The sequence below is a fragment of the Saccostrea cucullata genome, unplaced genomic scaffold (assembly GCF_032062105.1).
Source record: "Saccostrea cucullata isolate Sc308-1 unplaced genomic scaffold, CSIRO_AGI_Scuc_v1 ctg54, whole genome shotgun sequence".
Classification (NCBI taxonomy): Eukaryota; Metazoa; Mollusca; class Bivalvia; order Ostreida; family Ostreidae; genus Saccostrea; species Saccostrea cuccullata.
In genome coordinates, this window is record NW_026930475.1 from 234306 (window position 1) to 378484 (window position 144179).

Sequence of the window (144179 nt, forward strand, 5' to 3'; positions counted from 1 at the left end):
TTTATTCGCTTAGGCACGTAGCAACGGTCTTTCTCTCTGTCTCTCCACAATGTATATTCATTATAAAATACTTGGTTAGTATACGAATTAGGAAAGGTCAACAAGTTGCGGGAGGTCTCCTGTCTCAGTGTCCACACGAACTTTCATTATTAGGACACAATGTGTAGATGTGCATATTACCAGGAAGGGAAATTGAGTTTTTGGGGGAGCGAGGGGTATGTGAGCTTGCTCACTTTTTCTTTCATTTTTCTAATTTTTGTTTTCTTTTGAAGTTATTTTTTTTCAGTGCCCCTCCTCCACATCAAAAAGGTTGCTTTGTCCCACACATTACACTATATTAATGAAAAGAGAAAAAAAAAAAAAACCCCTGCACTTTAATTTATCCATCTCGTCAGCATTAGTGTTTATCGTGATTATCCCATTGTCAAAAAGTATATTATTAGTTATGTAGACATTTAAAGGGGCAATATATGGGATCCTTGAAAAAAAAAAATGCATATTAGGCGGGGCTTATATTTATGTTGGCGTTTTGTCCCCCCCCCAATGTTTCCACACACACAAAAAAAAAGATACTTCGGGTTTTATTACTTATAGGTTCGAATCCAACGAAGATCACAAAAAGAACACTTTAACCTATATTTTTCTCAGAAAAGTTGTATTTTTCATAATTTCATTTCAGAAATATCAATAATGAGATATTTACTCTAAATACTTAATTCAGCCTAGTTCCACACAAGACCGTGGAGTTAGGTGGGGCAAGAGAATAAAATTTTATATGGTATCTCTATGCCAACATATTTGATGAATCAATAAATCGTAGGGCTGGGCAAAAATAATTGAATATCGATTGTTTGGTATATTGCAATACGCTTTTGTAATGCCTAATTATACCGGCAAAAGCCGTGGGTTTCCGACGATGACCGGCAAAATGCTTATATTTAATAAATATAAAGAAAATTTGTCAAAAACGTTTGTGATTAAGTCTGACAGTAAAAAAGAAGCTGTTGCATGGGTATACTTCAGTGCATAATTGTATTTTTCCTTTTGGTTACTTATCATATAGTTATAATTCTGCGTGTAAATTGCACAATAATTAGAAAATGCTGGTTTTATTTTCATTGAAAATATTGCAATCTGACATATTGCAATACAGTTAAAATATCGCAATACGAAATATCTGGTTGATTCCCAGCCCAAGACTACTTTTTTTTTAAAAAATAGTTTCAATTTAATAAATTGAAATTATATTGCAAGTTTGTTCAAGTTAGGCCCTATCTGGAACAGAATGAGGTTACTATCATTGAGCTAAGCCTGGTAAATGGACCGAGAGAGGGGTATTTTTTTTATATGATTTTTATTAAATTGGTTTAAATTTCATTCCAGGGAAACTGAAAATATTCAACGTTTAGAAATTCTTTTATTTATATGGTCGGGTTCGGGATGCCATTCAATTGACACAGGTAGCTGTACAGGTGAGATAACAAAAACCAGTGGTCACGTGACGTGTGCCGTCTAAAAGTATAGTGTATAGACAGGTTTTAATTCAAGGGTGTGTCCATTTTGGAAGCTTGACAGAACGTACAAAATGTGGAATATATGTTAACAATGGAATATCCTAACTATTTCCAAGATAATACGTTTTTTGAAATTAATTAAGGTAAACCTATATCGCTGATATATTATTAATAGGGTGAACTTTATGGTGGATTTGGCATCCGGGTAGATAAGGCCTCTTTTATGCCATTGATGCCATTGTATATTAAATACGAATGTTTTGATAATATAGTTCGTAATCTACATTCCTTTGAACACGTTGGGTATATACTGTACTGTTTGACTTATTACGTACTTGTTATTATTACAGATGTCTGAGAATATTTCAATCTAACATAGTCGATGAAAAAAATCATAATAAACAGTTTTACTTTGTACACCTGGAATTGTTCAATGGAATATTTTCTCAGATTGGCCTATTTGTACCTTTATATGGCATGTTTCAAATCACTATCGTAAAAATCAATGAATATAGGAGAGAAGCCATTCCCCCTTGGTCCTTTCTCAGTCTTGAAATTAGGCTATAATTATAATTCATTTAGACTTAAAGATATAAATTGAAGATTTAGCTTCCAGGAAGGGTGGTTACAGTGGAAGGAGACAGCTTGGGTATGTTATACATGTATGTGTCACTTCAAAGGGGAAATCAAATAGGTATATGCCCTTCATAACAAGTAATTCAGGTCGGTATTGAGAATTTCATTTTGGATGCAGTTAAAAATATTAGGGTATATCATAATCAGCAGAAATCGTACATTAACATTACTAAACCACTGCGCTGGACTGATTATGTTTTAATTCATTTTAGTTACTTCATGTACATATAAAATGTATAGGTGTTCTTGTGGGGTGATATTGCTGAGATGTGCTAATTCATACTGTCAGAGTTAAATCCTTGAATTGACAAGTGTTACATAATGCCATAGTGCAAGGTGCTTGCTCACTAAGCCCAATAAACTGGCTCTGTGGGTATTCTGGTTTCCACTAAGGAGTACTACCCTTATGCCAATTAAATGTACTGGGGAAATCCTTAAAATTAGAGATATTGTATAAATTATTCATCAGTCATTGTTACATATAGCTAGTTTAATAAAAAGGTTGATAATAAAGTTCTTTTTGTTCATAATTTGATTTTTTTAAAGATGTGAATTTATTCACATATTTCTTCAGTTCTATATGATACAAAATCAATGCATGTGTTATGTACCTGTAAGGTTGTTATATCTTAGTATGTTATATAAGTGTAACATTATACAAAGGATTGTGAAGAATCTTGCCAGGGATTTCCAAAAAAAAGCTTTGCTTTATTCATAGAGTCACACTTGACCTTGACAATGTTCTTTCTAATTTAGTGACACCTAGACATCAAAAAGTTACCATGGTGATCCTAACAAAGGTATTGTAAGCTTTAATCAATAAGTGAACTAGAGTTACTGTAAACCAACTTTTATTCGCGTGCGAGAAATTTTCGCGAAGTTCGCGAGGGCATTGTTATCGCGAATATTTCTCGCCGTAGTCCATAATGTCTATATGAACAGATCAAAAAATTTAAATGTAGTTTAATCCCGGTTGAAATAAAGTCGTCGCGAATAAAAGTTGGTTTACAGTATAAATAAATTTATGTTTTGTACACTTTAAATAATGGAGACTTATAAATAAATGAATAAAAAAGCTGCAATGAATAAATTGATAAACTTGTTATTTTGTGTGATTTCCTTGAATCAGACTTGGCATACAATTATGTTCATTTCATTAAAGTGTCATTTCTGTGTTTAAGGGAGATCATATTTGGCTTGAGCCAGCGACCAAAGGAGAATTTTCCGTGTCCATTGGCGCCCGTGTGAAGCTTCACGACAAAAGCCGCATCAACGTGGTGGATGATGACGGGAAGGAACACTGGATCGATCTCAATCGTCCGATGCGACACATGCACACGACATCAGTGGAGGGCGTGGAAGACATGATCCTGCTTGGGGACCTCAACGAGTCCGGAATCCTTAGAAATCTCTTCATCCGATACATGGACAACCTCATCTATGTAACAATTTATTATTTTTAATTTTCAACATCTATTAGGAAAAAAAGCTCTTTTCTTTATAGAATATTAAAAAGAATTTAAGTTTGAGTTTTTTTTAAAGAATAGGACCTCTATTTGTTGATTCGGTATTTTCCAATGCTGATATGTCCTAGCTGTTTATGTTTAGCATCTGAAAAACTGATTTTGAAAATAGATTTTATTGGGATAAAAATTCCAATGTTATCTATACATATAAATGTGAAATTTCCTCTACAAAAATAAAATAATAATTGAGAGAAATTTTCAAGAATCTTTTCGATTTTATAATTGGAGAGAGAGAAAAAAATACTTAGAATATTTTGATTATTACATTTACAACATATATCTTAAACTTATTGTTCTGAATATAAATTGATAGTGGGTTTTTATCTTTTAAAGATTTTTGTCAAACTTCAGTTTCTAATCCCAAACCTCCTTGTTCTGCTGTAGACATACACTGGCTCAATTCTTGTGGCCGTCAATCCGTACCAAATCCTCCCCATCTACACTGCCGAGCAAATTCAACTGTACAGAGACAAAAAGATTGGTGAATTACCTCCACATATATTTGCCATTGCGGACAATGCCTACTACAACATGCAGCGCTATAACAATGATCAGTGTGTTATAATAAGGTAATCCACATGACTGACATTAATTTAGGGACTGGTATATATACATGTATATTATTATAAAAGTAACTTGATCCGAAGGGTCGTATCACGTCAAGTTGAGAGGCGCAGATCATCAGATTTTACGAGATGCAAAGCGCCTGTCAACGAGACGTAAATCGGCTCTTCGGATCAAGTTACTGTTATAATGATAAATTTATTATATACCCCCTTATAACTAGCTAAATATAGCAAAATAAAACTTTAGAGATCAATTGTATAATATATATCCATAAAACAAAGCAAGGCTAATTGTAGTAAGAATGTCAACAATGGTGCTTTTACATGTATAAGCTAGCTTACATTATTTTTTATTAAAAAGTGTCTGGATTTAAACACACATTACTGATATTGTGTTGGGATAAACTGAACATTTACACTAATGAGAAGAGTTATGTCCCTTTTCATAGCACTCTTTTCTTTATTTAGCAGAAAAGAAGTATTTCCCTTCATACAGTGTTAATAATTTTTTTTTTACCACATTAAATTTTGAGCATTGTAGAGTTTATTTATGAAAAAAAAATTATTGCAATTAGTTTGCTGTTTAATGATAAATTGCCTGGCTAATAGGACTAATAGGCTTTCATAGAACACAAAAGTTGTCTTCATTGACCTCAACAATGCTTCATAATATATTATAGATAATTTCATGTATTTATTATTTATAAGATTATCTTGTCCTGACTGTAAGTGACACTGACTACTTCTGTTTTAGTGGTGAGTCGGGGGCCGGTAAAACAGAGAGCACTAAGCTGATCCTACAGTTCCTGGCAGCTGTCTCAGGACAACACTCCTGGATAGAACAGCAGATCCTAGAGGCAAACCCTATCATGGAAGGTACGTCCATACTTATAGCACCATTAGCAGAGGGAAATAGAAGTCTAATGTAAGGGGGGGGGGACCACAGGCATTGTGGCCATATTGTAAAAGAGTACATTCTTCTGGGTCTGCTATTTTGAAAAAATATAAATATTGAACTGTAATTTAAAATATACTGTAGGATTAACTTCATGAACATCTTTAATCTATGTTTTTGAGCACGGCAACTATTTGGATAATACTTACAAACCATGAATTTATTTTGTAGCTTTTGGAAATGCCAAAACCATCAGAAATGACAACTCCAGTAGATTTGGAAAATATATAGACATTCACTTTAATCAGAAAGGATCTATAGAAGGGGCCAAAATTGAACAATATCTTCTGGAAAAATCTCGAATAGTTACACAAGCTCATGACGAAAGGAATTACCATATATTTTACTGCATGTTGGCTGGGATGACAGCTGAAGAAAAGAAGAAACTAGATGTAACAGATGCCACAAGTTACTGGTACCTCACACAGGTAAAATATAACTAGACGTAACAGATGCCACAAGTTACTGGTACCTCACACAGGTAAAATATAACTAGACGTAACAAATGTCACAAGTTACTGGTACCTCACACAGATAAAATATAACTAGAGGTAATAGATGCCACAAGTTACTGGTACCTTACAAACTCCTTGCATAATTGTAAGTAAGTTAGCTTTTTACTAAAATCTGACAGCTGAATCACAGAGATAATGACTGAGACCTACATGTATCTTCTGTAGGGTGGATCCATAACTTGTGAGGGACGGGATGATGTGAAGGAGTTTGCCGACATTAGATCTGCCATGAAGGTCCTTTTGTTTAAGGATTCAGAAGTGTGGGATATTCTCAAAGTTCTAGCTGCACTTCTCCATGTTGGAAACATTAGATACAATGGTAGTATTTTTATTTGAACTAGAGTTACAGTAAACCAATTAAGTTCTATTACCACAAGAGAAATTAAAAAGAAAATTGCAGAGTACCTTAAGTCATTTTAAAAGATATTTTTTGATATCTAAAATTTGTTGTTGGTTTTAGTCAGTGGCATATTTCTCTTCAATTTGCCCAAGTTTTATTGTTATCTTACATAATGACCGATGATCACGTGTCTTTTTGCCATTTATAGCTATAGAGATGATAATGTGTCTTTTTGCCATTTATAGCTATAGAGATGATCATAGTCTTTTTGCCATTGTAGCTAATATAGAGATGATCATGTGTCTTTTTGCCTTTTATAGCTATAGAGATGATTATGTGTCTTTTTGCCATTGTAGCTATAGAGATGATCATGTGTCTTTTTGCCTTTTATAGCTATAGAGATGATCATGTGTCTTTTTGCCATTGTAGCTATAGAGATGATCATGTGTCTTTTTGCCATTTATAGCTATAGAGATGATCATGTGTCTTTTTTGCCTTTTATAGCTATAGAGATGGACAACATAGAGGCCAGTGAAGTCCAGGACATTCAGTACATCAACAAGACAGCTCGCCTATTTGAGGTCAGTTATCATACACCTGAAAACATTGGCAGATTATTTTATCAACATTGTTTCCACAGTACTTAGATTTTTGTTTCCTTCAAAGCAAAAATATAATATGCTCTTTTTAGAGTTTGTCAGTTGGTACACTATATCAGAAACCTGTTCAGAACACACTGGGATTGTATTTGTCTATTTATTCAATACAAAATGCATAAGGAGTTTTTACCTACTTTACATATATATCGATGACTGAACTTAAGCAGATAAAGAGAAAATGTGTCAGGTCTCATGACTACTCAAAAATTAATAAATTGAAAATTCACTCAAAGTTCAAATTTCATAAATTTTCAACCTCCTGCATCCTTCAGTGTTCTTTTGGGAGCTTAAAGCTAAAAGATTATAGGTATGTTGATGTGGCTTGTTTGATTTTTGCTCAAAGTAAGCTGACTCTTAAAGAGACAATTTTAATGCAGTTCAAGATTACACAAAAGAGGTTAAAGGTCAAATAAAAATTGGCAACTTGTTACAGGTCCAATCAGTGTCTTCTTAGGACTTTCTTTTTCAAATATACACCATTATTGAGAGATAAGTAATACCTACATCTATCCATATATACATGTAAAGTAAAAGGAAGCAAAATTTCTTCACAGTGTTCACAGTCTTTGATTTATGAACAGGTGAGAGCTCAGGACTTGATAGATGTCCTGACAACCCGTACCATTGTGACGCGGGGCGAGAGTGTCACCGTTACCATGGGGAAAGACAACGCAGGGGATGTACGAGACGCTTTTGTCAAAGGAATCTATGGTCGCATGTTTATTTGGATTGTAAATAAAATTAACGTTGCTATCTACAAACCAGCAAAGGCTAACCAGTTTAGGACTTCAATAGGAGTTTTGGACATCTTTGGTTTTGAGAGCTTTGATGTGAATAGGTATTTTTATTAAATTATCTTCCAATCTTCCACACCTGTCCTGTGAATTGGTGTGGTCTTTGTTCTAGACATAGAAAGGCTTTTTTTAATAGATTCTGAGACATAGATAATAAAATGTTCATTGAAAGTTACTTTCCTCTTTTATGTGGAGAAGCAATTATATTCAATTATGTGTATTTATATCTTGTGTATTTTTCATACAGTTTCAAAAGAATAAAATACTGAATGGGTTCATTAATGAAACTTTTTTTTATAGTTTTGAACAGCTCTGCATCAATTATGCAAATGAAAATCTTCAGCAGTTTTTTGTTCAACACATTTTCAAGTTAGAGCAGGTTTGTATTCTTCGTTTCATTATTTTTGGCAAATAAACCTTTTAATCTTTATTTATTCATCAAGTTCTTTATCTATTATAATGATTATTGTTGAAAAAATTACATTTGTTGACTTATGAGTACACTATACTTTGTCACGCAAAATGTATCATATTGAGTTAATTGGAGGTTCTGTATTATTGTTGTAATGGAGGTTACATATTGAGTTCATTCTGTTTTATGGAGGTTACATATTATTGAGTTCATTCTGTTTTATTTAGGAAGAGTATGACAATGAAGGAATCAACTGGAAGCACATTGAGTTTGTGGACAACCAAGACACACTAGATTTAATCGGAGCCCGGCCTATGAACCTGATTTCACTGGTAGATGAAGAAAGCAAGTTTCCAAAGGTACAAATCAGCTTTGATTGTTTGAATATATAGTGTAAAAAGACAAAAGTTCCAGAGGAAACCTGTGCAAGTATAGAAACATACATAGGAACTGGGGGAGAGGGGATAATTTTGCCGATATATAAAATACTAAAGACAACATAGTTATTTTATTCTTGTGACCCTTTAACCCCCAGCCTCCCCAGAACTGAGATTGCTTCCTATGGGCCTGAATAACTGAATATTTACCACTGGTGGATGTGGTTACAAATGAATTCCAATATACATGTATCTTAGCAGTTAGACAAATGAATTCCAATATATCTTAGCAGTTTCTTCTGACAGTTGATGAAAGTTTTAAAGCAAGATGAAAATACTCCAAATTGTTCTTTGTTGAAACCCCTGCAGTTGCTGTACAAGCAGAATTAGATACATGTATATTCTTTTTTCATTTGTTTATCTTTTATTTTTAAATTTTTCAAGCAAATTTTTATTATTATTATTTTTAAATTCTTTATTTTTTAAGTATCATTATTTTTTTATTATACATGTAAATGTTTACTTTTTACTACATCTACTTGTGTTTGTTTTGAATCGAAATCTAGAGGTAAATATTCATAAAACACTAAATTTTAATGAGCTAAGCAAAAATTTGTACAGCTTTCCTTAATTATCAAAACATTGAATGTACATGTATGTATGTGCATACATTTGAACAATAACATTCTCATTATTCAACATTTTCTTTTTACATGTAAGCAGCTTTATTTTTAGTATCAGTTGTTTATACAAATGGTACTTCATGCTCGTTTGCATGATGTTGTGGATATTTTCATTTCCATCAGGGACATAGGTTGAGGATATGCATGTTTTATCAATCAATTATAACAACTAATATTTCTACATCTTGAAATTTTAAAATATATTTACCATTTATGGTTTTGTTAAGTGTTAAATCCATTATTTTCATTCCTTGCCTATATTTATTGCCTCATAAATGCTATTTTTAATGTGATACCTTTTAATTTAACCAATGAATTTATGATATTAAATTACTAAGTAAGTAAGATTTTAAAGATATTTATGGAAATTATCTTAAACCTTACACATGTTTAATATTAGAGGAATAAGAATGAACTTTGTTGCAGGCATTTTGGAATTAATTTTCAAAATTTATTCACTTCTAACTAATGGCCTAATGATTGAGGCATTTAGTTGAAGTAATGTTAAAATATGATTTTTCTTTCAATAGGGAACAGATCGCAGTATGTTGGACAAATTCAACAACAACCATAGGAGTAACAAGAATTATCTACAGCCTAAGTCTGACATCAACCTACAGTTTGGTCTCAATCACTTTGCTGGTGTCGTGTTCTATGACTGTAAAGGTAATTACCTTTTGTTAATTGACCATAAAGGTAACCACACAATTTAGTTATTGATGGTTAAAGTAACAATACAGTTCTCTTATTAGTTAAGACAATTAAGTCAGGCATTTACATGTTTCAGTTTCCTTTGATTACCAATATGATTTTGTATTTTTGTGCTGGATATTGATAGATTATAGGCTAGTTTTGATGATATCTTTTTGTAATAATACAGGTTTTCTGGAGAAGAACCGAGACACCTTTAGTCCAGATTTACTGGGACTTATACAGGCCTCCTCCAACAAGTTCCTGGTCAACCTGTTTACACAGGACATAAACATGGTAAAGAATTACTATATATCACTCATGATACCTTCAATGTTAATATGTTGTGAACTAGATTCTCCATACAGCAAGGTTCATTTGTAAACGAAGTTGGATTCAATATAATGCAAATCACATTGATGTAACCAGTCAAATGCTGCTCAGGTCACAGTAACAATAAAGTACTGTAAACCAACTTTTTTTATCGTGATGACTTTATTTAACTGGAGATAAACTAGTTCGTGACAATTAATTTTTACAGTCAAGCCTATTTTGGATCTGCATGTTGTTATGAGGTATATAGACTTTATAGACTGTTCGTGACGAGAAATATTTGCGATGAGGGGGCTCTTGGGAACCTCGCGAAAATTTCTCGCACACAAATAAAAGTTGGTTAACAGAAATCACTAGGTTTTCTGAAAACATGTTAGAAGACAAAAAAAGATCATTGTATAGGATTGAAGAACGTAGCAACAATGGGAGAAAACTACACATATATCAGTCCTAGTTTGGAAAATTCATGACAAATATTTTTGCTATTCTTACATATTTTAAGCCTTTTCATTTCGATTAATATCTGGAATTTTATTTGAAAAAATATTTTGATACCAGTATTGTTATAATTTATAATACATGTATATTAAAAAAACAAGTTTTTAAAATTACAACAAAATTACAACAACCCTAAGACAAGAAGTGAGCTGTATTGTACCTAACTCCATTACAGGGATTGGACACGAAGAAGAGAGCCCCCACCCTGGGATCACAGTTTAAGAAATCTCTGGAGCTGCTAATGAAGACCCTGGGAGCCTGTCAGCCATTCTTTGTCAGATGTGTCAAACCTAACGAGTACAAAAGACCTCTGGTAAATCAAGTCTGGATTTATCTGTCTATTTATTGTGTAGTTATCACTTATCTGCTATAAGAGGTACTGTAAACTCACAAAAATGTAATAGCTATTGCCACTTCAAATATTGTGACTTATTATTTAATTGTATTTTAGGAATTTGACAGGTCACTATGCTGTAAACAGCTAAGATACTCGGGAATGATGGAGACGATCCGAATCCGACGTGCAGGTTATCCAATCCGACACAAGTTTACAGACTTTGTGGATCGCTATAGAATCTTGGCCCCAGGGATAGGACCGTCTCATAAGGAAGACTGTAGGGCCGCCTCAAATAAAATCTGCTCCACTGTGTTTGGTGCTGCTCCACCGTGTGGTGGCGATTACCAGATAGGAAAAACTAAAGTGTTTCTCAAGGTAATTAATACCTGTCTGTTTTATCAAATCTTTCCAAAGCGCTTCACTGGAAATCATTGCATGTTCCCTATAGAATGGTATTTTATGATAACTTAAATGCCTCATCCATTGTCTATGGGTAATAGAAAAATATTCTCATGTACATTGTCTTAATTCTTAAAAAAAAATGAAACATCTGAATGATATCAGTGCAGTTTATGTATTGTTTTAATTTCTTATACCGGTAATAATATTACACATTTTCAGGATGCACAAGACGTTTATTTGGAGCAATGTCGAGAGAAGGAGTTGACAAAGAAGATTCTAATCCTCCAAAAGACGATCCGCGCCTGGCATTGTCGACGACGCTTCTTAAAGATGAAGGACAGCTGTATAACAATGCAGACCGCATGGAGGGCATATATCGCCAGAAAGAGGTTCTTAGTGGTAAGGGACATCATTAATGACTCCTCATCAGTTAACATACTAGGATTTCATGTTTTATTCTCAATTTTTGAACACAATCTAAAACTGTTAAGTAAATTAACTAATAGTCAGTTGTTACTGTTTTACAGATTAAGAAGGGTTACCAGCGACTGCAGGCCATCATCAGGTCCAGGATTCTGACCGCCAGGTTCAACGCTGTCAGGAGTCTCATGACCAACCTCCAGGTACGGAAGTCATGTTCCTAGTCATGGTATAGAGCAAGGGTTTATTTGAGTTAAATACTGTTACTGTAAACAGAGATATTTATGTGTAGTTTGCTCGAATTTGTACCAGAGGTAATGTGCTAGCATATAAATTGTATGTCTTTCTTTTCTGTAGAGGTACTGCCGAGGCTTTTTAGTAAGACAGTGGGCATCCAAGAGAATGACGTCGATCGTCAAACTCCAGGCCTGCATCAGAACTCTGATAGCCAAAAAGAAGTACAGGAGACAGAAGATAGAGGTTAGATACAAAATAAAGTGGTAGTCAAGTCAGGTCTCCTTGACAACACACTTCTGAGTAGTCAGAGAAATGAATCCAGGATGATCTTTATTGCTAAGAACCTCTCCTAAAAAGACTTCCCATCTATATTCACTTCTAGAAGCTTTTGTTGATAGATATAGCCAAAAAGTCTCCAGCTTAATCAATAATTTTAAGTTATTGCCTAAAGAAGCAATTACTGAGTGGAATATCCACCAGTCACTTGGGCATGGGACTGTTTATAAATGCTGTTGCATTACTTTCAGACAAGTCTCAAAGTTCATTGCATGTATAAAAACCCCTATTTTTGATTGTTTATAAATGAAAGATCTCAAACTTGAAAGCATCAATATAGCGAACGTAGTTGTTGGGAGTATTATAAAGTAAGTTTATGTACATGGTATTTACTTTATTTACTGAGGTTATTGTACATGATATTTACAGTATCAGAAAATCCAGGAAGCAGAAAGACTTAGACTTGAAGAAGAACACAGACTGAAGAAGAAAATGAATGAAAAGAAAGCCAAACAAGAGGCCGAGAGACTTTACAAGGTATGAACAAAATCAGGCTTTTCATAGAAGATGATCAATGGTTTAATCTAAAAAATACTCCCAAGTATGCCTCAATATATGATAAAGAGGTTCAAAATAGACCTCATTTAGCACTATTTAAAGGAAAAAATCATTTAAAATTTGTTCAATTGATGTTTGGTTTTTATTCAGGAACGACTGGCGAAGATGGAACAGGAAGTTACAGAAGAGGAACTTAAACAGAAGTCAGAGATCCTGCACAAGAGGGAACAGATTGATCTGGCCGAGCGAAAGAAGAATGAGACAGTCAGCGACTCCAAACTGGTGAGAGGCCTCCAGTGTTTGATAAATACAGTTTGTTCTTTTGCAAACTTTGTCAATTAATGTCTCCCTCTTTGTAAATCTTTTAATGGTTAATTGCATGGGAAGGAGATCTAATTTACAGTATTCAGAAGAAAACATAGGAAAAAAAATGTCTACTTTCTTTTTATACCCCCCGCAAACGAAGTTTGGGGGGGTATATAGGAATCACCTTGTCCGTCTGTCCGTCTGTCCGTCTGTCCGTCCGTCTGTCCGTCTGTCCGTCTGTCTGTGCAATCGTGTCCGGTCCATATCTTTCTTACAGAGGGACATTAGAATCTACTACTCCACACTAAGATTGCTCATGACCTAAGGGTGTGTCATGACCTTGACCCAAGGTCATTTGGGGAAGTTCAAGGTCACGAAGAAAAATTTCATAATTCGTGTCCGGTCCATATCTTTCTTATTGATAAACTTGGTAGGTTCTCATTTCACTGAAAGATTGCCCATGACCCAAGGGTGTGTCATGACCTTGACCCAAGGTCATTTTAGAAAGTTCAAGGTCACTGGAAGAAAATTTTCAAAAATCATGTTTGATACATATCTTTTATAGATAAACTTGGTAGGTTCTCATTTCACACAAAGATTGCCCATGACCCAAGGATGTGTCATGACCTTGACCCAAGGTCAATTTGGAAAGTTCAAGGTCACTGGAAGAAAATTTTCATAATTCCTGTCCGGTCCATATCTTTCTTATGGATAAACTTGGTAGGTTCTCATTTCACACAAAGATTGCCCATGACCCAAGAATGTGTCATGACCTTGACCCAAGGTCATTTGGGAAGGTTCAAGGTCACTGGAAGAAAATTTCATAATTTGTGTCCAGTACATATCTTTCTTATGGATAAACTTGGTAGATTCTCATTTCACACAAAGATTGCCCATGACCCAAGGGTGTGTCATGACCTTGACCCAAGGTCATTTGAGGTAGTTCAAGGTCACTGGAAATTCGTGTTTGCCCATATCTTTCTTATGGATAAACTTGGTAGGTTCTCATTTCACTGAAAGATTGCCCATGACCCAAGGGTGTGTCATGACCTTGACCCAAGGGTGTGTCATGACCTTGACCCAAGGTCATTTGGGGTAGTTCAAGGTCACTTATCATAATTCGTGTCCGGTCCATATCTTTCTTATGGATAAACTTGGTAGGTTCTCATTTCACTGAAAGATTGCCCATGACCCAAGGGTGTGTCATGACCTTGACCCAAGATTATCTGGGGAAGTTCAAGGTCACTGGAATAAAAATTTCATATTTGGTGTTTGATACATATTTTTATTATGGAAAAACTTACTTCTGAAAAACCCAGCGGGGGGTATTTTGTCCCGTTTGGACAGTTCTAGTTTTTTTTTAATGTATTTTTACTTAAGATAGATTTAAACAACACTGAATGAAAGAGTCCTGGAAATGTTGCACAATGAAATTAGAATTTGTATTGGATTGGTTTCAGGTGGAAGAAATTTTTAATATATTTGATGATGAAGGGAATGAACAACAGGGAGATGCACCTTATCCCTTCATGGTAAGTTCATATGTAGTTTGTCTTTTTCCTGTGAAATATCTCATATTTGCTGTTAAATGTCATGTTTTGAAAATAATAAGACTGTCATATAACTCCAACATGTCCATGAGTTTGAAATAATGAAGTTGCAGTCCGTCCTGTTTATCTGTATTAACCTATGGTTGTAATTTTAGGACCTGGAGGAGAAACGAAGGAAGATGATATCGGAGAACGGTCTTGATTTAGATGAGATGGCCATTCCTCTCCCAGACGATGAGGAGGATTTATCAGAGTACAAGTTCTCCAAGTTCGCAGCCATGTATTTCAAGAATAACGCCTCACACACTTACATTCGCAGAGTCCTTCGAGAACCATTGCTTCCCCTGGCCAGTGATGGTGACAAACTGGTTAGATATAGGATTTATACTAATTATCAATATTATCTGTCATGTGTTGTCATTCATTTTTACAGGGAAATAAAATTTGTATGTATTAATGATAACTTTCTAATTTCAGTGTTGATCTAAAACACTTTTTATTGTCATAGTACAAATTAGAGATAGACACAGAGATCTGACTTCTCATATCTTCTTGTGTACCTTATTTCAGGCTGCCTTGGCTGTCTGGATCACAATTCTAAGATTTATGGGAGATTTACCAGAACCCAAATACCACACAGCTACAGCTGAAACAAGGGTAATTCTATTGTACTGGAATCAGCTGATCCTCAAAAAAATCTAACAAGTTGTTTTTATTTTTTAATTATGAAGGGTGTTTGTGAAAATTTTAGCAGAATTTATGTGAAATTCAGTATTTATGAAATATTGTGGCTTCTTAAAATTGAATACACAATATGGCAAGGAATAAGTATAAATAGTTATGATTATAAGGATCTGCTGTCCTTTGCTGGGTTCTTCTGATTACTGATGTCAATTACAAGCAAATTTTTATATTGATAGTTTCACTAGAATTAAAAAGCCTTCAGTTTGTGCTTGGCTTTTTCAGGATACAACACCAGTAATGACGAAGATCTATTCCACACTGGGACGAAAATTTAACAAAAAAGATCTGGAGGAAGCCATGAGAATGGGAATCGATATTGTAAGGTTCACGGGTTTTAAAATGGTCTTTAGATCATCATTTTGATAGATGCCTCACTGAGATTAAAGTTCAAACAGCTTTCTTTGTTTTGCTGTAGCTTTTGACATGTTTCAATTCCAGTGCAAAAAAGTAAATCCTCAGAAAATTACATTTCATGTTCCTCAATCATATTTGTATTGTGCAACATGTTCAATCTTGAGAACTATTATTAAAAGTATTTATTTTCTTGTAAGTAGACATTCACTGTAAATCTTTGATAATCTTTATTCCATTTTCTTTTTTATACACTGTATATTTCAGTGAAATTTTATTTATGTGAAAAAAGTCTTCAAAGAATTAACTGATTATTGTAGGAAAAAGAGCCGATTCCTGGGATTCGTGGCTCTGGTAAGAGAAGCGTGAGGAAGAAGCTGGTGTCCCTCACCCTGAAGAAGAAGTCCAAACTGACAGAGGAGGTGACCCGCAAACTACAGCAGGAGCTGGACAGCAGCTTCTCCTCCACAGGAAGTAACGCCCTCCTCGAGGACCGCCCCTCCTCAAACCTGGAGAAGCTTCACTTCATCATAGGACACGGCATCCTCAGACCCGACCTACGGTGAGGAAACTATCTGTCTATATTTACTTGTGTTTGTTTGTTTTGTGTTGTTATATGTGTTATTCAGATGTACTTGTATGACATGATAAACACCAATTATAAATAAGTGGCTACAGAGAAAAGTTGCATGTGAACAAGACAGCTTTAGATGAAGTTAGATTTTCTCTGTTACTCAGTGTGTGATACAGTTTATTAACTGACCTGTGTTAACTCCTTTTTAACAGAGATGAGATCTACTGCCAGATCTGTAAACAGCTGACCCAGAACCCCACTAAGAGCAGTCACGCTCGCGGCTGGATCCTTCTGTCTCTCTGTGTCGGATGTTTTGCTCCCACGGACAAGGTCGGGGTCATTCTGCTTTGAGTTTGAATTTACTTGTAGATAAAAAAAAAATCATAATCTTCAGTCTATAGAAATGATCTGTCAGTTTTTGCTTCAGATCATAGCACATAAATTTTTGTTCGAGATACAAAATTCTTTTAGGTGTTCATATATGATCTATATGTTAGTTTAACATTACCATATGCAACTCACATTCAGGTTCATTTTGTAAATGAAAGGAAGATGTCAGACAGACAAGGACAAATATTTATACAATATTTTAATCATGCAGTTCATAAAATACCTGAGGAACTTCATCCATGAAGGACCCCCAGGCTACGCTCCATACTGCGAGGAAAGATTACGGAGGACATTCGCTAATGGAACCCGAAATCAACCCCCTAGCTGGCTGGAATTACAGGCCACCAAATCTAAGAAACCTCTCATGCTTCCCATCACTTTCATGGATGGAAACACAAAGACACTGCTGGCTGATTCTGCCACAACAGCCAGGGAGCTCTGTCAACAGTTGTCAGAAAAAATCGGCCTACGTGATCAGTTTGGATTTTCTCTGTACATCGCATTATTTGACAAGGTTAGTTGAATTTGAAAATTAATATAAATTGTGACCTTGATTCTGATCTGTGTCTGAGTAACAGGGACAATGGCTGGTCTCTTTCAGGTGTCGTCCCTAGGCAGTGGAGGGGACCACGTAATGGATGCAATCTCACAGTGTGAGCAGTATGCCAAAGAACAGGGGGCCCAAGAGAGGAATGCCCCCTGGAGGCTTTTCTTTAGGAAAGAAATTTTTGCCCCTTGGCATGATCCTCAAGAGGACCCCACTGCTACCAATCTCATTTACCAGCAGGTTGTACGGGGCATCAAGTTTGGTGAATATAGATGTGATAAGGTACGCTAAAGAATAACAGGCAAATCCAATCTTGTTTTGTTTGTTTTTTTTTGCCCTTCTATGATTTTTTTTTTTTTGCAATATTTTTTAGCACCAACTTTTAAAATGACATGCACTCAACAGGTCAGATGTCTTTCCATTAAGAATCGTTTTCTTTGAATTTTTTGCATAGGAGGATGACTTGGGTATGATTGCTGCCCAGCAGTATTATATTGAGTATGGCACTAGCCCCTCCCCTGAGCGTTTGCAGTCATTGCTGCCTTCGTACATTCCAGACCATGCTTTAAATCGACCAAACGCCATGGACTTCTGGCTCTCAACAATATTAAACAAAATGAAGATACCGTACTTTACTAATGAAAAAGTCAGAGCCCAAAAAGTGAAAGAGGATATTGTTAGTTATGCCAAATACAAGTGGCCGCTACTGTTTTCTCGTTTTTATGAAGCATACAAATTTGCTGGACCTAGTTTGCCAAAGAATGATGTGATTATTGCTGTGAATTGGACTGGTGTGTATGTAGTGGACGACCAGGAACAGGTTCTCCTGGAGTTATCCTTCCCAGAAATCACAGCAGTATCCAGTAGTAGGTAAGTAAACCAGCAGGGTTTTATAGGACTTGTTCTTACAGAGTAGGATCAGGGGCTGTTGTGGAACTGTCTACTGGGCACAACCACCACAAGTTCCTCGCCCTGACTTAATAAGGTAAATGGAAAAATTCTGCATTTGACATATGAAGGACAGATTGTATGTGCACACCATTGAAATGATTGAATTTGCCAATGATGACTTGAGAATGGATGGTTGATTATCTTGTATCATCAGCATATTTTTTATTTGCCTGCCTTCCATTAGAAACTGTTCATAGTATTAATATTTTGTTACTTTACCAAGCGTATAAAATTGATTGAACTGCAATATCTCCTACACCAGGGATGTGTCAACAAAGTCATTTTGCTGGCCCAACCACCTTTTATTTATGTATTAATCATCAATACCTTGATGTCTCAAAGTTTAATCTTGGTTCCCATCAAGTGTGGGATAATGGAAACTGATCTTATTTGAAAATCATTAGAATGTTTATAAATTTGATCTTTTTTATCCATTTTATGAGATAATTTATTAATTTTTGTTGATTCACTAGATGTTTTACCTTTTAAGTCAGTTCAGAAATGTTTAGCAAAGTGAATGAAAAGTTGATTTGATGTTACCTAACTTATAATTTGTCAACTTTCAGAACTGGAAAAATGCATGGCCAAAGCTTTACTCTTGCCACAGTTAAGGGAGATGAGTACACGTTTACCTCCCCTAACGCTGAGGACATCAGGGACCTAGTGGTGACGTTCCTGGAGGGTCTGAAAAAACGCTCCAAATATGTGATAGCTTTACAAGATTACTCCTCCCCAGGTAAGATATAATCAGTGATTCTCATTGAAATCGTCTCTGAACTTGATTTCATTCTGAGCGGATTTGTTTTGTAGGAGAGTTTTCCTCTTTCCTATCCTTCAGTGAAATCATTCTGAGCTGATTTGTAGTCTTCGGTGAAGTCATTTTGAGCTACTTTTTTTTTTTGTAGGAGAAGGTTCCTCTTTCCTCTCCTTCAGTAAGGGAGATCTCATTGTTCTGGATCAACAGAATGGTGAGACTGTGATGAACTCAGGCTGGTGTATTGGCGAGTGCGTACGTACCAAGAAGAAGGGTGACTTTCCAGCAGAATGTGTCTATGTTCTTCCTACCATTACACGACCACCACAAGAAATACTGGTAAGTCACAGGAGCCATTGGGACATATACATGAATCTAAGGGATATAGACAAATACATGTAGTATAAAAATGTAGTCAACTGCAAATAATTTGATTTAATACAGTATTAAATTTCACAATTATTTGTAGTTCACTAAATTTAAATTTGGAAGAGGAAAGTAAACTGATTTTATTGTTATATGGTGCATGCTTTAAGGATTTATTTCAAGTAAAAATATAAATTTCACAAGAAATGAAGGGAGACATTTCAAACATTACTTAGAAACTGGACCTCAGTCAAAGACAACATTGATTTTTGTGTTGTTCTGTAGAACCTGTTTGTGCAGTTGATTTTTGTGTTGTTCTGTAGAACCTGCTTGTGCAGTTGATTTTTGTGTTGATCTGTAGAACCTGTTTGCTCAGTTGATTTTTGTGTTGTTCTGTAGAACCTGTTTGTCCAGTCGGGTGACCAGACCCTGGCCCCCACCCATCAGGAGGTCCCCGAGGACATGACGGCTGAGAAAACCTACACCCTGGAGGAGTACGCACTGGACCACTTCAGGTAACTCAAACACACAGTTAACTGTTCAGGTAGTTAACTCAAACACACAGTTAACTGTTCAGGTAGTTAATGAAAGTATACAATTAATTGTTCAGATAATTAAAGTACACAATTAATTCTTCAGGTAATTGATTAAAGCACAGTTGATTATCCAGGTAATTAATTAAAGCACACAGTTAATTATTCAGGTATCTAATTCAAATACAATTTAATTATTCAGTTACGTAATTCAAGCAGAGGATTTAGAGTTTGAAGAACCTTATGCCCTGTTCACACAGAGAGTTTAATTTGAATTAAATGTAAAGTTACTGCAAATTAGCTTTGCTTAGCATTCACACGGAGAATTTTATGCGAATTTGTTTAATTCGAATTAGTTTTCTGCACATTAAATTACTTCGCATAAGCTCCGTGTGAACGCTAAGCGAAGCTAATTCGAATTAAATTTTGAGGCATGCGTAATGGCAAAATTAAGTCAAATACCACATGTCGGCGGTCACCTTCAAGTACTTGTGCTATTTTTGAGTGAAAAACTAAGTAAAATTGTGTTAATCACTAAAATGTGTTTACAGACTCTGTGACATTATGTCAGATGCATCTGTTTCTGCATAAGGTGACGTGATTTGCAAATGACGTCATAATAGCCTTACTGACACCTGACTGTAGAAGTAAAATTTAATTTACATTAGTTTACTTCACATTAGCTGTTGTGTGAACGCAGTTTAATTTGCATTAGTTTGATTTGCATTAGTTTACTTCGCATTTATTTACTGCGAGTTAAAGTCATCATGTGCACAGGGCATTAGTATCAAGACACAGTTTATTCTCGCATAATTACCAGTGTTAGATTGACTTGTCCGGTGTGAGACAGCAGTGTGAGATTTTTCTGTCGTACACTGTGTATTACTACGCCGCGAACGATAAAGTAAACATTCCGTCATGATATAAAGAAATTGTAATAATGTTAAAAAATATCACATATTATTAAAATGTTGTCATTTAACTTATTAAAATAAACTTATTTTCATTCAAAATATTGTATTTTCACTTTTTAAATGGCACTATATTTAGATCGCGGAAGATTTCTTCTAGAATGAATGTTTACGCTATCGGATAGATAAGTTTTTTATTCCCAGTTTTAATCTATCTAAGGGGTGTTAAGAAAGTTCGTTCCATGATAAAATATTTTCAAAAATTTAAAAGTAGTGCTTAATTAAAGAGATAAATTTTTTTTGTATGACAAAATAATAACAATGTGCTATAAATTTATAGCAATTCATTTCTAGCATAGGCTTTTTCTTCCATATGAAAATATAAAATGTATATAACATCTTTAAAGCTCCCGAATGATAGAAATGCTGGTCATTTTGGGTGAAAATTAAGGATAAGTTAATTTTGTTCTCCATAACTTATCTTGCATCAGGCAAGCTGATGAGCGTAGTTATAAGAACGATTGATTACTTTTCAAAAGAATAGGTTTGTAATTTTGAAATTTTTCACCGACTATATAAGTTTTGCATAATATTTAAAAGGATGTGTTGACCTGTGTGTTTAATACATGTTACAAATATGCGTAATCCCTATTTGTTCTGCACAGACATCATCTGTTGTAATACCTACCCTCCACTTGTTGATTCAACAAAAGGCAGTTAAAACCTTATTAGTAGCAAGAATGGACTACGTAAACATGAAATATCATAAATTGTAACTATCTTATCATCGTATTTCTTTTCGAAAATAAAAGAAAAATGTGGAATGAACTTTCTTAACACTCTTTAATTAATTAACATGGACTGAAATTCATTTTATTAGTTTACACTACGTGTAAACCATATTAATTAAGATACACTCTCTCCGATGGTGTATTTAGATTTTTAATTAGATGGAAAATTAAAAGAATATATTTTTAGCCCTATGGCGATGTCATTGACAGGCCGTTATTTTGGATAAAATAATGCGAGAAAAATAATCATTCATCACATACTCGTGTGGGAATAGTGAAATTCCACCTCGGGGCCAAGATTTACGGTCTAGGACTCGGCAAAGCCTCGTCCTAGACTGTGAATCTTGTCCCCTCAGTGGAATTTCACTATCCCACACTCGTAGTAATAAATGATTCTATTAATCTCATAACGTGAATGTTTAGTGTGATGTCATTACCCTCTATGTCAGTTTCTTGCAACAGCAGAACAAGGATAAGAACTAGTAAGTTTGGACTTTCAGACCTCCTCCAAAACGTACGTTAAGTAAGACCTTGTCCACAGCAAGGCGAAAAAGACCTGATGAACTGTGGAGGTATTCCAAAGAACCACTGAAACAGCCATTGCTGAAAAAACTTCTTGGGCGTGAAGAAATGAGTTCAGAAGCATGCATGGCATTTTTGGATATCCTTTTAACAGAACCATTCAGACTAATTTATTAATCAGTATTTTTTTTTTGGCATCTATTAAAGTTTTCTCACCCTCAGGGTTGTCTACAATTTAGAATTTAAACAGAAAATCTTCATTTCTAAACATATAACGCCAAGAGACCTCTGTACATTTTGTTCCTTAACATTTGCTACCTATTCTGAAATATATGGGGGATCACCCATCTCGGAGAGGAAGAACAGCCAACGAACTCACAGATCAAATATTTGAACCACCACTCAGAAGTGTAAGATTTTTTGTTTCTCATTAACATCAAGGGGAGCGGGGTCTATTGTGCAATAAAAGAAAAAGTTTCCTTCCAGTTTCTCTCATGGATTTATATGTTGTTGATTGTCTTTTCCAGGAGATTCTTAGAGACGAGATTTACTGCCAGATTATCAAACAGCTAACTGACAACAGGAATGAGTGAGTGTCTGGCGCTTTTTTCTTAGTATTTCTCACTGCTCCACTTATATTTTGACTGTTCTTTCATTTTTATTTTGAAAATAATGTTATTTCACTTGAATTAAGAGTTAATATAAACCTTGTGTTGTGAATGTTTAATGATGGCTGTTGCAGCACAAGTGAGAGAAGAGGCTGGGAGTTGATGTGGCTAGCTACAGGGTGCTTCACTCCCAGCACCAACCTCCTTAAAGAAGTGATGCAGTTCTTACGATCCAAGAGGAACCAGATAGCCACGGACTGTGTCAACAGAATGCAAAAGACTCTCAGGTAGGTAAACATAGAGCTTCAGTCTGGGCAGAGACAGTGCCCTTCAGAATATTTGTCAGTTTGTACCAAAAAAAAAGTTATGTACAGCAAGTAAATAGATCCATGAAGTATATCATTCTTTCTGCACAGTAAGTGAGTAGGTCAACATTGGTACATAATTTTTCGTTCTGTACTGTAAGATTTGATATTGTTTTATTTTTTATTCAAGCTTGTGTCTCTGAAGAAACTCATTCTATTAAATTTCAGAAGTATCTTGATATAGTTAGATCAACTAGATATTTGTGTTTGGTTTCAGAAATGGGACGAGGAAGTACCCCCCACACCAGGTGGAGGTGGAGGCCATCCAACACAAGACGACCCAGATCCTCCACAAAGTCTACTTCCCCGACGACACTGACGAGGTATAAATAAAGCACAGGGACTAAACAGTGTAAACTGGTTCTAAGACTTAACTATATCACACATTTAGTATATAAGATATTTGTCAAGTTGTTAGAGGAATCTTAATTTGACAATCGGTATATAAGGTTAGTTAGCATCACAGATGCTTAAGTCTGATTGGCTTAATTCTGGTGGGCTGACCAATCAATTTGCTGCTGCACACTTTTCTACATTGTTAACTTGAAAAATATTGGAAAGATTAAAGCTATGTGTACATTTTCAAATGAATGGATATTTCCTTAAATATTTAAAGTTGGTTCTTTAATTGATTGGGGTTCTTAGACATGAAGGAGAAGACGTGACATAGTTTTGACTGACTGTGTTTTCATTTTGTAGGCATTTGAAGTGGAGTCCAGCACGAGGGCCAAGGATTTCTGTCTTAACATTGCCAGTAAACTGCTGTTAAAGTCCTCAGAGGGATTCAGTCTTTTTGTAAAGATTGCTGACAAAGGTGAGAACAAGGGCTTTTATTCTGTCAATTCCTTAAAATTTCAATGAAGGAATATTTAATTTTGAAATGTAGCATTGGGTCTTATAATATAGATATAAATATTTTATCATCTCTGGATTTAATTTTCTTTCTCAGTGATTAGTGTTCCAGAGGGGGATTTCTTCTTCGACTTTGTCAGACATCTCACAGACTGGATCAGAAAGGCCAGGCCTACACGAGATGGTGGGTACTATTCAAACATATAATATTATTCTATTTTCAATGACATTGCACATAAAATACACATTTTTTTGTATATGAAAAAAAATTCTTTTAAGTATTCTTTGTTACAAAAAGTTTTTATTGACTGCAAAATCTGTTTATAATGGAGGGGTATATGATAAAATTTATCATTATAATAGTAACTTGATCTGAAGAGCCAGATCACATTGAGTTGACAGGCCCACATCAGCAGCTCCTAAGAATGTACCGGTAACTGCTGATAATCTGATGACGCCGACCTCTCAGTCTCACCTGATCTGGATCTTCTTGCTGTTATAATAATTTATTTATTCTTATTTGTCTTTCATATTGGTTTTACATAACATTGTGTATATTTTTCTTTCTGTAGTTACTGAAAATCTCCACTACTATAAAATTGCACTATACAATGTTGTTAAGTTTCTAATTTGCCTATGTTATCTTTTTGTCATTTTGGAGTAATAATTTGGTTAAAATTGCAGGGAGTGTTCCATCCTTCACCTATCAGGTCTTTTTCATGAAGAAATTATGGACAAACACAGTGCCTGGAAAAGACCCCCATGCTGATCAGATATTCCATTATCATCAGGTAGGGCCAGCTCTTAGATTCAGTATCTCTAATCCACTGTTATAATGTTTCTTGTATTGGAGAGGTTCTAGGTCAGAAAATTTTACAAATTGACAACATCTCTAGAAGTGCATGGAATCATGTTCAGTTAAAGTGACCTTGATTATAATTCAAGGTTTAATTAATTCAGGAAGCTTTATGCTCTTTTTCACCTGTAGGAAAAGTATTTTACAAATATTTCAATATGTGATTTAGGAGTTACCCAAACTACTACGAGGTTACCACAAATGTAGTAAGGAGGAGGCTGCCCAGCTGGCTGCTCTTATCTATCGCGTCAAGTTTGGTGAAAACAAAGCCAACCTTGCAAACATCCCGTAAGTGGTAGCTCTGGATCTTTTATTTGTTCTATAGATTATCTAAATAGGTATTTATGCAAACTGTAGTTACTTCTGTCTATGGATTTATTAAAGACTGCTAAATTAAATATTATGTTCAATAACAAACTTTTCAAAATTATACAATACTGTAGATCACTTAATTTTTGCGACACCTTATTTTCGCGAGATAGTCATTGACCCTTTATTACCGAGACAAAATTTCCATGAATTGTGGTCATTTCTCTATGTAATACTAAGGAATTCTAATGAAATATCCGCGAGCATACCTTCTCGCGTATTAACGCGAAAAAGTTCTCGCTAATAAAAAGTGATTTACAGTATTTGACTGTTAATTTGCAAGATGTCTGACTTTTAATTTATTTTGAATGTAATAGATGAGGGAATTATACTATTGGATTTGCTTTCAGTCGAATGCTGCGTGAGCTTGTACCAAGTGACCTGATAAAGGCTTATTCCCCTGACGACTGGAAGAGAGTGAGTGTTACTGTATACAGAGTGTTGCTTCATCAGTAAATTGTAAAGTGGACTACTTTTATAAGGGATTTTTGTTGTCCATTCCAGCACATCATTGCATACATCAATAAAATTGGTGGCATGTCAGCAGAGGAGGCCAAGGTCGAATTCCTGAGGGTCATCTATAAATGGCCGACCTTTGGATCAGCTTTCTTTGAGGTCAAGCAGACAACGGAGCCTAATTACCCAGAAATCCTGCTGATAGCAATCAACAAACATGGTGTTAACTTGATACACCCAAGTACAAAGGTAATCTAATTATTAATTCACCTAACTCTAGTGAAATTACTAGCTTCTAGCAATTTGATCTTGGTTAATTTTACTATAAATCAGAGAGGAAAAGTTTTTAAGCCTCAGGTTTTTATGTGCACTTCTTTCTGTTTAGGACATACTTGCGACACACCCATTCACAAAGATCTCCAACTGGAGCAGTGGTAACACGTATTTCCACATGACGATTGGTAACCTTGTACGCGGAAGTAAACTACTGTGTGAAACTTCTCTGGTAAGCAATACTTTGACCTATGTTAGCTAAAACATGGTTATAATGAAAGTCCAGAGTACTTAAACATGGGTGTAGTAAAAACAGACTGCAACTAAACTTGGTTGTAGTTTAACTGCAAAGGAACCAAATATGGCTATAGTGAATCTTCAGAATAGTCAGTAGTGATTTATTTATGTAATGTTGCTCTTAGGCAGATCATTGTGTCTGCACTACAGGTCTTTGCTGTGGAGAAAACATATCTACACTTCTTGCATATGTTAGACAACATACTCCACTTTAGTTCTCCCCTTGAAACACAGTTTAAGGGGATATAGTCATGTATGCGTTTGTTTGTGGGTTGTGCCATGTGCAAAATGGAAGTGACATAATTTGCATCAGGGTCGATGTTGATGCTGCCTTGATTTACAAATATGCTGTATGTGCTTATCACTATTTTTCAGGGGTACAAGATGGATGATCTTCTGACATCATACATCAGTATGATGTTAACTAGCATGAACAAACAGAAAAGTGCCAAGAAGTGATGACAAATCCTAATGCTTTACAAAGACATATATGCAATAAGGACAGCAGAATGAATTCTCGTGTCCCAAATTTAACCTGTGATAAATTTTCTTTTATTCATGAAAATAGGCTTTTTTCAAAAAAGTTTTTAAAAATTCTTTACAAAAACCATGGTTTCCTTTAATGTCATGTGTTTAATTAGAAGTTATGGTACTGCTATATAATCCAATGTGGGGGTAATTATGACATAATTTCATGTGATTTGATAGAGAAACAATTTAGAGAAAGCATATACATACATATAATTTCTGTATTTTATTTGTTTTACGTAGCAGTATGCTTAAAAAAATGATGAACTGTTGTAAATATTCATTTCTAAAAGCAAGTATATGAATTTATTGTAAGAGTGCACATTAAAGGATCTTTATATATATAAACATGTATACTTACAATATCAGATATTTGTTCAGTCTCGCATACATTGTACAGTCCTTCATATCAATTCTTTATATAGTATATAAGACATATTGTGGGGGGATATGGCTAAATCTAATTATAACAATGCTTTTTCCAAGTTTTTCATTGTTCAGAACCCATTCCTGAATTTGCCTGTTTTAAGTGTATAGCTTGCCTAAACTTGTTATTTATTAAATTGTATTGTTAAATATAATGTATATATGTATGCTTTAACAAATTTGTACACAGGGTGTAACAAGATATATATATTATTATACGACTAATTGTGCTGAATTCCATGGCTATGAACATTTTACAGCTCTGTCTCAGTGATTCTTCTCCTCCAGTTGTAAACTTGCTTTGTTAGTTAGTATCCATGGTAACTGTTTGTGGTTACATAAGTGCTTGAATATGTTGACATAGATTCTGAAATGAAGTCCATCCTTATACTACAGGAACCATTAACAAATAATATGTGTAATAAGACTTCATATTTTTATGCAGTTCATAGAAAATCATTTCCATTTCCAGAATGACATAATGATACAAGGATCCAATGTTCAAAATCAAAATATATGGCATACAAAATAAAGTGATACAGTTTTATATAAATTTGTCTCAGTTTTCTTGTTTTGAAGGTACTGGTACACTGTACATGTATGACTGTTTTCTAGCTTTCATCACATTTCATACTCAGTAGAATAAGAGATTTTTATGGGAAAAAGGGAAAACTATAGTTGTGCAGTGAATAAAAATATGGTATGTTTGAAGTGTGAATGATGCACACTGCACTCTGTTCTACTCCAAGCAGTTATGCTCATGCATTTGAAAAAAAAATACATTAATAACATATGACATATGGATTGTTATGTATACCTTCTTAGTGAAGTGGGATAGAGGTAACATTCCTAAATGATGAAAAAAAAACTGTGGTAGAGGTTCAAATTATCAGAGTAAAACAGAGTTTGTGAAACATGACCCTGTATGACAGCTGTGAAGGTTAAAGTTTCTCAAATGCAACTCAATCTCTATGGTCAAGAGATAAAAAATGTTGTTACTCAAACAAAGGACTTGTCTCGGTGAATAAACCTGTGAAATACAAAGGCCAAAACATTAACCATTCAGAAGTTATGACCAAGGTTATAGTTTTAAAATGTGGGTCAAACAGCAGGGTCAACGGGTCAATATAAATGTACCCAAGGGATGGTCCTGTCAATATGAAGTATTAAAAAGCCTTAGCACCAACTGTTCAGTATTATGGTCAAGGTTAAATTTTTCCAAAAGTATAGGTCTAACTCCAGGATGAAAATGTCAAAACTTTGAATTTATAAAGGAAAGACTTGTCACAAGGAAAACAATGAAGGCCTTCGTACTAAATGTTCAAAAATAATGCCCAAGGTGAAAGTTTTTATTTGCACAAAATACCCCATCCTGAAACCAAGCACCTATGACTGAGTATTATCAACTTTTAAACCAATGCAGGCTAATGACAGCTAAATTGAAGTAATAGGGATCTCACATTTATAATAGGAATTTAATGATGATAAGAATTCAGTGATCACTATATAGAATGAAGTTGTTAACAAATATAGCCTAACCATGGATAGTGTGTTAGCTTACATACTTCATGCGATTTGTTACTTATCTGTTTTATGTTCTAAATTCACCAGTTCAAACGAACATAAATTATTTATAAATAAAACTCAAAAACACTTTATATAGGATGAAAATGCGCGAGTGCAACAGACTTTAGCGAAGTGTATAAAGTATACAAAGCAGTCTTTAGTTTGACTTCTTTAAAATCCATATAATTCTACAAAAGAAAAAGATTCAAATAAAGCGACGAGTCAACTTCAAAACGAATGCGCATGCGCAAAATGAATATTATATTTGAAAAAATGCTTGTAAACATTTATATTTGTTTAATTTTTTTTTTATTCTCGTTATATAAAAATATGTTAATCGTTTAGCCAACATGCCGTAATCATTTAGCATATGTATGAACGTGCGCGCGCTTGCAAAAGTTAGATATGAGATTTAGTTGACATCATTGTTACTTTTTTATTCTTAAATGATTTCCTTTGATACTGAGCAAATAAAAAAAGTCTTACAGGAATAAGGCACAAAAAGGGATTTGGGGAGCGTCTGGGTAACATCTGTAACGGTCCCCGTTACAATTAAAACTAGCTGGCCTTGTCATGATTTGTATATGGTCTTTTTGAGATTTTTTTTAATTCTAAATTTTAAAATTATTTGTTCAAACAAACCGGTATTTTAAGTGAGTGTTATTTATATCCATTAAAATCTAGATGCAAGCCTGATACGGTAGTGTGTCATCCATGCAAGTTTGGTCAACATAGGGCTTATAGTTATACTTGGAAATGAGACCTCTACCAACATCGGCACCAAAAATGTTAACCTGCTCCAAAAACAGGTCATTCCTTAGCTGAAATTACAGCATCTGAAACCTTGACTGACCAAGTACAATATATAGAACACAGCAGACAGAAGCATCTTGCATACGTAAATCTGGAAATTTTTGCTGTAGATAATTTTTAGCAAATTTGCAAAAACATTTTTCTTAAAAATAAATTACCAATAAGAAAATGTGACTGCGACTGGGAAAAAGGGGCCAGATGCGGCGCACGTCATAATGAGAAATCGGCGATAGTTCAACGATTGCGTCACAATCGGAAAAAAAAATAACGCGAGAAAAAAAAATGCAGTACACGTGTTTCTGAAAAGGTATATGTCTGTCTCGTATTTTTAAAATGTTAATTATGAAATTAAAATAGATTGTGGTAATGTTTTGCAATATATTTTATTACGGTATATTTTTTTTATTTTGAATTTACCGCGGGTTTTAAAGAGCAATAACTCTGTCCATAACAGCACACTCGGAGTTCCTCGGATGACTCGTACCTCGCACATAACACATTTGAATGGAGCTTAGCGGAGTCAGCCGAGGATTGCCGATTGATAACAGCAAACGTTTTTACATTTCCGGTTGAGAACAGATTGAAAGTGAAAGTCACATGTAAACTGGAAATGTTATGTAGGGAGTTGCACTAAACATGAGCCAAACTTCCACAGCAACATCGATAAGTTTACCATCAGAAATTGTTATTTATCAAGATGATGAATTTTTAGAAGATATAGAGCGTGTGGATGAATTATATTTTTCTAAACTTGTTGTTCCAAAATTTATCGTGCGCGACAGACAGTTTTGTGATCTGTCAAGTGACAGCCAGACAGATACGAGTGATTTTGGTGATTTAAACTATGATTCTGATTCTGAAAGCGACAATGACAACAATGATGGAAATGTAGGCCTACATATACAGAATGAAGTTAATGTCACCGACACGAAGTTCCAAATTTTAGAAAGACACAAGACAAGAGGGTGTAAGTTTTTTTTTTTGGAATGCCATGTATTGAGACGATGATGTAGCCATGTAGCACGAAAATTGACTTTGATGCAGCATGTGTATTTCATGATCATTTTTACAGTGTACTTAGGAGGAACTTGACACTATAATTAAAGTTGAAATGCTTGCACATAGGCGATCTGGTTCTGTCACACAGTCAAAGAAACACAGAAAAAGAACGAAAAAGACCATTTCAAGAGTACTATTTCAATGGATGCAGAGTGTGTTGTTCAATTTTGTTTTGTACATGCTGTTGAAAAGGGGAAAAAACTCCATAAAGTTGCCAAATCTCTGGATACAGATGGTTTTTTTTTTACCCAGAACACATGAAACAGTGGTAAGGCTTATCAGTGACAGACAGGGACAGAATTAAAACATTAAGTACTAAGTATGCTCGTGACCATGCCCTACCTCTACCAGGCCAACTACCAAATTACAAATCTGAGAAAGTGCTTCTACTTCCATCCGATACGACAACTGCTGACATTCATGCTAATTATGAGATTTTAGATGAAGAAATGAACTTCAGAAAAATACACCTAAGGATATTTCAAGGAACTTGGCATGAGTGGGTACCTGTAAAGTGCGAAACGAAATAGAAACGAAACGAACTGAAACGAAACGAAATGTGCCGAAACGAAACGAAATATACCGAAACGAAACGAAACCTACCGAAACGAAACGAAATCAAGACGATACGAAACGAAATCAAAACGAAACCTGTCGAAACGAAACAAAACATATGGTCTATTTTTACTTCATATGAAATTTATATAGTTCAAGCACCACTGGCAGTTGTTTCGCTTCAAGCTCATACATAGGCGTCGGAAGGAAATTGAAAAGTGGGGGGGGGGGCTTAACCAACAAAAAAGGTAAACCCCAATTTTCAATGCCTATATAATATATATCTTCGCAAAAAAGTGGAGGGCTAACCCCCACCCTAACCCCGCTTCCGACGCCTATGTCATATTTTGTTAATATCTTACTGAATAATTTACCTACTTAAAAAAGACATCGTTTGCTTCGAGAGAATTTTTTCTTGTCAGTTAAATCGTTTTAGATGTCTCTGGTCGAGCCTCTTTACTGCAAACCACTCATTTCTTCCACGAAAATTACCTCGATAGAATAGGACCGTATGTACGTAGAAAGGATACACAAGATTTCGGTTGGAGTTATGTATATGTATAATTGAATGATAAAACCAGACACCTCGGAATAGAATACTAAATACTCTAAGTGTCTGGTTTATCCTATGTTTTAAGACATTCGCAATGCAAAAGTACAGTGACTTTATTTCGACCCGTACATAAACGAGCCTTAACATGTAACACATCAATTTTGATAGATATGTTGTAATAAGGACTGAAAATAAGAGTAAGATATAAAAATTAGAAAATACTGCACATATTGAAATTATACATGCATAGTACGCTCATGCATATTTGCAGCTGGCAAACATGTAAATACATCATTAGACTGAGAAGGGAGCTAATTAATGTATCGGTTTTTAAATTTTATATTAACAAGTGCTTGAACTATATAAATTTTATTTGAAGCAAAAAAAAGTCCACATGCAGTTACATATATATAATTATATACATGTACCTTGATTTGAAAAAAAAAAAAAAACATTTTGTGATAGTTTTGTTTCGTTTCGTTGGGTTTCGTTTTGATTTCGTTTCGTTTCGTCTTGATTTCGTTTCGTTTCGGTAGGTTTCGTTTCGTTTCGGTACATTTCGTTTCGTTTCGGTACATTTCGTTTCGTTTCGTTTCGTTTCGCACTTTACAGGTACCCGGCATGAGTTGCGTCCATTTACAATCATGAAACATGTACTGACCTATTTCAGCTTTGTCAGCATTTCTCTCATCAACTGTCGACAGTTTCTAATATGAATGATGAGGAAAAGGAAGAAATCCTTTCTAGTTACACGCAGCATGTTTCCCTAGCTAAACAGCAACGGGACTACTACAGACACCAGTGTACCCCCAGCAAGGAAGCATTAATTTCCTTACCAGAGGAATGTAAACAAACTGGTTAGTTAAAATTTTATTGCAATTTTTTTTTCTTTCTTTAGTGTATAGATAGAAGTAACAGAGTAAGGTATACTTTCAGTTAATTAGCATTTATCGGTAATGAACTTTGTTCGTGAAATTGTAAATATACTGTGAATACATGTAACTATCAATACACACAAATGATCATGAATGATATTTCATTAAAGGAAGTGCTCCATGCTCAAATGATATGGATATGGAAATGCACTATTCCTGGGACTATGCACAACAAGAGCCTTTTCCTCATCATGCCCAACAAGTGGGACCAATATTTTTCAAGACGCCCCAGAAATGCAATGTGTCTGGTGTATGTTGCGAGGGTTCAGGTATTTAATTCATAAGTCATGATATATTTCTTAGTTCTTTAATTCATTCAGAAATAAGTGTACATGTATTTCTTAAAAGAAATTTATTAATTACCCTTTATTTGGAAATCTAATATTTGATGAAACATCTAAAATACATGTATGTAAAGATACGCTTTTAAATGTAGAATAATACATGTATGGGACTGATTCTGAATAAAATAATTTAAGTTAATATTACGAATTCTATTGAATATAGTTGCAGCAAAATTTTTACACATTCTATTTTTGCCATAATGCATGTATATAAGCTAAATAATGGTTGAATTATTTAGTTCTGATCAAAATTTTTGTTTTTACTTAAATGGCAGGAAAACAAGTGTTCTACTTGATTGATGAGGCTGAGAACACAGGGAAGGGTACTAATTCTGTCAATAGTATGGTTCATCACTTTTTTCAGTACCATGGATATGGAGAAAAACAGCATACATTCATTTTGACAACTGCAGTGGGCAAAACAAAAACAACTTTTTCTTATGGTCTGCTCTCTGGAGAGTTCTTGTAGGTAAGTGTACATCAAATTAGAAATATTTGATTTTAATTATTAAGATTTGTAAAAGCATTGTTTGTTATTCAGAAAGTTCAATGCCCAAAGTGTTACATGCATGTATGATGTAAGTTTTGATAGCTAAGAAATGCAAACTCTTCTTTAATGTAGCATTTGTATTTAAATTAAAAGAGTGTATTTCCTTCAATTAGGACTCCATGCTACTGTGGAATATTCCATGATGGTGGCAGGACACACTAAATTTGATCCAGACTGGAATTTTGGAGTCCGGAAAGTAAAATGGCGTTCATCTACAGCAGAAACCATGAATGATATAGCAGACACAGTCCGTCATTCATCCCGCAGAGGCCATAACATTCCTCAGCTAGTGTCAGATCCACATACACCTGTGCAGTTTAGGGACTTGAAGTCGTACCTTCAAACCCTTGAAAGACATTCAAGGCTATCATCATTTGTGAGTAAGTGCAGAGACACCTGGCATTAATATTGCTGAATGTAAGGATGTAATTGGGCCTTTGTGTGTTAATCTCCTGAAAGATCAGAATACCCTTCCCTACGTAAATGATCCTCTGCCTCAAGAAATCCCAGCATCTGGTCTTGAGCCCAAAAGGCAATGGTACCTCTATGAGGAAATCCGTGAACAATGTCTATCACTCTCTGCTAAAGACTCATCATGTCCAAAACCATTTGTACCAAAGAAAGAGGTGAAAGTTTACTCACCTGATCATTCTACGTCTCACTTGGGGAAAAGGAAAAGTCTTCTCCTTAGATGAAAGGGAGAGTTATTGTGTGTAAGAAAGATTAGAAGTAAAATGTATACATGTAGTTCCTATTGTATTACTTCCTGTAATGTGTTGCTTTGATGTACATTTCTGTTCATCGAATTTTAATTGCTCTACAACATTTGTTGGAATTGATACTTTTACCAAACTGTTCACATAAGCTGTGTCCTATGACTAGTGTTACAATCTCATCAGTTATTAAAAAATGTGTAACAGTATGAAAATTGTTAACTGATATTTGCATCTTCTCTGTGACATTTTTCTTCAAATGCACTTTGGATATATTTAGTTTAACAAAAAATATTACAAAACTTTGTCAAAAATGATTTTTAAATTTCAAAAGATACCATTTTCACACTCCCCCCCCCCCATTTGATTTCTTATCTTTATACTTAATACTGTTGATAATGTTAAGAAAGTACAGATGCATGCATCTATAAAATCATAACAGTACATTTTATCCATCTGCATGTTTGCAATATTCAGAGTGCCTGTTTTAAAAAAAAAGTGATCTGCTATTAATCTTTTTTTTTGAATATGTGTACAGCTGTCAAAGAACCTCTGTAATTCTATATTCTTTGTGATTCCTGGTGTATTTTGTCACAACTACATATTATAATTTTCTTGTTATTTTGGAATGTAATTTCAATTTGCATATTTATCTTTTAAATAATTATTGTGTATGTCTCACGTTTCTAGAGTTTATTTTATTGAAATTAAATGGTTGGATTATTTTTTTTTTCATTATGCATCTTTTCTTCCCTTTCTCTTTTTGGGCATTGGTGCTGGAAGAATAATGAGTCAGTGTTCTGAATCAAATTCAATTGTTTCAACAGTCATATGTAATAACTAATAAGTAAAAATAACAGTATATTTAATGATTCATTTTTTTTCATCATATCAAAGCAAAATTTTAAGAAGAATTTAAAGAAAAAGGAGAGATTGTTCTTAGTATACCAGTAGACTGAAAATGTTGAGATATGTTTGATTTTCTAATTACGACGTTACGGTAACGTCACTGACGTTACGATATGACTGAAAGATGCCTGCATACATGGGCCTGTATCTTCTTCATTTTTAATGATATTCGCCTGAAATTTTGAATTTGTGTTACTCAAAGTATGGTGATTTAGAAAAGACAATAAAATAAATTTCGATAATTTACTCATCTGGCCCCATTTTCCCAGTCGCAGTCACAAATGTAAACAAAGCAGTGGTAATTCGCAAAATTTTGAAACGTAAAAATTAATCAACACCATTTTGACCCGAATTCTCAAAATATAATCGACGTAAAAATACCTGATCAATGTAGGGCATAGAACATGTAGAAGTACTTAATTAAAAAGAAAAACTGCATGCTCCAAAAACCTTAACCTTATTAACATGGGACGCCGACGCCGAGGGTATCACATAAGCTCCCCCCAACTTCGTTGAGGTGAGCTAAAGATTATTTGTTCAAATTAACACAATTTCACAGGTACTTTTGGACACCAACGCCCCCCCCCCCCCGGATATTCAACCTCAGGGCTTGTTGCCGGGACATTTTTTCACAAATAGTATTTATTACACTTAAACACATGTTAAAGACATTCATCATTTATTACACTTATTTCACTATGGCAAAAAATCGTGTAAACCCCAAAATAATCGTTCCACAAAAAATATCTCACTATAATTTGCATCACCAACTGCTAATATAAGAGTTCTCTCACTAAATTCAGTATATTTTTAACTATTTGTTACGATGTTCTGCATGTTTCGTGCATTTCTCTTGGCCAAGTAAACCAAATCAAGTCATTTCGTGTCAAAATATATTATATCAAAAGAATTTGATGCATTGCCGATTAGATTTAAACACAAAAAAGGTTTAGAGTTGATTTTAATTTTTTTGCGTTTGTGAATTTTGACTGATTGTTTGTAATGTTATTTATTTATTTATTTGTTAAAATTCATAAGTTAACAATTGAGAATAACATCTCATTTCCCCATGAGCACTGTCTAACAAAAACGCAATATTTTATACGGTTATTTATCTGGCCACTCCTGCGGCCGTTAAAAATTTCCTACACGTGAGCTAATCGGTCTTGAACATTTCACCATAGGAATGCGCATGCCCGAAATAATTAAACATCAACATTGCCGGGGTTAGACGGACAAATATTGTAGCAGGAAAGTTTGTGTTTGTTGTTAACCGTGGTAAGTAAAATTACTACTCTATTTCTTCATGAATTTGTATATTTTTATGTAAATTCTTTTAAAATCGGGAAGAGTCGCGTCTTCGAAAGCATTTTTACAAAACATGATTTATCACGTGAAAAGGACATGCTTGCCAAGGTCAACACTAAAGACTAATATATTACAGATTGTGAAGTAAATTGATATGAATTTATATAAATTATTTAAAAATATAAAAATTAATCTGCGTATATCATAACAAGAAGGACGAGGTAAACAGAGTAATACAATGATTATATGAGACAATGCCAAAAAATACAGTATTGGCGGAATGCCAAATACATGCACAATAACTGGTTAGAAGAATGCTATACCTCCTTGGTACAAGACATTGTGTTTTTCATATCCATTGAAGGGTTTAGATATTTAATCATTGAATTCAGTGTTTGAGAATTATTTCTCATCTCATTTATGGCACATTGACAGAGATTGTAAACTGATGTTAAAAGATCACGTAAATGCTCAACACTGCTATTTAATGTATACATGTTATACGTTAGATCTTACAGTGTGTAACCAGAGAAATTTGATGCATCATAAATTTCTTTAAGCTCCATTTCCAAACAGGATCTGGGTCCTGTGTTATTTGAAAAGGAAAAGATTATGGTTCCACAAGGATATATTACCCCTGAAAGATTTATCTAAAATTATATATGAATTAATGCATGAAAATAAAGCAGAAATTTGCTGTAAAACAAAAACAGATTTTGAAGAATGTCTCAGAATGTTCTAGATGTGGAATTTTTATTAAAAAAACAACAAAAAAAGCCCATATTAGTATATACAGTGAAACTTGTCTAATCCAGATGCTGTATAATCCAAAATCTTGTTCTTAATACAATGAAAAATTATGTCCTTTTCAATATTCATTTGTTTAAACTGTTGCCCAATTCCTTTCTTTAAAATGTCCAACCTGGCCAATTGGAGTCAGTTGCGTACAGATTATGTGACTTTTATAGCAACTACAGTGTTATTAATTTTTACTGTATGAATTAAAATTTAATGAATAATGATTCCTTTAAGCATTGCCTGTCGCACACAGGAGATGTTAGTAGCAATTAATGTGTAGTTTTCATTCCTATCAATGTAAATAATCAGTACAGTAAAGGTGTTCACTTGCACACGTGTGTTGTATACCTGATTTATTCACTGCTAAGGCTTAGTCCAGGGTCAACCGGTAATTTCACCTGTACTTTTCCTGAACGCTCCCACTAAGTAGATTATCAGTTTTTGACCTTTAAAATAGCTTGCCCATATTCATTAGTTAGCCTATATAAAAAAAATCAAGTTACACATTTAGTTTCAAAGGAAGTTTTTAAAAAAAATGTTGCATATTATGTATTAATTTCCATCATCTTATCACAGTTTACGTCTTGGATTAAAAAAAAGAGATATACATATATTGCAAAGTTAAGTTTAAAAAAATAGTATATTTAAAGAATAACCCATTACAAAAAGGTTTCTTTCTGTACAAAAAAGGTAATAAAGATTATCTAAAAATATTTTTAAATTTTATTTAATGTGCTTAATTTGTCAGGAATGTTGTAATCACTGATCAGTTGTCTAGACTTGAGGAAGTGAGGTGTAGCACTCATCTGTAAATCTGGGTAGATTAATGGAGGGAAATGATCAGTTTGAAGAGAAATTAAATTTCATTTTATCTCTGCAGATTCTTGAAATATAATTTGGATACAAGAAAAAGAAGACTTCCCATTCAGTTTCTTAGCTTTTGAAGGAATGAACGATTGGCGTCCGTTTATTTATGGAGGAATTGCATCCGTTGCTGCCGAAAGTGGTAAGCTGTTTTACCTTACTTGGTTTCTATTCGCTGGCGCTTTCATGAGCACTTAACAGAAAACTTAAAAGGCCACTTACCAATCTTCTAAATAATGGCAGTTGAAATGGAAACTAAAAAATGAAGCTGAAGTTGCATACTGTATGGTTACTATATTTGTAACATTCTTTGAAGTACTGAGGAATAATTATGAAGTGTATTCTTAAGGAGCAGTTAGTTTATAGAAGTGTAAAGCCTAGAAGGAAAATGTTAAATGGAAGGTCTCCAATTACAATTTCCATTTCTAGAAAATTCATGTAGATCTTTTGATGTTTCTTTTGTAGGTACATTTCCAATTGATACAACAAAAACCCGCCTCCAAGTGCAAGGCCAGAAAATAGATGTCCGCCTTAAAGAGATCAAGTATCGGGGCATGACCCACGCCCTCAAACGCATTTATATTGAAGAGGGCATCAGGGCATTATATTCTGGGTAAAGTGTATTTCAACTTGAATTATTAGGGCAGTTTTCTGTGGATGCCTTTCAGTGTTTAGTTTTGTCATTTTGCATATACATGTATCAGTTTGTCAGACATTGCTAGTCAGTAGATTTTCTTTCTCTCATTATTTATACTTGAACTCAACACAGTCTTAAATCAAATATGGACCTTGAACTAAGTTTCTAACTCCTAAGTCAAATTATTCTCATCCTGGGTATAATTTATCTGTTCCCCCTTTCTCCTACTTTACAGGGTAAAGGATGTGTAGTGAGGGACATTGAATCAATATCCAGGCTCTCTAACATTAAGATTTGATTAATGTGTGTATAGGGTGATTTTTCCACTGTTTATTCTTCCCCATTATTTTTTCTTCCTTGTTTTAGGTACTTTGTATGTTTATATTCTGGGCATATGCCAATTAATTTAACTGTATTTTCATTTTTGCAGTGCAAAAATCTTTTGCATAAATAAATAGTTACCCAAATTTGAGTAAAGTTCCATTCAAAAGAGTTTAAGAGAGGTGTTCAATATATTTGGGTCAGAAAAGTTGGCACACATATATATATGTCTGTTGGCTCATTTTCAATATATATGTGTTACTGCGTACCAAATTTAGACATTTTTAATAAGGGAAAGAATGTTTCCTTGGCTGTTTTCCATTTAAGTGTAGAGTGCTATTTTAAATTGAATAAAAAGAAGTAGGAACTGGCGACATGCCAAGAATCTATGAATTAAATTAGCTCACCAGGAGTACAGTTTCCATTTCCATTAAGATATGTACATTTTGTGAAATGTAGGAAAATACAATAATACCATATAAATGATATAAAGATCTGAAGTGTCCTATATGTATTTTTTTAACAGGTTGGTTCCAGCATTGTTCAGGCAATCAGCCTATGGAACTATAAAGATTGGAGTATACTATTCGTTAAAAGGCTTCGTTGTTCCAAATCCTAAAGGTATCTAATGTATTTAGTAAACTTAAATTTTATATACATGGATGCTAGCATAAGTAAAAATTTTAATCATACATGTGTATGCATATTTATTTGCTAAGTTGAAATGTTTTTAGAGCTCTTAGTCTAAATGTGTACTTTCTTTATCTATTTTTGTCATTGATATGTTCACATTTTGACTTGATTTGTGAAGAAAATCATAAAGACTGGTTTATATACTGACACGCAAAAGAAACGCAACACCCTACTTTAGGGGGAAATAATTATGTAAAGTAAAAAATTTTGTATCTTAAAATTATGAATATCTTCAATTTGGTAAACATCGGTAATTTAACGCTTGAACGATTTCCATACCATAACCGGAAGTCAAGTTTGTGTCTGCTTAACCGAAATCAAAAATTGCATGTTGAACAAAACATTTGGCAATATTATGGAGTTTTAAGGGTTTTATACTGTTCATCATAAGTAATTTAGCAATATTTCAAAAAATAAACTCTCCTTCCTTTTCCCGTAACGATGCTAAGGCTACTTGAAAATGGCCTGTGTACACATTTCCATTGCTCTAGCTGGAAAATTTCAATGTAAAGGTGATGGAGAGTTGCTGATGCGAAATTTCACTACATTACGCCTCAACAGGGTCTAACGTATCATATGCATTAAAGACAGGCCTTGTACCGGAAGTCCAGGGGTGGCTACACTGCTCTAAGTTAGAGAAAATTCGACCTAATCATCTGAAAAACGGGAATTTAGAAATGTCAAAGAATTATTCCTTCGCTCAGATCTCGATATTAATGAACCTATTGTATCGTAGAAGTTAAGCTGCAATCGTTATTTAGGGCAGTCTTGCATGTTTTACTTGAATGGCTGGAATTGTTTTAACAGTCATATTTTACTTAGTAAAGTAAACAGATAAACATTTAACATTTTTATAAAATCTCTGATGTTCTGCAAAATGAGTTTAGCCATACTTTATTCGCTTTTGAAAATCATAAGATAAAAAAATCAAACATTTGTAGATTACTGTTTGTTGCGTTTCTTTTGCGTGTCAGTATACAAATGAAGCCCTTTGTTTGTCAGATGAGACCTTACCTATCAATGTTCTGTGTGGAGTGGTAGCAGGTGTTGTAGGAAGTGTCGTATCTAACCCCACAGATGTGCTCAAGGTTTGTATCCTACAACAAGTCAATTACATGCAGGAAAACAGCACTTTTACTGTGTTACTCCATATACCTTATAAGTGGAAATTTTAGTGAGAGGCAAATTTAACGATTTGTCCTCAAAAAGTGGTATTCTATTTTTAGCGAAATGTAATTTTAGCGATTTTAAAATGCTCACTAAAGAAACTATTACAAATAAAAAGCTAATTGATTTTTAGCGATATTCAATTTTAGCGATCTCAACACCCTCACTAATAATGCCAAAATTAAATCCTCGCTAAAATTTCTGCTTATACGGTACATGGTGTTTGTGTGTCAGAGACTGGAAGAGCTCATGTAATAATTGAATTATCCATCATTCTTCAATCTGTATGTAAAACAATTTTTTTTAATAAAATGTATTAATGAATGTACAAATGAAAACTTCCTCAATACACGAGAAAGGTAAAGACATAAATCTTCAGGAAAAGTATCGGGGAAAAATCAGTTAAAAGTGAGGAAAAAATAAAGACTTAAAGTGTTTGTGCTTTTAGTCACATATTAAGTATCAAATTATCTCATTACTTAACAGGTGCGTATGCAAGCACAGACAGAAAATGGCAGCAGAGAAACTTTTACACAAGCATTTACCAAAATCTTCAAACAGGAGGGAATTCCAGGCCTTTGGAGGGTATAAAGTTTTATTATTGTGTTAAAGATTACAGCCATTAAAATATATTCATTTTCACATGATCCATGGCAATGGAAAACAATTTTTAGATGTATATGAACCTGATATTTAGTAAATAATCAGAAATAATGAAAAATCTGATAAGAAAATGATAAAAGCGAGTATTTTGCTGATGTATTTGTACTGATTGACAGGGCGTCAGTCCCACTGCCCAGCGGGCGGCCATTGTAGCCGGAGTTATTCTACCTGCCTATGACATCAGCAAGTTACAGCTCCTTAACCTGAACATGGAGGACTGCATGGCAACTCATTTTCTGTAAGTAGTATCACCTTAAGATTCCCTTAAAATACTCTGCCCAAATGCGCATTGTGGTACAGTGGAGCCTCATTTATCCGGACGCTTTGGTTCCCAAGCAAATTGTCCGGATAAGTGAAGCGTCCGGATATCTGAATTCTATTGATTTCTCTTCCAGGTATACTGTATTTGTATTGTAACTCTTATATATACATGTATAAATAAAGATAAATACTATCGTATAGAAATAATAATTTATTATTTTTAAATGGTAATTTTCTCTTCGTCAATAACAAACTGCCTGAAATTTTGCAATGAAGAACGTGGAAGATCTACTTTGCGTTGTCAGATTTTTTTTCTTAAAGCTGGCGGAAATGCCGACTCGCGCTCTCTTTGCCGGCGGTGTAGACATGGTTGTAGCTGGAGATCAGAATGACAAACATTGGATATAACGCTGCTTATATGGGCAGATTTTTAATTACCCAGCTTATTTTTATTTTCTACTTCCTATAAATTGATGAACATAGCCAAGCGAATTCTCTCATTTGCAGCTTTGATTACAACCAAGCGAGCTGTCAGTATCGAGTTCGAGTCTAATTTTAATTTGAATGATTACTCATCCACGCTAAATATTCACGCAGTAATCTTACCAAGCGAAATCAATGATTGTCTAAAATTATTCAAATTTGATTGAATGTTTTAGGGTTATTTTTTTGATGATAACTGCCACCAATCTACAGATGAAAATTACACAATGTGCACATGTGTAGACAACGAGATTGTGAAACTATGTCGTCCCGTCTATAAATAGAAAAATATTTAAAACCAGCTCTGTACTAAAATTATAAATATCTCGCAGATAACAAATAACTGAATAGAAAATTGTTTTCTGTTACCGACACTGTTAAATGTTTATTTTCATTTGTGTATCGATCTCTCGTATATTATGATCATATCCACTTAGCATGCTTAATCTGTGGACTAATCATCGTAAGTCATTCATAACAGGTCACAGCTGATCGTCTTGTAAAAACAATCAATCCGGCCAGTGTTTTGATAACAATTATCACTCAGTTCAGGCGTGAATGTTGACAAGAGTGGAAGTACAAATTAAAATTTACCGTCCGGATAAATGAACCAAATTATAACGTAAAAATACATTTTGTAGTAAAAAAGAGCCGTCCGGATACGGAACGCGGAATTCCGGATAAATGAGTCAAAATTACGTTAAAAAAATCCGTTCCCGAGAAAAATCGTCCGGAAGGTGAAGCGTCCGGATATCTGGCGTCCGGATATCTGAAGGTCCACTGTATTTACAAAAATGAATTGTTAACAACTGTTTCTTGAATTTAAAAATTTAAAGATTTTTTTATCGCTTAAGTTTTTGTGTTGCAATATGCATCCATATAATTCTTCAGAAATTTTTATTTGAATGTAAATAAAAATTGAATTAGTATTTAGGTTTAATTTTAATATTTTTTTCAGGGCCAGTTTTATTGCTGGTGTGATAGGAGCTGTATTTTCGACACCAATTGATGTTGTTAAGGTAATCAGTTGCAGACCTCTCGCTGTATTTACTATATGTTTCACTCCTTTTTTTGGCCCACCACAGGTCCACTCTTTTGTCTAGATGATACACTAATATCAATGATGTTTTAGCCAAAAAATTTTTTGCTGCAGTTTATATAGTAACAAATTGCTTTTTAGAATAATTTATTTACAAAAATCAAAAAAAAAAAAAAAAAATCATAATTTTGAGGCTCTTGTTGTGAAAAAAAGTTACTTATTCTAAAATTGGATCAGTTGTTTCATTTTGAAAAAAAAAATTAATTCATTGGATTAAAATCTGGTTAGATATTTCATTTTATCTTTTTTAAAAAGAATGTTTTAGGCCAAAAAAAATTTATTAATTGTTTCTCAGGCCAAAAAATTCAAATTTCAATGCGGCAGGCAGGCCTTTTTTTTTTTTTTTTTGAGCAAGTTTTACACCTTTTTTAAGCCATTTGTTCAATAAAATGAATATATCTACTTTTTCTTAATTTTTGTTCTCTGAAATTAGTTTTAATATGTATTCAACTTTAATAATGTTATTCTAAAAATTTACTTAAAAGTTAATTCATAAAATACTGTAAATTAAGAAGAAATATATTGTTTTTCTAATAAAAACGCATATCTTAGCATTTATGAAAAGGGGAATAACTCGATTTTCTTTTACAAGTTGGAAAAATAGAAAATTGAGTTATTGCCCTTCTCAATATGTCAATAAAAATGATCAATGCGGCCGTTTTTGAACTGATGCGGCGGTGCCTGAGAAACTATTGATTAATTTTTTTTTGCCTTAAATACTACTCTTGATTGTGTATCATCAAGGCAGACTATTAATCCCTGCAGTGCTAATGAACATATCTAAATTTGTGTTAGGTCATTTTGACTTGTATATGGTGAAAAACTTGTCCACACACCAGCACACATTAGTTGCAGTTGAGTTGTTTTTCTCCTACCATGCTATCTGCTCATACACAATTGAAAAGCATCAGTGATTTGATTTTCTGATTGGAAATTTAAACATTGCAATTGGATGTTATTATTGGCTAGAGGACACTGGTGTTCATGAAAACTTATGGTGCTTTCTTGAAAAAGAAAAAATAATGAAAACACATTGTCATATATTGAAGAAGTGTTCTTTATATCTTGTCTAATTGTTCCAGTATTTTTAAAAGGGACAACAAAAAAGTTCCAAGTTTGGATTTAATGTGGCATTGTTAAGTGACAGGAGAAATTTGTCTTGCCGAGGGTCCAATGGACATAGGTTAATCTACTTGCTTTGGGATTGGCATAGGTTCTTCTACTACCTGTCCCTAAAGGTTGGATTGGCCTAATCTGTAGGATGCTAGGGTTCTTCCAAGATCATTTAATGCTGAGTTGAGGCTGTTGTTAGTGTGTTGGACACATTTTTCGCCATGTTTAAATTGTTCTTATAATTTATAATATTGATAAATGAATTTCTTGAAAAGTGTAATATACTGCAAACTAAGTCTGCATTGATATAAAGATTTACTATGTTTATTATAGAATGATATATACAGTGTAAATTTGGCAATCTTTTTGATCAATGTGTCTACGTGAACTAATTTTTAGAATAACCCTAAACTTAGATTTCCCCAAATTTCCTTAAATTTAAAAATTTACCTAATTTAAAGAAATTGTTACTTGTTAAATTAAAATCTCAAATTGTTGTTATCAGCAAGATTTGATATCAATTATTGCTGTTTATTTCCCCTAGACATATTGATCAAAATATCACAAAATTAAACCAATACTTTGTTATAATTTGTTACTTGATAACTAGTGTAGGGGAGTAGTAGAAGTTCTAATGCACTGTAGGGAGCCCCTCCCTAACTGATGTCTCCAATGTGTCCAAAAACAGTTTGTTTGTTTTAAATTTAAAATCGCTCTTAAAAAGCATAATTTTTTGCTGCCTTGAAAGAGAAAACTGTCTTTCAAGGTGCTTACTAATACAAGTACCTGTTTATTTCACTTTTGTGGCTAATAAGGTGACACATTGGTAGACATCAGTACATACAAATATGGTATATACTCCCAAAGAACTGAAATGTACCAAAAAAATGTATCCACACTGGTAAACTTGTATACTTGTGCATGTGGTCTAGTCTGCTAGACCACATATCTTAACTCATCTAGCTGGATGGTTCATTGTTTTCAAGGTGCTCTAAGCTACAACATATGACCGATGCAGAGTGTCGACTAAATGGACGACATCACAGCAGATTGCCCCACTGTACGCGGAAGAAGCAGGGTGAAGGAGGGGCACAATGAGCGTTGCCGCCCTTTCCCACCCTCACTTTCATTACATAGTGGGTTTACATAAGTCATGCGTATGTCATCTTGACCATTATTTCCCAAACACTGAACTTGTGTTCTTATAGAATCATTTGAAAGTTTTATGTAATTCTTTCTCCTTTCTCTGTGGTTATGGTATTTTGTACAATGGTGTTCAGATTGAGCATTTGTTTCACTATTTAGAAGATTGATGTGCATACTAGAATATCCTGTGATATGAAGAGAATTGATGTCTATAGATCATTATTAACTATCAAATGATTTTTATTTCCTATAGTCTTTAAACATTTAGTAAAAAGTAAAATGTCAAGGAATTTACAAGGAAAAATTTAGTAGAGGGATGTCAACATATCTTAAAGCAGTTATATCGTAAGGCCTCTAACTATTTCAGAGATATTGATTGACAGATACATGTACCACACCATGCAATGTTCATGTGATTCTCCATGTTTGTGGGCCCATAATGGGAATTAATTTTTATTCATGATAGAAAATTTATAAAAGGATATTATATTTAAGAATATTTCAAAATATAACTAGGGTTTAAGATTTTAAAAGGGAAGTCTTTTTTAATGCACTGATTCTGAGTAAGGAAAATTGTATACTTACGGAATTTGCCAAAAAAAATCTATCATACCATGTTTGAAAAAATTGAATTTATAATATGTAAAACATTTCTAAAGGGTGTATACAAAGTGTACTGTGGTTCTCAAAATCTCGCATCGAATCTACACGATCAACATCGTGATGAAATTTTTAAGGATTTATCATTTTCGAACATTTAAATTCTGAATAATGTTTACCAAGTAGTGGGAAAACTATTTTGTCATGTTAAAAAACAAATGAATTATATACACTAAATAAGCGGAATTCAGGGATTTATTATTTATGTCATTGCAAATCAAAATCAGTCAAAAAATATATATACTTCAGTACCCTTAAGTTCATTTTTTCACGTGAAGTAGTGTTGCTTTCTAGCTTATTGAAAGAGTATATATAGGTCACTTCTGATGGTCATAAATGTGAAAGGTTAGACTAAAACACCAAAACGCACGAAAATAGGTCACAATTTCTTTCTGGCTTTAATTTTATTCTGTAACCACAATAATTTTTTTTTCATATAGTATGTATTGTTTTAATCTGAAAAGCATTTCATGCTACTTCATTAAGACCCCCCCCCCCCCCCCAAAAAAAAAAAGAAATGAAAAAAGTTAATATATTTGTTCCAAGGGAATTTTGCTGGTATTTGATTAAAAGTAAAGTGTTATAATTATGTGTGCAATAAATGCATCCCCCTTTAAAACTTAAAGATAAATTAAAATAGTTTTTGAACTTGACAGCATTTCAAACATTTGCTCGAATTTATTAATAATAACAATATTGTGGTTTGCAATATATCGCAATATGGTTTTCACTCGCAATACCCAACTCTAGGAATTTGCCAAAAAAAAATGTATCATACCATGTTTGAAAATTTATATTGAATTTAAGTTTATCATTTTACGAAATATCGAGTATGGGAAAACTATGATGACACATGTACACTAAATAAGCGGAATTAGATAAATCTACTTCAGATTTTTTCATCTAGCTTATTGAAAGAGTTTTCATGGTAAAATTACTGAGGTGAGGGGGTTGTCAAACTACCGAGATTAATTGTTGGAATTTGCATGGTAAACTAAGCATCCCATGATTATTTATCATCATTAATAATAACTTGTGGTTTGTAAGTGAAAAATTGGAAGCATAAGCAGCAGTAAATATCAATATCCTCAAGTCTTAATGTTCTGTATTACAGTACTTCCCAAACAATACTACAAATGATTTTTTTTTTCGATTAAAGAAGATATTAATACAATGTGACAATTGTATAGACAATATAAGAAGAGGACATCTCAGAATTTTTTGGAAATTAGGGACATGCAAATGCTCAATTGGCACCTTGGTACAGAAATAAAGTTACTGTACAGTAGTTTCATAATAAGTGCTGATTTTGTAGTATACAATGAAGATGTAATAGATAAAAATATTTCTGTCTAATCTGTGTAGCCTTTTAAATGTTTGCATATTGTAATAAGCTTCTTTACATTTGAATTTGTATAACACTGATATAAATTATGTGTTGATGTTGTTAGAATCTTAGGTGACTAGTTTGTTTATATTGTCTTTTCTTTTTCAGACAAGAATGATGAACCAAAGAAGGTACAAGCCTTCAGTTTTAAAATCCGGTATTGAGGCTCTCCCAATTTACAAATCTTCCATGGACTGTCTTTTTCAGGTATTTCTAACTCACAGATTTGTGACATTCACCCTAAATGTACAGTATATTGTTATTATCTTTCAGTGTATGTAATTATTATGTATTTATGTTTTCAGACTATTAAGACAGAAGGACCGTGTGCGTTATACAAAGGCTTTTGTCCTACCTGGGTTCGACTTGGCCCATGGAATGTTATTGTATCCTTTTTCTAAAGGTCAATCATCCATGACCCACACAACCAAAGGTGTTAAGTCAATGCATACACAAAAAAGCATCAATTTCACTTGCAAATGGTCACAATAAGTACAGTACTTTGAAAATAAAACTGCATCATGTACTATATACAGGGTTATTTTTGCCCAGTCTTATATTTGCTTTTCACACATTGCAAACAATTTTGCCCTGTTTTAAATTCACCCAGTCACAGTTCTGTGTAAGAGATTATACAGTGTTCTCTGAATTGCCATGATTTGAATTCACCCATCTGTGAGAAAAATTGCTCTGCGTACATTACATCTACAGTATATTAACTCTGTTACAAAATTATGAGAATATCAAAATATTAACTTTGGAAATTCAATGTTTACTGTTACAAATTTTTATTGTATACATCAAAGAGTTGAGCACCTTTGATGGGACAAAATTTTCGCGAATTGTGGTTACTGCTTTATATAACCGTAAGGGCTACTATTTTACGAGAGATTTAAAGGCACACTCTCTGAAAATTATAAGCTAGAAAATAATAAAAGGACATGTGCAGACATTGAAAAGTATGACAAAAACATGAATTATTCAATAACATTAACAGGCTTCCATCATGCCCATGCTTGTTATTTTCAATGAAGCCTGGTTGATATGAACCTGATCAATTTGAACTCTAGAGTAAAAGCTTACACTGTAAAAAAAGCTTATTACAAATACTTGCCTAACTTGGATACATATAACTTTTGTTGTTAACCTTGACTTGTATTCAGTTCTTCCTGATGTATGAACAATTGAAGAAGGTGTATTGATGGCTGAGCAGGCAACCTGATGATAACATGTCCACATCCACTGGAGTCAGTCACTACATGCTCAACAGTTGGTTGACAATTGCTACGTTGTTCTGATCTATTGACTTTTACACCATCTAGAGTGTAATCTCAGCTCTACCAGATGTCAGTATTAGGGACCAGAAAGCAATTCTGACCAGAAGGAAGGCAACACACCAAAGCCGCTAGCCCCAACACGTAAAGAACAATGATATCGGATATCATGTGATAGTGCTTATCCTTAAGCTCAACTTCTGCATAATATTGAGAACTATTTTGTTTCGGTACATTATGATACTGGTTAATATGGACATTTGAAAATGAGTTAAAAGCTTTTATTTTAAGTTGAATATACAACCTTAAAGACACCTAATGTTAGATTTTATGTACATACAAAGTTTTATTTGGTAAATTGCTTATGTTTAAATGCTGAACAATTTTCATTTAACTTTGTTGTGCTTTCCTGGCAGTATGTACCGGTACAACGTCAATGTATTTTTCTACCACAGAAGTCTCGTTTCACAAGTTTACACATATAGCTGTCCATATATTTATTGTTCATTATCAGTGATTTACAGGGTACTTTTCATTCATACCCCTTTTATTTTAAGTTATTTTTTTGTTGTTGTAATTTTCAACAGAGACAAAAAGAATTCTTTTTAAACAGACTTGAATATAGTAATAAAAGGAGATAAAATGTGCTATTGCGTTGTTTTTATATCTCTTAATGACATAAATGTCTATTATTCCTTTATAGATTTGCCAAGTTGGACTGTGTTTTGTCCAATTTTGCCCTGCAAGCTATGTTATAGTTGTTTGTATTTTACTTATACATTTATTTTGGAAAATCAATAAGGTTCAAGCAACATTTTATATAAGAGAGCAGAGGGTTTATGAATCTTAAGGTAGTCTGATCCCCAGGGTCTGAAAATCTAGAGTTGAACGACTGAAAATGCTCACAAACATATCTTAATTCTCAAAGAAATGCATATACTAGTGTTAACTATATTTTTATGCCCCCCTTCGAAGACGGGAGGGCATATTGCTTTGCTGTTGTCTGCTGGTCCATTTAGTTTCGGTTCATTTTCTTCACAACCGTTGCACATACTGAAATGAATTTTGGTACATGTATACGGATATATCAGATGAATATCTAGGTCATCTTTTATTTTGGATACGATTGCGCCATTTTTGATAGAGTTATGCCCCTTAGACTTAGAAAAATTCCAATTATTTGCAGTTTCCATTCATTTTCTTGGCAACCATTGCACAAACTGAAATGAAATTTAGTGTACAGATTTATCAGATGAATATCTAGGTCAAGTTCTGTTTTGGGTACAATTGCGCCATTTTTGACAGAGTTATGCCCTTTTGAACTTGGAAAAATGTCAATTTTGGGGGATGGGCATAAGTGTTTTATTTAAAAAAGCAGTTTCTATTTATACAAAATTTCAGCTTTCATCGATAACAAGAAATTAGCAGCGTGAATACAACAGTGTTTCTTGATTTAGTCTCTTTTTGTGGCAAGATTTGCAATAAAATTACAACTGTAGGAATAGCCTTTTGAAAGAATCTTTTAGAAATTTTCAATTTTAGTTACCATGGCAACATCATTCATCATAAAAACAATTAATACCTTTAATATATATCTCAGAATATGTGTGCCAAGTTATATTGAAATCAAACCAAGACTGTAGGAGGCGTATCATTTCGAAAGCATTTTACAGAAATATCTATTTTAAGAAACCATGGTAACCCCATTTACCAAAATCAAAAACTGATATACAAAATTATGTATTGTAGTGTAGTCTACTTATGTGCCAAGTTATATCGAAATCAGACCAAAACTGTTAGGAGGAGTAACATTTTGAAAAATTGTTTACAGGAAGTCAGACAGAGGACGGACTCCTTACTATCCCATAAGCTCTTCTGATCTCAACAAAGCATTGTGCAAATTAATATTTATAAATTAACATAAAAAATAATAAATGATTATGAAGATCACCTTGATGAATGTTAAGAGTACATGTATCTATGAAGTAAATCTCCCAGCAAAATTTTCTAGACAGAAAGCTCACGAGATAAAAAAAATTTTCGATGCTAGTTTGATTCAGGTAGATCATTCCTTTGGAATGAAACTGCTCCAAAAATCCAGAAATAACAACCAAAGTCTCTGATAATGTAAATCTCTAGTTGCACCATCCAAGTTGAATCACAACAGGCCATACTGTTGCAGTGCTTTTACGTGTATAACTATGGGTACATTACCCTGGTCTCTCATATAGAAAATGTAGATCCCAGATCTGAAGCAAGTCTGTTAGACTGCATCCCTATGTACATCATCCATGTAGCCTGGTCAAGCCCAGGCTAAGAATCTTTTGGGAATAAACCTGCCCCAAAATGCTCAAAGCTCAAAATTCTCATCTGGAAAATGCATCCAGCATCTGAAGAAAGTCTGTTAGTGTCCATCCCTTAATCCATGCAAGTTTGGTCAGTAGGGCTTATATACCTGTAGTTACTTGGGAACGAACCTACGCTAAAAAAACTGAAACTGGAAGGAGACGCTAACGTGAATCATAAAATACTCTTTCTTTTTTTTTTACAGTAAGGGCTTTTTATTTGTTTAAAATACACATGTATTTACAATCACATTTAAAGGGGAACAAATACAAAACTACAAAGTTCAGTCTGAAGATCATTAACATATAACATGGACATGTATATAAAATGGTAAATAAATAACACATAATAATAATTATGTATGTACTCTATGTAAATACATTGATGTCAGCACCCAGATTCAGCTAATAAAAATAATGCCAAGAAAAATGGACTGAAAATGATACTCTTGTCTGATAAAGTCTCTAAGCTCATGTGGCTTCTTATACTACAAACCTAATGCCTAAAATACATTTATTATCATTGATTCCATTTATCATTGAATTTGTTCACATTTAATCATCCCAAATGATGTTTACGTATTCAAAACCTAATATTAGTTCATTTTTTATTCACATGTTTATATTCTCAGAGTTTATTCCATCTAAAAAATTTGAATAACAATGTCCCATTTTTAGAATAATGGATATGTGAATTAGCCTGCAAGTACATGTATTCTAAAAATTTGATCAACCTTTCAAATTAGTAGACACACAACCTCATAAATACATGTATAAAAGAAAGTATAAAACAGTCTCCTTAGGTGTACATGCACAATTTAAATATAATAGCTACAGAAAAAATCTCAATATTCAAAAAAATAAATAGATTATCAAATGTACAAATAAGATTTAACTATGTAATTTGTTGAATAAAAATACATTTATCCACAATTTTTAAGATATTCAATACGACATACTTGTATCAAAACTGGATAAAATTTTGGCCTTGTGTTTCACAACTGAAACACAAAAAATATCTTATATTGATCTTGTGACTGAAAACATGAAGTCTACATCAAGGTAAAAAAAGACAATACTGGAATTGCACTGATAAGTAAGTTAAATACATTGTCACAATAAGTTACTGATAAATATACACAGTTATACACTTGTTTCTTTCTTGCGTTTAAGCTTCCTTTGGTTTTGTAGCACCCACACATTGTGATCAAAGCAGGCCTCGTTTCCTGACGAGGACGTGCTATCCTCATCCAGACTAGGGGAACCCCAGTCATTCTTGGCCTCCATTGGGGTTTGGTTGTTCAGCTTCTTTCTGACCCTCTCTGCATATTTATGATTCACATATGCATAAGGAACTGACTTGGCTTTACTAATACCCTTGTCCCACTCAAACTTTGTCCTTGGATTTCCCCGTGCTTGACGTGAGTTACCCCGGTGGTCATGTGACCTTCGGTGATGACGAGAGCTGCTCGGCTCCGAGTTATGATCTGAGTCGGGAGTTTTCTTGTAATTTATACCACTATCACTGTCAGGTGTATAAAGTTTACTCTGTTTTCCAACATTCATATTTGGACTCAAGTAAGTACCATTTTGTGATTGGTTTAGTTGACAAACAGGTGACCGACAATTGCTATTTTGGATTTGGTTCGACTGATGCATAGAAGATCGTGAGTTACTGTTTTGTGATTGATTCAGCTGATTTGTTGGTGAACGACACTGAATGATCATAAGAGGCTCCATATTTGGAACCCTCTGCTGTACTTCTTGAATAAAACTCTCCTTTTTCCGGAGATTTTTTGCACCAGCATCAGAACTATATCCACCAGAATGTGAACGAGCTCTCTGAGAACGCTGTGGTTCACACGTAATATGATCATCCACTGATCCATACTGTGTATATGTACAGCCTTCCTGAGTACTGAGGGGCCCAGGAGGGGGGTATATTAGATGAGGTTCACTGTGTAAACCTTGAACCCTTGGACTCTGACAACGAGAGTCACCCACTTGGCTCTGTCCATCAAAGTCACGTATTCTTGACAGGGATCCATTTTTTATCAAATCATTGTAAGAGGGGGGTAACTGTGGGATGTTGCCATCTGAGGTCTTATGAGGTTTAGGTAAAGTGTTATTCCTGGGAGTCACAGGAGTGAAGGCACTTGGATGTGACCTTGACCCCAGAGAACATGAACTAGGTGACCTTGTATGTTGGGACACAGTGTGTGAATCACAATAGGACACAGTGCTACAGCACGGGCTCGTAGCATTAACAGATCCTGATCCTCCAGTTATATTGGTCTTATTTGGTGGAACCATAGAGAACACTGGTGTGAGGTGCCCAGGCACTCCGCTGTGAGGGACCACCATAGCATTACTGAATGGTGGAGGAAGAGGTGATTTCCCATTCTGTGGATGGTTCAGTACTCCTTTAGATTGAATCTGAATTTCAATACTAAGGTGAGATTTTCCATCACTAAGATTACCACTTGTCTGCTGACGATTATTGGCTTCCGATCCCGAAAAAGATGTGATACTTCCATTGAATTCTTTGGTTGCGTCCCTGCTGATGTAACGGGAATTATGTCTCTGTTTTTCCCAAAACTTTTTAGCCACGCCATTTTGTCTTGGGTTATAGAATACTTTAATATTACTGTCATGAGCACCATTATTAACTGAATCTTCAATAAAAGAACTAGAATTGGCAGGGACTAGATTGATATTGGATTGCTTTACACTGTCAGTGGGCATCTCATGTGTTATGTTGTATGATTTCACATCAGGATCTAAGTTTCCATTTTCCTGCATCACATGACCATTACTTAATGCACTGTGATTGGCGGCTGCCTGGTAGTTTAAATCATACAAAGGATGTTTCTCACAAAGAAAAAATCTTTTCCAACTAGAACATGAATCCTTCCTTGACAAACAAAAATAGCACAACATAAATATTCCAAATATGGCACAGGTAAATCCATAGAGATAACTGAAAATTAACTCCTGCATAGGAATAATGAATTTAAAAGGTTCTGCCACAGCCACTGCCCCACAGACCCAGAATAAAATAAACAGAATTAAGATAGATATGACTGCATATAGCTGTGACTGAGGTCTCTTCTCCTGGTCAGCCACACTGGACACCAGAGATTTAATCTCCGAGTCGTCCCCCAGAGAAGGCTCAATGTTACTCGGGTTGTTATTGGTCTGAGTGAGCGCCTCAATCTCGGTGTTGTTGTTGTCGCCATTCTGAGTAAGCTCGATATCATTGATATCCTCTGTCCGATTAGATTCATTCAGATTGTTTGTACTTCCTTGAATTACACATGAAATCCGCAGGAAGAACACAAGATTGAAGACCACCAGTAAAGCCACAGGGCCATAAAATGCTCCAAGACTGGGGTCCCAGGCAAGGAAGCAGCTGAAATTGTAACAAAAGTAAATTACAGTACATCAATTGGAAAAGCCCAAAGACAATATAATTCACCTACATGTAAGTATCATGAGAAGTAGAATGTGCTTGACAAATAACAATGATATTGAATTATAATACAGTCAAACTTCGTTACCTCGAACCTCATGGGACTGAGAAAATACTTCAAGATATCCGAGGATTCGAGACATTGAAGGTAAAATACTTAAAGAATATGTGGTTGGGACTTCCAAATCACTTCCACATATCCATGGTATTTGAGATATTGGAGTTTGAGATACCAAAGTTCAACTGTAATTCTAAGATAACGTATCGTTATTTTTCTAAGTACTCAAATATTGATTTAATTAATCAATGCCTGGACTTTTCAATAAGTACTCGAGTATTCAGTTGTATGAAGTACAATTCCTATGTCAGATACACTTACTATGAGGGCTCTGAGTAGTGATCCAGACTGACAGCAGCTGTGATGCCACAGATAATGGTAGGAACACCCCAGCCCAGCAGGTAAAACCGAATCATTGGTTTGGGGGGTAAAGGCATACCTGGCATATCTGGGGGTGGGGCGGGGGGTTTACTGGCCTTGGAAAATTTCTTCATCATATTGCTACAAAAGGAAACATCAATTTAGTAATTTGGTTCTGTGCAGAAATTTATCAGTAAATCAGCTTAAGTCTGTCATTAAGTGCTGTTCTTTTTCTTGTTATTTAAGTTTGCAGATTATTTTAAGGGGTTTTATAAGTGAGATAATTTTCATGCATATGGCACGAAGAAAAGAACAATTCACCTCAGGCCCTTTATACGGTCACTTTGTACAATGTTGAATACTTACAAGGAAGTGATTGTTATCCAGAAGATGGCACATAAAGTTAAATAATGCATGGAAATTCCAATGATCTGACATGCTAGTAGGTGATCTGTGCGTTTGACTCCCATGGTAAAGCCTATGATGAGCAGCAGGACACACACACTGATGTTGATCACAGAGTGCTTCATTTTGTTGGGCACATTAATAAATCTAAAAGTAAAAATGTTTCTCTCTATAAAAAAATTATCAAATTTTGTATTCCATAATTAAAGCATCAAAAGCATTAAATCCAAGCATAAATTGTATTTCAATACTAAAAGATTTTTTTCTTATATCAAAAATAATGAAAGTTCTGTTTTGAATAAAAAGAAAGAATTGCTTCAATTATTGGCCTATTCATATGATTTGTAAACAATAAAGTGACAGTGACAACATGTGATACACATCAGCTGATAATGTATACCTGAAGCAGGACACGTAAGTGATGATGACAGCCATTAGACACAGGAGGCACACACAGCTTCCTACGTACACCGCTACATGCATCAGCTGGAACATCTTCAGAGAGAGGACCTCGGTCCCAGGGGAGGTCTGTAAATACAGGCACAAATTTCATACTGACATCTAAATGGCTCACAATGTACTGCTAATTACCAAACCTAATTATTTTAAAACTTTTTTATTCTACTTATAAGAAATTTATACTAAATTTTCAAAGGACACTAAAAAGTGTAAGTTTTTTGAAATTCTGAATAAACTCTGCTTTCCTGTAAACAATGCATTTCATCTTTAAAATAAAACAATACTGTGTACCTCAATCACAGCGAATATAGAGAGATGCTGACATTGGACAGTGGTGTAGTTCTTGACAATTCCTTTGATAGAACAGCCATCAGTCCTCCAGTCTCCTAACCCACCTGTTAAAACAAAGACTCTTTAAAAACATGCACAAAAAATCCTTTTTTTCCCACATTTTATTTCTTCCTCTAAATTTATGCAATACCTTATATAAAAGAAGAAAGAAATTAAATATTTCTGAGAATTTTAACTCCTCTCCATTTTTAACCATCATCTCACCATTTTCCCAATATAAAGTTGCCTCTTCACTTCAATAAAAAAAGAGAAAGAAATCCCCTGAAATGCCTAAGTTCCAGTGCTGACACATAGAATGCTTTAGATTGTAATGTCTCAGACTTCACCAATATTTCCAGTCAGTGATTTTAGTTAGTAGCCCCAGGAAGTCAACAAACACTTGTAGAAACCAAGTATTAATTCATATATCCTTCAGATATACATTTCAAATATTTTCAAATACTCTTACCTGCTTTTAAATGCTGAAGTATTTACATTGTCTATTAGTAGTTTTTCCCTCTCCCTTTAACCTAATGTTTATCTTATGTTTTGAATCATCCAAATACCCCTTAACGTTACTGACCCAAATTAATGTTTGGCTCACGTATCTAGCTTATAAACCAAAATCTCTGACAAGACTGTAGCTTCATTGATTTCTATTTAATAAATGAAAAAAAAACTGGGTGGATTTGGCAACACCAATATTAAAATGGAATTATGATCCCTGGTTTAGTCTACCCATGTACCCTTGTTCCAAGTTTTATTGAAATCAGACCAAGAAGTGGTTGAGAAAAAAAATAAACATTAAATTTTCAGCAACCATTGATATACTGGAAATTTAAATTTAAAGATGCAAAGAGCTATGTATTTATGTGCAGACTAATAGTGTATGAAATCAGATTATCAGTACAACTCTCAAATGAGTAGCATTTTCATTGAAATGTCTATTTCAAGTCACCATATTATTGATGGTCAAAATCAACAACAGGCCACACTTTGGCCCTGCTGTTCTTTAACAGATTTTCCACTTTATAAATCCCTAATATGATGATTTGAATAAAATTGGATCTACACTACAAGAGAATGCTCCTATATGACTATATATGGCTTTGCTCTTCTTGCTCTTTGAGAAGATTTTTTAAAATAAGTAAAAAATTTATATGTAAAACTGATCATTTAGCCCCATCCTATCCCACTTCAATATAATCATGTTTTACTGTGGTATGTTATTTTAAGTCTAATGTTTTCAGCTTATGCTATACATTACCATTAGCAGCAGCGTCCCAGTATACGGCTAGAAGATTTTCAGAAGTAGCCTTCACCTTGAAGGTCAAGGTTATTGGAGTTGACAGGTTGACCACCACAGGAGCTGTAAATAAAACACATATTCAAGTGCACTGAAGTCAAAGCAACCTTCCTCCTGTCTTATTGTAGCACTCGACTTAAATGTTTGAACTATTCTATAGCTAAAAGTGATGATTGCTAAATTCTTCACCATTGATTTCTCACCGAATCAAACCCAAGAATTATAAACTTCACAATGAAATAGAAACTACCTATAGCATAAAAGTAAACAGCATTACAATTACGGTAAAAAAAATGTTTGGAAGGGAAATACTTTTTTTTAGTGGGGGGGGGGGTGTTAAAAGAAAGATAAAAAAAGATGTTCCTAAACAGTGTCCATTAGACACTCATCTACGTCTCCAACAGGATCATGTCTGCTCATATGTCTTAAGGCCACCTTTTTGTTTATTAATTGTTTTCCAAAACTGCTGACTTAAAAGTCGACAAATTTAAAAATAAATAAAATTTCTGATGGGCATTTTTTTAAAAAACATTTTAAACATTTTACGGTTACCGGTAAGTAAATACATAACTTTTAGTACATCAAAACTGGTCAAACTTTGTTATTATACAAGTATATAAGTAACACTATAGGTTCACAGAACTTATAAAATAAATAAGAGCCAAAAATATTAAGTTTGCAATTCTAGCATGAATGAGAACAAGAGAATTATGGAGAATACAGAAAACAGCAGGAGTAGAGATTCATAAAACTGGCATTGGGGATAAAAGTAAAGGAAGCAGTCGGTGCCGATGCTATAAAAATGAATTTTAAGACCACATAAACCTAATACACATGTAAATAATTATAGTATGTTGCACATCTTACTGAATTGAACAAACATTCATCATATTTTGATTTATCAAGCTGTGAATTTATCAGAAATGATTATGTTCTATTGCATCATAATTTATGATTTGAAAACATTGCACACTCAGAAAATGTCTTTTCTACTGCGTTACACTTGAGATAGTCCCAAAACTTGAATTAAAGATCAAGAAAAGACAAAATGAATAATACATGCATTAAGTGAATAATCAAATTGAAAAAGACAGAGACATGAACAAATCCTACAATAAATCACAAGAACTGAATCGTCTTATCATAAATTAGACTTTTACAGGTCAGTGCAAAATCAGGAAAATACGAATGCCAATTTTCATCCAAGTTATTTTTCTATATTTCAAAATCTGTGTGGGATTTTTTTCTCTGAAAGGGGGTGGGGGTATCTAGTTCTAGTAAACGTAAAATTAATTTTGACCTAGAACTAGTGAGTGAATAATGCTAAACCAGATCAACTGTGGAAGTACCAAAATAAAATGTCTTTTATCCCATTGTGTGATTTCATTTATTCCTAATTTGTATCTTGTTTGTTTTCAAATTCTAATTAAATTTTCAACAGTGAAACAGTAATTTATCTGTTGAATAAAAGTAAAATATTACTGTAAAATCACGTATTTTCATGGGGTCAGATTTTCAAGGCTTGAGGAAAATCTTTTGGTTCGTGGGGATTTGATTTCATGGATCAAGAATTAATAATATAAGTACAGCAAAACTCGGTTATAACGAAGTCGCTGGGACCTTTGAAATTAGAAGAATTACACGCTTAGTATGGACTTTCAGTAAGGCGTGGCATTTAAGTTTGCAAGCTTCTGAAATTTACACAGCTTCCCTTCACTGTTGAAATATACACATGATAGAAATGCGGCCGAATGTCAACTGGTGTAGTGAATAGCCAATTAAAAGTTCTCTCACGCCACAGAGGTGGCACATAAGTCGTCTCATCGTTATCAACAACAATTTTAAGTTCCTATGTAATTTCGTAACCAATGAGAATAACTAGTATTGCCATTACGTAGCGCCGAACAAACACGCCCTATTTTGATTTAAAGTCCAAAGATAGGGTAAAATACTCCTACTTCGCTATATCCGTAATTCGTTATAACCATATAAGAAATCCATTAAATTTATATAGCTGGGGATCCAAAATGACTTTGCTATATCCGTGAATTTGCAATATCCGTGTTCGTACTAAACGAGTTTTACTGTACTTAGATATGTAACATTTTACATTTTGTGGTAGACTTAAATTTGTGGGTCTCATCATACCTCAAAAACAATGAAAATTAAACCCCCTAAAGAAAATTTAGTGTGTCAGGCTGACTGATGGACAGTCAAACTAATCACTAACTGTTGCTCAGCAAGCAACAAAACTATGTATTCTAATTTCCCTATGTAAATGTTCCTCACAGACCAGTGCTAACCAAATTAAAATCACCAAAGACGCACAACAATGTGCATTCACCACTCACTCCACACCCAATTCACCTTAAACTCTTTCTCTGCCACCCTCCAAACCACACCCTTTCATCAGCCCCTCTTAATACTTACATAAATTTACGGACAAGATGGCAGACACCACCGAGACTGTCTTGGATCCGATCCGAGGGTCGTCATGTTGGAGGGTCAGGGAGGGGAACAGTTGGTCATTTCTGTACAGGATGAACTGCAGTCTGGCCGTGGTGGAACTGTTCTGGACCACCGGGCCTTCTGATGTGTTGAAGAGAGTGGAAGGAAGATGAACTGTTCCTAGCAAGTTCTGCAAGAGAAAAATCCATGTAATTCCTATATAACATGACAAAAGCCTCACACTGAAAATTAAAACCATTTTTAACACCAATTTATGAATTATTCATAGAATGATAAAAGTCCACCACATTTATTTCTATTTAATGCATTTATAATGGGCTGGACCAAGCACACTGAATTTTCTTCTTGAAGTTTTGTGTAGTACTATGTTCTCAATTTTAGAGTAACCTTCATATTTCAGGTCTTCAACAGGGTTAATGAATGCAAATTAATCTCATACCTGTTACAAGATAGAATTCAATTAATTTGACATTAATATTTCTCTAGACTATGTAAGATTTTGATCTATGTCACTGTCATAACTATTGATATATAAACAATTATTAAAAAAATCACATAAAGGGATCACACAAACTAGTCCTCAATCCCACTACAGAGACAAAGACGACCAGGCAGTTTGGTTTGATATTTGGAATTGGCCTTTGGTGAATGTATTACTATCACCCAGACATAAACATCCCAGTTAATCCATCTAAAATTACATAATATTTCCCATCATAACTTGAGTTAGACGATCAGATAAAATCCTCTTTAATGTGATATTACCTTGCCAAGGATCATACTTCAAATGCCAGATTTAAATAAAAGCATGAACGAAACAACCCGACTTAAATCTCTGTAACATCACGTCTGTCAGTCAGACATATAGCCACAGAAATTATGTTAATCACAGAAACTTGTAAACCACTTGTTTGTGATACATGTACAATTTATACTGAAGGGGAGCATGAATGTTAGGTTCCTTGTTTTTACTAAGGAAATGCAGGTTCTAAATCTTCAATTCAATAAAGCTAGATCTTACAATAACCCCCCCCCCCCCCCCCAGGATTTCAATCAGATCATCACATAGTTTACTATATTCAGGTATATTCTAGATGCCAAGAAAACAAGGTTTTCCTGAAAACTATTTGGGTTAATGAGGTATAAACTACTATAACACTGAGAATGTGTGCAATATTTTATATGACAACTACCTTGCATACAAGCATTTGTATTAAATCTTGAACATCATGCAATGTTGTCTAGATGCTTACTGATTTAATCAATAACTTTATCTAAATTGAGCAAAATTTGCTGCCAATAAACTATAATCTCATTTTGAATTGACATTTGAACTTGAATTAAGCTATACTGACATCTTTTCTGCATTTCCCCTCACCATCAGTATGAATGGGATTGCAAAATAAATATACACCTGTGTTATCTCATTACCCTCCTGCATGAGTAATGTCAGGCAATAATGGACAAATTGAATCATTCAGTTTTTTAAGAACTTGTTGCTTTATATCCAACAAATGTAGTAAAACTGACATTCAATGGTATTGATACAATTTTCAATAAAGAATGTTTATTGCTACAATGCCTAATCCTATTGAAGACATGCATTCTGATCTGACACATTTATACTCCCTATATGTTTACCTTAAGACTGTACTCCTGACATATCCCTGTTGTTCTTTATTAATCAAAAAATCAGAAGATCAAACACAGACTGATCTTGTCCACAATTAACACACAACCAAGGAAAACTCCAGCACATCCTATCAAAATTCCCTGTTCCTCCTGGAATATACACCTCTATCTACAGCTCATTAGCTACCTAGCGTGATTTTCCTCCCATTTTCTTGCTGTCAAGCTGTTAATAAATCCTTTCACTGGGAACAAAAACACACCACCATAGCCAGCTACTGTTCCCGTCCATTATCTGGTGATAAATCTGAACCATGTACCCCCGTCAGGTAAAACGTCAAACTCAAAGGCTCATTCACGCTTGGCTGATCACATTCTAAGTGAAAAGGCCAAACAAAATGTTTCCTATTCCTCTTTCTCCTGCCCCGTCATTCAACAACAATTACTTAAATAATTACCATGTCATTTTTTCTTGGTCTCCTTCAATTCTGAGGTGAATTTCTATATGTGTACTAACTCTTGTGACAGTCACACACCCTAGGGGGGATTCATCAACAGAAGTTTGTCTATATCAGATATATCAGCTTGACAGAATTTTGTAGAATCACTTTCATTGATGAATATATAAATTAATTACATCTTATTTAATTCATCTCTAGGTTCACAGTGTACTAGCATTTAGGCAAGGTAATTCATCTTTTAAATGCTATCTGATTCATCTTAAATCTCTTCCATTAGGTAGAAACATAAGGTATTGGCTATGGCATTGTTATTCTCAAACTGGAACCATATTTCTTCAGGCCATAACTGATTAAGAATTTTTTTGAAATGTCACACTTAAATTTCCTTATTATCATTAATGAATTTTATACTGTAAATGTATATCACTTTTAATTTGTGAGAACTTTATTTTCCTGTAATATTACAAGTCTGTTTGCTAGCTCACAAAGATTTTATTCTCATAAATATTTAGATTAAATATATCGCAATTATACAAATTTCACAGCCTTTTTTCCTCACTTAATTGTAAATAAAACCTATCTCAGAAAAATAAGGTGCTGCACAAATATAGTGTTCTACAGAACTGGAATACAACATCTTGAAGTAAATAATTTTTATGAATCAGAAAAAGCACTCTGGTCAAATAGCCAGATAGTCGAACTGCAAACACTTGATAATGCAAAAGCTTGAAAAAAAAAAAAGCCAGGTAAAAACATGGTGACAAATTTAGCAATGTGTACATCTTGAAAAAAAAGTCAGGTAAAAAATGGTGATATAGATCAGATGACGGTAGGTGAGAAGATGGGAGATAGATGAATATGAAAACTTTATATACCTAGTAACTAATGGTGTGAATTAAATTTCACTAACACAACTCCATTATGAATCCTCAATTCAAACGAAAACACTCTCATCAAGGGCCATCCTTCCATTTGAAATTTTTGAATTTGTGAATCTTATTTGGGAAATTGAAATTGATAAACAACAAACCTCTTCTGCAATGGTTTTATTGATGTATCTGTGTTGACAGCTAAAAATCTGGGAATACGCCATACAGGTCACGCCCTGGAACTCTTCAATGTCCTGACTGATGGTTTCCATGACGATATTCTCAGTATAATCTGACACATTCACATGTTTGGGGATTTCTTCAACTGCACCAATTAACCTACAATAACAAGGACAAAATATCTTAACTACATATATTTCCCTATCAGATTTTTAATTCAAATTATGTTTGATATTCTGAATTTGTATGAGTGATCCCCCTCTATTTGATGTGTCTTGCCTGGAGCAGGTTTTGTCTTGGAGTTGAGCCTCATGTAATTTGGTACTGCCTTCCCTCATCAGAGTATTGACTAACCTCAGCATGACTGATACCTGTTATTACAGGGGAGGAAAATCAGATCTCAGAATACGGCCCAACAAAAGACAGCTTTAAATTTACAGGTATTGTAGGCATTTCACAATTAAACAGTTGATGTCATCAAAAAGCACAATTCTTCCATAAGTAATTTATTTTGTGGACCTCACACTCCTACCTGATTCTTTTCTGGAAGGTTTTTGGCCAGATTTTCCACAATTTGTGCGGACAGAATCAAATGAGTCAAATCTTCCAAATTCTCTGGCACTGAAATGATTCTCATCAGATCATCTGCTATCCCTGTAAATTGCGACTGGTTCATATGCTTCTGAAATCAAAAACACAAATACATTGTGTTAATAGGAAATGAAAAGTCAACCTGCTAAGAAAACACTGAGACTCAAAAGATTTGACTAGGCCTGCTGTTACACTGGGAATAATTATTTATACTACTGTGGAATCATGAAATTTGCATAGGTTTGGAGGAGTGTAGTTTTGTTTGCTCATATCTACCAAAAGAAAGATAACTCTTAATTTATTCTTCCCTATTTATTCATTTTATGTTGCGAATTCCTGGATGCAGGGTACCCACAAATTCCACCATGAAATTTAATAATTCCACAGTACATGTATATATAAATATACTGATTGAAATATTATTGTCTAATTAAATTTATCTCTTTCAAAAGTATTTGCATTAGGAAAAATGATGTCATGCCTTAATGAACACTACTATTCCTATAACATCCTAACAATATGTCAGTAATATATATAGTATGATCCTACTATTATTCCTCATCATTCTATTTTTTGTCACTCACATTTTTCAGATGGGCGTATGCCTCAAGTTTTCTAGTCAGGTCCTCCAGATATTCACACTGGTCTACGTTCAGCTTCTCCCATCGACTGCTCTCACTACAGCGGTGCGTGGCCCTCCCCCTCCCCCTCTTACAGGGCTGATCACTGATGACCCCCGCCACAGTCCTGGGCCATTTGTACACACCCTTCTTGGTTTTGGAGGTTTTGGAGTGACAAGTGGCTGCATTGTTAGAAATGACCAGGATGTTGATGCTGGTGGAGACGTTTCCCTGAGGGGTGGTGACCATACACTGCCACACCCCCGAGTCCCCTTCTGTCAGGTGCTGAAGCATTAGAGTGTGGATCATGATGGTCTGGTCCGGCGTCTTCTCTGTGATGACAAAGATCCCTACACTGCGGTTAGTGGACACCACCTCTCCACGGCGCATCCATACCATTCGAGTCTTCCTGTTGATGATGGAGGCCCGGCAGATCAAGGGGATTTTGTCCCCCTCAAACACCACCTGACTCTTGTTGGGGAGGATCTCAAACTCCGGTAGCTCTAAAGGACGATCTAAAAATACAAATGTAACATAAACAGATTCTTGATACTCTACTTTTAATATATAATTATGTAAGAAATAATCATTTCAAAGATAAAACACAGTGTGGATTATCTTTTGAATTTTGGAAGGCAGGCTTGATAATTATGTCATATACAACCTAGTGACCCATTACATTGTACCAATGAAACTTTTCATTAAGTCATAGTGCTAATATATAGCATTTTTTTTTTACATTTAAGAGATAAATCTATCCTTTTTAGCATGTGCACTGTTTATTATAAAACATTATGAAAATATCAGAGTTACACTTCACTTGACTCTGAACTACTTTGCAAAACTACTCTGGACAGTTTAATTTATATCTTTTGAATTTTGGAAGGCAGGCTTGATAATTATAAGTCATATATGTTTGTGAGCTCATTACATTGTACATTGAAACTGTAAGATAAAGTCAATAGTATATAAAATGAAATCTAAATACTATGAAAGTACATGGTTGTTGGTTTAACACAATGAAGTAAATTGAATGTGTAAATTGCATCACAGTACAGCAAAAAAGTAAATCTTTAATGCGAATTAAAATTTTATATTATAATATTTATATTTGTAATGTTTTCATTTATATAACACTACTGAAAGCAATGCGTATTTATAACTGTATAAAATAATCATAATGATTGTATACAATTTAGTGATTAACATAATTTTTTCTGTATTTTTCTCAAAAATAGCACGATCATAAAATCTAACTGCGTATAGTGGATTACATACATGCTGCTGGGTTTGAAAAATAATGTATTTTACACCTTAAAAGTCACAATCAGGAAAAATATATAGCATTTTCACAAAGGTAAATATAATAAGGTATCATTTTAGGTATATAATGTGTGATATAAATACGGGTTGGTCACGAGATTAAATTCCATAAATCCTTATGATGAACTTGATCTCAAATATATAGTTACTATTTCTAATGTCAATATCATTATTTTTAGGGGGTTGAATAACAACGAAACAATGACTGATCCTGATTTGAAGTCAAAACAATGTTATAGCATTAAAATTTTTTTTATTTTCATGCAAAATGCATGAAAAAAAATGTAGTAGCAAAACTAAATAGCTGAAATCTCTCTCTATGCCCTGTTCACACGTAATTAACTTGATTAAATTAATGCGAAGTAATGTAATGATAATTAAATTACATCAAACGACATGGCAAAAAAGAGCTATAAATTAATAACAATTAAAATTTAATAACGTCAACTATGTGTTATTCAGTGAGCAATATTATAAAGTCATTTGTAATTACTGCCTTTGTGTGCGGAAAGACAATTTGAAATAATAATCATAGTGATTGTAATCAATTTAGTAATTAACAAAATTTCAATTTATCCCAAAAATCAAAAATCTTTAAAGAATTATTCACTGTATAGGTGGCCAATGACTTACTGGGTGATTTGGGCTTTACACATGCATCAAAATTTAATTTGAATTAGCTTTAATTAGCATTCACATGGAGCTAATGTGAAGTAATTTAATGCGCAATAAATTAATTCAAATAAAACTAATTCGCATTAAATTCTCCATATGAACGCAGTTCAAATTTAATTCGCATTAACTTAACGTTTAATTCAAATTAAACTCTCCATGTGAACAGGGCATTAAATTTATCATATATTTGATGCAGCTACAAACAAGTGACACATATATTCCTTAGAATACTCTAGTTCCTCTACTCACCACAGTGAAGGTCCTTTTTCTTCAGGCTTCTGAGGGAGACTCCTTTCAGGTCCTTAGGCACACCACAGGTGGTAGATTGTTGTATTTTGACGTTTTTGTCACGGGACCATTTGACAATCCACTGAAGATGACAATCACATCTCAGGTAGTCCGACTGGAAATCACTGGTAATAATAATGTCACATTTAACAAGGAAATAGCAATCAGGTTTGTAGAAAAGGGTTCAAAAAATTAAAATTTAAAACAAGAAGCCCTTGAGCCACAACATTCACCTTAGTCATTATGCCTGTTATGTATCATCAGATATTTTTTTATATACATCTGTATTCCTATGTGAAATTTGGACACACCATATATGTAGATGCATCAATTGAACAAGTATGATAACCTAGTCCAGACAGTATGCAACATATGTTCTAGACATGATTTGATCCTCGTGAAGTAACTCAATTCAGTAATCACACATCTTTCCCCAAAATGCATTAACTGTCAATATCTGATGGTCATAAGCTTCAAAATGTTACAGATATCATCAAATGAAGACACAATCTGACAAGATATAAACTTAAAATAACAAAATGAGGCCCTAGAAACCTATTTTTGTGCCACAACACAATCCCTCCCTCACCCAGTAGTCATCAAATAAAGCAATGCTATATAGCAGTATAATCAAACTGAATTTTTCCTCTGCATTCAAGTGCACCTGCTGTACTACTGTAAAGAAAGTTTATGAGAGACAGAGTAGAATTCTTTCTCAACAAGATAAAATGGTCTTTAATCTTTGATTCTACTTACATTTTCTTGAGAGCATGTAGATTGTTAAATGTTCCATCTGGAATAGTGTTAATCCGATTATTGGAGAAATTCCTGCAAAAATAAGAATTTCCCAAGAATATAAAAGGGAAATATCACATTTAATATGAGACCTGACAATATATTAAAAAAAAAAAATACACACAAAAACAATGAACAGCTTTGTCATTCTATTTACAGGACTTTGTCAGGAATGGTCACTCTTTAAAGATCTGAAGGTTATCTCCCCTGAAAACATCAATATCTTATCACATGTAGTGTGCTCGCGAAAATTTATCTTAATAGTATTCTAAGATTACATAGAGCTTGTGTGCAGCTCTCAGCTTTGTGTGCAAGCTTTATAACACATGTGACTCTTCATAGTCCAGAGGACCATGGTATAACTTCTAGTGATTGAGAGTTCCATGCTTTAAGAAAGCAAAATTTTACTAGGGTTACTTGATTGGATATTAAAATATTTAAATCAATAGTACATGTATTTTTTTTTCATTTACAAACAGTGCTTACGGTTACTTATACACACATACTTTAACAATGATATTCTTTTGCATATTCGTGATATGGCTATTAGAATTAAAACGAAAATAAATAAAATATGGACTATAAATCAACCCGCCTGTAAGGAGATATTGGAACATTGCCCATAAGCCATACAAGAATTAAACTTCTTTAACCCCCCACCACACTTTTTTTTGTCCCAGCTGCTTTTGCGAAACCAAGGGGACATTAAATTTCATTTGTCTGTCAAAAAAGCTTTAACCTTGGCCATAACTTTTTAATGAGATTAATAGGGTTATCATACTTCACAAGTATTTCACCTGTGACAAAACCTTTTCAAATACACTATGATTTTTTTTATCCTGTGACCTTGACCTTGAAGTATGACCTACTTTTCTGTGACCTATTCAAACATACTATGACTTCTGACCCTGTATCCTTGACCAAGAGGTTTAATTTACTTTAAAAATATGTTATCTTTCCTAAAAAAAATTTTGATTGGGAAAAGATAGGGTTTTCATATTTGACATGTTCAATTAAGTGTGACAAGATGTTTCCAAGATAATTATGATTTTTGATCCTTGACATGACCTTATGTTTAAAATGAAAAAAAATTAAACTTTGGAAATTACTTTTGAATGACATATGATTGGGCATTTATATTTGACACAATAAGCTATAAAATATTGGCATCCCATACACTAAGACACTAAAAGCAGCAGGGGACCATAATGCTTTGCTTGTTAACAATTATAGTTATAAAATAATTTGAAAGCAGTATAGATTTTTTCAACCAAAGTCAAAAATTCTAAAACTATTTTGAAATAATATGTTAAAGGGTCAGTCAGTGTAGCTCAACAAAAACAGATTTCTGACAACCAGATCAAACTCCTTTACAAGCAGGCATCTGGTAAAACTTTCCACAGTGTACAATAAGTTTGTCAGTGACTGTGCACAATGAGGCTGTTATTGAATGTGTACATCTGTTTTGCTTCACCTGGCACACAGCCTCTCATTATCTTATATCCTTTTAATCATTTTCATCTCTTTTTGGAGGATCAAAGATTTTCCTAGGTGTGTAACATAAAAGACTTTCCACAATTATCAGTGATACACTGGGTGATGGTTATTGATTGTGTCTTGTGATGAGGACTTATTAACAAACAACATATTTCACAATGAAACAAAAACAGTTTTTAAGACTCAAAGAATTCTGCTTTGTTCATTACCTGCTGAGGCATGAACCAAATCTAATCACAAAAGACAGAGGTATTTAGCTTATTTTTATCAAGATGGACTGTTCTTTTTTTTTACTGATTGATTGATTGTTGTTTTACATCCATGAAGAAACATCACCAATTTTCAGTGAATTGCCACAGATTTAACCTATGGATGGTGTTTTGGTCTGAAAGCAGTAAAGGTTCTATCACTTGAATGCCTGCCATGACACAGGACAATTCCGTTATGTCTCAGATCACTACCAATTATATAATAGTGTTGCATTATGCATGTACTATGCCTAAATAGTAGGCAGGGTTTGACACATGGTGCACGAGCCGGAGGCGAGTGCACTATGTGTCAAACCCTGCCTACTATTTAGGCATAGTACATGCATAATGCAACACTATTGTTATTATTATGCTGACTGTTGTTATTATTTATGCGGCAATCCATTTGATTTTTTCCTGAAAATAATGGTGGTAACACAGCGCACTTGCAAAAACTCATTCAAAATCTCCATGTTAAAAAGTTGCATGCTTAGTTATTTTGGTTACTAGTATTTTCTCTAAACAACCATCTTTATTTTCTGTTTTGTTAGTAAGACTGATTTGTTTACAGACGTGGATTCATATTGATAATTTTCTTTTACATCCTTCAATCAAGCGCTATATAAAAAGCGTTTTAATGACCCCATGATATCAATTCATCAAACGATCTGTATGTAATTAGTTTGAAACTTTGTTGTACACATTTATCTAAGATTCCTTAGAATAAATATAACTGTTTTCAAATAATATTTGTCTATTTTCTCCTTCTTGTGTCAATTGTATAAATTAAGTTTATATATTTAATAAAATTCTTCCAATCAGTGATCGTCTCTGTGGCGTAATCGATAAGGCATCGGACTGGCAACCTCGTGGTTGTGAGTTCGATTCCCGGTGTGTGCATTGAAGAATTTTATTCAGAAAACAAGGCCGTGCACTATTTCGGCATAGTATGCTTATGCTATATAAATCCTTAGACCACTATGCGAGAATAGTAGGGTATGGGTTATATAGAGACAAACTGACAGGAAGCATAATAATATCAAATGTCTCTACTGGACCTGCTGGTTACACAGCCAGCATCCAACCACTAGGCTACCAGGGCCATCAAACTTAGAGGAGCTCAGGCATTTTGATCTCTGTCTTGTAAAGTACAAAAGGCATATATAATAGAAAACTGAGACTGAGATCAAAAGTGAGCTCACCTTAGGTTTATGGCCCTGGAGTCTGGACTGGAGTATGAGACAGTTTACATCATTGTTTTCCAAAGATAAATGAACATCTAACAGCATAGCCAAAGCTATCTATCGCAGAATGGCCATGACAGAATGATAACACTATGGTATATTGTGGTTTCATCAATACATGTTGAGCACCAATTTTCGAGGATTTCGTTGTTGAGGCAGAGCAGATCCACAAAATTCAATGTTCATTGAATTATTCATTTGTATAGGCAATGCTTTTGTCCATGAAATTATGTATCCTTGAAAATGCCTGTTTTACAAAATTCACAAAAATTGATGCCAACGAAGATTGATGAAACCACAGTATGCCCTGGCAATTTCAAGGTGGAGGCATAATGATAAAACTTCATTTAATTTGGCAATAATTACTGGTGAGCTATAATATACAAATCAATGTGGTTTTGCTTTAATCATATTTATGCAAAAGAAACTTACAGTTTTTCTAGGTTGATCAGACCTTCAAACATGGCACTAGAGATGCTTCCAATCTTATTGTGTGAAAGATCCCTAAAATTGATAAATCAAATCCATAGCATTCAATGTACTTGTGATTAGACAACATGGATAAAAAATATGTGAATTTTGTGAAATATTGCTGCCAGTTGCTGGGCAGCAGTTCTCAGACCATATTTCTCTTGCTCTCTGGATGACGACCATCTCTCAGCATCTTGATCAAATCCAGCTTAGAAAACAAGAGGCCTATGGGCCAAAATGCCCACCTGCGTACATTTAGTTCTGCTGGTTTTCAAAAATTTTCATCTTTCATATTTTGATGAAAAAAATTGATGCCCTGCCCCAATATTACAGCTAAAAATTAAGTCTGTATCCAATCATTCCAATGAATAAGTGAGATGGTTTAACATCAATATCACTAACATAGCCTTACAGTTATGGAGAAGAATTTTTCCAGCATGAATGTATAATTAAGTTTAATTTAGAGTTTAATTTGAATACAAAGTAATTCACATTATCTTACTTTATATTAGCTGTCATTAGAGTGCAATTCAATTCCCTTTATTTTACTTTGATCTTATTCATTCACTGAAAATTCAACTTTCCATGTGAAAAGGGTATAAGTAGTTTTAACTTTTAGACCTTGTATATACTTACAATTTTACAAGTTCTTTCAAGCCCAGGAAAGCACCCTTTTTTATCATTGTTATTTTGTTGTGGCTGAGGTCCCTGAAATAAAAATGCTATAATTTACAAAAAGCTGCTGCATCATCAAAATAAATTGTAAATGTTCAAAAAAAATATCTCTGAATCCACAAAGTAATGTAAATTTACCCAAAATATTTCTTTAAAATTAAACATTTAAGTTTATAATCATATTATATAGGGAAAATTGTCAAATCTCAAATATATATTCAGAAAACGTTAATAGGAATACAACATGTATCAGCTACCGGTATGTGTTTTCTAATTGACAATTGATCAACAAATATATTTTAGGCTAAAAAAAAAAAAACAACAGGTATCCAGGCATTCAGAGAAATTGTCACAAATTTTATACTTATATAGTATTCTATTCTTCTATTTCCTTCATGAATTATATAATACAGAGTGCTAAAATAAAATGCTTTTGCTATCATTGCAAGATATCACAAATCACCTCTAATTTCATATTATGCTAATAAGCATTAGTATCTAAGGCTTGATTGAACAAAATCTATTTTTTCTAAAAATGTATTTATTTTTTTTCCATTTATAAGGTACAAATGTCAACTTTTTATAAGACCTTTTCTAAGACTTCAAAAAACCATGAATCATATAAAGATGAATAACATGAAAATTGTTGCATGAAAAATTTTCATTTTCAAGCTTCATATCAATGCTTTTTAAATTAAATATCTATTTTTTTTTTTTTAGATATCCTTCCTGGCTAAGGATTGGATATCCTTAAACAGGGTAAATAGCAAGAGGCCTATGGGACACAAAGCTAACCCAAGTTACAAAGAAATATCCTTCACAAATATATTAGAGGTAATTATATTTTAGAGCCTAAGTCCATGCCAGTTCTTGTCAGATAATTCAGGTGCATGTTACATGATTAGAACTCATACATGTTGTTTGTAAGACACATGTGTGCTTATTCATATTTGCACTAATCAGTTGAAAAAGTAAGATTGCACAGATTTTAAATGCACTTATTCACATGCATTTATAGATAAAACATAGATAATGAAACCCTTTATTGCATTTTAGTCATCAACTTTGAGTCCATGTTTAAATTTTAATTTTTAAAAGGGGGATAACTTTTAGAAAATGTACCTTTGTATCTGATCATCCCCAAGTGTGTTGTTTCTAAAGGGAAATAACTTTTATCAAATGTACTTTGTTTCTTATGCCCAATGTTTCAATTTTTCTTTAAAAGGGGGATAACTAGTACTGAATAAGTTGTATGTCTCTGTCAGTTAAGTTTGTTGAAAATATATATTTTTGATAAAAATTGATTTTTCAACATTTCCCATACATTTGATTGGAATGGTGCTACTTGAATACACTTTATTTAAACAATAAAATAGTTTCTTTGGTTGTTAGTATGGAAATTAATGTCACAGCTGTTGCAGAAAAAAAATGCATAACCCGAGTTAGAGAGTTAGCGAGTTTAGTCTATTTTTTCTGCAATAGCTGGGACATTAATACACACACTAACACCCAAAGAAAGACACTTTATTGTTATATTTACATCTGTATAAATAAACATTTAAAGTAGGTTCAAAGAGATTAATTATTGTATTAATAATATGTACGCCATGGTACGTTTCATTGATGGAACAGCCACTGATCAAGAAATCTGTACACTATGTGATGTGCCTAGTGTTGTTTAAGAACTGATAAATGGCAAATGAATGGTTTTCTCAAATAAAGGAGAAAAAACTATGAAGTGGACATATATGAATATATATGCAAAAGACATTCTGACAAAGCACTTAATTTTGCAGAAGCTGCTTTCTGCAAAAGGCATGAAATTGAATACATATAGCCATATTTTGTATTTTACATTATGTACATTTAATTTCTGTAGTTAAATTATTCAGTTGTTTATAGGCAAAAAAATTCTGCCTATATTTAGGTGCATTAATAATGCCTATCCATAGTCATAAACAAAAACCCAAACAACAAAAAAAAAAAACCAAAGAAAAAAAAATCAAATTTGGATAAACATATGAATCAAAAGGATAGGGAAATAAGGGGCCCAAAAAACTTTTCCTCAACTACTTGAAATACTTATGTATTAAGGCCAGATCCCATTACATTATCAATCAAATAGTACTTAGTCAGGCTTGATTGATTCCGGAGAACAAACAAAGACAGACTGTCGAGTATAGCCTTCTGTGGGTGGGCTATGTCAATCATACAATCATTACACTACCACAAGCAGAATTCACCATCAATCTTATTTCACCTAGCCCATTGGAGCTAAAGGTGCATTACATTCAACAAATATTCCTCCTTTGTAATGTGATGTTATCAATGATTTCTGATAAGCCTCTGGTGAGCTGACCCTGAAACTCATAACAATCAAGTTTTCAGTGAGCATTTACTGTTTGTTTAATTTACAACCCTCACGCAACCCACAACTTTATTTTTTTTTTAAATATTATTACCCTTTTTTATAAATACCATTGAATAATTTTCAAATTATGCTAAATCATTATATGAAGATTTTTAAAATCATTTATTAAATTTGCTTTTTTGCTTAATCATCTCATATAAGGCCATAATAAAAATATTCCTAGATTCTCATCCCCGCCCGCCCTGATTTTATACCCCCGCCTCGATTTTTTTTTATTTCTGTTTTTATTAGTTTTAAATCGGGATCGGTATTCATCTACCATTTTACTTTTTTAAAAATGTTGACATGATTTTGACAGCTGAAAAGATGTTAATTGCTGTAATACATGCGTACATATTTTAAACAAGGGTCATTGGTTGAAAAATATTGGAGACGATGTGAAGTAAGAGATAACTGAACCTTTACTATGACTTTTATTTGGGTATTGTAGATAATTACACCGATTGACCAGGTCAATAAAAAATCTACAAAATTGAAAAAATAAAAAATATAAAATAAAAGCCGCCCGCCCGCCTCGATTTTTAAAAAAATTCGGATGAGATTCTAGCAATTTATCTATTATGGCCTAACTGTCATTTTTTTAAATTTTTAAGAAGTGCACTTACTAAAGGTGTTGATAAACTTAAAAAAAATTACATGGATCATGGTATGTATAAGCATTAGATAAAGCCATCACACAAGGGGACAAACATTCAGCATTAGATATAGCCATCACACAAGGGGACCAAACATTCAGCATTAGATATAGCCATCACACAAGGGGACAAACATTCAGCATTAGATATAGCCATCACACAAGGGGGCCAAACATTCAGCATTAGATAAAGCCATCACACAAGGGGACAGACATTCAGCATTAGATATAGCCATCACACAAGGGGACAAACATTCAGCATTAGATATAGCCATCACACAAGGGGGACAAACATTCAGTATTACCGGTAGATATAGCTATCACACAAGGGGAGGCCAACATTCAGTATTTAATTAGATATAGCCATCACACAAGGGGGGCAACATTCAGCATTAGATATAGCCATCACACAAGGGGAGGCCAACATTCAGTATTAGATATAGCCATCACACAAGGGGGCCAAACATTCAGCATTAGATATATAGCCATCACACAAGGGGGGGGGGGGGGGGATTCAGCATTAGATATAGCCATCACACAAGGGGGGCGGGGGGCAACATTCAGCATTAGATATAGCCATCACACAAGGGGGCCAAACATTCAGCATTAGATATAGCCATCACAAAAGGGGGCCAAACATTCAGCATTAGATATAGACAACACACAAGGAGGCCAAACATGCAGCATTATATATAGCCATCACACAACGCTGCCAAACATTCAGCATTAGATATAGCCATCAAACAAGGGGGGGGGGCACTAACATTCAGTATTAGATATAGCCATCACACAAGGGGGCCCAACACTCAGCATTAGATATAGCCATCACACAAGGGACTCAACATTCAGCATAAGATATAGCCATCACATAAGGGACTCAACACTCAGCATTAGATATAGCCATCACATAAGGGACTCAACATTCAGCATTAGATATAGCCATCACCCAAGGGGGGGCCAACATTCAGCATTAGATATAGCCATCACACAAGAGACTCAAAACTCAGCATTAGATATAGCCATCACACAAGGGGGCAAAATACTCAACATTATATTTAACCATCACACAAGGGGGCAAATATTCAGCATTAAATATAGCCATCACACAAGGGGGGGGGGGGGGGGGGGGGCGGCGGCTAACATTCAGCATTAGATATAGCCATCACACAATGAACTCAAAACTCAGCATTAGATATAGCCATCACACAAGGGGGGGGGGGGGAAGGCAACATTCAGCATTAGATAAAGCCATCACACAAGGGGGGCAAACATTCAGCATTAGATATAGCCATCACACAAGGGACTCAACACTCAGCATTAGATATAGCCATCACACAAGGGGGCCAAACATTCAGCATTAGATATAGCCATAACACAAGAGGCCCAGAGGCCACATCGCTCACCTGAGCAAATCGGCTAGGAAAAAGCACAAATCAGATCAGAACTGAAAAAGTTCACTGAAGGGGGGGGGGGGGGGCTTGAATTTTAATACTACCTGAGAATGGCTTCATATTAAAAGAGCATATGACTTTGCTGTTCTTCATAAAAAGATTTTTTTAAAAATTTTCTTCTAATATATAACTTCATAATAATTTGAATTTGATTCCCCATTGTTTCCCTCCCTTCCACAAAGGGCCATGATTTGAATAAATTTAAATCTTCAATACATGAGGATGCTTAAATGTCAACATAGCCTTTCTGTTCATGGGATTTTTTCCTTTATTTTTCTATGTAAAACTTTGATCCACCATTGTGGCCTCACCCTACCCTTGAGGGTTATGATTTGAACAAATTTAATTCTACACTTCCTGAAAATGCTTCCATATAGATACTAGTATTACTAATCATGGCTTTGCTATTCTTGGGAAGATTCTTTTAAATATATATTTTAATGTAAAACTTGGATCCCCCATTTTGGGCCACCCTATCCCTGGGGGTTATGATTTGAACAAACTAGAATCTATATGATTCCACATAAATATCACACATGGCTTTGAAGTACTTGAGAAGATGATTTAAAAGATTTCCCTATCTAGTCCAATGTAGAACTTTGATCAACCATTTTGCCCCCCCCCCAAAACCCCCGGAGGTCATGATTTGAACAAACTTAAATCTACACTACCTGAGGATGCTTCCACATGAGTTTCATCTTTCCTGGCCCAGTGGTTCTTGACAAGAAGATTTTTAAAGATTTTCCCTATATACGCCTATGTAAAACTTTGATCGGCCATTGTGGCCCCACCCTACCCCCGGGGCAGGGGTTCAAAATTCCTCAAGCCCGACGTCCCAGACTAACAAATTCCGGATCCGGACTCGGCATTTAGAATTCGCCAAAGTCCTGGGACTTGGCTATGTTTCTTGTTTATCTTTTTTTTTTAAGTTAAAAAAAAATGATCGTAAAGGTAAAAATATATCAAATTCTCAAATGTATTAAGTAAAAATGTGGGTTTTGGGGATAAAATACCCATCAAAAATCACGTCTTTTAATTTTCCGTTGCGGTTAGACTCTTGCTTTTACGCAATTCCTCATGTTTCTTCCTATATGACAAACGGCAATGAGTTTGTTAAATATTTCGGTTTTACCAGCAGTAATGCTAAAAAAGGAACGACAAATAAAAGACCCCGTGAGGAACAGGAAGCAGGGGATCAAAATAATTGTAATGTACCAATCACACACTCATGTATGACTATATGACAGTTTATGGAGGAAAAATAAAACATATATTAATACATATAGTCTTTATTCATTCAATGCAACAAATGAAAATAAATTATAAGTAACATAAATTTAATGATGTATACAGTGTAGGTAAATATGGACTCTGAAATTTCTTCCTCGGACTTGCCTAAAATTTACTCTTTAAGTCCTGGACTTGACCATGACAAAAAAAATTTGAACCCCTGCCGGGGGTCATGATTTGAACAAACTTGAATCTAAACTACATGAGGATGCTTCCACATGAGTTTCATCTTTCCTGGCCCAGTGGTTCTTGAGAAGAAGATTTTTGAAAAATGCCATTAATTTTTCACTAATTCATAATTATCTCCCCTTGGAGAAGGGCTTGGCCCTTCATTTGAACAAACTGAAATCCCCTTCACCTAAGGATACTTTGTGGCAAGTTTGGTTGAAATTGGCACAGTGGTTCTTGAGAAGAAGAAGAAAATGTGACCAACAAATTTTGATCAGAAAAGCTCACTTGAGCCTTTGGCTCAGGTCACACAAGGGGGCCAAACATTCAGCATTAGATATAGCCATCACACAAGGGGCCCAACATTAAGCATTGGATATAGCCATCACACAAGGGGGCCAAACATTCAGTATTAGATATAGCCATTGCACAAGGGGGCAAACATTCAGTATTAGATATAGCCATCACACAAGGGGTAATCAACCATTTCTGACAACAATATAACCAGCATCATACCAAGTATTCAAAATTCAAGTCAAATATAGGCTTCATACCAGGGATTCAGGGGTCCCTTTTGTTTGGTTTACATACTTTACAGTCCCATGATGCATCAAATGATAAGTTTTGATCACCACAGGCTTCACAGTATCCAAGATATGCATCAAATTCAATCTGCATCTTTGGCTTACAGCCTTACGCGAGCTAAAATTTGCTAATATTGCAAAACAAACACTTTTTCAAACTGCATCCAGTTTTTGGTCTTGGGTTGATAAAGGGTGTGATATTTTAGTGTTACAAACATGATGAAATACATCTAATTCAGCCATGGCAATTACAAAAGTGAATGGAAAAATCAAATTTGGGTGGTATTCAAGAGAGTCAATAATTGGTACCTGTTTGGTACAGGCAAAACATTATTTGAAAACATTGAATGCTCTCCTTTGTATTACCACACAATCTCTGGTCTTCAGAGCTTGATTACTTTACATGACTAGGATTTATTTATTTGGATTTTTAATTTTTTTTCCCACAACATTAGTGCTGGGTATCGCGGCTGAAAAATCGTATCGCGATATATTGCAATATTATATTTTGTATTGCAATATATCACAATATAAAATTTTTAATAAATTTTTCTTTTCATCAATGTTAAATGAAAACATAAACTCAAATTACATGTATTCTCGAGTTGATATTGCAACTGCCTGATCACATTGTGTGTACGCAAGTGGCAAGCTAAGTTTTTTGTGGCACAACTTTAAGAATCAAGTTGTAATATTCAGATTCTGCTTTAACATGAAGGGCTTTCATGTAACAATTGTCGTCTTTTCGTTTCTGACAGACATGTCTCTGATTTCCGACGTTGCTTGCTGCCATATTTTACCTTGAAAAGGGCAAATAACTCTTTTTGTAACAATTTGTTACAATTTATAGCATACGACCCTAACCGGTATTCACAAAAAAATTACGTATTGTGAAGAACAAAATCGGGATACACCGGTTAACCGGTAATATCGCACAGCACTACACAACATAATGAAAGAAATTCAGTTAGATAAAATCTAATCTCGTTTTCATAGAATAAGAAACAGAGATGTATGAATGAGTTCACACTGTCACTTTAGTTTTAACTTATAGTACATTAACTGCAATATTTTATCAGAATTTTTCCTTCATTATCTACATCATACTATTGTACTTTTTAATATAAAGATTTTTCGCTGTGAAGTTCATTTACAACAAAGTTTATAATTTCTTACCCAAAGCTAGTACATATTTTATGTCAATTTATCTTAAAGTTAGTGATTTTGGGTCAACATGTTATATTCGCTTTCACATTCCTAAATTTTCAGTATTCAAATCATTGGTAAAATTAAAATCTACAAAATCTATATGCTACTAAAAGCCTATAAGCACACACTTTTCTCCTCTCAAAAAACAACACAATAATTTTTTTTAATCTCATACAATAAAGATACATGATCAACATGATCAAGTGCTGATTTTTATCATGATCATATCATTATCATGATAAAGTACAATGAGAAGGCTTTTTAATTTGTGGGGTATGTGTTTTCCCAGGTAAACTTCATTTATACAGCCAAATGTCCACAAAAAAGAAAGATAAAAAGCTCTGATACTGTTTCTGACACACAAGCCCAAGCATTTTGCCACTATTGGTCAATGATCAGCAATTTCCCAGAATCTCATTATTGTGTAGCCCTACAGTTGAGTTTTACAGTAAACCACTTCATTTTTGGCACAGAGTGTATAATCCTTTGTCTAATGAAAAATATATGAATTTCTACATGTTCATATATAGTTTAAAAAAATTTTTAACCAAAATTCATCAGTACTAAATCTTTATATATTTTTAAATGATTTATTCAATACTAAACTTCATTTCATAATGATATTGGAGCACTATTAACTGTTTTCAACAACATATGATTCAATAGTAGAAAAATTTAAAAAAAAGAATTTGTATAAGAATAAAACTCCTGAGCACAGTAAGCACAGCTGACACATATCTCCATAACTTCCTGGATCTTTATAGCAGCCTTAACACACGCACTGCCTAACCACACAACACTAGGTTTTAAACAGACTTCAAGGTAAAGGTACAACACTTAAAACATGACTTCTGAGAAGTGGGGAGGAATTTCCATGGTAACCATAACAGAGAGCTGCTTTTGCTAAAAAAATGATTAAAGGCAGCACTACCAGGTGGTAGGGGCGGCTCATTAACAAGTCAAATATTCTCAGTTAAAGAATGTCTAGAAAATAAAACATGTTCATTATTCATGAATTAAATAAATGACATTTCTTCTACAGGTCCCTCAATAGAAACATAAAAGAAGCCACCACCAGAACTTGAAACTGCTTTAATATGTCATGAGTATTTCTGCTGCCTTCCCTGTAATCTACATACAGTGCAATCACAGAACTGGGACAAATATTTTGTGTAAAATTTATAGAAAATTTATCTTATCTTATGAATTAAATGAAATCCAAGATTGACAGAAACCTGGTTCTCTCTCACTTTTTTAAAAATTATAAATATATATTAATTTGCATAGAACTAACTGCCCAATTGTCATCATTTAATACTTAATTTCTTCTAGAAAACTTTTTAAACTGTGTGTAAAAATACAGATTTTTCCTTAAAAATCAAATGTTCAGGCACATATAAGTAACAAGTCTGCAAAAATATGCTCCATCATATATAACCTATCATTGGCTCATACTTTAGCAGACTAATGTTTGAAACTATTAAAATGTAAGGCATTTGTTTTTAGCTCACCTGAGTTGAAGGCTCAAGTGAGCTTTTCTGATCACATTTTGTCTGTCCTTCATCTTTAAATTTTTGACCCTTCCAGAGGTAAGCCAATTTTAACCAAAGGGCAAAGCATCCTTGGATGAAGGAGAGTTTATTGTTAAAATGAAGGGCCAAGTTTTACAGGGGAGAAATATAAGAAAAAAATCTTTAAAAAATCTTCTCAAGAACCCCTGGGCCAGAAAAGCTGAAACTTATGTGGAAGCATCCTTGGGTAGTGTAGATTTTAAATTGTCAATATCATGACCCCGGGGGGTAGGGCGGGGCCACAATAGGGAATCCATGTTTTACATAGAAATATATAGAAAAATCTTTAAAAATCTTCTTTTCAAGAACCACTGGGCCAGGAAAGCTGAAACTTATGTGAAAGCATCCTGGGGTAGTGTAGATTCTAAGGTATTAAAATCATGACAGGGGAGGGGGATAGGGGGCTACAATAGGTATAACAAGAAGGGGAACCTGGTAAAGAACTGCATAATCCAAGTTACTCAGGTGAGTGATGTGGCCCATGGGCCTCTTGTTATACTAGATTTGACAACATAATGTATCCTTTAATGGGCTTTTTTATAATCTGCATTCGGGCTCATAGAGGGTGTGACCGATTTCACAGGTGATGCATTATGCTTCAGTAAAATTGATGATACACAGTCTGAAAAATTTCGAAATATCTATGTTTTATAAAACTCTTCAAATATTTGTTCACTACCTCAATTTTCAGATTGTTCAACTGTACATTTTTTTTTACTTATACATATTTAAATGTGGACTTATCAAATGATGGATTTACCATTCATGATTTGACAGTTTTCTTTTCAATTAAAAGAAAATTGAGACAGAAAGTTTTAGAGTGGGCTGCTGCTGCTAGAATTGACACGGACAATGTGCTATTTTAATCAACAGAAGCACAAGAAGTGTTTTATAATATTTATATCCACTAAAACAAAGCATAATGTTAAGGAACTTTTTAATGCACATGAAAAATAACCTAATGATTTGTTTCTTTTTTAAATTGTATCGGATCGAAAAAATTGAATTGTGACACAAGTATTGCAATACGTATCGTATCGTGGAGGGGGTGTATCGTTTCAGCCCTAATACACAGTTGGGTATATAATAAATCATATCATTTGGGATTTTCTGCTGTAATTAAAAAGTTTTTAGCTAGAAAAGTTGGTCCAGTGATTTGAAAAGATGAAAAATTAACAAGTGGGTTTTAAGACCTACAACCAGTATACCTGTAGCTCTGGTCTTTATTTTTTATACTCTGCATAACACTTATATTCACAATAAAGAGGTTTCCACTTTATTCAAGTTCACAATCCGTGGTTGCTGTATACAACGTTAAGGACTTACAGTTTTTGTAGGGATGACACTCTGTTAAATCCACCCTCCTCTAATGCTGTGATGGCATTCTTACTCAGGTCCCTACAATGACAGAAATGTCACATCCACTTTGAAGTGTAACTAAATAACTGACCAAAGTATAATAACTAAATAATTGATCATAATAAAATAACTAGATAACTGACTAAAGTATAATAACTAAATAATTGATCATTGTAAAATAACTTGATAACTGACCAAAGTATAATACGAGGTAACTAAGTAATTGATCATTGTAAAATAACTAGGTAACTGACTAAAGTATAATAACTTAATAACTGACCAAAGTATAATAACTAACCAAAGTATAATAACTAATATATTAACTATAAATAACTAACCAGTGTTTATAATATCTAAATATCTGACAGTGTACAATAATATAATAACTGACCAAGTGCACAGCATTTGAAATTACTGCCTGACCAGTGCACAGCATTTGAAATTACTGCCTGCCCAGGATACCTGCAGGCAGGGACAAAACAACTTCAGTTGCAAGCGTAGTAGCTGGGCTAACTGCTAGTTCCTGTTTTCTTTTGTTTTTGCTATTAAGCAACATAATGTAAGTCTAATGTTAAGAATTACAAAACTGCAGTATCACAAATTTGAATGAAGTATATATAGAAACACTGATAGACAACAATTATTTATATAACTTTCATAATCATGAGAAATTTAATACAGGACGCTTGCCATCCACGTCAAAAAGTTTTTGCCTCTTGAATTTTCTAGATACGTGTGTTTCATTATGTGCCTACGTGGTGGATTTATTTTAAAATAGCTATTTTTCTTTCCTTGCAGGATAATAAATAATTATAATTTGATAACTTTGTAACGCGTTTAATTTGAATGGTGTAATTTCCACTTTTATTTAATGTGGTTTTGCAGTTATGGATTGATTTTTTGTTTAATGTGGTTTATGCAATGGATTTATTTTTTGAAGTTCTGTAAATAGTAAAGAAAACTGAATCCCTAATACATACTGGTGATGCATAATGCCATGCAGTCTTCTAATCATGCAAACAGTTAAATTAAATGTTGTATAGTAGAACTGTCAATAAGAATTTCCAAGTTCCAACAGTTTCCATATTATACAGTTGGGACCTGAACCAGAACCCATGGGTCATGAATTTCACAATTTTGATAGATAACTCTATGCTCAATGTAAATGTGCAAACAGTTTGCTGGCCTGATGCCCAGGAGTAAAACAGAATTTCCTAAGGTTTAAAACATTTTCCTTTATGATTTTACAATGGATAATATACATGTACCAACCTAGCCCCTCCCTGGGGTTTGAATACAAAATCAGAGGTCATAATTTCACAAAAGGACTTCTTATTTATCATAAAACAGTTTGCCTGATTGATGTCCTGGTCCAAAGAATCAGATCATGAAGCAGTTTAAGACATTATTATAGGAGAAAGCATATATAATTTCAAATGCTATTTTATGCCCCCAGATCAGAAGATCCCAGGGGTATATTGTTTTTGTCCTGTCTGTCTGTTTGTCTCTCTGTCTGTTGTCAACTTTAACCTAGCCCATAACTATTGAGTGGGTGGGGCTATGGCTTTCATATTTCAAAGGTGTATTCCTTGTGACAAGACCTTTCCATGGTACCACCAAATTTGACCTCTTGACCTTGACCTTGGAGTTTGACTTACTTTTACAAAAACATACTTTAACCATGGCCATAACTTTTGAACATTTAGAGCTAGTGCTTTCATCCTTCACATGTGTATTCATTGTGACAAGACCTTTCAGCTGGTATAAATATTTTTGACCTTTTGACCTTGACCTAAGAGTTTGACTCACTTTTTAAAAACTTTAACCTTGGTCATAACTTTTGAACAGTTAGAAATAGGGCTTTCATATTTCAGAGGTGTATTTCTTGTAACAGGATCTTCCTTTGGGTACCAACACTTTTGACCTTGACCTTTGAAGTTTGACATGCATCTGAAAGAATTCAACCCTTGCCATAAGCTGCCATATGGGGCATCAGTGTTTCACAAAGACATCTTGTTCTATTCCATAGTGTTTATAATCTGTTTTTAAGTGTCAGTAATGAATTAATGATATTCAATTATGATTGGCCAAAATTTTGACTATATGATTCATCATCAGGGATTTACCAATTGATCCTCATGGGCTAAAAATATCAATAGCCTACTGGTAGATTTCATGCTTTATCATATTTATATATAATTTCAGCCCAGCCCTGGAGGAAAGTCCAGAAATAAAACTTCACAATGGAATGGAACAAGTAGTCAGCCACACGAGTCACGAGGCTTGCAAACATTTGTCTATAGTGAAAAAAATTTCTGAGATACAATACATTTTTCATTTAAATCCAATTAAATCCCAAACCTCAGGAGACTAACATGAAACTGAAGTGTCACAATTAATTTAAGTTTCCTGACTTCTAGTTTTAATTTACCAAAACCCAACAGGACCAAGGCCAGTAAAATTGATAATCTGATAATATCCATCAAGCCTTTAGATTTTTTTTCAAAGCAAGGCTCAATAAAAGGTCAAGGAAAAAAAAGCACTGGTATGTTAAACCTGACCCATCCTAAATTTTCCTGCCAATCAAAATGTGTCTTTTTGATTGCATCAATCTCAAAACATTTTCCTTTAAAAGTTAAGTTTCATATTAGCTCTCTTTCAATTTGCAAGAGTGTTCACACTGTTGGGTAGATGGAAATCATAAATTCTCAGACCCACTTACCCTTTTATTGCAGAGGTGCAATGTAAATGTAATTTGCATTTTCATGGAATTTCAGATTTAATCACTCAGAATCTACACTATTTCAGGAAAATTCCAAATGTGTTTCTTTTTCTCTGTAGCAGTTTTTAAAAAGAAGATATTTTTAAAGACCCCATCCATATTTTGCCTTTCCTTGATTATCTCCCCTTGAAAGAGGCCTGGTTGGCCTTTATTTTACAAAAATAAAATTCTGTTTCCTTCACCCAATAATGCTTTTTCCAACTTTGGGTAATTAGCCCAGTGATTCTCAAGAAAAAGTCAAACATGTAAGAAGTTTACCAGCACATGGATGGCAGACAAGTTGACTGGACAAAGTTTGAACTAAATCTTATTATAGTTTTTATACTTTAATGTATAGATGATAAAAAGTATTATCAATTCATGGTCCTACTTTTCTTCAGAAGTGACTTTTTTTTTAAAATTCTTCAATTCATAATAAATATTTTTGGTTCATTTATGAATATTCCTAAAATTTAGCCCACCTCCTCAGAGGTTTATGATCTCACAAATCTCAAATTCTACAGTGCATGAAGATGCTTGTATTTATGTGTGTGTATGTTAAAATTTGTTTAACAAACATTTTTTTTTTACTCAAAAATGTGAAAAGTTATATATCTATGCATGGACACACTGTATAGTGCTATGGGTTCTTAATATATGTGTTATTTAATTACAAATCATAGAAACATGTACAAAGGCTTATAAAACATTTATTTAATATGATGCAAGTCGTAACAATAGGCCCCTGGAGCCCCAATGCTAACCTGAAAAACTATGGCCCTCTTTTTCATCAGCAATTCTTTTTCCTTTATCGACTCCCATGTAAAAACTTAATCACCCATTGTAGTTCCAGTCTATTCCTCGAGGTTATGATTTGAACAAACTTGAATTAATTGACACTTTTTGAGGATTTTGTTATTAATGAATATTCTATTATTAATATAATCTTGATTTGCTGTTCCTGGGCAAAAGATTGTTTGCATGCATTCCTATGTCCAAAAAAAAATTGACCCCCCCCCAAGTAGATGCTAATATATATATATATATAAATATGACTGATCCTGACTATATTGTTAATATTATGTATTCTATGAAAAACTTGGCTCCCCATTATCAGTTACAGATCCATCACTTAATATATATTAGAGGTGTCAGAACAATATTGAGTGCAAGGTAAAAACCATTTCCCTCCCCCCTTTGTTGCCCTTGAGACAGAATGCCTCCATAAACTGTCATTTTTAAGAACTCCCTTTTAATAATATTCCTTTACTCCTGAAAAGGCATCTTGGATCTCACATATTACAGTTGTATAGGATTATGTTAGGTGTATGAATCATTACACTATAGCAGCCCTGTATGTATAATGTGGAATACAAGACAAACTGTAATTGTCATCTCAGATCAAGTGATATTGATAAGGCTGTGTGACTTTGTGGTCTTCATTTAAACTGAGAAACAATAAATGTCCCAAGCCAGTGTCTTCTTGGGTGGTGCGTAATATCATTAATCAATCCAAGGGAACATCTCAAAAGTCCTTCACTGGTTACCAACACATGCTGCATGGTGTTTCTTTGATTTATATTTGTGTAGTTTACCTGTGTTTCTCCCTCTTACAGCCATTACAGGTTGGCATTATAGCAGTAAAATTCAGTTTAAACATTTCATTTGTGGGGCCAAATATTGACAAGATCTGACATTTAAAAACCTTGTTCATTTACTGAACTCAACTAACTCTTGTACTCTTTAAGTTCTATTTAAGTGTATCTCTTACCCTAGGAAAAAAATTAAGCCCCTGGTAGTAACTTGTTATTTGTGTTTTATCACCCAAACTTACAGAATGACAGTGTCAAGTGGTAAGCTGCTGATCATTGCTACAGAAGTAATCACAGACAGACTTCCAGCACACACCACCTTCCTTCCCCGAGATCCCAGCTGAGGGCTCCCACTCTTGCCTTGGCCTTTAGAGTCCATGGAGCTGAGTTTGCTCCCTTTGGACCCCTCCCGAGGTTTTCTGGTGGTACACGTACACAAAGGGGGGCATGCCTCGGCGAGCAGGGCTGATACAAGGAGACAGAGCAGGAGGAATCTTGTGTGGTGATAAATCCACCAGAATGGGCGTTCAACACCATGTCCCATCCTTCTGCACCAAATTTCATTCCACAGAGAAGCACATCCTCATATCATAGACTAGGAGTTCCATGTACAAAACAGATGAGTTCCATTATGCTTCATTCACAAATTTTCACAAAATTATGCACTTGCGTAGATTACACATAACACAAATGTATACACATAACACAAATGTATTAGGGATTTTTCTTTTTACACATGGGCCTAATCCATTTTGACACATTCGAAACAAATCTCTTGTAAGAATCCTTTAATTTTACGTACGCATTGTAATCACAGATAGGAGAATGCTTATCTCACTGGCTCAGGCATTCCGTACAGAAAATAACCAGACACTGAGAAAGCGATCTCGATCTCGCTCTGTCGAGTGTTTTCTTCGCATCTTTGAATTTAAAAACACCTGAAATTTCAATCAGTGATTCATTAAAAGGACAAATTATCGTGTTTGTAATCTTTTTAAAATGTCACAGGCTTTAGTAAAAGGTAAAAAGCATCCCAAAAATCAGCAAATCTTAACCCGTGCACAACCTACAGCTTCGTGGGCCATCTTGGTTTTTACAGTTATTGTGACGTCACGATTTCTATTTTCGGCGCAAGACATAAGGTAACGAAAGGGATTCCCTTCTCTTACAACACTTGGTAGTAATTTTAATGGTCAATATATATATATTTATATAAATATATTTATATTGTTAATATATAATAATAATAATATTGTTCAAAGTGTTAAGATTACTAGATAAACAGAATTTACACAAACAGCATTTAACCAAAGAAAAAAATCTGCGTAAAAAATGTGTAAAATTTTATATCTTTTAATGAAAAAGTGACTTACAGGTCCAATGGGCCGAGTACAGTAAATTTAGTTTACATGGTTTAATGTTTATATGTTGTTCACAATTTAAATAAAAAAATTTATACATGAAATGCACTATGTGATTGTCACTTTTTAAAATGATTATTTACTAGACAACTTAAGGTGGAGTGTCACACCAACTTTTTATTTTATAGATCCTTGACTCATCCTTTTTTAAACAATGTTGTTTCAGCATTGAAAGGCCGATATTAGCTCTTAATTATTTTATATTAATTTTTTTGTATTTTTTCAAAGAAAATGAAAAAAATTATTTATATCCAAATAAGTCGTTTTCGACTTAAAAGTTTGCTGTAAATGAATGCATCATATGAATATCTTATAAAATATGTAAATAAAGGTATTTTTTTTTATAGAAAATTATTTATGAAAATAAAACACATTATTTGTGAATATTTTTTAAACCTATGGTTAAAAACACCATAAACTAGTCACAACTAAGAACAACATGTTTGTCAATCATATTTTTAAAGAAATTGAAACGAAATTGAGATATCTTAGAGAAAAATAATTTTTTTAAATATTTGGACATAACCCGATCAAAATTAAACTGATCCCGATCAAAATTAACACAAAATGAATAATTCATTGCCTCTTCATATATTTACGATGAAGAAATCTATTTTATTTTCAGGTTCAGTAATGTTTTAATCCTTGTACCTAATCAGACTAGTGTTCTTGGGGAAATGTTATTTATTTCCAACAATCGTGCAATTATGGTTGGGATCGGTTTAATTTTGATCGGGATTGGCCAAAATTTAAAAAAAATAATTTCTCTAAAATTTGGCTATTTCGTTTCAATTTCTTTTATAAATATGGTTAATGAACATGTTCTCCCCAGTTGTGGCTCTTTTTAAGAAGATTTTAACCACAAGTTTAAGAAATATTCACAAATTATGTGTTTTATTTTCATAAATATTTTTTCTTTACATATTTTAATATCTATACGGCTTTTCTCTACATATTTTATCAGGTATTTATGTGATACATTCATTTGCAGCAAAATTTTTACAAGAAAGCATCTAATTTGGATGTTATGGAATGCCATATACGACAGCCAACTGCTTACTGCCAACTGCTGACTGCTTACTGCCAACTGTCAACTGCTTACTGCCAACTGCCAAACATATTTGAATAAATTTTTATTTTTATATTGATATTTATGTAAATTAAAAAAAAGGCGTGGATCTATAGGGTCATTTTTTTCCAAGAGGGTCACACTGGTAAAAAAAAAATTCCAACCCAGAAATTTCTTGACAAGAAAAAAATACATAAAGTCCTTTCCTAAATGTGAAAATTTATTTCGGCCGGGACTTTAACCTTGACCATAGAGGGGGTTCTTATGCGTCATACCTTCATGTGTATGACATTTTTCATACCAACTTAACACGAATCCACATCTTTGGTTGGGGAGGGCAGGGGGGGTCTAAGGTCCCTTTTAGTTGATTTATTTTATACATTAAATAACTTTTAGTTGGTTTAGTTTGTGCATTAAATAACTTAAAATTTCAAAGGGGTGTTCCGGACCCCTCTCTCTAGATCTATGCATGTAAAACATATTTTATTTGTACAAACAAAGAGATATAAATGTTTGATCGGCGTTTTCCAAGTGAAGGGTCCAAGGTCAGTTATACCGGTAGTTCGTTTAGTTTATTTAACGTATGACTGTACAAATTTTAAATGCCCCCCCCCCCCGGATCTATGCATGTGAAACACTATAACACACAGAGATATACATCTTTAATTTGAGGAAATTTTTAACTATAGAATATAATGGAAAACGGAAATTTATTTTCAAAACGTCTTTCTCTGCGAAACGACAAATCTTTTTTATTATTATTCTCTCTTCAAAGGTTTTGGTGTCCCTGGGGGAGGGGGAGGCTTCTTAAAGATTAAAAGTAGAAAATAGTCATTTTATTACTTATTTAAAATAGGAAAACAAATTAAAAAAATAAACAATGTACTTTATCAACAGCATATATTGAATATTACATAAGATAAAACATATTGGTCATTTTATTCAATTCACTTTTACCAGGATGACCCCCTTGGAAAAAATGTCCCGGATCCGTGCCTTTTTTTTTTTTTCCTTTTTTTGTGAATATAAATATCAATACAAATATAAAATTTATTCAAATATGTGTGGCAGTTGGCATTAAGCAGCTGACAGTTGGCAGTAAGCAGTCAGCAGTTGGCATTAAGCAGTTGGCTGTCGTATATGGCATTCCATAGGATGTAAATAATTTTTTGAATTTTCTTTGAAAAAAAAACAAAAAAAAAAAAAACAAAAAAAAAAAAAACAAAAAACAAAACAAAGAAAAAAAAAACAAAAACAAAAAGAAAAAAAAATCATATAAAATAATTAAGGGCTAATGTCGACCTTTCAATGCTGAAATCATTGTTTAAAAAGGTTGACTCAGAGCACAGGCACTTGACGTTACTTATTTTTCTTTTAATAAAAAAAATATACACATACCTTACAATAAACCTTGTTTATTATTAGGTATGTGTATATTTTTCTTTGTTATAAAGAAAGATAAGTAACGTCAAGTGCATGTGATTTCTGGGGCTTCAAGTTTCAAGTTTTTATTTAAGACAAAGACCCCAACCGGGGTATATGAATACAAATAATACAAGATTTTTTTTTTTACATATAAACAAGAATGCATGAAAGAATGAGTGGTACTAATGTTATTTACATGTACAATTCACATGTATAGTTCAAATAATAAAGTATAGAAGGCCCCTGCTTATACAAAATAAAACTATATGTATTTATAACATTTGTTAAATAGTAGTTTTGGTATTATTATTAACATATTACTGACAATAAAATTTTACAAAATTTGGCGAGCCCAAAAATAACTTTAGTATCCTTACAATTTAATAAGTCATGAAATTTGATAACATTAGGGTTAGCATAAAAAATATTTGGAACAAGTTTTTTTCGTTCACTCTTGAAAAAAGAACATTCTAAAAGGTAGTGGAATTCATCTCCTAACTTGTTAGTGGAACAAAGATCACAAATACGATCATCTCTATCAACTCCCCAAAATCGACCTTTTTCAATAGGAAATCTGTGATTCATACATCTAAATTTACATAAAGCTTGGCACCTGACATTGTTTACCAATCTCTATCCAGAGTTGTCATTCCCGCTACGCTCCCACATACACCTCTGTCAACGCTCGTTGTTCAAGATTCTTGTACAAATTTTAAACGGTGGAAATATGAAGTTTAAATAGTATTTAATTTTGTAATTATCGATGAAGATGATAATTCATCATTCATTTTAAATCTATAATCCCTCAAAACGACTTATTTTCAAAGTTTTCAGGGGACTATTTTGCGGAGTAAAAAGTAAAATCTTAATTAAAAAAAATATACTTTAAGATGTAATAAATTAAAATAAATAATGTTTTCTGATAAGAAGTATGATTAACGAGGCCCAGTCTAGTTGGAAATTACGAAAACGGAATGATGACAAATTTTAATTCTTGGAAGTATATTTGTATGTATTATGCTAAGAAAAATTAGAATGAAATTTTGATACTTTGCCTTTATTGTAGTTAAATGGGGGCACTTTCAAGATATGGACCATTTTTCGTGTTTCTATACACATCTGCATACTAAAACTCACCAATAAACAAAGTAATTGATAAATTAAAAAAAAATTAATGATAAAATTTGGTTTTTCACATATATATCATGCGATTTTAATTCCTCTTTTAAAAAATGAAAAGAAATTTGGAGGTAGCCTTTATTCCACTGAAAAGGGAACATATCAAAACACAAAATAGGACATTTTATCCAGCTAGATATTTTTATAAGTCGCAATGGGTTTACATAACATCAACAAACGATTGCAATACTGTATAATTAAGTTTCTAAAAATTAAATAATTCTTACATTATGAAATAATTTTCTCTCCAAGATTTATTTTTTTCTTAACAAACGACGTTGTTTTACGTTGAAAAAAAAGGGGGGGGGGGTTTCAAAGGCGATAAAATTACGAGTTTTACTAATATCATTAGTCAAAATTAAATTATAAACAATTATTAATACAACTCTTAATCTTTTACAATTTTTCAAAGAATCTTGTGACAATTTTCATTTAAAATTCAATGAGAAGAGTCCAAATAATACCAAATTAGAACATAGTTATTCCTTAAATGTGTTAATAGTAAACGTCGATCGCTTATGACGTCACTATGAAATTACATAGATCGCTTATGACTAAACAATCAATTTATGGTCAAACGACGAACGTGTTTTACAAAGATGTAAATACGCCTTGTTCAAATAGTCACATTTACATTTGCAAATATCTTTCTTAGATGAACCAACTGAAGAGAAAATATGTTCAATTCTGTGTGAATTTTATTTGTGGGGCAGAGGTCATAGCGCGACCGAATCACAGAGCGAGGTGATATTTTGTCTACATGCATGTATTTCTGTCACGGTGCAACTTGTTTTGGAATATATTCAGTCTAAGTTAATAAGTTAATAACAATGAAAAAGATAAAATGATAAACAATATGGATATTTTTCAATCACGAGATGTACAATAAATCTTCTTTTGATGTGAATAAGGTTTTGAATATTATAAATATTAGCCTAAAACCGCACTTACTTTTAAAAAATTAACCCGAAATTCCTTTGGAGTTATGTATACTAAAACAGGCGATACTACCGCTTTTGACTTCGGATATTTTAAGAACTTATGAAATAATTAGATTATTCTCAGCAGCTATCATTGTTCTTTCACTATATACAGATATTTCCTGAACTGGACTGTTTAACATGAATGACAATCTTCCCATATGTAACGTTAAAGTGCATGTGACATTAAGTAAATATTCCTATTATGACGTCATGTTAACGTCAATATAATGCTTTATTATATAGTCTATTTATATTCCCTATATAATCTATACAAGCGCAAACAGTCCATAACACTACATATTCACTGGATTTGCGGCCGTATTTACCGGAGGGTCATTACGCGTGCAGCGGCATTGTGGCGTCACAATCAACACCTCAAACAACGTTGCAAACTATGGTTGCAACGGCCGTAGCGAGCTACGTATATGAGCAGGAAAAATATTATACAAACTAGGGATGTCAAATCGGTCACTTTTTAATACTCGGTTACTCGGACGTTTTTCCGATCGAGTACCCGGGTACTCGGTAAAAGTGTAAATAAATAAGAACAAGTAAATTGATAAATGTAAAACATTGTAAACACTTGTAGATATAAAATCACATGCTCTGATAGGAGGTTTACACGTAAATGCATTTCTGTTGTAACAGTGATGAGAACTAAATTTAATTTAAAATTAATACAACATTTATTTAAGTTCAATTTATTTATCAGATAAACACAAGAAATAAAATATGAGTGGTTCATGGTGTTTTTGTTTAAAAAAAAATATTCTAGCTACTCCGTAATTGTAATTTGTAACTCTTTGTTCATTTGACTTCAAGGTATATCAGTCGAACAGTTTGACTTAAACTTGACCAAGTTCTGACAGAGCCGATTTACGATTTTCGTATACTTACTTTTCGATCTTAGATTGTATAGTATCACGGGACGGTATTTTGTAGTTTAGTGAAACGATGGACATCAGTTTTTAAAGCCTTTGCCTTCAATTATTTGTACATGTATTGGCATGTAATCAAACACAACCATATCAACAGTCGTGCGTGTAATATCATCTGTCTCTTTTCCCGAGAATTTACGGCTTCTCCGAGTTCTCGGAGAATTGACAAAATTATCTAATTTATTTAATCATAACAGACCTTAAACGATGTTCAGTGAAAACAAATAATTAAAGAAAATCAAAAAATAAGGGTAGAAGACAGCCGAAGGTGAGAAAAGCCAGGTAACAGGTGCTTGGTCACGATAATTACTGTATAAACACTGCCACGGGCGATAGCGGTCATTTAGTGGAGTAGGAAACCCTAATTACTGTATGTACAAGTGCAATAAGTAAATTTACGTTTTAAAACAAATTGTTTAATTCATAAATAAATAAGCTTAGAAATATTAAAAAATATACATCCGAGTAACCGAGTACCGATTTTAATATTCGATACTCGGACGTTCGATCGAGTACCCGGTTAACCGGGTACTCGTTGACATCCCTAATACAAACCTATTGCAGGATGTTTTTAAACATTTGGACGTCTCACACATAGCGAAACTCGGAAAGGAAAACACGGAGGAGACAAACTAATCTGGACATTTGTTTTCAACGACGGAAGTTTGTTTATGAAAATGGTGTCGTCATGCAGCGTTCAATGTCATATTCATTCAAATTCGGACCATATAATAAAACAATTATGGACTCTTTGGTGTTGAATATGGTTTGTTATTCACCAGAAAAAATATCCATATTGACCTCAGCTTCGCCTCGGTCAATATGAATATTTTCCTGGTGAATAACAAACCATATTCAACACCAAAAGAGTCCATAATTGTATAATGTTTGAATAATCAGTCTAGATAAACAAATCAGTGATAAGAGGTGTTTATCATTCTATCTGACTCAACATTGGTGCTGTGACCAAGTGGAAAGTAATAACAAACTACAATGGATGTTATCAAGTTAAAAGCAGTAGTTTCGGTCACCGTGGAGCTGTAACACGAATTTTCAAGAGAATTACTGAGGCAGAAATGAAACTTCAAAAGGTGAAAATACTACAAGAGAAGAGGGAATTACTAGAAAACATTAACGCAGACATTCTTGAAGGATTAAAGGAAGAAGAAGAAATAGAAACTGAAATACAGGAATCAGATGAGTACATGTCAGACTTAAGGCTGAAGTTGAGAGAATTAATGAAAGATACAATGTCTGAACAGACTCAGTTTACGCCAAGTCAAGTAAATAAGAACATTCATCAATCAGTTCCATTGAATCTAAATGTGAATGCGCCTAACTTCATTCCTAACAATGTCTGCTCTTCCCAGCATAGTTTAGGTAGCACCAAGATTCAAAATCATAAACTGCCTAAATTAAACTTGCCTACATTTGCTGGAAATTTACTTGAATGACAGACCTCCATGGATTGCTTTGAAACAAGCATTCATAGCAACAACAGCCTGTCCGATGTTGAAAAATTCATCTACCTTAGATCTTTGCTTTATGGGGAGGCTCGTGATATTATTTCAGGATTTGCTTAAACAAATTCCAATTACAGACAAGCCCTAGATGTTTTATCAGAAAGATACGGTCAAACCCACAAATTAACAAATGCAGAAGCTGATGGACCTTCCAGCTCCAAATAGTATTCCAAATATAAGAGTTTACATCAACATAATAGAGACATATATATTTGAGTCACTTGGTTCATACCCGGACACATACTCATCCTTGCTGGTATCTGTCATCCTGAAGAAACTACCACAAAAATTCCTCCGAGAAATCACTCGTCAAAAAAGGAAATGACCACTGGGATATACAAACACTCTGCAAATCAATCAAAAGGGAACTATCGGAGTACTAGACGAGTGAATCAAAGATCACCTCACGTTTCATAACTGGACATGCAATGCAATCAAAACAAGAAACCCAGGAATTCATTCCAACCGCTAACTTTGTTGCTGGGTCAAGCCATAAAGATGTTCAAGCGGGAGAATTCTGTGAGGCAATGCTTATTCTGCAATGAAAATCATTCACCAATCAATTGCAACAATGTCCAAGATTATGATAAGAGAATATCAATCATCAAACAGAAGAAAGTGTGCTTCAGTTGCTTTGGAAATCACAAAGTAAGTAAATGTCAGTCACATTTCAAATGCAGGAATTGTAAAAAGTCTCATCACACAAGTATCTGCAAAAATTCGCAATTCTCACGAAGTTCCTTAGAGAGAGCTGTTGCAAATTCTGAGAGCACACAAGTGAAACAACCATGTAAACGAGAGCAGTCATTCCAGCTTCACTCTTCAATACAGGTGACAGCCAACACTGAAATGCTGCTAAAAACTGCTGTGACACCAGTTTGGTATGGAAATCGAGAAATTAGCTGCAATATATTACTTGATGAAGGAGCTCAAAATTTATTTATTACTGGGGAGGTAGCACAGAAACTTAATATTATACCAAATGGATCTGTTACCATAAGAATTTCAGCATTTAGAGACAAGAATAGTGAAATTCGTCATCTTGAGAAAGCAACTGTACAGCTAGAAACACAAACTGGAGACAAAATTTCAATGGAAGTCATCATCATTCCAAAGATTGCAGTTCCAATATCAAACAGATTACGTGTCAATGTCAAGGAACTCTCATACCTAAAGGGATTAAAATTGGCACACCCAGTTAACGTTAGCACAGAGGAAAAATTCCATATTTCAGTGCTAATTGGTGCGGACTACTATTGGAACATAGAAGGGGAAAAAATCATCAGAGGAAATGGACCCAACGCGGTTGAATCAAAGGTTGGATATCTAATATCTGGACCTATTCACTCAACAGGACTGATGCGGAATGCACATCCTAGGATACAATTTGAAAACCAGTTTTACGATGTTCCTCCCAGAGACATATTTGTTTCAACATTTTTGAGACAGATATATCAAGATGCTGAAGGAATTACTAGTACTGAGCACAATATATTTCCAATTTCAAGGTCATATCAAGGTCACTCTGATACAAACAGAATGATGTCGAGGAATCCTCAGAGATATCCCAGATTTGAGAAAGTTTTTGATAGGAGGTATGTACCACAACAGAAGGTAGGCTTCTGTACTGTATTACATGAACCCAGCTGCAGTATGGAGACTTAGAGGGCAATGAAAATGGACACCAATATAGTTATTGGAGATGTCGTCCAAATCCATGATGATTTCACAAAGCGTATCAATTGAAAACTTGCTGTAGTGGTGGATCTCATAACTGGCAGAGATGGACTCACAAAATCAGCACTCTTGCATTTTAGTAATGGAACCATCCAATTACGAAATTGTATCCCCTTGAACCAAACGAGTCAGATTCCAAAGTGAGGAGGAGTGAAAGACTTTCCAGTTAATTTTTTTTGTAAAACACAATACGAAATATAAACTTTCTGTCATTGTAAATTGTGATTATTGTACATTTTGCGGCCCGGAGTATGTTGATGATATTCTTCCCATATGTAACGTTTAAGGTAGAACCTATGTCGGAAAAGTCTTTGTCACAAGATTTTCAAACTTTCAAAATGATAAATTAGTACTTGCTTATCAATCAGTTAAAAGCTCATGATATGTTTCCTTGTTTTTAAATGTAGTGCAGCCTGTCAACTTTGGAATGGTAATTACATACTGCGACTATACATCTTCAGTTATTTTTCGGTACTTGTCAAGAAGAAAATATGAAAAATCACAAAAATACCTCTTCAATCATCGTGGTTTATAGACTTTATTAACTGAACAATATTAAGGGTCATAAACCCTCTGCTCACTTACATAAATGTTGCTTAAACCTTAATGATTTTCCAGAAAAAAATGTATTTGTTAAGTAAAAACAACCAAACAATTATTATACCTCATTATAAATATTCTGAACAACGCGTTATCTGATTGGTTCTAAGTTATCACGTGATCGGGCCGTAAAACTTCATATTTCCCGGCCGTCGGCACGCTTTTCATCATCTTCCACCTCTTCGGAACACCTAGTGTATTTTCCCGCAATTTAGTTCTCGTTCGTTGAACGAAAACTTCCGAGAAAATTAGACGTCACAATAGCCTGGTTTACGTCACAAAACTGATGATAATGTGTTGACCAAAGGGTTTTATAGTAACTTTACGTAAAAAATGAAAGTGAATTTGAGAGCGGTGCCGAATTGGAAAGCTTATGTTTATTTCAAAGGCTTTGCTTGTTTCGGTTTAATAAACAATTCATTTAAGGAATAACTGTCTTATTTTTTGAATTCATGAAGTGATCAATGGATTGGCTTGTGTGATAATTTGCATAAACGCCGAAGGCGTTTATGCATGAAATTATCACACAAGCCAATCCATTGATCATCTTCATGAATTTGAAAAATCTGACAGTTATTCCTTATATTTACATGCTTAGATTCCGCCAATCCACGGGCTCCAAGCCTTCTTCTCTCTATGTGTTGTCCCGCCCCGTACGTGGTTTTTTTGGAACCGCGCCAAAACATTCATGAGGAAATCAATTACATTTACAATTGGTAATTTTATCTCGGACAAAGACATTGGAAATGTAAATATTGCATGATAGTGAGGGAAATATGAAGACTCACGGGGAATATGATTTTTCTTGGCTGAATAAGTCTTCATATTTCCCTCACTATCATGCAATAAATGTATAATATTCTTGATCTTTTTGCACTTACACGGGATTTAATTATTAAATGACTGTTTGGACTTACTTTCCGATTAAATATGTTTATCAAAAATTGTATTTTTTATTTAAAAAGATCATATTTGATAGAAAAAGCGTAACCAAACACCAAGAATTTGAATAAGTAACAAATAATTATGAAAAGGATTATGCACATCATTTCATGATAGATATCACAAAAATGTACACACGATAACACAATCTACAACACGTACATCTTTGACTCAGACACATTTCATCAAGATATTACACTATTCAGATGGCAACTGAAGATTTCTTAAGGATTTTTGCATTCCTTCAAAATGTTTACATACCATTCACATTATTACAGTAAGTTGTATACATTGTTATTTCATTACACAAGATAGTCTTGGATTTGTCAACTTAATAAGGTCAAGATCTAGTAAATGAAAGGTGCCTACAGGTTTCTCTAATTCCAGAAATATATTGTCATTAAGCATTGTAACCAAAAAACATATAAATTGATATAAGATTATTTCGACATTATTTTAAATTGAATTCTGTGAACTTCAAAACAGTATTTTCTACCATTTCTACATCGTCGCAAACCACGGCCAAAATGTACGCTCCTCTCCCACTGGAGAGAGCTATACATGCGGCTTGAGACGATGCCATTTCTATAGATAGTTTTCGATAGGCCTGAATTTAGCGAAAGTTACCTCCCGTTGGCCGCCATATTGGAGGTCGACTCAGTGATTTTCCCTCTTTGTCTTACGAAGTTTAAGAAAATATAGCAGAAATATTTGGTGGAAAATCTTTACCAAATAATTTTTTTTAAATAAAGGAGGCTTCGAAAAATTTATATACTTCAGAAAAATAATGATTTCTTATTCAAAATAGCAAATATAAATTTTTTTAATTGGTTGAACAATGAAGGAATATGAGCATTTGGACCTCCAGTATGGCGGCCAACGGGAAGTAACTCTTGGTCAATCGAAAACTATCTATTGAAGCTGTAAAGTACGGGAAAAAGTGACATTGAATTAATTATGACGTCATAATGGATCTAGCACAGGCTAAACACATTCAGTAGTTAGGATGTCATACAACGTAGGTTCTACGTTAAGTGCATGTGACATTAAGTAAATATTCCTAATATGACGTCATCATAGTTATGACGTCATGGTAATGTCAATGCTATGTTTGAATAATTTAACTTTACTTGTAACACGTCATTTGATTGGATAAAAGATTTTATCCATTTTGTATAACATAACTTGCCTACGTCACAATGAGTTACGTCTAAAAACGTATTACTCCGCTTGACGTTACTTTTAAAATTTAATCAATGTGAAGCTTTATTTTGGGGGGAAAATTGTTTCATTGTCTACACTGAAATTAAATTATAAGGAATGAAGCTTATTTCAACTTATATTATACGATATAACAAAACTTGGGGCAGTTTACGCTTTTTGATAATTTCTTTGCAGTAGCGTATGATAATTTATACACAGTTTATTAAGACAAAGGGCTTCCTATAAATTTAATCAATGATTGGATTGATCGTTTTAATGAAGGAAAGCAGATGGTTGAAAATGATGCTTGTTTTGTTGCCCATTGAAAGCAAGTTTGAAAAGAGCTGAGTTTTTAATTACTAGTAAGCACTTTGTTATCAAAAACCTCCAATTTACAGTTTGATACAGTTTGAGAAATAGTTGAAAATGTAAACAATGATATAATTATTCAAAACCTAGAATATCGCTTACTTTAGATTTTAAACATATTATATATGATAGAAAGGCGGCATCCACCGTCTATCCACCTGGAATAAACGTCTCTCCTGAGACAGAAGATTTGGGTTTTGATGGTCGCCATGCTCATGTTTGGAAAGGATACTCTTATCCACCCATTCTGTCGCCGAGATTTCACCATTTCTGACAATTGCACAGTTCTTGTTATAAAAATTAACTTGCATGGAAAGAAATATGAAACTCAGAAAAATCTTACAGTTTTTGACAGAACGCTAGGAGGGGGGTCACATGACTGCCTATATCACGTGATTCGCCCATGAGCAGAACGGTGACAGATGTGTATTAAAATTGGAGAGGGATAATTTAAATTATAATCAACACTAAAATGAAATATTTTTTCTTTTATGGAAGTTATTCAATTAGTTTACTTTTTGATCACCCCTCGTATTCTCTGTAAAACGGAGCAAAAAAAAAAAAAAAACAAACCTAGAAATCAAATTTAGAATTGTTACGTCGATGCGTATTCCAAATTATGGCTTAAAGGTACTTGGACACAGATTTGAAGTCAATATTTTCGCTATAACATTACGACTTATATATTTTAATAGCATTTCACACAAAAATTAATTAAAAATCTTATTTCCTTTAAAAGTTATTAAATCTTCAATTTTTTTTGGCGGGTTTGATTGACGCATCCTTGCACTATCACAAATTTTAACCTTTTTCTTAACCCTTAGGAAAAGTGGCAATCTTGTTGTGTATTAATGAGAAATATTAAAACTTTTATCCAGAGAAATAATCTTATTGAGAGTAGAAATGTTAGAAAGCAAAACTCCTTCACAAGTATCGTCATTCCGAACTAAGAGTTGCGTACAGAGTTTAGCAAATCGAGCACACTCGTGTTTATATACACAGTTTTTGTAAACAGGGCCGAGTTCTGTTTTTGTAGATGTTTACAATTCACCGGGTGCGTTTAATTGTCACAGCCTGCTCACCACAACTGCACGGACTGACAATATATTGTGTGTTTGTTTTGCTATCGAACATGTCTACTCTGAATTTTCTGGATTATAGTACTAGTATTAATATTTTTCATTTATGCACAACGAGATTACCACTTTTCCTAAGGATTAAGAATAAAATTAATTCGTGAAAGTGCAAGGATGTTTCAATCAAACCCGCCAAAAAAATCTAAATTTTAGTATCTTTTATATGAAATAATATTTTTAATTAATTTTTGTGTGAAATGCTATTAAAGTGTATAAGTTGTAATATCATAAAGAAAATAATAACTTCAAATCTGTGTCCAAGTACCTTTAATATTATGCTTTGTTGAAAAGAAATCAACTTGAGAAGATAGGTAATCCTCATTAAAAACGACAAAAATAATGACTTTTAGTAAAACTGAGTTTTAGAACGTCACGGAGCAGCAGAAAACGTAGTCTCTCTCTCTCTCTCTCTCTCTCTCTCTCTCTCTCTCTCTCTCTCTCTCTCTCTCTCTCTCTCTCTCTCTCTCTCTCTCTCTCTCTCTCTCTCTCTCTCTCTCTCTCTCTCTCTCTCTCTCTCTCTCTCTCTCTCTCTCTCTCTCTCTCTCTCTCTCTCTCTCTCTCTCTCTCTCTCTCTCTCTCTCTCTCTCTCTCTCTCTCTCTCTCTCTCTCTCTCTCTCTCTCTCTCTCTCTCTCTCTCTCTCTCTCTCTCTCTCTCTCTCTCTCTCTCTCTCTCTCTCTCTCTCTCTCTCTCTCTCTCTCTCTCTCTCTCTCTCTCTCTCTCTCTCTCTCTCTCTCTCTCTCTCTCTCTCTCTCTCTCTCTCTCTCTCTCTCTCTCTCTCTCTCTCTCTCTCTCTCTTCCTCTATCCCCACTTTTACTCCATCTTTCCCTACTCTGTCTGGGGAGAGTGGGAAAAGATAGAAGAGTGGGGACAGAAAGTGGTAGTGGGGGGAGAGAGTATCTACTCTCAGCCCCAATTTCTCTCCAAAAGACAGCGAGGGAGATAGTAGGAGGCTAATTGTGATTAGGAGAGAGAAAGGAGAGTAGACAGAAGGTGTTTAGATAGAATGGGAGGTAGTAACCGCCCACTCTCACCCTCTTTTCTCTCCCTCACTATATCTCTCCGTCTCACTCCTCCTCCCCTCCCATTGTGTCTTTCTCTCTGTCTCCCCACATTCTCACTCTCTCTTTCTTTTTTTTTCTTTTTGATTTTGTCTTTCTGAGTCATTTACTTCAAACTCGTGTGAAATAAACTATTTATATGCATTATAAACCGATTTTCATAATTGTTTACAATTAAGAATAATGGATATAATTCTTTTTCCATAATAAAAAAAACATTCTTTCGTTGTTGTAAAATAAATTATAAAATGTTTATTCTTGATCTTTTTATTTAAAGTAAATTTATCAGAATTGACCATTTGTGCAAAAAAAAATTATGTCATTTAATTTTACAAGGGCGATTACTTAAGACAAAAATTTATAGAGAGGTCTACCAAAATATTCTTCATTTGACTAAATATATAATTCGGGATTGACATTCACTATCTTTATCCCTTGTTTGCAATCAGTTTATTTGAATTCTATATTTTAAATATTTTTTTTCTGCTCATGACACCGTGAGATTGCATTGATACTAGCCAAAATGCACTTGCATCTTGACTCCCTCGTTGTTCTACGCTGAAACCAGTATTTCATATTTTTGCTTTGAATTGAATTGTTCGTTTGGTATTTTATTCAAAGATGTACTGTTTTTAAAACTTCTACAAATAATGTTTATTTGTTACATGGTTCTACTCTTCTAACCATAAGTTTAACTTTACAGTTTTTTGAGAGGTTAACCGTTAGGCCTTCAGCGTATGAGTGAATGCTCACCTATAATTACGGGTCCTGGCCATGCCTGCCGCTGGGAAAATACAAATAATTCAATGTAGCAGCAGAAACATACATTAAAAAGGAATTCGACAAAATTCCTTCAAAAAAAATATGGACGTATGAAGCGGGAGGGGGACGGGGTCCGGGGAGGGGCGGGACCCTCTCCAATAATTGTCCCGATGTATAGAATACTATACAGCTTAACACCCTTTTTAAACTCACATGGTTTTTTGCACAAATTAAGGTCACATTGTTATAATGCGAAATTGAGTAACGAGGTTACAAAACATACTTAAATGTGATTTATAACTGATTAATTTTATTTGATTTGATTTTAAATCACTAACTTAGAACATAATTTACACATAATAATTGGTAGGATTTTAATATGCTCTTAGATGATAAATTATGACAGCTCCCAAATGGATTTTCATGGTTTCTCGTCAAATGCAGTCGTCTTTGTCTCTGTTCTTTTTAAAGCAGTCCTTTACCTTGCCTAGACACAAAAACAGTGCAGCTCATGTAACTTATGTATTTTCTGTGCATTAATATGACTCTAAAGCGCAAGATGAAATCAGTATTTCTCTTCTGTTCGACTGCTTTCCATGTTAAACAGCTGGCATTCTTTCAGGGTTACTTTCTGAAATCTTGCATCTTGAAAGATACGTCCAACATCAAAATTTTAAAAGTTTCAGACCTTGAATGTAAAATCATTTTCTTTTCAATAGTAACAATTTGCTATTTCGATTTTCACTTTTGGAGGGTATCGTCATATCAATGTCAATAACACACGAATTATAAAACAAAATCAAATGGGATTAAAGTTACATTTTTTAAAGATGATTTTAAAAGTTGGATAGGATTACTTAAAAAAAGGAAAGGAAAAATAAATTTAATTCAATTCAAAAGTTTGCCCTGTGTTTCTTTTTCCTTTTAGTATATAAGTTATAACATTTCAGTCAAAATTCTAGGTGTATTCGATCTATCCTACAAGTATATACACTATATCCCTAAGCTTCTGCATCTGAAATCTGTGTCTTCGTCAAAAGAAGATGGGCGCATTTGGCGAGTGATCTGCAGGAATCATTTGTACGAAACATTTATGGTTTAAATGTCCATGATTTGGTTGGCTGAACATAGCTGGTCAGAATTTACAAACACGTCCATGTTTTTTTTTTCATTTTGTGAAATTGTATCATTTATGTCCGTTTTTCCTAGAGGGTACTAAAACATATAGTAATGTTTCACAAAAAAATAAACATCTAATATATTTAACGCGTAGATGCATGATACGTGTACATGTACATTATAGAATAGAAGATTAGAATTGATTTCGCTCGAGAGCCAAACTGAACCAAATTTATCTAATTCAAAATTTTAATACATCATTACATAAAACGAAACTGACAAAATAAAAGGTAGTTTGCATGGGGAAAAAAAACGCCCCATGCCAGGCTCGAATCTAAAACTTAACACTTCGAGTGCATTGAACAGGTAGCCTATCTTACTGAGCTATATACAGAAGGTTTTAAAAGGACAAAGAAGCACCACATTCACACATTTGGATTTTTTGGGGAAAAGTTCATATTTCGTGGTCTCTGGGTCTTCTCTCCATTTTTTTTAAAAAGTGTATTCGTTTCTTTGAATTAAAATACACACAAATAACGTTTCAAAATCATGGAGAGAAGACCCAGAGATAGAAAATTTTTAGAAAAACGTGTTTATAAGTACCATTTTGTACCAAATGTCTGATCTGGCCAAATTTCAAGTTATTTTTTTAGAAATCAAAGCTCAATTTCGGGAAAACATTTTCATTTCCTGTTGCACAGGAACCCGATAACTTAGAAAATGTTAAAATTTCATGTGACATGTCAATAAAAATTTCACTTTTCAATTACATGTACGCTCAGATTCCTGCCGAATGCCAATCAAAAGCGCCCTCGTTCTTACATATGCGACGTTCTCCCTCCAATATTTCTTATCCAAATAAAGCAAGGGGAAAAAATAAACTGCAAGTCTATTTTAAAAAGTTGTGCTAGTAAGAAAATTTTTCAAATTGCTTTGCATAATATTTATTTGACCTTCCTGCACTGACAAAGTGTGATTTTCCTGGCATTGAAAATTTAATGAGCAAGACAATTACTGTATTAGAAAGTCTTAAACTTTTGCTGAATTTAAGCAGATAGGTCAAAGTTACTATTCAGAAAAGAACATCAAAAGTGGGGGTATATGATGTAAATTTTAGATACCACTAAAAAGTGTTAATTTTATGTTAAAATTGGCTCAATTTTTTCCTTGACTTTCAAATAATAAATAAGATATTTTAAAACTATAATACACACGTAACACATTTCATAGCAAAAAAATTACTTCGTGTGCAACCACTCCACAGTTCCACACATTTTTTATAGAGTACAATTATAATAATTTTGGATTTAAAAGTACATAATTCAAAGTTATAATACAATATTATACAACAATGCTGTTTTGATATATACAAACATCTGACAATAAGGTCTAGAGAGATTACACAGATAGAAATTATATCAACAAGCTAATTCAGAGAATTGGTGTCTCCCGCTTAGGGAAAAAGTAAATCATGCGCAATTCGGGGAAAGGAGGGTGGAGGGAGTCACGGGATCCCCCTGACTGATTTTGTAGAATTATTAAATGTATACATGTATACTGAAGCAAATAAGATATGCCAATATGGATATAAAAATTTGATTATTTATTCTTTATTATATTGTAGAAGAATCTTTTTATATGGAATATTTATCACACTGTAATGATGATTTTATAAATTTGTACAAGCCAGACCTCATATATTTTTCATTTCACATGCTGAATACTATCATTTAGTAAAAAAAAGAATATGGATCAACTGGGATTTATACACGGGACCTCGCACATTTGAAGCGCGAGACATACCACTAGACAACGAAACCGCTTACAACTAGTAAAAATTATATGCAAAAATGAAGTCACATACATGTATATAACTCATTCTTCAATACTGGTGAATTTTTAAAATATATTTCTTTTCTCCTTTATTTTCCAATAAATAAAGTGGAAGCAGATAGATTGATATTGATATGATTGGATACTTGTGTAAGGATATAGTATAAATAGTTTTATGAATGTGAGTTGAGGAATAAAAAAATATTGATCATTGTTGTATTGCATTTACGGGATTTCAATTGCAGAAAATGTGACATAATTTTCGAATAGGCGTAAAGATGTTGTTTTATTTAAAAATAAAATCATTTGGCATGATATATGTGTACATTATCTTAGCATATAAATGAAATAATATATTTATTTTGTCAAACATGCTAAAATTTTCCTAATTATTTTTTTCTGAACTTAAAAAATTGTGGTTTATGTTCGTAACACATGGTGTCCATATGCATTGAACTTTTTAACACCTCTCTACAAACATTAAATAATTTGTCAAGTTCAATTTCTGTGTTTAATTAATGAGTATGTGTGATAAATTATTTTTAACAATATGCTTCATGAACATAACTCAGTTCTTTTTGTAATTTTAAAATGATCTCTGATTGTAAAATGTTTGGTGTCTTGACCGTTACGAACATAATAGCTTTCAGTATGATTGCTAAAATAACAGCCAATGAATCATAAGTTTGGCTCAGGAAGTCCGTAGCAGTGGTATAATTATAAATTGAAAACGAAAGTAGAAAGGTTGCGCAGCTGTCTGCAAAAAAACATTGTGATGCTCATTGTGTCCACGTGGAAGACAGAAGTTACGTACATAATAGATTCGTAAGTATTTTCATATTGTATCAATTTTAGTGAATTTTTAACACATAAATACAGTCATTGTATATCTATATCATGTAGCCATTAATCAGAAACTGAAATATGTCGCTTATGACCATACAAAATGCATAAACCTGTCCGAGTCGAGTACTTTTGGTTTAACATTTGACTTTTGATTCGCGTCTTTTGTTACGAACATGTGTTTTTGCATTATTTGTATAATCTATTAATGATAAAGTTATATTGTACTATATTTTATTCTATATTTGTTAGTTTTGTTCTGCTCTTATCAAAGGATGAATACTTTTTGAATATTTGTTTTAATATTGCCATATCATTTACGCAATTACGTTCATAACAGAGACACGAAAACTTGAAGTAGTGACATAATTTGTACTTTAATTGCCTTCTTTCTGGTTTTATCAAGGATATATAATAAATATAATTAAACAGCATATGTGTTGATTACATCATGTTGTATTTTGTTTTTTATATATTTTTTTTCTTTCAGATTTACAAGAAATGACTGAATTATGTTCGTAACAATGACACAAAGGTCCAAGACTCAAAATAGAAGACCTACGATATTTAGCAATCCATCTGACAATTTACTTGCCTGCATTAATTCTCTTTGAAAGCTAGTCTATTGTTAAGCTTGGAAATGAAATATTAAAAGTATTAAAGACAAGTGTTCGATTGTCTTGTTATTTTTTTTGTTCGTTTTTAAAGCCTGATTCGGAGTTAGGTGTCCATGTTACTTACATAATTTCTCCTTTTTTGAAACTAGAAATAAAAATTGTGACTTTTTAAATAAATTCCATATAATATAAAATTAAACATGATTTCATCATACCTTTTTGATTACATTATTTTCATATTTTAGCAACTTGTTAAATTCTAGTAACATGTTACTTGTTAAGTGCTTATGTAAGTAACGGTGTCCATTGGTAATCTTGGATACATTTTCTAATTGTAATGGAATAAGGCAGAAATAAGTCATGCAATAAAACATGCAAACTAGTGTTTATATACTTCAAAAAGGATTCACCAGAAAAGAATAGCTTATTGATTTAAAAAACAGTCACTGTGGACACCAAGTTACGTACATAAAATTTCAGACATGCTTGTACATTTGGACACCTATCTCCTCTTTAAGACTTCAGATTATCTTCCCTTCAATTTTTTTCAGAAGCAGGAAGGGTACTGAATTAATTAATATACATAAATTATGAAATTGATTATTTTTAAAAAATAACCCTTTGGTCACACATCTGAACTCAGTACTGAAGAATGAGTTATATATTCAGGTTCGATATTGTCAAAATTTTACAGAATGCATGGTGTCTAATTTAGCCTTTATTAAACAGTTCTAATAGATGTATTAAAAATATAAAGTCCACCGAGAACCTGTTTTATACGTAATAACTCTCCTCATGCCCCTGTGCTAAAAATAGCGACATGTAATGCAATAAATACTAATAAATACTAATAAAACAAACGGGGCGGGACATTTTGAGAGGGATGAGAGAGGTCCAAGGGAGTCTTGGTATAAAATTACATTGCAAAAGCTCAAATTCTTCTTGAAATATCGCCCGGAAACGATAGTGTCACACACAGACAGAATGTATAAATTTACGACCTTGAACTTTGACCTTTTGACCTCAAAATCAATAGGGTTCTTCTTTAGTCCATAGGGAGTTGCTATGCAAAATTTCATTGCGAAAGCTCAAAGGGTTCTCGATATATCTTGTGGAAACGAAAGCGTTACACACAGACAGAGATACGGACGGACGGACGGACAGATAGATGGACGGACGGACAAACTCAAATTATTATCCCCCACTTTTCAAGCGGGGGACAATATGTGGGTTAACCTGATAAATATTCGTTACGTAATATTAGGGCATGTTGGATATATTTCCCTAAACCAACCAAAGTAGAAATGCGGTTTGTGCTTAATAATTGGATTAATTTAAATGTACTTGACGATCATTTATATATTTCTTTCTTAGATTTCTAGGGCATTGGAGAAGGAAATGAAATTCATCTTCTATTTAATGACTATCACTAACATCGCATACTGTATTCATCTCTACTCTTGCCTGGAACCTTCCGCATTCTACGTTAAGATAGTGCGACGAAATTCAAGTCTGATGCGGGAAATGTGCATTTTTAAATTAATTTGAAAAGGATTTGTTAAATAGGGTTGCATTTTACAGAAATCAGATTAGACAATGTGCTTATGTAAAAAAAATTGTCGAATTATCCATAAATTACGATGGCCGATATCAGCCTGTACATATTTCGACTGCTATTGAAATTTGTACATCTAAAATGTACATTGACATGTACATTTTGCAATGACAGTGCACACTTCGTGTTCTTAACTTTTTTCTGTACATGTACATTTTGCAATGACAGTGCACACTTTATGCTCTTAACTTTTGTCTGTACATGTACAAAATGACAAAAAGGCAAATGTCAAAACGTGAACGGTTGAAACACATTTGCTTCTGATTACAATTCCTGGTCGGCGAAAAACGATTAAATATGAATTAAATTAGACAAGGCACTGAGAAGATTAATTTTGCGATAAAAAGGATGAGAAATATTAAAAGAAAATGTAAACATTCTTGTGAACATTAAAACTAATGATAAAATTTGTCTCCTTTTACTGAAAAGAATTAAATTCCCATAGATTAAAATCACCTTCCACAAACATTTCTTGTACAATGAATTGCCCTCATCCAACCCAGAAAATTATGACTATATAGTTTACACTCCTCTTTGATCAAAAGTAAAGGGAAGTTGCAAAGGACATTTTATAATCGAGTAAGAGTCTAACCATAATATAACGTAAGATTAATTTGTGACCTCAACTGTAACCTTTGACCATCATTTGAAAAACTGTAACATTGCGTTTCATAAAGTATTCAGTAATTAACCATAACACAATACTTTCTTGAAAAAACAAAAGGTCTTAAGTGTTTTCGACTTTGCTACCCTTAAAACATCTTACAGGTGTATCCTACGTCTACGTCCCACCCCCGAATTGTGTTATCATTGCTGGCATAGTGTTTAACAAAACAAATCTTGTTTTGATATTAATTGTTCTACTTTTCCCCGTTGTACACTTTTATTCATATTTAATGGTTTTTCGCCGATCAGGAATTGTAATTAAGAGCATATGCGTTTCAACCGCTCACGTTTTGACATTTGCCTTTTTGCCATTTTGTACATGTACAGACAAAAATTAAGAGCACAAAGTGTGCATTGTCATTGCAAAATGTACATGTACAGAAAAAAGTTAAGAACACGAAGTGTGCACTGTCATTGCAAAATGTACATGTCAATGTACATGTACATTTTAGATGTACAAATTTTAAAAGCAGTCGGAATTTGCACAGGCTGATATCGGCCATCGTAATAAATGCATTGCACTCTTGGATGTGTATATCTAGGATTCTGTTTTTAAATGAGCAAAGTTTAATACTTGTTGATTTATAAAGAAATTGATTTAAATATATACATGTACATGTAACCAACAAGGGAAGCACGCTTTACAAAATATTCAGAACTAAAACAATTAGACCACCATTACGTTCAAAATGTGTTTCATAATATATGTTACATTTTGAATCTCCAATTTGACAGACAAAAGAAAAAGATACAGATAAGTCTTTTTATCAAATTGATGCACATATCCATAAGATTCATAATGTACAATTACCAACTAAAATATTAAACACTGAACATAATCTTAAACATTATGAAAATTAGCGAAATTTCCAAGTTGCGCCATTTTTGCTACGTTGAATTTCACAACGTCAAAAGTTCACATTACATGTTATAAATGATCTCCATTTATTCAACAACAAATGATGTTGTTTCTTGAAATTTGTATAAAACCTTGTCACATTTTTGCTTAGACACTCCTCATTTGAAGGTTCATGTTCTTTCTAAGCTCACTCAATATCTGTGGTCTAGGATTGAAGACCCTTTCCTTAAGAACCCCTCAGAAAAGAGCCCAAAAATTGAGATTGTCAAATGAAGAGGTTAAAATCTTTCCTTGCATTGATTATTGATAATTTGTATACTGATTACTTCAAATCATATTTTAAAGTTCATTATATGCTGAAAATGCTGATATTGCCAGAATAAATTTCTGAAAATATCTATCAGACACTTTTCTCAGAAGTTTGCTACACTAAGAGTGTATTCGATTAAGACAACTCGTGTCACACTAGTGTTAAATACGCGCATGCTCACTGATTGAACTCTAGTGATCTAAATAAAACATCTCGTGTTGTATAGTGTTTATCTAAATATAGCGGGAAAATAGTATATATTCCCTTTATATCTGGTTTGAATATGACAAACAATTGATCAATAAACAATTTGTAATTATCAAATAAAGAATAACTGATAAATTCTAACAAAACCTCAAAGCTGAGAAATTAATTGTTCAACATTACAAAATGTATTTTCTACAGATACAACATGTATATTATAGATCATTTATCCTTGCAATATTATTTCACAAGTCCATACCCCCTCTTATTTAAATAAAAAAAAGGTAGAATAAGAACGTCTTCAAAAATATACAATGTAATAGTATTAATTATGATAGTGACGTATCATCTTTTTTTAAAAAAAGGGGGGGGGGGGGGGGGCAAGCCACAAAAAAACTTGACAAAAAAGACATTACACATACTCGAAAATCCTATTTAGTTGGAGGAGGGGGATGTAGGTCACATTTTCTTCTGCACTAAATTGTATTCATTAGATACGACCTAACCCTTGCCCCTTGCTTGGCTTTACTGTAACAAAAAGGAGGAGGAAGCTATCGGTGGTCTTTCAATGAAGATTTTTTAAAAGTAAAGAGTTATGTTTGGAAAATAGTGTAGGGTAACGCTTCGACCAGTTGCTACGTGCCTGTATACCCCCCCCCCCGTAACATTTTGCATGGGATATAAAAAAAATGGTCAGAAAAGTACCATAGCTGACGTTTTTCATTAATTAAGTGTTAGTCATAGTATGTGAGAGACACACTTTTATAAAAAAAAAAAAGTGTACGCCGGTGTAACGTTGAATTTTGATCCGAGTTGAAAATTGACCCGGGGGTCATTTTTCAACGTTGAATAGTGAGACCAAAGTGTTGAATTTAGACCCTAGTCCGTTGAAAACTGAGCCGGGTCGTGGAATTTTGATCATGAAACCGGTTCTAAATTCAACAGCATAAAAACACATATTTCACGCATTCTCAATTTATAGTGCCAAATCGACTTTGGGAAAAGTCAAAAAAATTTGTGAACTGAAAGTAACACTTTTATATGTCATTTGAAACATGAAAGTGTATAGTTATTAAAAATCACAATTTGATTTACATACTTCATGCTGTGTTTTGTTGACCTCCTTCGAAATGAATGCGGTTGGAGGGCTAATTTAACACCAAGATATTTACGTGATGTTGAAAAGCCATATTTGGAAACAAAAGAATTTTTTTTAAAAATACAAAATTAAGATAAAACACATCGAATTTTATTAACTATAAACATTTATGAAACCGTTTAAGCACATTTGTAAAAGGGGTGTGAAATCTTTGATTCAGTTATTAGTAAAAACAAAACAGGCATAATTTTCATTTGAATAAAATTATTTTCTTTTTATTTTAACAAGTTTTTATCAAATCTGATGCTAAGCTAAATAATGACAATATTCCCTAAAATGCTTCATTATTTGATTATTCATTAATCTGCTCAGAGAAAAAGCATGTTATTTAAAATATAAGAAGGTAAAATATTTCGCCATTACCTGATTACGAAGTGTTTGTTAAATATCACGTGAATATCGCACATAGATATATCTTACAAAATAAAAGTATATTCGGGGAAAAAATGATTGTATCATTCAAATTATTGCATTTTATGATATTTCTTATCTGTGTTCTTGACAAAGGGTTGAATTGAAAATTCAAATTATGACTTATCTATAGAGGAATCATTTAATAAATGCCCCCCCCCCCTTTCCACCATTTAATCTGTTGATTATTTCAAATGCTTAATTGCGTGTGAAAACTTTATCGTCAAATCTAAAATAAAAAAAACAAAGTTACCCCCACCACCTTTTAAAAAGTTTGTTAATTATTACAGCTGCATATTACATGTGCTCTATAGCCCTAACCCTATAGCAATATTCGTTCATTCTACATTAATATAACGTAAATTGAATTTTCAGTACTATTAAAGGATACACGCATACGTTCTAAGTTCTATGTCTACGTAAGCAGCAATTTAAATGGGGAAATTTTATGTGCACAATTTAATACATGTATTTCTTGCAAAGCAACAAAAATGGAAATGGATTCAATTTCAACCTGTTTCTTGACACCCAACACCAAGCCGTCTTTTTTAACCCGATGTGAATGCCCCCCCCCCCCCCCCCCACACACTACATGCAGCGCAGTGCCTATTCTCTGGAATTATATTTCCTACGAAAAATGATATTTTCTCCTTCAAAATGTTTAGCTTGGTATACAATTTAGGTGAAATCAACGATTTTTTAAAGTTGACGATACACGATCAGTTCCAACAAACAGCAGAATACCGGTACAAACTTTTTAAGAAAGTTTTGTTTCAGATTTACGTTCCGAATGATAACATGTATTACACTTAAAACAATGCAATATTAACCAGTTGCTCAAAATGGAAACATTCGATCATTAAACCACAATTCTACTTGTGAATAATATTGCCGATTCAATTTTCAAATCACACTGATGCACAAGATATTGAGTAAAAAATGTTCACCTTTGCATGTGCACTTCCATTTGCATTTCTGCACTCTTGTTACAGAGAAAAATGCCATTTTAAGAAACAGTGTATTTCTTCATGTTTTTAGTTTTTAAATCATGAAGATTCACTCGCAAATCTGTTCAAACAGCTTTAGAATTTAATTCTAATTTATTTTAAAACATGGTAACGTAAATATTGGTAACGTAAATATCGGTAACGTAAATATCTTTCTGAGATTTATCGTAACTTTTAATGCTGTTGTTTAATTATTCCAATGTTTATTAAAGGTATATTTTAGTGCTTGAGTGTTAGGCAATTTGACCCATAGGAAACAGTGTAGTTCTCTTACTTAATTTGTGAATAAATACTAACACGTAAATATCGATGAATTTCTTAACCACTGGACTCATAAGAAAAGGGGGACTATTTTTTATAAATACAGATATACAGTGTCTTTTTTTACCATTCCATGCAATAGAAGAGGTGTTCATGATGTTAAAAAGTTACAACTTTATCCTATTGAGTCAGTTCAGCAATCCTTCAAGTCCTTTTGAATTTCCAAATTGAAAAGTAATAATTTTGTGGTGACATCAAAATTTGATAAATATATTAAAATTTTAAAAAATTTGTGACACGCATATGTGTGAAGGGTGTGATATTCAGAAAATATAACTAAATTGTAGGACAATCTTACTAAGAAAAGGATATTTAAGTGATTTAAAACTTCTTTTTGGTTTAAAATAAAAACTATTCTATGTTCGGCGACAGTAACGTAAATATCGATTTCTGCTGTAAAATGCGATTTTCGCCTAAGAAATTCATTCAAGTTACAACAAACAATTGTTGTATTTTAATCAAGAACCAACAATGGTTCATATGACTGGCAGAAAATAAAATTTATTAGAAATTTTATATTACTTAAAACACGGTACATTATTTAAAGCGAATTGAGACTATAATTTGAGAATCAGTGATTTATGACTTGATTTTCACAACTGTGATTTAATCCATAGGCGTCGGGACGGGGAGGGGGGCTAGGGATGATTACCGCCTTTTTGGCAAAGATAGATATAATATAGGCATTGAACAATGTGGAATTGGTTTAGCCCCCCCCCCCCCACCCCAACTTTAAACAAGCACGTTACAGTGTAGTCAAAGAAAGAAGTAAGTGGTAGTGCTTGAAAAAGAAAAGAAAAGAAAATGGATCCTCCTCCCCTAACCCCTCCCCCCTCTTCTACATAGGATTTTTGGGTTTGGACAATTAGTTTGGACAATGGACAAATATTCTTTTTCTTTTTCTTGTCAATTTTTTTCAGATTTGAATTTTTTTCTTTTTCAATTAGACCCCCCCCGCACTTTCAATTTGCTTCCGACACCAATGTAATCAATGCACACTTAATTCAGTAACTCAGTTATATTTTTAGAATAAAATATTTAAAAAAATACCTCAGATTTCAAAGTTACATTTAGCTTAAAATTGCAGTATTTTGTGTAATATTTATTTTAAAAGAAGTACATTTGTATAAATAAATCCTGAATATTAGTAAACATAGTTACACAATATACAATTTAGTTCAGAAATTTCTTTATTTATATTTTTTGTTGTTGCTAACAACTCATTTATCATAATTTTAAAATTCGTAATATAAGTATTTGGGAAATGGTGAGAGTTTAACGCATGATGCACGTAACATTAGATACACAACCCTGACTTTCAGCGTTATTTAATTTTTGTTAAAAAAAAAATAGCCAAAATATAACATTGATCCCTCCCCCCAAATCGGGGAAACACAGAATAGTTTGTGAGGAATTTCTGATGCGGCTCTTCCATCCAATTCGAGAAACATGGTTTGGTTTTCAACATTGGCTAGTTTCCCTTTCCCCTTTTTGTTTGCTTGTTTGTTTGTTTCGTTTCGTTTATTTATTTTGTTTATGATTTTTTTGTCACAATGTTTCAGAAGGTTTTGATACCATACCCCGCCTCCAAGAAAAACTTCATGATCCCTCTCTCTCTCTCTCTCTCTCTCTCTCTCTCTCTCTCTCTCTGAAGAGGAATGCGCTTTTTAGATGTTTAGATCAAGAAAAGTTGCAGGGATGGCGTTTTTTAATTATTGATATCAAAGATGGCGAGAAGTGTAGCTTCTAATCCATCCCAGACTCTAACTCTACTTCTCATTCTCAAGGTTATACTCCGAAAACGATCAATTTTTAGACCGAGGCAGGCTACTGACAGATAAGTTTTTTTTACAGGGATTTCACCAACCTTGTTTAAAGTCAGCATTACTTATACTTACATGTTATGGTCGCTTTATTGATCTTTACACAAATGTAACCTATCATTGGATTCATTTTGACTGATATGTTTCATTCTAATTTTTAGGCTTTTAATTTTGTTAATTTTTATATTGAATTTGACTAAGTGAGATGTTCTGCCCACCTGATCAATATAATATTATATACATCTGTAGGGCTCACTTTCTAGACACCAGATTTCCAGGATTTTTGTTTTATGCCCTATTCATAGTTTTGTAGTTATTTATGGATGTGGATTTTAAAAAGTATTGTCAAAAAAGTTGTCATGCTTGAAGATAACTGAAATTGTGTACTGATCAAAATGTACATATAAACACGGGATGATAGGTTTTTTTCTATTATTCTTGAAAAGGGAAAAAAATTGAAACTGAGATATAAATATAGAGATACAGTCCCGTAAAACAACTTCCCAGTTCAAATAATGTTCAAACTCTGAGTTGGGGTCAATATTCAACAGGGTCAATTTTCAACTTGTTGAGGTCATCGAGGATAAGAAAAAAAATTTTCAAGCTGTTGAAAATGACCCCGAGTATAAATTCAACGACTTTTGGTCTCAATTTTCAACGGAGAAAAAACACCCCTGGTTCAATATTCAACGTTGGAAAATGAACCCAGGGTCAATTTTCAACTGGGGTCAATATTCAACGTTACACCGGTTGGAAAGAAATCGTGAGCTAATGTGTTCATTTCATGGTCTTACATGGCTGCGGATTTTAATTTTGAGTCTGTAAAAATAATGTTCAATAGGCCTATTTCAATTAGAATTATTTTTTGAAAAAATACGCATGAAATTGGTCAATAATTACTACGATTGTAGTTAAAAGACTGATATGGTTATTTCTATATACTTTATCATTTTAAGTGTATATTTATTGTAAACAACAAACAGCTGGTTCTGGGGACGCGACCTCCATATTCATAAGATAAATACATGTATGTAACTGAAATTGCTCTCCCATTTGATCCTGTAATTATCCTAAAACTGGATTATAACTAATAATAATAATTTAAATTTAAATGGGTAATTAATACCACATATCTATGCTGCGATTGTAAATCTGTAAAATAAATTTTAGTGAATCAATATGCATCTATTAGAAAAAAAAATTATAATCCAGGGGCCCGTTTTACAAAAGAACTTACATATAAGACCAAAATTTAATTCTGCGATTTTATTATTCTTGTAAAGAATTTAATATATTTCTATGGCAACACTTTCCAAAACAATTAATTTTCAAAAAAATTATAATCAACGTAAGTTTTTGGTTTTAGTCGTAAGTTATTTTGTAAAACGGGCCCCAGAGGTTCAGGCAACATTTAGCCAGAGTAAAAAAAAAAAGCTGGATAAACTTCTTTTAAAACAAAATAAAAACTGTCAATGATAACACAATAGTAAATTGATGAGATTAACCTAAAAAAACTTAAAAAGGGGGTGTCAAATGATATTTCAGACTGTTTTCATAGACGTTGTAAATTTCTAATAATACAAACACTGAAACATTTTCGCATTTGCAATGCGACTTCACTTCCCGCCATTTCTTTCACCTGTTACTCCAGGTAAACTGAGGAGTATACTCGCGTAACACGGGTTGATCACCCGTGTCGAAGATAGATTGTTTTATTTACAACTCTAGTGACTCGAGTAACCCGTGTCGCTTAATCGAATATACCCTAAGGGTATATTCGATTAAGCGACACGGGTTACACGAGTCACTAGAGTTGTAAATAAAACAACCTTTCTTCGACACGGGTGATCAACTCGTGTTACGCGAGTATACTCCTCAGTTTACCTGGAGTAACAGGTAAAAGAAATGGCGGGAGGTGAAGTCGCATTGTTAATGCGAAAACTGTTTCCGCATAAATTTGTCAATGTTTGTATTTTAGAAATTTACAACGTCAATGAAAAAAGTCTGCATTATAATTTTGACGTCCCTCCTTTTTTTTTAGTTTTAGATCAAACTCTTAAAATTACTGTTGTGTTATCATTGACGGTTTTTAATTTTTTCTTAAATAAAGAAGTTTATCCAGTTTTTTTTTAATCTGCCTATAATTGTTGCCCGAACCTATGGGACCTGTTTTACAAAGGAACTTACGACTAAAATAAAAAACTTATGTTGATTATAAAATTTTGAAAATTAACTGTTTTGGAAATTGTTACCATAGAAACATTCTAAATTCTTTTCAAGAAGAATAAAATCGCATAATTAAATTTTGGTCCTAGGTGTAAGTTCTTTTGTAAAACGGGCCCCTTGATTACAAAAATGTCAAATGGATGCATATATTGATTCACTAATAAAAAATTATTTTTATAAATTTAACAATCGCAACATAGATATGTCGTGTTAATTACCTTATGAAGTTAAATTATTATTAATATTATCAATAATTCAGTTTTAAGATAATTACAGGATCAAATGTGAAAGCAATTACAGTTACATGCATATATTACAATGTAATCTTATAAATATGGAGGTCGTGTCCCCAGAACCAACCGATTCTTTGTTTACAATAAATGTTATAAGTATATAGAAATTACCTTTTCAGCCTTTAATTACAATCGTAATAATTATTGAACAATTTCATGCGTATTTTTTCAAAAAAAAATATAGTTGAAATATTGAACATTATTTTTACAGACTCAAAATCAAAATCCACATCCATGTAAGACCATGAAATTAAACACATTAGCTCAAGTTTCCTTTCCAACCGGCGTCACATTTTTTGGTAAAAGTATATGTCTCTCACCTCCTATGACTAACACTATACATGTATTAATGAAAAATGTCAGCTAAGGTACTTTTCTGACCAATTATTATTCCCCATGCCAAATATTACGTGGGAGAGAATACAAGCACGTAGCAGCTGGTGGAAGTTTTTTTCCCCAAACATCTCTTTACTTTTAAAAAATCTTCATTGAAAGACCACCGATAGCTCTCTCCCCCTTTTTGTTACAGTAAAGCCAAGCAAGGGTGATTCGTCCTGTATGAATAAAATTTGGTGCTGAAGGAAGTGGGACCTATATCCCCCTCCTTTAACTAAATAGGAGTTTCGTTTTTTTTTCTCTGGCCCCCCCCCTTCAAAAACGATGGTACATGTACGTCACAATAATATTTAATACTATTGACATGTATGTACGAGGGGTTATCAAAAAGTTCGTGGACTAGCGTCATAAAATTAAAACCGCTTTAAGCACATCAATGAATTTTAAAATATCTAGTAAGCATAATCTTTTCTATCTAAAGAATAAACTATAAATCATAAATTTTATTTTTTAATAAATTAGTGATGTTTTTGTAAGCAATGGTATGTCCAGGCGGCGCAACCTCGAACACGACGTTTTTGCGACCTATGTGTAACTGAGAAAAACTCTTTTGATATGGTCATTTGACATCCAAAAATCCCGTTAAAACAGGTATGTGTCTGCAGACAATTGTTCCATAAAATACGAAATTTTCACTTCATTCTGGAAGTTTTATGAAATTTTATCGCAAATTTTATACGGAATGTCCAAACAAATGAGAGGCCTTGAAAATGACGGCAAAAGGAAGAGGTTTCCGTTTCCAACATTCTATAAAGTTTTGCTCCTGAAAAAAACTGGTATAGACCTAAAATATGTTGAAACTGGCTACAGAGAAATAAAACTCCAGAGTACTTGTCTTTTAATGTCAAAATAGATTCAGAGAGAAAAAAGATACACAGTTAATGTCGATGTGCAGTCAAGATGTGAAAAATCAATCACGTCAAAAAATGACGTTGATCATGCGTTGTAGATATTGAACTCCCAAAAGCAAAATATGCCGGCACAATCAAGCGCGGATCTCTCCCAATGTATTAATCCATTTGGAATATTATATTCATTGAAGGCCACTGTTGATGACATTGTAAATTCATATAAACAAGGTGGGTTTAAGTCCATTCGTAGCTCCAGGGTTTCTCATCAAGAAAGTGTATGAGGTAGAAGAAGCGGACAAGGAAAAACCAATGACGTTATCGGACGTCATGAAAATAAACGACGACAGCGCCGGGTGATCATATATTGTCGTTTTCATTTTATAATAATTTGGAAAATAATGAACGTATCAGGCTAAAATTTTTAACATTTCTTTATTTTTTTTGTTTTATGTTCCATATAAATTTTGAAAGCACAGACTACATAGTACTAATTTTATAGCCTCAGTCCACGAACTTTTTGATAACCCCTCGTATGTGAAGACATTCTTATTCTACTTTTTTTATCTTAATAAGAGGAGGTATTGACTTGTTAAAAAATATTGCAAGGATAAATAATCTATAAAATACATGTTGTACCTGTAAAAAATACATTTTGCTGAACAATTAATTTCAGCTTTGAGGTCTTGTATCTAATTATCTGTTATTCTTTATTGAATTATTGGATATTGTTTGTTAAGCAATTGTTTGTCCTGTTCAAACCAGATATACAGGGAATACACTGTTTTCCCCGCCATATTTATACAAACACTAAACAACACGAGATGTTTTATTTAGATCACTAGAGTTCAATCAGTGAGCATGCGCATATTTAACACTAGTGCGACACGGGTTGTCTTAATCGAATACACTCAAAGAGTCTCGACTTCACCAATAACATCTCCGCTTCTTAATGACTTCTGGCTTTCTGAAATACTGTGTCATTTATCGTATACTGTCCGTCCCTGTCCTTTAACCTTGTTACTACCCTTCTGATAAGCATCCTAGAAAGCTTCTATTTTATTTTGGAAAATTTATTTCATGAACTAGTAAATGAATAGAATGAATATTAGCGACATAATCTGAAAATAAAAACAGCTTTACAATTCTTACAATTCAGCACTGAGTGGATTAGTCAAGTCCATCTCGAGAAATATCCAAATTATGGCATCAACGTTTATAGCACATTTAATCATTTCAAGACCATGACTTCCTTAACTTTTTCACATGGAACAAAAATGCAGGATTCAATGTTTAAAATGATATAAAGTTTGTAATAGAAGTATGATAGGTAAGAAAAATAATTAGATCTCAAAATGTAACTGTAACGTTTCTGGGTTCGAAGATTCGGTTGCTCTGCCTGAGCAATTAAAGGAATAAATCAAATAATATAAATTTCTCAATCAAAGATTTTAATTATCAATATATACAATATCCTATTCTGTCCTGGAGCGCGTGCGCTTCCTAAAGTTCTAAGCAAACATTAATATTTCCCAACTTGCAGAAAAATACAACAGTTACGTCTCGAAAGCCTTATTCAGGCACATAAGACTTGTTAAGCAAGTTTACGTTTCTCACCTTCACTGGAAACAACTAACTGGTGTCGACTTCAGTCTGGAACTGACTAAGAGCTCTGTATCGCTGCTTATATACCCTAAACTATCACGTGATCTCCGAGGATCGAAAGGGTAAACTAAACAGGAAGTATTTATTACACACGAAGCTTCCGGAGGACAGAATGGGATTTATCATTTCGATTCCTAGTTTTGTTTCATTACCCACGCCTCCAGGAATGCGTCCCGCATTAAATCAATAACTACCTGGGCTAAAGATATAACGCGTGGTATAAAACAAAATACAACAACAAATTTTAAAGCTACCTGGCTTTCATTGTTCATAAGATTTAACAAATGTTGCACACACAAACCAAATATCATCAAACACTGTCATTGATAAAATAAGAAAACAATCAACCAATGATTCATAAATGTGCAAACATATCCAATATGACATGAAATCGTCATCAATATCAATGTCTGAAAAATAACAACTGAGAATATTCTTTTCAAAACCAGCTTTCCTCCTCATGCACTTCAACGACTGTTTTCCCGTCTCTTTGGTATGTCTCCTGTACCCTATCTAGTCTACGCCGTTTGTCTTTCTCTGTTTGGGTGCCTTTCTCTTCACAATCTTTATCCGTCAGGGTACTCGCATCAACTAACTGATAATACACGTGTGTCTGCGTACTGGCATCCCGAGTTAGAGATAACAACTGCACGGGAGGTGCATCCAAATGAACAGAGGACCGTTTTCTGGGAGTTGTCATTGGATGTCGGAATGGTGATGGGGCACGTGGCGTCAAGGGGTCCTGGCTTGCTATGGACTTGGATATCGGCGCAGAGACTGGTGCTGGTCTGGTAGGCTTCCTCTGACAGACGGCTTCCGCAGGACGACTCTGTGATGTGCTCCCGACCACATCAGACAGATTTCCTGGGTCCAACTGTTCCCAATCATCTGTGCCGCTATCAGCTGCAGCGAAAACTACTTCACTATGTCGAGTGCGGCGATGTCTCCCCATGTCACTTTTCTTATTAGTAGCATAATCACATTCGGCGCATTCGAATTTCTTCTGTCTCCGCTGTCTACCGCATTCCACCACATGTCTCTCCCACTCAACCTCGTCTAGAAATCTCAGATTACACATCGGACATCGATGACCTTCCTTCCTGGGAGTAATCTTTGTATTAACCATGATCTATTGAAATAAAAAACTTTAATTATTCATATTTCAATATTATCACAACAGGTTATCTACATATTTACAATAGCTTATCTTATAGCTCTAAGCACTGTAATCAACTTCGTAGTCCTGAAGCCATTTGGGTAAGTTTTTCGCACGGCGCGGTCTACTGCTTTCGCTTGCAGCAGCTTCTTCTCTTAAAACCCAAGGTTCATCGAATTCAGCCACAGGAACAGCCATGGGAGACATCTGATCTCCAGCTGGAGTATCATTCCTATCACTTATGTCTTCCTCATTTCTCCTTGTAGTACTTGTGCATGGCTTTTTCTCATCCGATCACAATGTATGACGGTGCTTTTCCCTCTAGAATCACAAGCAACCTCATACAACACATCTGACAGTTTCTTCTCGACTTTGAATGGTCCCCTCCAAAACGATGTCAGTTTTGGGGAGCAGCCACTCTTACTAACTGGAAAATATACATAAGCCATATCCCCTGGCTTAAATGACGACCATGATAATTTTGTATCATGATACTTCTTTTGTCGTAACATCTCCCCAGGCATATTTTCTCTCACAATTGCATGCGCTTTCTCTAGGCGTTCGCGCAATATCCATACCCACTGATGCGCTGGAATGTCTTTCATCTCTGACGGCATTTCATACATTAAATCTAGAGGCGTTGTTGCCTCTCTTCCCAGCATTAGCATGTTGGGAGAAAATCCCGTACTTTCATGTACTGTGGAGCGATCAGCCATTAAGATGTAGGGCAGGTGTAAATCCCAATCTTTTTGATTTTCATGGACATAAGCACTCAGCATTGATATCAGTGTACGGTTGAAGCGTTCAACCATACCATCCGATTTAGGATGGTACGGAGTAGTCCTTGTTTTAGTGATTCCCAGCAACCGACACATCTCCAAAAATACTTTGCTTTCATACTGACGCCCTTGATCTGAATGGAGAACGGAAGGAACGCCAAATCTTACTATTACTTGTTCCATAATCGTTCGGGCGATAGTTTCTGCTTCCATATTTGGAAGAGCAAACGCTTCCGTCCATTTTGTGAAATAATCCGACACGACGAGAACATGACGATTCCCTCTGTCGGTTTCCGGTAATTCACACAAAATGTCTGAAGCTATTCTCTCCATAGGCACGCCAGATGCAACGATCTGCATTGGAGCCCGTCTTCTAGGAATGGGATTCTTTCTTCTTGTACAAGCATCGCAGCCTGCTATATACTGATGGACATCCATTTGTAATCCCGGCCAGTAATATCTCTGTCTTATTCTGGCTAACGTCTTTGTCACACCAAGATGTCCTGATGTTTTATTATCATGGCACATCTTTAATACATTTCTCCTCTCTGAATCTGGTATTATAACCTGAAACGTTTCTCGATTTGAGGGGAGTAAAATCCATTGTCGCACTAGGAAGTCATCTCGAATGCTCAACCTCTCAAACTGATTCCATAGTGATTTGACCACGTAACCATACTGTGAGACATCAGCAAATAATGGTCGTTTGCCTTTTTCCACCCACTGGCGCACTAGCTGAATATCTTTGTTAGCCTTTTGTGCTTCTAAAAGACTTTTATTTTCCTTATCACATTCCTCGTTTGTTACTTTCATGGATGACTGCACAGATCTTACTGACAGGTTAGGTTTTTCTTCTTCCCAGTTAGGGTCAAATCCACACTGTGTGCACGGAATTCTACTAAGAGCATCTGCATTCCCATGTTTTCGACCTGGGCGATGCTCTATCTTTATGTCATAGGTGCTAATTACCTCAAGCCATCTTGCCAATTGGCCCTCTGGGTTCTTGAAGTTGAGTAGCCACTAAGAGATCCGTGGTCTGTTCTAAGAAGAAATTGTCTTCCGTACAGATAATGGCGAAAGTGTTTTGTAAAGTGTACGACAGCCAATAACTCTTTCCTTGTCACACAGTATCGTTTCTCTGCTTTTGTTAATGTGCGGCTGGCATAAGCTATCACTCGTTCTTTTCCGCATATTTCTTGTGAAAGCACGGCACCTATGGAGTGATTGCTCGCATCTGTGTCCAGAATGAAAGGTAAAGATACGTCTGGTAGTGCCAATATCGGCGCAGAGATCAATCTGTTCCGAAGAGTTTCAAAAGCATCCTGTGCCTCTTTTGTCCATTGAAACTTACGCCCTTTCTCTGTAAGACGGTGCAAAGGTTTTGCTTCCATAGCAAAATCTTTAATAAAACGTCTATAATAACTGCATAACCCGAGGAAGGAACGAACATCGGATACGCTTGAAGGTACAGGCCATTCAGCAACAGCTTTAATCTTTTCTGGGTCTGTCGCAATGCCTTCTTTCGAAATGATGTGACCTAAGTATGAGACTTTTGTGGCAAAAAGGTGACACTTTCTTGCTTTCAACTTTAGACCTGCCCCTTGCAGTCTATCGAAAACCTTTTCAAGATTGCTGAGCATATCTTCGAATGATTTTCCAATTACTATTATATCATCGAGATATACCAGGCATATATCCCACTGGAGACCTGCAAGAACCGTCTCCATCAAACGTTCAAAGGTCGCAGGCGCACAGGTAAGACCAAAAGGCATCACCTTAAACTGAAAAAGACCTTTGCGTGTTACAAAAGCTGTTTTACTCTTGTCCTCATCCTCCATAGCAACTTGCCAGTATCCGCTATTGAGGTCTAGTGTAGAGAATAAGGCATGTCCGGACAAGTGATCAAAAGCTTCTTCTATATTTGGGAGGGGATATGCGTCCTTTACTGTTATTGCATTTAGTCGCCTATAATCAATACAGAAGCGCATCGACCCATCTTTCTTACGCACTAGAACTACAGGCGAAGCCCAAGGGCTATTTGAGGGTTCTATAACGTCTTTTTCAATCATCTCATTCACCTGTTTATCAACTTCTTGTAACATATGTAACGGGATTCTCCGTGCTCCTTGCTTAATGGGTCTCTCTGTAGGGTTAGTTTGGATTCTGTGCTTAACAACTGTAGTTCGACCCAGATCAAAATTTGAATTTGCAAACAAATGCTGATATCTATGCAAGAATTTTTCAGCTTGCAAGGCTTGTGCATTTGAAAGAGTTTTCTTACATCTGTCAAGTAACTCTTGAACGTCAGATCGGAGTCCTACGTTTGTTTCTCTTGATGTCCCTTGTGTTTTCTCTTCATCAGCAGCTGTCATTTTCGCAATCATTGTTCCTTTATATATCTGTTGGGCTACATCTGTAATATTCATAAGTCGCACAGGCACAGTTTCGCTACCTTTTACAAATGTTCGGCCAACCAGCGCACGACCCTTCTCCAGAAATTTTGCCTCTGGCTCGACTATGTAATCTGAGCATCCAAATGTATTCTGCCCTGGAATTTTAGCCACAGTAACTACTTCACTCCTAGGGGGTATACAAATGTCATCAGCTGCAATGACACGGTAACAACCTATGGTTCCTTCACAAGAAATGCGGTAGTCCTTATTGTTTAGTCTCAGCGTGTTATTGTTGAGATCTATAATACCACTACCTTTCTTCAAAAAGTCTAGGCCAAGGATACCATCTACTGTGATATCTGTTACCATAGATGGAATAATTGTTTCAAATTGCCCTACTCTGATCTGAAAATCTGCTTTTCCAAAATGTGAAAGTGCATTCCCACTTGCGTTTAAAACTTTCTGTGCACTGTTTTCCAATTCAGGTCGCTTTTCTTGCGTTATCATATCATGCACCCTTCTTGAGACTAATGTCAATGAAGCCCCTGTATCGATTAACAGTTTTGCAGGTGTACCATTAACCTCTGCCTCAATAAAAATTCCAGCCTCAGTACTCATGGTGCTTCCACCTACGTGTCCTTGCATCCCACGTTGATTTCTCCGGCGCTTACTACGGATTCGCCGCGCATTCCCACCAGTTAAGCTCTTTGATGGGGTATTAGTGTTTTTATTTGTGTCTTTATTTTTAAATTTAGGACAATTCCGACGAATATGCCCCTTTTCCTTGCAATAATAACAAATCACTCCATCACTTGTTTTCTTGTCTGTCAACTGCGATGTGTATTTCCTTGGTCTCCAGTTTTGATCTCGGACCTGTTTTTCTAATCTATCCAACTGGGTTTGCATCTTTGTCATCATATCTACTAGTTCTAAGGGCGGTGCGGGTTTTACATGGTCACGTTCTACACCCTCAATCAACCGTAAATCTCCTCGCTTCTCCGTTTTATAGTAAGCATCTAATTCAACCGCAAGCCGAATAGCATCATTAAGATTTCCAGGTCTACTCTGCTTGATGCGTAATCGCATATCTGAGTTGACTAATGCATCAATAAATGCGTCCTTCCCCAGTGTTTCTCTTACTTCTGATGGTGCTGTAGGATAAGCTAAACAAGTTAATCTACGGATAGCCTGTCCCAGTTCAGACAATGTCTCAGACGCTCTTTGTTTTCTTTCCTTCAACTGTGCACGGTATAGCTCAGTCTGATTTGGCGGCGCAAAGCGTTCTTCAAGGGCCTTAACCAACAAATTTTATTGTTGTCCTGTTTCTTTTGAAACATTTCCAAGTACACCCTGTGCAGTTCCTCTTAGCGAAACAGCTAAGTAAAGACCTTTTTCTTTCTCTGACCAGTTGTTTATGGTAGCGCATGCTTCAAAATGGGACTTATAGTCCAGCCAGGAATGACTACCGTCAAACGTTGCAGGTTTGATGTTACATTTTGCAACCTTTTCCTCTCTGATATTTTCCTCTTGTGTCAAGAAAGGGTTGTCTCTGAAGTGAACGCTTGCTTTCCTTTGTACCCGACCCCCATGAGGTAATTCATCATTTCTAATTTGCGCAGGAGGATTAATTTTATTTTGTTCTTCCGGTGGTACTGGCGATTGCACACCCCGTGGAAATTCAAAAGGAGAATGCGCAAGAGTGTTATTCAGCAAATGAACTGGATGAAGATGTGCTTTTGATGAAAGGCGCGGCGTTTCACTGCTAGGTCGTGGCGCAATCGCTACTGACGGTGCATGCGCTGTCTGCTGTGCATCTTCCATTACTCTATGTTCATCATCACCTAGAGAGTAATTAAACATCGCATCCGCAAGTTCAATATCATCTCTGTCCCTTTTCTTTTTCGCCTTCGCAGACCTCATGGTAACATGATTGGTGTTTGTACTTTCCACGGTGGCGGATCCACTTTGCTCATTATTCTGTTGCATTGCCGTTTCATCTGTTGTAGATGAAATTGGATGACCCTGGCCTCCACTTGCACCTTCCATGTTTGCAATTCCCGAATCGCGCGCTCGCGCACGTTTATCTAGAGGTGTTGAGTACCTCTCTATTTCTTTGCGCAGTTGCTCGCAGCTCTTTTCCAGGAATGAAATTTCCTCATCTACCATCTCGTCCATAATGATTTCAATGTAATTTAACAATTGATTATAAAAGAATATTCCTTACCGAATCTCAACGCGCTGCCACCAAATTTATGTAACGTTTCTGGGTTCGAAGATTCGGTTGCTCTGCCTGAGCAATTAAAGGAATAAATCAAATAATATAAATTTCTCAATCAAAGATTTTAATTATCAATATATACAATATCCTATTCTGTCCTGGAGCGCGTGCGCTTCCTAAAGTTCTAAGCAAACATTAATATTTCCCAACTTGCAGAAAAATACAACAGTTACGTCTCGAAAGCCTTATTCAGGCACATAAGACTTGTTAAGCAAGTTTACGTTTCTCACCTTCGCTGGTGTCGACTTCAGTCTGGAACTGACTAAGAGCTCTGTATCGCTGCTTATATACCCTAAACTATCACGTGATCTCCGAGGATCGAAAGGGTAAACTAAACAGGAAGTATTTATTACACACGAAGCTTCCGGAGGACAGAATGGGATTTATCATTTTGATTCCTAGTTTTGTTTCATAACATATATTATGAAACACCCTGTATTTGTCCGGTTGACGTTCTTTACGCGTATTTAGTTATGCGTAACGCAATGCAAACGAAAATGTGTCAGTAAAGAGAGCTTTGACTATTTAACGAACTTCATCAGATACAAAACGAAAGCTTCCAAAAAAAACAAAAAGTTGATTAGTTTATTCTTCAGGTAAATTCTACATTTTTAGGGAATGTTAAAAATTGCTCGGTCGGTATGCTTTTTTTGTGAAGTCGATATATCTATGGATCGACCTCATGAAAGGGTTTTATTCATACATTGTAACGAGATTAGTCATTGGTTCATATGGCATCACATGTCAAAGTATATATGTTACCAATATCGCGAATAACGTCAGTGTACGTCAATGTACAGTAGATAACACTCGGGGCTTTGTTACGTCTTACCAACTTTGACGTCACAATCACACAGAGTTGATGTATCTGTTTTTAGAAAGTCCGGGTCTATCCGAGTTTTTCAAGTTTATAATTAGAAAGTCCAGGTCTATCCGCATAATTTTTTTTTATATACGTTGACTTGTGATGCCATATGAACCAAAGCAAATATTTTTTTATGCAGTGTAACAAGATTTGTCATTGGTCAATCCATAGATATATCTATGTTATCAATAATCATTATTGTGTATCATTTATAAGTAATTAATAATTTAGGGAATGTTAAAAATTTTTAATATTCCCTAGATTATTAATTACGTATTATTATGTGTTAAAATACGGAATGCCATTAAAACATATTGTGTTTCTATGTTTTTGTGTCCATATGTTAAGAGAGATAAGTCTCTCTCTCTCTCTCTCTCTCTCTCTCTCTCTCTCTCTCTCTCTCTCTCTCTCTCTCTCTCTCTCTCTCTCTCTCTCTCTCTCTCTCTCTCTCTCTCTCTCTTGAATTGCCTTAAACAGTTTCAACAGTCTCTCCCACAAAAAATTAAAGTATCTAAAATTAATTTAAAAGTTGTTGTGTTTTAAATCTGTGAATTAGTTTTTCGCAAAATTTACACTAATGGCTGAAATAAATGTTTGTCAAATTTCAACTTGTGATTTTTTTCCTTGTTTTGAATATTCTTGAACAATTGATATGTCAGTATAGTTGAATATTATACGAGGTAAATCTTACATGCGTAATCATCGTACGCCGGTGTAAAGACGAATAATGACCCCCATCGAATAATGACCGGGGGTCATTTTTCGACAGCGAAAAATGACCCCCGGTCATTATTCGGCGTAGAAAAATGACCCTTTTGCCCGTAGAAAAAGTGTCACCACCCTAAAAATTTGCAGAACCCACATGAAGAAAAATGACTCCCTGTGGATTAAAGCTGAAATTTTTTAATGGGCAAAAAAAATAATTAGGTAAACAAGCATATTGGCCAAAATGCTCACCTGAGCTTATTTGGAATAAATTGATGATATGTTGATCTCATAACATACGATTATAGCTATATTTTAAGGTCAATGCGATGATTCAGAATCTAAAGGAGTAAAGATTTATCGAGCCTAAAGGGTTAGGTAAACATTGTTTTTCGATGGTGGAAATCATCGTACCGACAGAAAAAATCAGCAGTATCATATATTATTATATCCTCCGCTTGAAAAGCGGGAAGGTATATAGTGATGGGACGTCCGTCCTTCCGTCTGTTACGCTTTGGGATATCCATCTGTTATCCGCAACTCCTCTTATATATAAAAAGATGAGTTTGTGAAACAGCTTTGCCCCTGTATGGCAACATAGCAAAGATTAAACTTTTCTTAAATGCAATTTACATATAATGGTACCCAAAGTAGGGTCTTCTCACAAGAAATACCATTGCAAAATAGTAGCACCACTTGTTCAAAATTAATGGCTAAGGATAAGTGTTCGAAAGGTAGGTCAAACTCAAAGGTCAAAGGGTCAAAGTTGATGGTTTCTTAAAAAAGGTTTAATGTAACAAGGATTACATTTGTGAAGTATGAGAGTACTAGTATCTACCTTTTAAAAGTTATAGCCAAAGTAAATTAAAAATTTGGCATTTTTTTTTGTAAAATGGGACAAACTCTAAGGCAAAGGTCAAAAGGTCAAATTTGGTTGTACCCAAAGTAAGGTCTTGTCACAAGGAATACTAGTATACACATATTGAATATGAAAGACATAGCTACAATAAATGAAAAGTTATGGTCGAGGTTAAAGTTTTTGCGGAGAAACAGACCGCCAGATAGACAGACAGACATACAGACGGACACGATATAACTATACCGGTATACCTCCGAATCTTCGATTACAGGCCGGGACATAAAAAGAAATGGTCTTCAATTAACTTTTCATATTATGATACAGTATATAAAGAAGACGTTACAAAAATGAAAATGTTTGTTCTGATTTTCATATTAAATTCTCTGAAAAATAGACTCAGAACTGGATAAAAGGGTGGAGTGAAACAAGAATTAAGAAATGTAATGAATACTGTGTGCTAAATCAAAAGGTTATGTCTACATGTATAGTTTTTGCATTAGAATGTGTATTTTACACCAGCCCATAGCTTAACAGAGCATGTTTTTAGGTGTTATACCCACCCACCCCCTTACTTATTTAGGAGGAAGTCGACTATCAACAAAAGCAAAAAAAAAACAAAAAAAACTACCCTACCTTTATTTTTCTATAAGGAGGGACTAAAAATAAGCTTTAAATAATGTACTATTCTACTAATTTTCAACTGTTACTTTGCCACAATATTTTCAAGTATACCCCCATCAACATTTAAAGTATGCTTTAATCATGGCGAAGTAAATTATGATATGATAGAACTTGTGTAAAGGCTTAACTTCATTTCAATATTTTACCTAGAGCCTCTTTCAGTATTATTGAAAGGTATAGAGTTTTATTTATATTTTTGCTTTTCATTTATTTATTTATTTATTTTTTTTTTGGTTTTGATTTAAAGTATTTTTTTTTGGGGGGGGGGGGGGGTTTAAAAATTTCCTTCTCTTTCATTGTCAAGTAGGATTTGCCAAACTTATACAAGCTAAAAGTTGAAATGAAGGAAAAATTAATTTTTCTATTAAAGAGCATTGGAACCTGATTGTTGCATGGTTTGATTTCTAAAAACAAGTGGAATATCATTCTTTAAGTAAACACTATAAGGAGGAATATTAATAAGAAATTTTATTACTTGACAATTAAAGAATCTCTTTTCACTTTAAAGGGGGTCATTTTTTAATGGGGGTCAATTTTTTTTATAGGACTAACATATAAAATAATGACCCCTATGACACTTTTTCTACAAAAAATGATTTTTTTCTACGGGTAGGGGGTCATTTTTTGTCGTTGAAAAATGACCCCCGGTCATTATTCGATGGGGGTCATTATTCGTCTTTACACCGGCAAGGAATCTCCGACATTTCTTTCCCTTGTAACATTATACATATATCACATATTAACAATATACATATATCTATGGCACGCCAAATCCACAAGAATGAGCAAAACATAGTTTCACAGTCGATAAACTAGGTTTATCGGTTGTAAACTATAGTTTACGGACTGTAAACTATAGTTAACAACGTTAATCTATATTTTACATCTGTAAACCATAGTTAACGCGATAATCTATGTTTCACAACCGTAAACTATACTTAACATCGAAAACAATCATTTGCGATCGCAAAACATAGATTATCTGATAAATACAGTTTCACAATTTGTAAACTATAGTTTACAAACCGTTAACTATAGTTAACAATCTGATAAATATAGTTTCACGATTTGTGAAACTATAATTAACAACTCTTAACTATAGTTTACGATTGTAAACTATAGTTTACAAACGTGAATCTGTGTTTATCAACAAAATCTATTGTTAACGCTTTATTCAGACAGATAAACTTAGATTAGCATTCGCAAACTATAGTTAACGACCGTTAAATATAGTTTTACAGATGAAAACTATACTTAACGAATCGTTAACTATACTTAACGAATCGTTAACTATACTTAACGAATCGTTAACTATAGTTTACGGTTTGTAAACTATAGTTTACAGTCGATAAACCTAGTTTATCAATTGTGAAACTAGGTTTATCTCATTTTTGTGAATTTGGCGTGCCATATATATCACATGGCTTCGAGGGTGAAATGAAATACTTCAATGTCTGAAAGTCCAAGATTTTTTTCCGGATTTCCTGATTGAAAAATCAAGCGGGTTTATTCTACCCTCAATCATGTCCTTAGTCCTTACCTTACAATATTCATCAAATATCTTGATGCAAAGAAAAAAAAGAAACCATTCAGCGCTTTGTTGACTTTAACCAGGTATTTGATTCAATACAGTCTGGTTCTCTGCTGAAATCACTTTCTAAAATGTCTCTGTCGGAAATCTAACTGGCTCTGCTGAGGTCTCTTTCTGAGATTTCACTGTCGTCACTTTCGGGTCTCTTACTGGCTCTGCTGAGGTCAGTTTCTGGGGTTTGTCAGCTCCTTTATCTGGTCCTCTGCTGAGGTCACTTCTGGGATTTCTCTATTATCTCCTTTACCTGGTCCTCCACTGAGGTCACTTTCTGGGGTTTCTCTGTCATCTCCTCTATCTGGTCCTCTGCTGAGGCCACTTTCTGGGGTTTCCCTTTACCTGGTTCTCTGCTGAGGCCACTTTCTAGGGTCTCTCTGTCATCTCCTCTATCTGGTCCTCTGCTGAGGTCACTTTCTGGGGCTTCTCTGTCATCTCCTCTATCTGGTCTGCTGCTGAGGTCACTTTCTGGGGTTTTTCTGTCATCTCCTCTATTTGGTCTTCTGCTGAGGTCACTTTCTGGGGTTTCTCTGTCATCTCCTTTATCTGGTCCTCTGCTGGGACCACTATCTGAGGTTGCTCCTTGCTACGTGTGCGTCTCGTAATCGAGAAATAACGGAAAAAAACTGTCGACAATTCAGTGTGTATATAATGATCTAACAATTAGGTCACTTCTGGGATTTCTCTATTATCTCCTTTACGTGGTCCTCTGCTGAGGCCACTTTCTAGGGTTTCTCTGTCATCTCCTCTATCTGGTCCTCTGCTGAGGTCACTTTCTGGGGTTTCCCTTTACCTGGTCCTCTGCTGAGGCCACTTTCTAAGGTTTCTCTGTCATCTTTATCTGGCCCTCTGCTGAGGTCACTTTCTGAGGTTTCGCTGTCATCTCCTCTATCTGGTCTGCTGCTGAGGTCACTTTCTGGGGTTTCGCTGTCATCTCCTCTATCTGGTCCTCCGCTGAGGTTTCTTTCTGGGGTTTCCCTTTACCTGGTCCTCCGCTAAGGTTACTTTCTGGGGTTTCCCTTTACCTGGTCCTCTGCTGAGGTCACTTTCTGGGGTTTCCCTTTACCTGGTCCTCTGCTGAGGTCACTTTCTGGGGTTTATCTGCCGTCTTCTCTATCTGGTCCTCTGCTGAGGTCACTTTCTGGGGTTTCTCTGTCATCTCCTTTATCTGGTCCTCTGCTGGAACCACTATCTGAGGTTGCTCCTTGCTACGTGTGCATCTCGTAATCGAAAAATAACGGGAAAAAACTGTCGACAACTCAGTGTGTATATAATGATCTAACAATCAGTGTAAAAAACGGCAGTCAGCATTTGACCGAATAAATATTGTAAGTACTTTGCATGCACTATGCCTAAATAGTTGTAAGGGTTTGACACATAGTGCACTCGCCTCCGGCTTGTTCACAATGTGTCAAACCCTGACTACTATTTAGGCATAGTGCATGTAACGTGCAACACTACTAGTATTATATAAATAGTATAGGGGATATTTCTATTTAATATGAAAAGAAAGGTTAAAAACGCCAAGCGTCTGTGTTGTGTAGGTATGGTCAGATAGAAAGGAGACATTAATCAAGTACATAATGTTTTACATAAAGATACGTTTTTGAGACCAGGCGACAAGTCATTTAAAAACCAAGAGGCCCATGGGCCTTATAGGTCACCTGAGTATCATGTAAAAACTTTCCAACAATTGAATTTGGTTCATGTTTTAAACCAGAGGCCATGGAATTCACAATTTTGAAAAAGGCACCATAGCTCATCATAACTATAATTTAGCATGCTTACTTGGTTATTTAAAACATGACCAGCGGTACATCAGAGTAACAAAATGAAAATGCATTTCCACTTTATAACCACCAGTTGTGCACGGTCCACCCACCCCACCGGAACCACTGACCCCGAGGCCACATATTTCAAAATTTTGGAAATTTTATCATAAATTTTATTTTATTATAAATGGGTGATTAATACCGAAGAGCATATTTCAAAACATTTATTTATTTTCAGACTATGACCCCCCAGAAACCCTTACCCAGGGGCACTGAAATTAACCAATTTGGAAGAGGTGCCTTTCTTCATCATAAATATGAATTTAGATCATAAGCATGATACCCAGGAGCAAAGGTAAAAGAATTTCAAAGAATCCATGCATTTTAACTATACATATAATCATCAGAGCCCCGCCCTAACACTGGAACCCCTGATCCTGGGGGCCCTGAAATTCACAATTCTGGAAAAGACATTCTTGTTCATCATAACTATGTACTTAGTTAGTTTGTTTATACCTATAGGAGAAGAAAAGAAGATTTTCAAAGAATTTATGCACATTCACTATATAATCAATGGAGCCCCGACCTAACACCAGAACCCCTAACCATGGGGCCATGAAATTCACAATTTTGGAAGAGGCAGCCTTATTCAAATATAACTACGTTCTTGATTAGTTTATTTATTACCCATGAGCAGAGAAGATGATTTTCGAAGAAATAATGCATTTTCACTGTATATATCATCTTTATAGCCCCGCCCTAGCACTAGAACCCTTGACCCTGGGACTATGAATTTCACAATTTTGGTAGAGGACTCAATGCTGATTACTATAATTGCCAACAGTTTGACTGCTTGGTGTCCAGGAGTAAAGAAGATTTTTAAAGATTGCATTAATTTTAGTGGTTTTGGCCCCATCCCTCAGGCCCAGGGAGGCAGGGACCATGAAATTCACAAATTTTGTTCCCCTTTACCCATAGATGCTTTATGCCAAAATTGGTTGAAATTGGTTAAGCAGTTGGAGAGAAGAAACTGGAAATGTTCAAATGTTCCCGCACGACGGACGGACGCACGACGATGGACGAAAACAGCAATAGATCACCTGATTTAAGCATGTGACCTAAAAATTAAGTCATTTTTGCTACATGTAGTTGGTTGAAAGAGGTCAAATATTGAAGATTTTTTTGAGATGGTCTAATAAATACTCAGGTAAAACTTTGATTACTAATTGTTTTATCATCATACCACAAGGGACAAGACTTGAATTTACTCTACCTGACGATGCTTCCGTTCAAATTATTCCTTTTCTACTCTTTACAAGATTTTTCCTATTCATGCCCACGTTAAACTTTGATCCACCATAGTTGCCACGCCCTGTATCCCCGGAAATCATGATTTGAACGAATTTGAATTTGTAAGAAAAAGCTTCTTTTAAAGTTATAATTTGTCGCAAATACTGTAGAAGTACTTTTTTCCGCGTGGTATTATTTTACGCTATGTACGCGGTCACAAATATTCCGCGAAAATTTATCGCATTTGCATAAGTGCAGTCAGCCTTTGAGATCAGTAAAATACTGGAGTATTTTACTTTTTCTAACAAGTTTTAAATTTGACAAATATATCTTGTCTCAGAGCAAGGATTTTTTTTTTACCCCTTTCTTCTTTGGTTTTGCAAAATATTGTTTCGTTATAATCAGATCAGCACGACAGTTGGCATATAGTAGACTTTGGGACAACATTGCCTGATTTGTTAAGGGGTAGGATGAGGTCATAGTGAACAACCCAAGTTTTATATAGGAATATACAGGATTAGGGAAAAAAAATTGTTACTGAAAAACTGAAACTCCTATTGATATGGATTATGGAAGCATAATCTTGTCTAGCTTTAAACGTGTTCAAACTGTCTGTCCTCTGAAGAGTTCTATGATAGCATTTTGCAGCTAGAGTGATCTGTTCTTCTGTGTTCTATAGAATAAATGGGAATCTACATTTAATGACTCAATTTGTAATAGATACCGGTAGTTTTCAGAAGACCCAAATTACTAAGAGTTATTTCCCGTTGGCCGCCATCTTGGTGGTCAACCTGGTAATTTTCCCTCTTTGTCCTACCAAATATAAAAGGGTATAGCAGAAATATTTGGGGGAAAATCTTTATGGAATAAAAATTGTGAAATAAATTAGGCTGCAACAAATGTATATTATCCCAGAAAAACAATGCTAGTGCCAGTATAAAAAGATGAGCATGTTGACCTCCAATATGTGTATCACTATACTTTTCACGACACCTTATTTTAGCGGACAGTTATTAGGCAAAATTTTCTCAAAGTGTGGTATAATCTATATAATCTTTAGGAATAATAAATGAATATATACGAGAATAAATTTTTGCGTGGACAATGTCTCGCGTTAACGCAAGAAAATAAAAGTCTTGTGAAAAAAGTGATTTACAGCATTTGGAATGTATTGTATATATAAGACTACATGTAAGTTGAAGTAACTGAATACGTTACATTAAATGTATTTTCCCGCTGTATGTATACAACAGATTTCTGTTCATTTATATACATATGTACTAGTATTTGTCTTTGAAAACTGTTTGCAGAAAAATATGACAGGTAGCTACGGCCATTTAGGATTAATTAAAAATTATTTTTGAATTCGATTTAACGAATTTTCGACTTTGTTATTACGAATTTTATTCGTTTATTTGTTATGAAAATTTCTTTGAATTCATTATAAGGAATTTAATCAGTTCTAACAAATGTATTGAATTCGTTAAGATAAATTCAAAAAAATTATTTTATCGAATTAAATTCGTTTTAACAATTATATAACTTTTAACGAAATAAATAAATTCGTTTAAACGAATTCGACAGATCGTCATATCGAATTCATGTTAACATGTATATTTTTATATAGGCTCTGATTGTTGAATTTGATTAAACGAATTTAATTCGTACAAACTTTTGAATTCGTTTAAACGAATTTAATTCGTTACAACAAATTTGTTAGAACAGATTAAATTCTTTATAACGAATTCAAAGAAATTGTTAAAACGAATAAATTTCATTATAACAAAGTCGACAATTACATGTATATCGATTTCAAAATTAGTTTTGATAGGTCCTAAATGGGCTTCCGTAGGGTATCCTAGGTAGAACATTCTATCCTTAACAAAACTTAATGTTTAACAAACACACATTGTTTAGTTTTAATTTAAACTGCCTATTTTCAAAACAAAGGTCAAAAATAATATTTTGGCTACTTTTGCTTTTAATCGTTTACTTTTCAAATCAGGCCTTTAATCAAGTACAGCAGTTTATTGGGGTTATTTTTAAGTGTAACAAATATATAATTACATTTTTTTTTAGCAAAAATATCAGTTACAGCTTAAAAGAAGAGTCTCCTTTAATTTAAAATACAATAACACTTGTCTAATCCGGATATCACAGGTGCCATGAATATGAGACATTTCTGATCTGATATTAAGGAAAAATATTGAATTTACTGCAAAGGACTTATAGTTTATATTGTATTAGATGAGATTTCAGATTACACATCCAGATTACGCAGGTTTCACTGTATCTTCAATTTAAAGGCACTTTTGATGGATAATTTTTTTGAAGAAATAAAATAAGAGGAATTTCAAAAGAACCACACTTTATTTGTGGAAACAAATAATAAAGTGAAATAGAGCATCAAAATAAATGTATAATAACTTTGTCATAAAAATATAAAATGTAAACATAAATGCAAATAAATAAATATCACAGTTCACATCTCTTTTGACACATTACTATATATACAAAATACATATACTACAAATCTTAAATTGTACATAGAAATAAATACTATCTTTGTTCTATATCTATCAAATCAAACAGCATTACTGTACAAGGTTGACCTAGTGAAAATTAAAAAAGTGAATAGTTAAAGACAATTAACCTATGAATATAACAGCCCTAGTTATTAGCCAGGACTTTCCTCAGTGTGAACAAGTGTCATAAAACCAGAAATTTTAATTTGATTTTGCATGTATGTAAAATAAGGCACAGTGTAGATGTCAGTTAATGCTGAAATATTTAAGGCATTCTTTTTATGTCAGTTGCAAGCCACTTATTTTGATTTTACTCCCACCCCTATAAATCCTGGAGTTTGTAGAAGCTGCACAGGCAATCTAGGAATCTACATGTATGAATACTGAATATGAGCAAGAAATTGCTGAGGCAAGTTTGGTCATATTGTACAAAACTGCAGTTATCGTAAATAAATCAAATTATTATATATCATTATAGCATAAATTAAAATGAAAAAAAATATGATCATGTAAAAAATACACAATATTTTAATTTTAAAAAAGGCTTAATGAAGCCTTTGACGCCAGCGAGCCAATAAAAAAAATAGTCAGCAGTTTATTCATGATCATATGCATACTACAGCTAGACGGCAGTGTTTCCTGTATATCAAATTTAAAAAAAAATCAGTTGATAACCCGAAAGTAAATAATGATGTGTACCCGATTTCAACCAATCAACACCCCTCGGCTGTCAACGCTATGCTCCATTCAAACCTCAAATGTGATTGGTGGAGGAATATGCATCAAATTGATAACATTCTCCGCTAGAAAGTTTTGATCACAACCATATATTAGTGGTCTTTGAAAGCAAACATAGTGTTGAGTACGCCACAAAGTAACAATGATTTCAAAATTATAATTTTTTGAAAGAAATTCAAATAAGATCACATGACTGAATCAGCAAGATTGTAGGACACCGTTCACATTCGAGGTCAGTGTGCAGTAGGAGCCATCGGAGGAGCTACCAGTGGGAATACATACATCGGAGGAGCTACCAGTGGGAATACATACATCGGAGGAGCTACCAGTGGGAATACATACATTGGAGGAGATACCAGTGGGAATACATACATAGGAGGAGCTACCAGTGGGAATACATACATAGGAGGAGCTACCAGTGGGAATACATACATCGGAGGAGCTACCAGTGGGAATACATACATCGGAGGAGCTACCAGTGGGAATACATACATTTTGGATATAACAAGATGAATACTAATAAAACTTTGAAATCATAATGCTAGACTTGCTTATCATAAATAATTTAAGTAGCATGGTTATATGCAAATGAGTCCTCGTCCCTTCTTTCTCAAAAAACTAAAGAAATACAATTTGATTTAATCTAATTATTATAATACTGCATCTAAAGTTAGTATAAAGAAATTATCTGCAATTGGTTATTATTATAATTATAATTTTCTTTTATTTGCTATTTATATAAAAAAAACCCAACAAACTTATATGTTTTTGGGTGAACATGGAATAAAACATTTACAGAATTATTTCAGACAATTTTTTTTCTTTTAAATTCAGACTAAGATGAACATTGAGCAAATGACTGACTACAGTGTTAACGGAATTGGTGCTGACAATATTATATTCCTGTATATCTACCAAGAACAGATAAAATTTAAAACAAACTTTAAGGGTATCAGCAGTTAGCACTCATTACAGAAATTCATGATCCTAAAATGGGGTTGCAAATGGCAGACATCAGACATCTTACCAAAACATGACAACAATTTGGTTGTACTTTTAATACACTTTCAAATTCACTGTTTCCAACCTAAAACCCCCCAATCTTTCCACATTATGACTAGGTGAGGATCGACTCAAAATGAAGGAAAACATGGAATTTCATAAAAGTAAATCAGCAGGAAAATGAAAGACTGAGTACAGCCAAGTGAACCTCTAAGAGATTATGATACATCAAGATTTTGTTTAACCAAAAACTCAGAAAATCAAAGGCCCCACAATATCAACGTGGGCTAATGTGGGCTATTTACACTGTTAAAGTTGGGGGTCCACTGCCCTGAAGGTTTTATATATTAATTGCTACCCCAGATAAATAATGTAAGGGTTATGAGATGAGTTTGAGATCTAATGATAAAACACTGCATCAGACATAACTATAGTTGTCCACTTTAACTCCAGGTGGGGGGCTCCAGTGTCGGTAAAGTCTCTCTGACTGAACTCTTCTGTCTCCCTCCTTCTGACCCCCTCTAACTCCTTTAGCACTTTTACTGTTCCCTTTCACTGGCACCTGTTAGGTAAATATTAATCAGTGGTTATATCATCTTTACACAAGAAAAAAAAACACTCCTGGCTTTTCTATAATTAAAATTCCTTTGTTTGAACTTGCCCTTAAATGTTATAAATTTTATTATTTTGGTTAAAGGGTCAAGTTTTCCTAATATTCCTCATCACTATAAAAATTCAACCTTGATATTGTATCTGAAAACCAAATCTTTCATAATGGACAATCATACAAAATTGTGGACAGACCCCCCCCCAACCCCCAGCCCACCAAATTAAATGTATCATTAATTCTTATAATACGTTCACTGCTATGATTTTATAATTTACCATAAATTCTACGTTATTAAAAAAATCATATGGAATAAGTTATAAATATGTACTAGAAGATTAATGCATAAAAAAAGATGAATAAAATATCCTTGGACCCAGAGGGAGGAGGGGGGGGGGGGGGTTCCTGCCCATAAGCATCTGTGACAAAATTTTATAGACATAATTGAAATAATTGGCTTCTGCAAGTTCTATATAACACAAACCATTAATAGTCCAAACTGAATTCAAAATGCAAATAAATTTGTAAAACAATAAACAAAATTTAAAAAAGAAACCACTCAAATAAAATGTTTAAATACTGTAAACAATTGGGCCTGCCTTTTATGTCAGACGTACAAACATAATTTTTTTTTTGCATGGATCTTCAAAAAAAAAAAAAAACCAATTTCACCACAGAAGTTATGATATTAAACTGTTCCAAACAATAATTTTTTTTTTTTTTTTTTTTTTTTTTTTTATTCACACAACATACAGCATTATATACATATTTCAAAAGAAACAGAATGATGTGTTTTTTATTTTAAGAAAGATAGAAACAATAGAGAGAAAGATAGAAGGGAGAATAGAGAGAGAGAGAAGAGAAAGAGAGTGTGTAAAGATTCAAGTTAAGAGAATAGCAGATTCCATCTGTTCCACTGGGTATCAAACTTTTCCTTTTTACCATTCTTATAAGAGATAATTTTCTGTGTTTCATAATGAAATTTCATTTGTGATATTGCAAAAAATATGCACCTGGCAGTATAAATATAGTATTTAAGCCAAAGTAGAATAACATTTTGAATAATATCCTAAAATAAAAGATTTCTTAGTAACATTTATCATTAAACCAGTTTTTTCTTCAAACAAATGTACAAATTCTTCAAGAAAAAATTGTGTATTATCACATTCCCATAAAAATTGTTTCATCCTCAGTATGACAAAAACTGCATAATTTACAGTCATTTTTTTTTATTTTGAATAAATATGAATTTGTTTAGGATTTTGTTTAAAATCCTATATTGGAACCATTGTAGTTTACAATCTTTTGTTACCCTAAAGGGTATCATGTGAATTTTTTTCCATTCCTGAGTTCCAACTTCTAAAAGCTCACTCCAATAAGTTTTACGCTGTGACAGAAGAATTTTGAATAAGGATTTCATAATAGCATTTAGACATTTCGTTACTGTGTAGATAAGACATAAATGGGATTAGTGAGCTTTTTTATTGTTTTTTCATGACCAGAGTTTTTCATCCAATCCTTTATAGCATGATTAATACTACTGAATTCTAAGAAATTAATCTTTATATTTGGATAGGTGTTACAGAATTGGTGAACCATTTTCATTAATGATATTGCTCTCAAACATTTGTTTATTAAGCCAATATGCAAATATATTGTAAAATAGTGGTGAGTCACCAGCAACATCAAACTTTTTCTCAAGATTTTGTAACATTATTCCAAAATTTATTTTTTAATGTTTTTAAAAAAGTTAGTATATTCAATTCCAAACTTATAAATTTGTTCAAATTAAATTTAGGAATAAGGTTCCAACCCTCTATTTGTAAAAATAAACAAAATTTATCCAAAATAATTTCATGGAGGCTATAAAAGATGTCAGATTTAACATTTTTAAATACTTTTTTACAAACAATATGGGTTGAATTATTCCATATAAATGAAAAAAACATTTTTTCCAATTCCTTGATTCAGAAGGATTTGGGATGGACATTAAAATATGATTTAGTAATGGTTATGTTTTAATAACAGTAATTTTCCCTATGGGAGTTAAATACCTTTTCTCCCATTGTTTAAGTATTGATTTAATATGTACCAGTTTTGGTTCATAATTTAATAATTTTATCCAATTTTTTTTTGTTCCCCAGTTAAGTTTGTAATTTGGAAGCAAAATTTCGTCACTAAACTTTTTTTCCACACTATGTGAGTTTTGGAATAATTAATATGTAATCCTGACATTTCTGAAAATGTCTTAAGTGTTTGCAGTGTTTCTGTGAGTGACGTTTTACTACCATCAAGAATAATTGATGTATCATCCGCTAACTGAGAAATCTTTTTTTCAGTATTGTTTATAGAAATACCTTTAATATTTTTATTTAATCTAATTTGGATTGCTAAAATTTCTGCACATATAATGAATATATATGGTGACAAAGGATTGCCTTGCCTACAGCCCCTCTGAATGTTAATTCTATCAGAAAGGTTACCACCTTGGTTTATTGCAGATGTATTAAAAAGGGATACCCACTTCTTGATTGAGGATCCAAAGTTAAAAAAGTTAAGTGCGCCTTGTATAAAGTTCCATGAAAGTGTATCAAAAGCTTTTTCTGTAATAATCCAGGTATATTTTCTTCCTTCCAAACAATAATTTAAAAAACAGAAAAATATACCTGGTACATAACATTATCAGAAAACTAGATTGCTTGGTTATAAGATGATTTACAGTTAGATTTATTATTTCTAATATCAAGCTTGATCCCCTGTCCCATACAAGTGACCTTTTTTCACAGTTATGCCCCCTCCCCTTTATTGTTTAGTAAAGTTTTTAACCTGTTACTTCATCAACTTTATAAAACATGGAAGGAATTTCACAAGTGTGAAAAAACATTTTCCATTTACAATGCCCCTCAATATTTCATCAAAATTTCACAAGTAATTCCTGACACTATCTCTGTTTTTGAGATATGGGGTTCATCGCATGGTATATTTGCCTTTGTTATGATTATGACGCCTCCATAACCGTCTTCACGATCCCTCCTAGCTTTGACGACGTAACCTGTAGGCATGAACATCAGGTTGTAACCGCCTTTTGAGAATGCATTTTGAATTTGATTTTTAAAAAGTGTTTCAATTTATTAAATTTATACCGTATAAGCAGAATTTTTAGCTAGGATTTAATTTTGGCATTATTAGCAAGGGTGCTGAAATCGCTAAATTTGAATATTGCTAAAAATTGATTGATTTTTTTTGTAATAGGTTCATAAATGAGCATTTTAAAATCGCTAAAATTAAATCTCGCTTAAAATAAAACACCAATTTTTAAGGACAAATCGCTATATTTGCATCTCACGAAAATTAATACCATATAACTTGAAGACATTTTCATTGGAGATTTCATCCAGAGGAGTAAAAAATATTAACAAATATTAAGATTTTCATTGTTAAAAATATCATCAAAAGTTCATTGTCACAAAATACGATTTATTTAACAAAAAAACTTTTCTTCTATATATTAGAGGCCTATATCATTCATTCAATGGTGAAATTTTATTTCAAATCCATTTAAAAAAAAAATTGGTGTGTGTATAAAGAAATTGATCTCTGGTATTTATACACATATACAAGTTAATTTTTGTGGCATAAATAA

At 33.9% G+C, this 144179-nt stretch overlaps 5 protein-coding genes across 7 annotated transcripts in view; 3 read left to right on the top strand and 2 right to left on the bottom strand.

The window, feature by feature from the left end:
- Nucleotides 1–1492: 1492 nt before the first annotated feature.
- LOC134228711 (myosin-VIIa-like) lies at nucleotides 1493–27601 on the top strand. 2 transcript variants are annotated; one of them, XM_062710390.1, is made up of 45 exons: nucleotides 1493–1657; nucleotides 2907–2950; nucleotides 3332–3592; nucleotides 4061–4245; nucleotides 4997–5118; nucleotides 5369–5625; nucleotides 5878–6031; nucleotides 6557–6633; nucleotides 7293–7549; nucleotides 7806–7884; nucleotides 8145–8276; nucleotides 9508–9643; nucleotides 9858–9964; nucleotides 10674–10811; nucleotides 10950–11210; nucleotides 11457–11636; nucleotides 11765–11860; nucleotides 12015–12137; nucleotides 12600–12707; nucleotides 12879–13010; nucleotides 14495–14566; nucleotides 14740–14952; nucleotides 15155–15241; nucleotides 15551–15646; nucleotides 16000–16241; nucleotides 16466–16583; nucleotides 16855–17157; nucleotides 17245–17472; nucleotides 17645–18060; nucleotides 18708–18877; nucleotides 19047–19234; nucleotides 19661–19776; nucleotides 21997–22157; nucleotides 22337–22428; nucleotides 22546–22607; nucleotides 22761–22913; nucleotides 23209–23314; nucleotides 23691–23805; nucleotides 23941–24027; nucleotides 24528–24634; nucleotides 24869–24987; nucleotides 25419–25485; nucleotides 25573–25773; nucleotides 25910–26029; nucleotides 26470–27601. In XM_062710390.1, exons 2-45 carry the CDS (start codon nucleotides 2933–2935, stop codon nucleotides 26551–26553), a joined length of 6546 nt encoding a protein of 2181 aa, XP_062566374.1. In that variant the 5' UTR covers nucleotides 1493–1657; nucleotides 2907–2932; the 3' UTR covers nucleotides 26554–27601. The 2 variants fall into 2 exon arrangements, with proteins under 2 accessions (XP_062566374.1, XP_062566375.1); XM_062710391.1 differs by lacking the exons at nucleotides 1493–1657; nucleotides 2907–2950; nucleotides 3332–3592; ... (1 more) ...; nucleotides 4997–5118; nucleotides 5369–5625 and adding an exon at nucleotides 5649–5678.
- A 4972-nt stretch (nucleotides 27602–32573) lies between these two features.
- LOC134228694 (uncharacterized) lies at nucleotides 32574–34370 on the top strand. Its single transcript, XM_062710374.1, has 3 exons — nucleotides 32574–32798; nucleotides 33238–33342; nucleotides 33537–34370. The coding sequence occupies exons 1-3, from the start codon at nucleotides 32663–32665 to the stop codon at nucleotides 33827–33829; spliced, it is 534 nt and encodes a 177-aa protein (XP_062566358.1). The 5' UTR covers nucleotides 32574–32662; the 3' UTR covers nucleotides 33830–34370.
- Nucleotides 34371–36235: 1865 nt separating this feature from the next.
- On the top strand, nucleotides 36236–49566 carry LOC134228713 (kidney mitochondrial carrier protein 1-like). Its single transcript, XM_062710399.1, has 11 exons — nucleotides 36236–36323; nucleotides 38032–38157; nucleotides 38481–38628; nucleotides 39500–39594; nucleotides 40669–40754; nucleotides 41320–41418; nucleotides 41613–41734; nucleotides 43199–43259; nucleotides 47754–47852; nucleotides 47951–48031; nucleotides 48809–49566. Exons 2-11 carry the CDS (start codon nucleotides 38100–38102, stop codon nucleotides 48845–48847), a joined length of 888 nt encoding a protein of 295 aa, XP_062566383.1. The 5' UTR covers nucleotides 36236–36323; nucleotides 38032–38099; the 3' UTR covers nucleotides 48848–49566.
- A 1907-nt stretch (nucleotides 49567–51473) lies between these two features.
- On the bottom strand, nucleotides 51474–87835 carry LOC134228714 (adhesion G protein-coupled receptor A3-like). Of its 2 annotated transcripts, XM_062710401.1 has the most exons (18): nucleotides 87542–87835; nucleotides 86982–87334; nucleotides 82354–82425; nucleotides 71651–71722; nucleotides 70976–71047; nucleotides 67516–67587; nucleotides 66721–66884; nucleotides 64438–64988; nucleotides 63795–63944; nucleotides 63542–63633; nucleotides 63244–63421; nucleotides 60085–60292; nucleotides 57616–57717; nucleotides 56310–56413; nucleotides 55960–56087; nucleotides 55521–55706; nucleotides 55116–55295; nucleotides 51474–54676 (listed from the first exon to the last, which is right to left on the bottom strand). In XM_062710401.1, the coding sequence occupies exons 2-18, from the start codon at nucleotides 87281–87283 to the stop codon at nucleotides 52408–52410; spliced, it is 4902 nt and encodes a 1633-aa protein (XP_062566385.1). In that variant the 5' UTR covers nucleotides 87284–87334; nucleotides 87542–87835; the 3' UTR covers nucleotides 51474–52407. The 2 variants fall into 2 exon arrangements, with proteins under 2 accessions (XP_062566385.1, XP_062566384.1); XM_062710400.1 differs by having other exon boundaries at nucleotides 86982–87835.
- A 50235-nt stretch (nucleotides 87836–138070) lies between these two features.
- LOC134228715 (ankyrin repeat and MYND domain-containing protein 1-like) overlaps nucleotides 138071–144179 on the bottom strand; it is a gene marked incomplete at its 5' end in the record, with an annotated part of 49512 nt that continues 43403 nt past the window's right edge. The window contains one exon of the mRNA XM_062710402.1: nucleotides 138071–140491. Within this exon, the coding sequence (XP_062566386.1) occupies nucleotides 140348–140491 (144 nt within the window). The remainder of the gene's footprint in view (nucleotides 140492–144179) is intronic.

Bases quoted from the DNA above. Each gene is read 5' to 3' on its own strand.
- LOC134228713 (XM_062710399.1), top strand. From the start codon at position 38,100: ATGAACGATTGGCGTCCGTTTATTTATGGAGGAATTGCATCCGTTGCT. The intron at 39,595-40,668 runs GTATCTAATGTA...TTTGTTTGTCAG, and splicing joins CGTTGTTCCAAATCCTAAAG to ATGAGACCTTACCTATCAAT. The intron at 40,755-41,319 runs GTTTGTATCCTA...ATTACTTAACAG, and splicing joins ACCCCACAGATGTGCTCAAG to GTGCGTATGCAAGCACAGAC.
- LOC134228714 (XM_062710401.1), bottom strand. From the start codon at position 87,283: ATGGGACATGGTGTTGAACGCCCATTCTGGTGGATTTATCACCACACA. The intron at 82,426-86,981 runs GTAAGTTTGGGT...CTGTCATTGTAG, and splicing joins CCACTTGACACTGTCATTCT to GGACCTGAGTAAGAATGCCA. The intron at 56,088-56,309 runs GTACACAGTATT...CTGTATTTACAG, and splicing joins CTATATTCGCTGTGATTGAG to ACCTCCCCTGGGACCGAGGT.
- LOC134228694 (XM_062710374.1), top strand. From the start codon at position 32,663: ATGGATATGGAAATGCACTATTCCTGGGACTATGCACAACAAGAGCCT. The intron at 32,799-33,237 runs GTATTTAATTCA...CACTTTTTTCAG, and splicing joins TGTATGTTGCGAGGGTTCAG to TACCATGGATATGGAGAAAA. The intron at 33,343-33,536 runs GTAAGTGTACAT...TCCTTCAATTAG, and splicing joins TCTCTGGAGAGTTCTTGTAG to GACTCCATGCTACTGTGGAA.
- LOC134228711 (XM_062710390.1), top strand. The intron at 7,550-7,805 runs GTATTTTTATTA...TTTTTTTTATAG, and splicing joins GAGAGCTTTGATGTGAATAG to TTTTGAACAGCTCTGCATCA. The intron at 13,011-14,494 runs GTGAGAGGCCTC...GATTGGTTTCAG, and splicing joins CAGTCAGCGACTCCAAACTG to GTGGAAGAAATTTTTAATAT.